The 143647-nt window shown below is 44.4% G+C and overlaps 1 protein-coding gene across 1 annotated transcript; it reads right to left on the minus strand.

Annotated features, from left to right (window-relative positions):
- Positions 1-23313: 23313 nt before the first annotated feature.
- On the minus strand, positions 23314-90008 carry LOC134418634 (bifunctional heparan sulfate N-deacetylase/N-sulfotransferase 4). The gene is made up of 15 exons (XM_063157195.1): positions 89057-90008; positions 74663-75899; positions 55477-55564; positions 53266-53420; positions 47239-47424; positions 46202-46330; positions 34919-35101; positions 33934-34030; positions 33710-33833; positions 32674-32848; positions 31588-31758; positions 30151-30260; positions 27306-27408; positions 26002-26501; positions 23314-23803 (listed from the first exon to the last, which is right to left on the minus strand). Exons 2-14 carry the CDS (start codon positions 75641-75643, stop codon positions 26382-26384), a joined length of 2622 nt encoding a protein of 873 aa, XP_063013265.1. The 5' UTR covers positions 75644-75899; positions 89057-90008; the 3' UTR covers positions 23314-23803; positions 26002-26381.
- Positions 90009-143647: the final 53639 nt, after the last annotated feature.

Consider the following 143647-nt stretch of genomic DNA (forward strand, 5'->3'; position numbering starts at 1 on the left):
TTTCTTGAGTAGTCTCTGTAGGTAAAAACATGCTGCAATTCTTTTGCAGGAAGACGCAGTTGCTGTGTTCATTGTATTGCCAAATTCCTGACGAGGCTGATCCACCTCATGTCTAGAAATACCTGTTGTGTTTCAACTTCCTTCTAAGTTCAACTTCCTTCTAAGTTCAGGCACAAGCTGTTACTGTGGTTATTTCAATCCCCTCTTTGCCACAGCAAGCAAGTTGTTCCTGTGTTTCAGAGACAGAATGGAGCAGTGATTTCTGTTGGTGCCCAGCCAGTGTTGGAATCAGCCAGATGGCTGAAGGAATGTTAAAGCAAGGGTTTAAAACACATGTGTATCTCCAGAGTGCATCACAGTGTCAGGGCTGAGGCTTTAGTCACCCCTCTGATCAATATTAGTTGCTAGGCATGGAACAGAGAAGATCCTTAAAAGAAACTGAGTTCATCTTCCAAGACAGTGCTCTGCCACCAATTGGAAAATACCACAGTTGGGCCTTACTTATCCTAATGAAAACCACACCTTTTGGAAGCTATAAACCTGATTTATTTATGGGTATGTTTGTGTTTTCTCAAACAGAGGCCAGCAAATGCTGAATCTCATTTCACTGTAAAATGTAGAAGCACACTGTGTTGGGCAGTCCTGGTTGTCCTGTTAGATAGAAAAAATTAGAAAAAACTGTGTTCCTCATAGATTGAGAGGATGGAAGGCTGAATAGTATTTAGGGAAAGCTTGGAAATTCCTGTTCTGCAATTTACTATTAGAGTAGGGGACAGAATGATGAGCTGCAGAGGGCATAGGGATGTTCAGCAATTCTCTTTGATGTCTCTGTGTTATTTGTGCTCCTCAAAGCTCACCTGGTCATTTTTCAAGCTCTCTGCAAAAAGATGCACTGAATTCCTGTGACAGCCTGATGGGAAGGAATTGTTCTCATTCTAAACACGAACAGCTCTTTGCTTCTTGAATTGAAGCAGCAGATATGTGATCATCTCAGAGACTTTGAATACATTCCTAATTTCTGCTCCTGTGAGATTTGTGGCAAGGATAGGAGTTTTCAGCTCCAGGAGATGACCACTGAGGAAAACTTACTGAGACAGTAAATGTATATGTAGAGAAAATGGAATTCTGTAAGGAATTAACACATGTGCCTGTTTTTGTAAGAGGTTCTACTGTGTTGTGCCCTGCTTTTTTGTGCATTTATGCATCTTTTTTGAATGTTTCTGTATTTTCCCTTTTTGGTTCAGCAGCATTTTTACTGTGTGTTAGTTTCTGAGCTTGCCAAGTTTTGATTTGCCATTTTCCCGAAGCCCCCTTGGTATTTCCCTGCCTTCCTGGTTCTGCCTTCCAGGGTAACTCACCTGGAGACACCTTAACTCTGCCAGAAGCTGTTCCAGTAGCTCCATCCCAGCTCTGCTGGTCTGGAAAGATCCTGTGGATCCTGGATGTCCTCCCTGGGCTCTGTTGGCTCTTGGGTCGGGGCGGCCTCGCCCCAGGGAGCGTTTCCAAGCTGAGATTTAAGTTTGGACATTGGATATCACTGCAGATAAGACCTTTCAATGCTTCAGGCCTCACCCATGAGCTTCTTGATGAAAGAAATGTTTATTTAGCTTTTTCTTTTTGTTGTTTTTGGCTCTGCAGCCTCTGGTCTGGGAAAAGGTACAGTGCTGGGTCTTTTGGTGGTGCTGAGAAAAGCATGACAAGGAGACACGTGATTAAAATCTGCATTGCTTTTACTGGAAGAAAATGCTGGAATTTGCTTTTTTAGATTAAATGATAGGAACTTGGAGTGTGATTGATGGCTGGGCACAGCAAGGGGAAATAGTTTATTCCCTGGATCCCATTGCTTGAATTACTCAGGTACAAGAATTTAATCCATTCTTTTTAAGGACTCATTCCTACTGGCCACCTCTCCTGCTGTGGACTGCAAGTGGCTCCTCGTTTTTGCAGACAGATCTCCTTTGTGTGGAGCTGCACCACAAACGAACACGGTGAGAAGATCCAGGTTAAAAATAAGCCAAGGGAATAAACCCCAGGTCATTCCCTGTTTGTTTGTCTCTTTCAGAGCAGCCTCACACCACAAATGGAGCACTGAAGAAACCAGGGGGTGAGGAATGACATGTAATGAGGGGCAGGACTCTGTGCCTCCATCCTTTTCCAAAAAAAGGCAAATGAATCCACACCTGTGCATGAATCTTGGGATTCCTCAAAGATTCATCAGCTTCTTTAATTTTTTTTTTTAATGGATGTAAAGAGAAGAGTATCTCAAGGTAACAATAGGAAACATTCCAGTCTATCCATGGGAGCCTGATGGGATTGCTGTATCAAATTAAGGGGGAGGGGATGTATAAAAAAAAGCTTTTAGTTAAGAGGGTTAAAGTAACACTATAGGTAAAACAACTTTTCAGAAGTAACAAATTGTCATCACTGAAAAAATAATGTAAGAGCAACTTTAGGGCAGGTTACCATTCCCAGACCAGTGACCAATTTTCTTGCTACTACTTTCTTAGATAATTTCTTCATCTTCAGGAAATGTCCCAGAGACCTAAACCATTTCACCAGATGTATTGTTATGGATGGGTTCTGGACAGTCCTGCTGTTCCTGGGTGTGGGAGGAAAGGTTGGGAAAGCTGGACACTCCTTGTGTATAGGAGTCACCACATGTCCACCTGGGTGGCTTTCCTGATGAGCTGGCAGAGAGAAAACACAGAGAGAATCCTTGAGAGGTAGGAGAGGAATGGCAAGAGTGTGACCTTCTCCTTGATTTATCCATCCTATGGCATGAGGAATTTGTTTGTGGAATCTCTCGGGAGCTCATGTCAGAACTGTCCCCCTATGCTGTGTCACTTCAGCCTCATGCTCTGCTGTGTCCTTGCACCTTTTTCAGGTCATTGCCCTGCCCAAAAAGTGACCGCTGTGGCCTTCCTCTGGCTGGGCTATTTAGTGGTTGTCTTCAGTGCTCTGAGTTTTGCCCATTCTGTTCCAGGACAGGAAGGATTATTCCCAGCACTTGCTGGTTGATCTTGGGTGATCTGTGTAGGGGCCCCTCATCTCCTGCCCTCTGTGCTCCTGGCTGGGATGCAGGAGATGGCAGGTGCCCTGGGCTATGCAGGAGCCCTCAAGGGATGAGAGGTCCCTTTTTTCACACCACAACTGGGAACATGGTCTACATCCCAGTTTTGGGAGTGGGGAATAAAGGAGCTGTGTGGGTGGCAGCCAGAGGGCAGATGTCCAGGCCAAGTTCAAATATCAGTGTTCAGGCTGGAGGGATTTAAGCCATGTATAATTCTGGTCACTCTTTAAAGGCTGATTTCTCAAGTGTTTAGCCTACAAACTCAATTTGGCCTATATTTGAGGCTGAATTGCCTGAACCACCATGATCTGTGTAAAATGGAGGCCGGGTTGTAGCTCCCCTTCAGTGTCCAGGGACAGTCTGGGTGCCAAGGGAGAGTTCCTTCAGCCTCCTGAGTGTGCACGGTTCAGGAAGTTCATGGCAGAGAACAATTGCTTCTCAGGGCTGGAGCCATGGAAAGGTATGTCAGGTGTGGTGGGAGAGATCATTATCCATGGCAAGGGACCAGTCATGCAAGCCACAACTGCTCTTACTGACATTTTTGGGGAGGTTCAGTTGAGCTGAACATCAATATTCCCGTAACTACTGAAGCATTGCTGCCCCCTCACTCTCCTCACTGCCCTTATTTGCATTTTTCTCCTGATGCTTTGCCTCACTCTGAGAAATATGAAGACACAACCACCTCCCAGAAAAATCCCTGCTTGACAGGAGTTGCCCTCCCCAGGGCACCATGTCCAGAAGGGTTTGAATATTCTCAGGGAAGGAGTCTCCCCAGCCCCTCTCTGGGCAGGCTGCTCCAGCACACAGTTGTTGGAGCTGCTCTTTGCTCTCAGCATCCCTGAACCCCTGGGTTTGTTTGCACCAGATTTCAAGGAAGGAAAAGCCAATTCCCAGCTTGTTCTGTCCCACAGAGGACAGACAAAGGCTGGGAAGAGTTGAGGTTACACAGCAAGGAGTGTGGAAAAGGGCCTGGGAAGGGAGTTTAACCAAATAACTCTTCTGTGAGGCAAGACCAGAAAGGTAAAGGGAAAATTGGGCAGGAGAATATGGAAGTGTCCAAGGCCAGGTTGGATGGGGCTTGGAGCAACTTGGTGTAGTGGAAGGGGTTGGAATCAGATGGGCTGTATGGTCTCTTTCCACCCAAACTGTTCAGTAGTTCCATGATTCATTCTGTGATTTAGGCTGGTGGCTTTCTGATTGTACCACAGGAAGAAAATGCAGCTTAGTTTCACCCTGGAGCTTGATGAACTTGCAGCCAGCCCCTTCTGGCACACATGCAGACTGGAAAACCCTTTCCATTTCACTTCTGGGCATTTCTGGGCTGGGAAATATCTCAGTGTTTCCCAGCATCACCTTGGCTTCTCACTCTCTGATTCAAAGGATGGCTTTCCTCAGGAGGTGTGCTCTTTTGCATTTAAAAGGGAGTTTAACAGGCCTAAACCAATCCAAAATCTGCTTCTCATCCTGGCTGATATTTGAACTTGAGATTTGAAATCCCAGTTCATGGCATTATTTGAAATTTACAGTAATTTGTGTTTCTGGTTAAAAATAAGTCGGGATTTTTTGTTGTTTTTTGAGGGGTTGAGGAAGAATAACAAATGTGTGCACCCATGTACATGTGCCAACCTCCTACAACTGTGTCCATGTATCCCTGCCCGCTGTGCCAGCCCTTTAGCACCTTGGGCTGCTTTTTCCCGGGGTTGGAAGCTGAAGCATCCCACTGAAGGTATTCCCACAGTAGAGCGGCTTTCCCTGCAGACACGCTGTTAGGCATCTGCCGCTTTTTTCCGTTTTCATTTCTTGCCCTCCCATTTTCCAGTCCCCCGCTGTTCTCCATAGGTGGGGCTGTGCTGCCACCTGGCGTCATGTTCCCGCAAGCCGGGAAAGAGCCTCCTGCTTCTCGGGAAAAATGTTTTTCTGCTGCCCCTTGGGGCTGTGAGACCTTCAGAAAACCCTCAGCAACAAACAAATATTCCCCCCCGGTCCTCCCCCCCCCCCCCCCAAAACAAAAACAAAAACAAAAAACCAAAAAAAAAAAAACAAACCCAAAACCAACAACAAAAGAAGGGAAGCACAGAGACATTTTTCCCACATCCCATAGAGCTGCAGCTTCCTCCCTAGGAAGGGGTTTTTTTGGATGTTACGTGCTCTTTATTAGAAGTTTTGATTAGATAATGCTGTTGGGATTTGAGCCCTTCTGCAGTATCCTTTTTCTTATCCCCATTCCTTGATCTCTATAATAAGTCAAGTAGAGTCTTTCACATGTTGCTCTTGTCCCAGAGGATCCCTGTGGTTCAGGAGATGTGCTTTCCCACTAATTTCCCATGTTTACACGTCCTGGGTTGTGCAAGGCTCTGAGGGCAGAGCCAGGTGTCAGGAGCAAAAGTCACAGCTATGAATATGCCAGGCTTAGGGATTGAAGGCTGGGGAAACAGAAAGGTAATGTTTATTTTTCCTTAGGACAATGGGAAACTACTATTTTACAGGGAATCTCCCTGGCAAATACTAATTGCAGGCTTGAAGGATGCCACCACTGCCCAAGTGGAATTTGGGGGACTCAACTCTGGGTGGATCCTGCTCCAGCCCTGCCCTTGCTGTCCTTCCCAGTGCCTTTGGATTTGTGAGAAGCTGGATAGCACCAAGTGCAGTCTGTGCCTGAACACAAGGGGGTGATTCAGGGATTGGAAGAGGCTCCCATTGGTGCCCCCAGCACAAAGGCAGGATTCAGGTGGAGCAGCCCCATCCCAGGATGAAATTGCAGCCCCTGCACTGTGCCGAGGATGGGCCTTGTTTCCCTAATCTGCTGCTGCTCCACAGCTTTAAAGCTGAGGGAAAGAAAATCTGGATGTAAGTGCAGCTATGAAAGGAGTCAGTGATGGCTGGTAAATGTGAGATAAAATTATAACCAGAATGGGCAGGTAGGGATTTATTTTCGATGTGGGAATAACATCCATGCATGCACTCATAACCCCAAGGCAGCAGTTTGTCTCATCTCAGCCTTGCCAAACACGGGTGACCTTAGGCAGGAATAATTTTAAGGTCTACAAGGTCATGTCTTACTCCTTCATTCTGCTGCATCCTTTCTCTCAAAGATGAATTTGAGAATTGGTGATGTTTTTAAACCCCTGTTTTTTAACAGAGGAGTTTCTCACCTTCCTGGGTGGGAAATGAACATGTTTTCTCCACACATTTTACCTTTCCAGATTCACGAAGATTGTATGGAGTAAATTACGTAATCATTTCCTAAGTACAGGAGAATAGTTGCTAGTTTAAGATTTAACTGTATTCCATTTCTCAGTGCATCCCTAACTCAGGGAAGGTGGGAATGAGTCACAGAGTGGAAATCAGCAGATATCACAAATAATGTTTTTCCTGATGAATTAACACCCTGACCTCTTCAAGACGACTTTGGAGGTTGTTCAGAGCATCCTTGGCATTGTTTAATGGCTTTGCTCTGACATCCATCTTCAACCCAAATGGATTCTGCAATAGCTTAAAAAAGAAATTAAAAAGCAAGTTAGTGCTTGAAAGGTTAAAAAGGAATTCTGCTTGGCTTGACCTTGCTGGTCATGGGAATGATTCTTCTGAGATTTCAGATGCATTTCAATCCACAAATCAGGGGAAAGACACTCCAAGTTTTATAGCTTGAGCACCTCAGGTCTTTCTTCATCAGCAGAGATGAATCAGCCCCTCAGAGAAGTGAAGGAGCTGAATTCCAACTTCTGTTTCCTTGTAAGCCTTGTACAATCCATGGTGCCATATCAGTGCACTATATGGTGGGATGATTCCTGTGATTCCCCACAGGACCCATTTCCTCCCGATTCTGTTGGTAAATATGTGGCTTTGTTCCAGGAATGCTTTTTGCTTCAGGCCTCCTTAATACAGTGGGATATTTACCTGTATTTATCTGTGTTATTTGACTGCTTATATGTATATAGGAAAAATTATTGCAAAGGAGATGGAAATATATCCTTGGTGATAGCCTGAAGCTCCAGGGGCTAGCTTCCTCTCACAGCAGCATTCAGCTTGTTAGAAAAACTGCCCTGCCAAGGCAGGACCTGTGAAGCTGCAGGTCTGTGGTGGCATCTGGGAGAGGATAGAAACACAGGGAACTCTCCTGCTGCAGCTGCTTCCAGAAATTCTTCAAATCCTCACCCTTCTGAAGTGAATCCCAAGTGTTTTGGGGGCAGGTACAGTGTGTGTATTAAAGCACTGTTACAGGATATTGTTTACCTGCCGTGACAAAGGGGGGGGTTTAGAGCTTTAAATAACTTCTGTTTTGTCTGTTGATGTTTTCATAGGCTCCAGGCTGGAAGTGTAATGCATAAAAACGTGTGTCAGGTGGTTGAGGAATATAAATTGCTGAGCGCCGTAGGGCTGTGGGGCTGGAGGATGCACGAAGGAGACGGGGCTGTGTTCTGTGTCGGGGAGCTGGAGTGTGAAATTCAGCACGTGGCTCTGCCGCTTTGTCACGCTGTGTTTGCTGGAGTTCCACTGCTGCAGACACAGCCAGTTTGTGGACATGCACAAAGAGTTAAGAAATCCCCTGTGGCACAGACACAAATCCTGGAAAAGTTACGGGGAGGAGGTTAAAGAGTGTGGGAGCTGGTGTAGCTGGAGAAAAGCCTTGGAGAAATCCGGGTGTTACCCAAGTGGCACAGGGAATGGTGCCACTTTTTCATCTTCAGGAAGGATAAATACATGAAATAGCCTGCTCCAGGTCTTTTGGTCTGTAGGCTAGAGGAGAGATAGTACAAGACCCAAAGTTTTAAGGGAAGCGAGGCAAGGATAGCCCACATGGAACGATGCGGATAGGGATGAAGGATGTGCTTCTGACAAGCCAAATTTGCCTTGCCTGTAGGGAAATGTGGCTTTCACAGATTTTGAACTTGGGTTCAGTAATAGCTGTAGATCAGAGTAAATGAGGTATAATAAACAGCAATGCAGAGGGGCTGTGCTGGCCATTGCTCTGGGCTGGAGAAAAAAGCCTTTCTTACCCTGCTTGACTGAAATCCTGTTGTCTTAAATCATTTTACCAGCCAGAAGCTTGGGGAGGAACAATTTGTCAGAATTCCCGATTATAGCAAAGAAGTAGAATGGACTGTGCTCCTCAATTACAGCAGCCATTCCAATCGCTCCTCCTCCCACACAAGGTGTACCAGGAAGGGCAGTTGGCACATAAATAAACAAATCCAAACACAGATCTTGTACTGCTCCAGGAAGGGGAGTCTGGGGGTGTTGGTGGCTGAGGGAATGGGGGAGTTTGACTGTGGGGAGATGGTTTTGGTCACGTCTCCATTTACAAAATGTTCTGCCACAGCCTGGAGCCAGAGCAGATGCATTGTAGGAACAAGATCCATTTGCTCAGGATGGATGGCACTCTGGAAAGGAAAACACCGACAGGGATTTTTCTCTGCCACAGGTGCTGCCTTGTAGACAAGGCCTTCCCGATGGATGCGGCGGGAGCTCTGAGCCGGAGCGCTCTGCCAGGTCTCCCAAGGTGACTGGAATTTCAGATATTGCAGCTGTTTTCCTGCTGCTTTAGCACATTCCACAGCCACTCCATGGGCTCCAGGGGGCTCTGGTGACCTCACCGTTTGTTTGGGGCAAAGTACCCAATGGTTTTTGGGGAGGATGGGTGAAAACATCAGGAGGTGTGTGCCCTTTGTGGGGAATACTTACATGCCTGAACTAATTTCAGTTCTTCCTGGAATAGGGTCTAAAGCTTTTTCTTTAGGTAAGATCCTAAAATCTTGGAATAGTATGGGTTGGAAGGGATTTTAAAGCTCATCTTGTTCCAACCCTTGCCATGGTCAGGGACACCTTCCACTCTAGGCCACGTTGCTCCAAGCCTCATCCAGCCTGCCCTTGAAGCCCATGGCAGTGGTCACTGCTGGGATTGTACTGTGGAGTAGCTGTTGGACAGTCAGGATTGACACCTGCAGAGTGCCCTCAGTCAGTGCCTTTATTTGCAGAGAAATGAAGTGGCCAAAACCCAAAGTCAAAGCTTGTGTACAAATGAGGACAAACATGCCCTGTGCACTGACCCACAGCTCATTGCCCAGCCTGCCACCACCTCCCCCTGCTCCCCGGGTCGCTGCCTGCATGACAGCGACGCCTCTGATGGGGACAATCCAGCAGAGCTGGGGATTTGCTGTCAGGCAGGAGGGGGGTGGTGCTGGCTGCTGAGAGCTGTGCTTTCTGTCTGAATCCCATTCCCCAGGGGCAGCTGACAGAGACAGCAGTGACAGGAAGATGACAAAGATGACAGGCTGCCTTATTGCCAGGGGCTCAGCGTGCCTGGAAACAGGAATTGCAGAGAGAGCCAGGGCCCGGGCTGCGGGATGCTTCCCCCTGCTCTCCCTCCAGAGCCTGTTTGCTTGTCAGGGGGGCAGGGAAAGCCTGGCAGAGCATCCCTCTGGAATAAACGGGATAGCAGCAGGACTGCCCTGATGGCAAACATCAGTGCCCATGGTAAAAGCCTGCTGGATACTTCCAGCGGTGCCCAGGTTCCCTAGCTTAGGGAACACTCAGCACCCACAGGGCTGCATGTCCTGGGGTGAAGCTGTGCTGTTGGCTTAGGGTAAACAGAAATCCCTCTGCTTCCCAGGGTCTTATCCTGCTTAATCAGGGCTCTTCTAGCTGAACTCAGCAAGGGTACTCTCCATCAGATCACTGCCTGAATTCTGAATGTCTTTACTGGAGGTTCCAGAGCAGGGCAAACAGTTCTGAGTTAGGCTTTTCCCTCCTGCCTTGTCTCCGAGGGCACTGGGAGCAGCGTGGTGAGCTTGTGAGCTGGGAGTTCTGAGCTGAGCAGAGAGGACAGAGCCTGACCAGCCGCAGGGATGACACCTGGGGCAAAAACAGGGTTATCCCCTCTGGTATTTCCTCTGTGCCCCATCCCTTGAAGTGTCCAAGGCCAAGTTGAATGGAGCTTGGAGCAATCTGGGATAGTGGAAGGTGTCCCTGCCCATGGCAGGGGCTAGAAACTGGATGGTCTGGAAGGTCCCTTCCAACACAAACCATTTTGGGATTCTCTCTCTGAAGAGATTTTAATAGTGGCTGCACAAATGAGGGAAATTACTTTGTTCTAATGGATAGCCAAATCACTATCTCTAAGAATAAATATTTACAGAAATGAATAGCAATTCAAAACAGAGTAATTGCAAAGAAAAAATTATAAATATTTTCAAAATTAATTGCTGTTGCTTCCCAGCAGAGCAGATGGAAAAAATTCTGTTAAAATGTTCCTTTGTTGCTCTCTAAATATGTTAATAACTTAGTCAAGTCTAGGGTTAATGAAGGCTTAACACAGGTTACTGGTTTTCCCCTTTTCCTGTGTGCCCTGAAGATTAAACCAGAATCAATCTTTACATTTGAATTCAATCCCCAGGAGGTGTCCTGCTGAGTGTGCTGAGGGCTGTGCTGCAGAAAATGTGCCTGAAACCAACATTTTGACCAAATTGTTGAACTTTGGTGCAAAGGATGAGTGACCTTGTTGGTGCATGGTCTGAAGCAGCTTAATTATGAATCCCACAGATTTATGCAGTGTTTGGATTCTCCCTGTGAGCTTCCATGAATGTGCTCTGTCCATCTTTTTGCACGCTATCTTTACCTTGCGAGTGAAGGGCTCCCGTTTGTCTCCCTTGCTTGCTGTTTATTTCCACGTCCTCCTGGAGGGGCTGTTTTATCTGTAAAGGGAGGAAAAAAAATTCGGCATGTTTCAAATAACCTCCATCAAATTAGAAGCTGAGTGGGAAGCGTTCCCACAAACGTCCCTTGGAATTCATAAAAGGCCGGACATCAAAAGTGATGGAATTATTTAAGGTTTTATTTTCTCTGGCTGGAACAACAGGACATAAATCAGGGGAACGATGTGATGTCTTCCCAGTGTCTGCATCCAAAGCTCTGTGAGCAATTCTGTGAGCATCTGTAGAGCAGAGCCTGTCTACATTTCCCTTTCATTGCCATGCAGATTGCTCTCCCGGGGTGCTGGGAGTGGACAGGCTCATGTGTGCCGGGTAAACATTTACAGAACAAAGTGTTACAGTGCCCAGAACGATTCAAAATCGGCCCTGCTGCAAATTGCCATGAATGGGAATCATCTGTGGCCCGAGGGGATCCCTTAGGAGCCTGCAGAGCCGCCGGACAGCGTGAGGGGAGCCTGGGTGTGCCTGGCCCTGCAGCAGGGAAAGGAAGGAAAGTCAGAGATCCAGCTCTATCCTGAGCTGTTTCATTCCTCCCTGTCCGGGTGGGGAGGCCCTGGCACAGGGGAGAAGCTGGGGCTGTCCCTGGATCCCTGGAAGTGCCCCAGGTTGGAGCAGCCTGCAGCAGTGGGGGGGTCCCTGCCCGTGGCAGGGCCTTGGCCCTGGGCCATGTTTAAGGTCCCTTCCAGCCCAAACCATTCCAGGGCTCTGTGGTTTGGCAGCAGCTCCCACCTGAAGCCCAGCTGGTCCCAGCCGCTGTCTGTGGGTACAAGGGACCTCCCCAGGCTCAGCAGGAGCCAAGGAGCTGGTTTTACTCAGGGAGCAAGTTACCCATCTCTCCCAATACTGGCACATCCAGCAGCTGTCCTGCAGGGATGGGAGCCTCTTCCCTGTTGCCTTGGCATGGTGGTGTTCAGCTGCTCTCTGTCCTGGGTACCTTTGCAGCTCCTCAGGAGTTCAGGATTTTGGAGCAGTCCCTGGTTTGCTGGGGAATAGTTCAGTTGCGTTTGGACCTTTGTAACTTCCCCAGTGCTCAAGTGTTCTGTGGAATGTGGGCAGCGCTTCCCTGCTGCTGGATCTGTTAATGGAGGCCTTGGGGACAAAAGCATCTTTGGATGAGGCAAGTCTGGGTTGTGAAACCCCCAAAATGAGGAGACTCAGTGGGAAATTCAGGGAGCTCTTTCTCTGGGGTGATCGGAGGAGTGGCAGGACACAGAGAAACCCATCTGCTCCCACCCTGCTCTCCCAGGCTCTGGCAAAGGCAGATGAGGTTTGGATTGGGGTGGAGAACAGGAGCCCTGGAGGCTGCTGCTCCAGCTGTAAATCTGCTGCTTGTCTCCATCCCATTGCTCCTCTAATTCACAGGCACAGCTGAGCTGTCAGCACTTGGCTTCTTTCTGCAAGGACGCTGAAATGGGGTTTATTGGTTCCTTTCTGAGGGTGAAGGGTCTTGGATGATGCTAAAAATCCAGGTCATGACATCCTCCTCACAAGAGGAGGCCAGATACTGCAGTTCTTTATTGCACAGATATATAAAGGAGGGAATATAATAACTAATTAGAAGGATAATAAGTGTACAGACCTCAATTATTTTTTTCAGAAAATCATCTTTGTTTTCCAGAAGAGCTCCTGATTCAGGTAGGCATTAAACCACCTGCAGTGGGGGACATGGTTCTGCCCAGCACCTCCTGTTTGCTCCCTGGCCAGGCAAGAATTAACACGGAGTTGTGAGGGATGAGAGACAAATGGCCTGACTGCAGAGGGAAGGGAGGAGAAAGAACAGGAGGAGTTCTTTGCTCAGCACCACTGCGCTGATCACTTATTAAATTACATCCATTGTGGCATCTGAAAGAGCTCCTCCTTTATCTCGACAGCCATCAGGATGGAAACAATAATAAAACTCTGCTGACAGCTGCCACAAAGGCGGCTTTGTTTTCAGAGCCCCTCTTCAATTTCTGCTGGATCAGAGAGCAAACAAAAGAACAAAACCCGAGGAAGTTCTCGCTGAGCCGGTGCAGGGAGAGGAGGAGTGTGCTAAATGCTGGTTTTGGTCCTGACTAGCTGCTGGAGGACCAAAGGGGAGATGGAACAGCAGGTTCTGGGTGTCACCAGGCCTGACAGCAGCTCTGCAAACACTCCCTGTGCCTGTGCAGCATCACTGGGTGGTTTATCTCAGCTCCTGACTCGGTACAAGACATTTTATAATGAGATTAGCAGGTGGCCCTACAAGAGCAAAGCCTCCTACCCAGCACCAAGTAATTAATCCATAAAAAATAAAGGCAGGTTCTCTCCTTGGCAGCTTATGAGTATTCCAGGCTTTGCAGTGTCATAGGCTTTGTGACAGCTTTGAGCTTAAGGAATTAAAGAAAAAAATTAAAAACCTAAATTCACTAATTTAATTCTAATTAATTCATTATCCCAGAATCTTCTTCGGATTGCAGCTCATAGCTACAATATTTCTCTGGATTTCTTCCAGATTTTTTTTTCCCAAGCTTTGCTGCTTTATTTGTGGGCAGATAAGGAGTGCATAGATACATTTGTGGTCCTCAGGTTGTATATTAGTATTCTTTAACCATCCTAAAGTTCACCAATTTAATGCTGTATCATCCAGGAACAGCTTTTTGTTAAGCAAGTTTCAGGATTTTGTGGCTTTTCTGCTCGTGAAATTTTTTTTAAAAGAGCATTAAAAAATTCTCTCTCTTCTCTAGCACTGCCCTGGAGAACTGACATTCCCACCAGGAGCAATCTTTCAGCAGGCAACATTGGGGCACATCTTTTGTGCCCCTCAGGTTGGTTTTGCTGAGTGCATCCACACAACCCTGGAGCAGGAACAGATTGTTTCAGGTAACCTCAGGTTGGGCCTGGCTGCCCACGTCTGTGTGAGCAGCCTTTGAGTCATTCCTGTGAGCTTTGTCCCCAGGGTGGCACCTGCTGGTGGCTCTGTGGGCAGGGTGGCAGGAGGTTATGGAGGCTGGAGGGAGCTGAAGTCCATAAACAGGCACATTTCCCACCTGGAGAAGGCACGGAGCCTGCTCCTGGGAAGGTCTTAGGGCATAAACTGCCTGTGGCAGCCCTGCCCTGCTGCCTGGAACATGGATTCATTTTAGGAGTGCAGAAATGCTACTCCCAGGAGCTCTCTGAGAGCCCCCTGGGTGCTTTTAGCTCTCTCCCCTCACAGGCCAACAAGGGGAAAGCTGCTGGATGGCAGCACCAGAGAGCTTTATAATCCTGGAAACGCTGCCCAGGAAGCCGATTCCCTGGGCTGGGATGGGGAAGTTTGTCTGCACCAGGGCTGGACAGTGGGAAAATGCCTTTTAGGGGGAATGGGGTGGGTTTGTTTTCTTGTTTGGGGGTTTTTGATGCATTTATACGCTGTGGGGAGCGGCGTGTGTGTGAGTCAGGAGGGAGCTGATGCAGCCCTGCCCTGCCTGGAGCTGCTGCCCCATCAGGGAGCCAGGTGGCACTGTGGGGCTGCTCACCCGGGACGGGAGAGCGGCACGGGGCTCTGAGCTGCTCCTCTGCCTTGCTGGCTGCTGCCTCTCTCATTTACATGAGATGGAGCTGAAACGTTCAGTTCCTCAAAGAAAAAAAGAAGAAGAAAAAAAAAAAGAATAAATTCAGTTATGGGAGAAGACGCAGCTCCTTGCTACTGAGAGTATTTAAGCTCTGCAGGGTGGGAGACAAGAGCTGTGGCCCTTTTGCATCAGCCTTCCTGGAGAGCTGGACTGGCTTTGCCAGGAGAGGAGCCCAGGAGAGGGGAGTGGAGGAAAAGTCCTCTTTTGAGAACATTCTTGCCCTCTTTTCTTCTAATAGCCATGGCTGCACTCCTGCTGGTTTCTCAGAGGAGGGGAGGGCAGTTTTAAATACCTGAGTTCAGGCATGGTCCCTCCTTTTCCTATATCCACATGTCCAGGCAGCCTTGGAGTCACCTCCACATTTATTTTAGTGGGGATGCAGTGGGAGAGGGGCTTCCTCTCCAGTGCTGAGGGATTGTCAGGCTGGATTGTCACCCTGTGCACATCACCCAGTGATGAGCCCACCACTGATCAGCCAAGTGCCTCAGCAGTCCCGTCACTACTCCTGTGTGGGGAGAGGAGATTTTCCACAGCAGGAGACAGACAATTCCTCACACTCCAAACAACTCCTGCCAGAAAAACATCTGTTTGATACTCAGGCAGCTAAAATGAGCCATAGTATTTATTCCCAGCGCTCTGTCTGCCCTAAATATCAGATCTGTGTGAGTATCAAAGGGGCTTCCAACCGAAGCACCGTGGCTCTGACAGCAATAAAAGACAGGCACCCACGGATAACTCTTCCCAATGGTTTTACAGCTAGGTAATCAATATATCACAACAGACATGTTGTCTTTTATTTGCTGTTTCTGCACCACCCAGGATCCTTGGATGTGGTGTTGACGCCAGACAAGGGTACAGGAGCTGGGGGATCGATAGCAAACACTTCTTTAGGTGTATTGATTACCCAGAAAGGGATGAGGATAAATTTTTGTGTGTTCCCACTATGTCTCTGAGCCCGTTAAAAGGAAAGAAATGGCCTGGTTTTCTTCTCTATTTCTCTCTTCTGAGAAGCTGAAAAAACCCCCAAAACAACATGGCAAGAGGTTGGGGATGATGGGTCTTCTTTTATTTTTTTAGACAGTGGGGAAATCTAATATATTTCTCTTTTGACCTTCTGTCCTCTTTTCGCATCTTGGGAGCAGAGAAAACAAGGATGACAGCTAAAAAAGACAGAATGCCAAAACAGGAAAAAAAACCCAACCCTGAAAAGACGGCTCCTGACCTGCTTCTATTAATCTAATGAGAATTTGGTTTAGTATTGAATTACTGAAAAAAGGAATCTGATTACTTTTCATTGGTATGGGAAACGGAAGCTGTGTTCCAAGGGGGGGGATTTGACCTTATACTGCAAGCTCTCCAGACCTTGCCTTGGCACAACTTTTCCCACTCAAAACTCCAGGTGTGCTCAGCATATTCTGGAATTAGAAGAGTTCCTTCTGGGCAGGAAGGCCACCTCTCGAGGACACCCATCCCTGTTTATCTCCTGAGTTCCTGCAGAAGCTGGAATTGTCTCCATCAGCAGCAGGCACCTCTCAGGGTCTGGAGAAGCTCGGTGAGAAGCGAAGGTCGAGAGTGAAACAAGTGGAATTCGCCAGCTTGATACCTGGGATTAAATGTAGTTATTGTAGCCAGTGTGGGGAGGTGTGGTGCTGGAAAATAAAAATTCCTGTGAGAAGTTAGTGAGCTCCAGGGCAGACCCCTGAGCTGCAGCCAGCCGCACCAATCACTGCAGGGTGATGTGAGATCATTCCATCCCCCCTCCTCCACACCCACCAAAACTAACCAAACAAAAACTGGAGCTCAGACACAAAACACACCTGCTAGTTCATGAGTTTAGTTCTGCCTTAAACTCTCTGCTCCCCAGGCATTCCCTGGAATCACCTTTGCAGAGGGCAAATTTCCTTCTAGTAGCTTGGAAGATTGTTATTATTAAGATACAATTGAGAAAAAAGATCTCAAAATAATGTCATCATCAGTGCTGCCAGGATTATTTTTGCTTTTGTTTTGCTTGGTGTTTTGAGGAACAGCCTTTTGTTTTAAGGATTTTTTTTTCTTAGTTTCTTTTTTCCAAGTGATTTGTGAACATCTCTGTCACCCTTTCATCCCTTTTGAAAAAGCTTTGTTTTTGTGAAGAGGCTGCAGCATGTCAGAATGAAGTGCAAATACCCACTTCAAGGCTCTAACAAGTTTTGTGCCACTAAGAGCCTTTGATTCCTGCATTTAATTATGTCACATTGGATTAGAATAATCCTATTCCCCCTTGTTTCTCCAACTCAGTTTTCCATACTTATCTTGCACTTAATTAAAAGTGCCTCCTTCACTGCTGGGCTGGTAGGGAAATGGAGGCTGACACAGGGGGAACTTTGCACTGGAGGGATCTTATTTTTAACCTGCCATACTCTGTACCTATAGACATATATTTATCCCACTTCTCATTCTCCCCTTGCCTAAAGCAATACTCATCTCAAGTCCAGGAAAACTAAAGGTTACTTTTTGAATTTGCTGTTAAACATTTGCAAGATATTCAGAGGTGTGAGGAAAGGAGAAGTTGAATACTGTGCTAATTTCTAGCTAAATTTGACTAAACCTTAGCTAATTTCTTGGCAGAGCTTTCCCCACCTCCCCTTTTTCTTTTAATAGCTGTGTTTGGACTTGACAGTCTTAAAGGTCTCTTCCAACCTTAAGGATTCTCTGATTCCGTGATTTTATGGTAGCAATGAATTTGGGATTTTTACCCGCTGACAGGAAATGCTAACAGGAGACAAATAAAGCAAACTCGCTTTTGGCACTCTATACGTGATTATTAAATTTTGAGTTGGCAGCTGCTTTGAGGCACAATGCCTGATTTTGAGGTCTGTGTTCTTCATCTCTAACTTTTCTTTCAGCTCCAGGAGTTGAGAAAATTTGTTGGAATTTTCTGACCACCTGCTCTTATTTCCAGCCCTAATAGCCTTATTTCAGCTCTGTTCTGTGCAGCTCCACTCAGCAGAGCAGCTTTTCCTGCATGGTCCTCTTGAGTCGTCCTGGTGTTTGGGATCAGCCAAAGGATTTTAGGGCATTATGCTTCTTATTCCTGAAGCGGCGATTTGGGATTTTTAAGATTAACATGGCTTTTCCCTTTGATCCCTGTTTTCTCCATCAATCCCTATTTTCTCCTTCCTTCCTGTGGTGCTACAAGTGCAGATCTGGCCATGAGCCTCCTCTGCCCTGGCTGTACCTACAGTCATGGGGCTTGGTTTTCCAGAGGCTCCTCCTGAGCGTTCCCAGCCTGGTCGTGGTGCTGGCTGTCATCTCTGTTCCAGTGGATAAGGAAAGTGTTTCAACTCTGCCACCATAACAGGATTATGCTTTTAAACCCTCCACGATTCCAGCTCCAGAGCAGCATGTTGAGATCAGGTTTGGATTCCCACGGCTTCTGATTATTTTGGGAAGCTGGGGAGCGAGGCTGCGATTCGCTGCGCTAATTGTGGCGCCCGGAAGGGGGGAGCTTTGGCTTTCCCAGGCAGTCTGCAGCCAAAAAAAAACCCCTCTGTGAGCTGTCGGGGGGTCAGCACCTCCAGGGCTGTCCCTGTCCCTGGGTGATGCTGTGGTGGACCCCAGGAGCTCCCTCAGCACTGGGAGTTCCTGGTGAAGCTGTGCTAGGCTGGTTTGGCTTCCAGCAGCTGGCTCGTGTCTGAAAGCACCTCCAGCACTCTTCCAACACTTAGTAACACCGAGTATTCAAACCTGGTAATTGCTCCTGTGCTCCAGGCCCTGCAGAGGCACCTCTGGAGGCAGGCTGTCCAATCCCTGTGCCACTGACATCCCTTGGATGAGGACCCACTCTTTGCGCTGCTGCCAATTTTCTCCTACTCTCACTTGCTAAAATGATACATCTCAGTCACCTCTTAAATTAGATACAAGCTTAACCCTGTGACAGAGTTCATGAAACCTGTGTGCTGTTTCTGGAGAAGAGACTGGAATATGCTTTTAATTTGGGAAATGCCACAGGTGCCAGGTCAGTCAGCTGGATTTTATATAGCAATTCATAGGAACATGGATGGGTTTGGTTTGGAAGGGACCCTGCAGAGCATCTCGCGGGCTTGTTTTTCCTGAGGTGGTTTGCCAGGAGCCCAAATTTTCTTTTCCATAGGCAAAGTTCTGCCTCCAAAGAAGTGCTTTCTCCTTCAGGGATGTGTTACTCATTTCCTATTCACTGCTTTCAGTGATTTCTCCTTGGCTTTACAGTCTCCCCTCCATCCACACATCTCTGAGTGCAGGGATGGCTCTCAGCAGTGCAGCAAGCTGCATCTCCAAGCTTTCCCAGCACACACTTGCCTGCAGTGCCCAGCCTGTGATTCATGGGAAAGCCCTCTGTAATCCCAGTACAAGGAGCTGCAGAGTTTTCCTCTGTTCCTTTATTACACAGGAGGGTGGGTGTCTGCCCCACAATTCAGCTCTTCCATTGGAAAAACAACAAAGCTGCGAAGGAATAAATTATTGAGGCCATTAATCAACAGGTGTAAAATGGAAAAGGCAGCCAAAATGGAAGGGAATTGTCTGTGGGCAAAATAGACTCATTTTAAATGGGCACTAAAGTCTGTAATTGAAGGTGCAAGAGTGCAAAACTTAACACTGGAAGGAAACCAGAAAGTGGGTGTACTTATGGTTGGGCACTTATGAAGGGAGTTTTATTGCACATTACCAAATTTTATAATGTCTCCATTGTGTCACTGTTAAGTGTCCAGAATTAATATTCTTTAATGTGTAAAATAAAAGTGTGTTTAATATGCCAGTATTAAATAGGCCCATGGCAAAGTCAAGTCTCCGAGGAATATTTCTCCTTTAGCATTCAGTATTTTGTCAAAGAACATTTTATGAAAAAATCCCACACTAAGTGGGCTGCTGGTGAATGCTTCCCTTCCCTCAGAGCTCAGTTCCTCAGGGTGGTCTTTGTGAAAGGGGGCAAAAAAGAGTTTCCCATTTCCAAAGGACTGTGGATGGAAACAGCCTGGACAGGTCCGTGTGCAGGTGAGTCAGCACCTGACATTGGGGATAGGGGGATGAATTGCCCAACCTGTGCTTTCCTGACAGAACTGGAGCTGTCAGACTCTCAGAGCTGGAGAAGCACTGAAGTCTTGGTGGAGATTTTCTAAACGCTGCTGAGCTTTCCCAGAGGACTCACAGTTCTCTTCCTTAGGGATTTCCCTATAAACAAGCATCTGAATTTACAGCATTTCCCTGATTCCTGCCTCTGTTCTAGGCCCACTCATGGGCTCACCCTGCACAATTCACCTCATTCCCTGATTAGTGCTTGGCTCTGTGAGCGTGCCAAGCCCTAAGTAAAAGCACTTGGGCTTTATAAAAATATGGAGCTATTTTGGAAAAAAGGATCTGCAGCACTACAGGAATGGTGATTTAGGATCCACACTAAAACCTTCAGCTGCCGAGCAGGCTCCTGTGGCAATAAAAATCCTCTGTTCTACAGATGTTTTGCACACCAGAGCCAGAACACTGTCACAGGATGTCACCAATATAAAACATGTCTGTCAAAATTTTATGTCTTGGCTTGTCCCACGTGGGAGGGGGGAAAAATGGCTTGTCATGAGCTGGGCTTTAGAAAGAATGTGACAACGTGGTCTGTGTTAAAGCCCTGACACGACACCTTCCCACAGCAATCCAGGCAAGCCTCCAAATGCTTCTTATTCTGCCACTTCTCTAACATGGAGGGAAATAAAAGAGGCTTCCTGGCTGTGCATCTGACCTTTGGAGAAATGAGTTTTAGTGTTGTGCTGAGGTGCTTGTCCCTTCTGATTGTCCTGGCAGCTTTGGATTGCCTCCCTGTACCTTGCTAAGCTTTCATCCCCAGGTTTGGGATCATATCTTTTAAGAAGATTGAAGGGAATTAAGTCCCCAGGCTCAAGTCTCCTTTTCCAAGCAGCTGACAAATCGTAGTGTGTTCTGTGTGGCAGTTACTGGAAATAGCTGAAGTCTGCAGAGGGTGAGCCAGGATCCATAAAAATGTTCTTCCTAGTTAGGATGACAATTTATAGTTTAGCTGCAGCTCCCAGCCTAATGATGGCAGATTTACTCACAGTGCCATCCAGCTCTGCTGTGCTTTATGACCAAGGAGCTTCCCTGCATTGGAACACAGTGAAAACTGTGGGGATGATGCAGGAAAACCACGTCAGAGAGATCCTCAGCACTCTCCTAGAACACATTGTCTTAATTAACTAAAAGTCATAATCTAAAATAGGGATAACCTAAAAGTAATTGAAGCCTGTATGGTCTAGGCAATGAAAGGTGATGCTTCCCTGGGAGATCTGCAGTTTCCTCTGTGGAAGCAGGGAGCAGAAGTTAGCCAAGGAAGAAATTCAGTTGGGACTGAAATTTGCAGGTGAATGAATAAATGCTGATGATGAGAAGTAGCCCCAAGGAGTGTGGGTGAGTAGGAAAGCACAAAGGGGAAGCAGGCTACAGCACTTCCTTGTAGGAAGGCAGAAACCCCAAAATCTAAGACACAAAACTTTCTCCTAAAAGAAAAAAGTACCCAAAAGGTGATTTTGTGCCTTTTTTTTTTTTTTAGATCAGATTGCTTATGAAATATTAAATGCTTCACGTTGCAGAACAATTTCTCTTTGCTTACTTGGTGTGATTACACAAAGCTCTGCAGGAAGATGTGCTGCAGCTACAATGTCATTAAATAACATTTTCTGTTGGTGGGTCTATTCTCTCCTTCACCAGAATATTTAATTGCCACTGATGCTGATGGGAATTGAGAGCCTTTGGAGGGCGTGCAGATTTAATGTGGAGATGATTCCCCAGCTAAGGCAAACACAATGAAACAGGCACAGAGAGTTAAAGAAAAACTGTAAATAAATATCTGCCTCAGAGCAAGTTCTGAAAAAACTCATCTCCTCCAACATCCAGCTCTTCCTTGTAGCTCAGCTCCTCCTCTGAAGGGAAGCTAAATTACCAACAGGGGATGTGTGTTACAGATAAGTTCTGCAAGGCAGCAGAACATCCACCAGACTCTGAGAAGTGGCAAGTACAAAGTCAATTGAATGGCATGCAGTTATCTCCCAAATTATAAACCACACTTTTCCACCCCCACAGCATTTTATGGAATTGCAATTCAGATTGAGAAATCCCACTCCACCCGCTGCTGACCTTCTCCTGGCTGAAAATAACCTCTGAGAAAACCCCAGGATGACTCCAACTGCCAGCCCATAAACCCCCCTGACCTTCTGTGATGGAGACAGATTTGTGTATTAACGTGTCACATTCCCAGTCCCAAAGAAATAGGAGCACTATAAAACTGGCCCAGGTCTGGTTAGAGGGAGCTGCAGCAGGACAAACAGCTTTGCAAACCCAAAGTGGCAGATCTGGCTTTATTGAGATGTTTTAAATGTTTTTCTCCACACCCAGCAGCTGCAGCTGACTGAAATGCAAATATCAATCTGGTTTCCTGGGAAGTCTTTAATTCCTCATGAGCAGAAATAGGAGTATAAATTATATGCAGGATTCATTTCTGCCATTCTATAAATCAGTTGCTGACTGGGATTTGGATATTTACAGGCCTGACAAAGAGCTCTCCTCTCCTCTCCTCTCCTCTCCTCTCCTCTCCTCTCCTCTCCTCTCCTCTCCTCTCCTCTCCTCTCCTCTCCTCTCCTCTCCTCTCCTCTCCTCTCCTCTCCTCTCCTCTCCTCTCCTCTCCTCTCCTCTCCTCTCCTCTCCTCTCCTCTCCTCTCCTCTCCTCTCCTCTCCTCTCCTCTCCTCTCCTCTCCTCTCCTCTCCTCTCCTCTCCTCTCCTCTCCTCTCCTCTCCTCTCCTCTCCTCTCCTCTCCTCTCCTCTCCTCTCCTCTCCTCTCCTCTCCTCTCCTCTCCTCTCCTCTCCTCTCCTCTCCTCTCCTCTCCTCTCCTCTCCTCTCCTCTCCTCTCCTCTCCTCTCCTCTCCTCTCCTCTCCTCTCCTCTCCTCTCCTCTCCTCTCCCCTCCCCTCCCCTCCTCTCCCCTCCCCTCCCCTCCCCTCCCCTCCCCTCCCCTCCCCTCCCCTCCCCTCCCCTCCCCTCCCCTCCCCTCCCCTCCCCTCCCCTCCCCTCCCCTCCCCTCCCCTCCCCTCCCCTCCCCTCCCCTCCCCTCCCCTCCCCTCCCCTCCCCTCCCCTCCCCTCCTCTCCTTTCTCCCTGGACATAGGAAAAGCTCTTTACACAAACAGATCACCTCACAAGTTAGTTCAGGTTTCCAGGTTCTAGGAGGGAATAGTCTGATTCATTAATTTTCTGGGAGTAGTAAAATTTTTCAAGAATTCTGCTGTTGTTTTATTAAATAAGACTGAGGCAGGAAATTTGCCTGGACCTGGAAAGCCCGATGGAGAGCCAGCTGATTTTTAGGGCCTACAAGTATAGGGGCCCACAAGTTTGGGGTTTTTTGTTTTCCTGGGTTTTTTTAAACAGATTTAGACTCCTAAAATACTTTGGAAATTTAGCTACCTTTGAAAATTTGTCTACAAGCACCAGGCAGACCTGGAAAAAAGGGCAAAACTTGTGGTGAGATATCTGTAATGTCATTTCTAATTTGCTCAATGATAGAAGCTCTAGGGAGGTGGAATTAGCTATTCTGGAAGGTTTGTAGAACAAATCCTCGACTCTGCTATGATTTAACCTCATTCTGACACAGATCAGTAAAACAAATGAATATTTTATAATAAAAAATAGAAGCATTATGAGATTTTAGGGAGAGAAAAAAAGCTGTCTCACACTTCTGAATGCACAGTTTGAGGAATTTGCAGTAGCTGGAATCAGGGCCTTTCAAGATTCCTCAAACGGAGCAGAAGAAAATTATTTTTAATTAGGGCAAGAGCTTGCTTGGGGCTGCGTGTCCCTCTCCTGTGGGGTGCAGGGAGGCCAAACTTAGGGAGGGCAGGCCCAGATTTTGGCTCAGGAAATGGGAAGGAGGGTTTAAGGGAAGAAGCAAAGCTCTGTCTGTAATACACCATCAGAAGTGTTTATTCTGTGGCAGTGAGAAGAACCCATAATCAGCTGTGAGCACATCAATTATTTAAAACAATTCCAGCAAGTACAGCCCTTGACCTCCCTCACCATCCCCACCCCCCCCAACAAAAATACTTTGAGTGATCAAAATTTATTTTCATTCCTTCTGCTTCAACACCAAGTATTTGTTCAACTGGATTTGCTGTCATCATGTAGGAGGGGAAAGAAAAATTTGAGTAAAAAGGGCAAGACAGTGAAATTTTTCCTCAGGTCTATCAACAGGATGTCCTTTGCTCTGAAATACTGCAGAAATCATAGAAGTCTTATAAAAGTTATCCAGTCACTGGAGCACTGAACACTTCAGAATCTGTGTTGCTTGCAAGTCCTGATTTCTTTTTGGCAGCTTTTCTAGGTAGGAGAGTGATGGAGGAATCGAGTCTGTGGGCAGGTCCACACCTTTGCAGTCACACTAAAAGGATGAACTGGAACACAAAAAGAGAAATAAAGACAGTGTAAGAAATGTTGTCTGACAGGGAAATTCCTGTCCCATGAACACAGAGTTATGCAGAAAAACTCCAAACTTAGCCTTAGTTCAGTACAATCAAATTACCATTGGTCACTGCTGATTTATGTCCCTGCTTGACACAGATGTTGCACACTCACATTCCTGTTAGAAACATCAATTTTAAGCCTATTATGAACATAATTTGTTACTGATGAGAGCTAAATGAGTGGTTGATGTCTCTCTTTTGGGTGGCCCAGCAGAGGGGAAAGGAGCACCCCACCCCCTGGCTGTTCAGGGGATGAAAGATCCCCCATCTCCCTGCCTCATGTGGGGAGGGGGAGATGGAAGAGGAGCAAACACTCAGCTCCTGGTTCTGTATTCAGGGCACATCCCCACTGCCTCATTATCACATCAGAGAGCCTGGACCCATCAGCGCTTTCATTACACAACCTCTTCCTCCCCCAGGAATTTCTAATTCCGCCATTTTAATTTGTTTGGGGGACTCTCGGCAGCCTGCTCCCCTGTCAGAGAGGAAATTTGGTTTATTAGACAACATCTCAGAGCAGTTAATCCTGCAACTTTATTTTAGACCTTGAGAGGTCAATGCATAATTTAGAGGGGTTTGGATTCCGTTCTGATTGCTTCTTGCTCAAAGACAACCTCAGTTATAGGAGCTCAGCTTTCCCAAAGCTCTGCTTTCATCATCAGCTCTGCTGCCACGGGCCCTGACTCCCCTCCCTGCCCCACAGGGTCACATCCTGGAATTCTCATTTCCAGGGCAATGGGAGCAAACTGCAGCTGCAGCCCCCCTGCAGCACTGTGAAACTCTGAATTAAAGCCTGCAGCACAGGAATCCTGTGGCTTACAGACAGAAAGAAGGACCAGCACAGTCTTTCCCAGCCACAGCCCTCTTGCCTTCAATAATTGTTGCATTTTTGCTGCCTTTGTTTTGCTGGTCTGTAAGAATCCCAACAACGATGTGGTCAGTGACATAAAAAGGCATAAAAAAGCAAAGGAGATCATTTCCAGGCAGTTCACAAAGGCTCCTCTGTCACACGGTGGTGCAGAGAAATTCTGTGCTGGTGGGTCCTGTTACAAGTGGAGGGAGTGAACCTGGAAATAATGTTATTTCATCTTTGTGACACATAAAGAAGTCAATTCAAATGTCAGTTCTCAATGGAACATGAGGTCTCTCGGAAATGTGAGGCCCATTCAAACCTAAAAAATAAGAGTGAGGTATAAAAATATCTGGTGGATTTTTAGGACATGGTGCCATTACAGAGCTGAGAGCTGGAGAGATGGACTTCTTTCTAAACAAAAAGTTAAGAACAAGAAATAATTTTCTGGATTCTCTAGTGTTTGTCTCATTTCCTTGAAAAGCTCCTGAAACCAGTGTCATGTTTATTCAGCTTTTAATCAAGAGTGAGGCAGTCCTCTTCTAATTAAAGCTGAGCCAGTTTTAATGCATTTTAACAGCTATAATTCTATCAAATGCTCCATGTAGATACTCTTCTCTGACCAAGCCTTACTTATCCAGAGCTCTCATTATTCCAGTCATCTGTGGTGTTGCCAGTGCTCTAAGATAAGGGATTGTGGGTTTCTATGTCACATACAAATACATGTGTTTACCACTTCCAGATCTGAGGAATGACCTCCATCCAGGACAAGTAAGGAGTTTCTGCCCTGCCTTGCTGACCTTGCCCCCACAGCTCTGAGAACCAAGCACAGTTCATGTCATATTTCTGGTAAACCACCCTTTCATTTCCCTGTGGGCACAAAAAGCAGATATTTAAAAGTGAGTGTGTGTCTGATCTAGAGATACACAAGGCAGATATTCAGGAGTGAAGATATGTATGTCATACATGTTTGTGTGATATACAGGGGCTGTGTTTGTCCTTTCGACTCCATAAAAGTCTACAGGAAGGGTTTGTGCTCCGGCACACTGTTTGTGTCCAGAACACTGAAAAAGGTAATTAAAGGTACTTTTCTGCACCAGTTTGCAGACTGAGACCCTAAATGACTCACGCAGTGTCTGAGGTTTCAAAAGCACAGCGCTGCTCAGCAGACAGAAGCTCAGCTGTCAATAGCAGGCTGCAGGCAGTGCCCGCTGCACGGCCTGCTGGGAACATGAAAGGATTTGCAAACAAAGCGGGAAAAGCCCAGCGCATGACCAACCTCCCAGTCCAGCGAGAGACGTTCCCATCCTTTGCCCGTGTCCGGACAGACTGCAGTTTGTCCGTGCGGTGTCCGTCCGTCCCACGCAGAGTTCCTGGTGCCCCCTGAAGGGAGGAGCGAGGCTCGGCGCGGCCCCGGCCGGGATGCAGGAGGAGCGGCCGGGAGGCGCCCGAGGGGCTCGGTGCCGCTCCGCCGGCAGCGCGGCCATTCCAACACTTGTCGGGCTTGGGTTTGGGGCTTTTTATGTATTCTCCTGTGGTTTGTCTGGATTCGCTGGGAAGGGCGCGGTCCGTGAGGTCCTGTCCTGACGATGCCGAGTGAGCCGGAGGAGCGGGAGGGTGCGGGCGGGCAGGGATGCGCCGGGCCGGGCGCCCCCGGTGCTACCTGACCTTCTGCAGCTCCTGCCGCAGCCACGAGGGCAGCGGCTGGCCCAGCCTGTGCAGCAGCTTGGACAGCTCCACGTTGTGCTCGCGGTAGTAGCTCGACAGAAACGCTCGGGACTGAGAGGGGGGAGAAACAAACCAAGATCAGGTTAAAGGAGACCCCCCCCGTAATGGGTTAAAACTTTAAGTTTGTTCATCCAAGCTGACAAAGTAATTCCAGTAAGACTGTTGCAACATCTCTAGTTTGTTTAAGTAAATTTCCAGACTTTAAAAGATAAGGAAGATGAAGCCAAAAGACAATAGGTTTCACAAACATTTGTTTATCTGTTTAGTAAACTGTTAATATGGGTGGGGGGTTTGCTATGATTGATAACACAGTATCAGCTTATCCGCTCAGTAAACCTAAAATTCCAAGAACTCAGCAGATTGAACCTAAAAATTCCAGGAATCAGACAAAGGAAAATTACCAACCTTCTTCTTCAGACCCCGGGAGGTGGACTATGACCACCTAAACACAAAAGAAGAATATGCAGAGTACTTCACATCAGCCCGGAAGAAGGACTGTATAAGAACTCCACAGAAAATCAGAAGAGTGCGGCAGTGTCAGAGCGGAGACTCTCCTGTCGCCCAGCGCGCCCGGGGCGCTGACTTTGCCTATTATCGCTTGCTCTATCAATTAATAAATTCCATGTTATTTGGACTTATTAGTCGGTGATTCATTCCCCACCGCAACTAACCTATAACACCCCCCACAAATTGGCTCTCACAGGGGGAACTCAATGCCCTCTCTTCCAAAGCTCGAGTTTCTGATTTTTAAAAACATCAATCCATTGAAAATACAACAAAGGGGGGAAAGGAATCAGTGTGTTTATTTAAGGTCAGTATTAAAACTGCTCCCATAAATTTCCGAACAGCCCTTACCTCTTGGTCCATTGGTGGGTATTTCCGACCTTTGCTTTTCCCCAGGCACTTTGTTTTCCCTCCTTCCAATAACTGGCACCAGAAGCCTTTCTGAGGGTCAAACCTGTGGAGGATCATATCTTTTAAAAGACCTTGCTACAGAAACATTTCCTGGCTACTGAGACATCAGTGTTAGCCCAAAATTAATGCTGCACACATCTCCCTGGATGACTGGAATTCTGAGGACAGAGGGGGCAACCTGTACAAACTCTGGGGATTCATTTTTTCCCACAAATCTGCCTTGGAAGTGTCTAAAGGCAGGAAGTTTTTCCCACTACCTGCACTGGGTAATTTTTGTTGTCCTTGTCCAGCCCGCAGGGTGATGTGCAGGTCTCCTGAGGAAGCGCTGCTTGGGTGCTGATGATTTAACCTTCCTGAGGAAGAAGCTGGCTGCTCCCTATCACTGCATCTCAATACCATTTTCCTTCCTAGGGCGGCATTGTAGCATAAACACTGTCTTAGCAGCCTTATCTGAGCCATGCCATTTGATTGTGGAGTCTGAAATGCAGAGATAGAAGGGGTTTGGATGAGGGCTTGGAAACGGGCTTGCTGAGGAACGAACGGCACCACGTGGCGTCGGGTTTGGAATTTACTGCTCCGGGACTGGAAGCAGCCATAAAACATGCAAACACTGCTCATTCCTGCTGCTCAGCAGATGTTTGAGAGGGATGAAAGATAATTGGCTGGAGCACAGAGTTAATTAGTTACACACCACCTTTCTGCCCCTGCCCTGTCCCTACGATATGGATGCAGAAGTGAGTGAATTTCAGGAGAAGGGTGAACCTTCTCCATGGGTTTTTTCTTGCCCAGCCTATTAATGCAGCCTGACCTTTGTTTCCTAAATTGTCTCTGCAGCTGTATCAATTAAAAACAAATAAATCATTGATTAAATGGGTATATTGATGATAGATTCATTTCTGCTTTGGCCTTTCCCATCTGCTCCCTGCATGGTGAAGTGCTTTAGCTGCCTTGCATTGATTTCCCAAGAGGAGCAGCAACATCATGTGCTGGGTAAAAGGGAAACTGCAAAACTATGCCCCAAACAATCCTTCTGCCTCAGAAGCAGCTTATTGAACATTATGATGTGCAAATTTGGGAAGGGGAAAAGAGGGTGAGACAGTTCAGGCTGAATTCAACTCTCTGTGTTCAGAAATCACAGAACTCTCAGGGCTTCTGTGAATGTAATTGGGCACAGTGGAGGTATTTATTTAAAAATAGTGATAGCCCTAAGGCTGAAGCTACAGGGGAGCGTTTTAGAGCTGTCAGCAGCAAGCCTTGGAGGCCTGGTTATCTTCCCTTCCCTGCAGAGGAAGCCTGGGGGAGAGGCAGGGTTCTGGGAAGGCAGTACCTGATGCCAGAGGCAGGGAATGCCTGGGAGAGCAGAGCCAAGAAATGCCACCATGAGGATCTCTCTCTCACTCTGACAGAATGTAGCAGCCCTCCAAGGGAGAACACTTTCCTGAGCACACTCCTCTCATCCTGTCTTTTCCTCCAGCCCTGCCTCTGTGCCCCTCCGCTCCCCTCCCATGGCTCCCTTCTGCCTGGCTTGATTTCCCTCTCCTGAAGGACTTTCACACAATTACTCAGGGTGATGGACTTGTTGCCCAGTGCTGCTCACAGGCCTGGCTCCTTAGGCTGCTTCCTGACGCCTTTAGGAATGTGTGCTGTGCAGTGGTTAGGCAGTAATGAATAGGAACAATCCTAGGCAATCTTTTCCCCTTTGACAAGCCCTGCCAGAAAGCAGCTACACACTTTAATGCATTTTCCCCTTCCATCCCAAATCCATGCAGAAGTGAGGGCTTCCACAGCACATTTGCATTCTTGATGCCTCTAAACAGGGAGTGCATAATTTTATGGATCTGTTTACAATCCATTTTTCCTGTCCAAACCAGTATGAGAGGCCAAATTTCTTCCTGCTGTGCGACTCCATGACTTTAATTTAGTTCCAGCAAGGAAGATGTATGTCTGTGGGTGTGGATTTTAAAAACCCAGCAGAAGGCACTGCAGATGTGCAGTTGTGAATTGTTCAAGCATCAATAGCTCAGCTCTGTGATCAGACTCCTCCTCCCCTCCACCCTCTTTGGAAACTAATGACTTTAAAAATTGCATTCTGAAATCCAAAATTCTTTCTCTAGAAAAAGGTTTTGGCAGAGCAACTTCCTTAAGCACTGAAGTCTTACTTTGAACCTGTGATATAAATAAGCTGAACCCTGCCAGGAGAGGAAACATTAAATGGAAATTGCAAGCAGAGAGGAGCAGTGTGGGGCGGCTGCAAAGTCTGTGGTTGTGTTTCCCTCAGGATCAGCCTGCAGGGAAGGTGAAGCAGAGGCTGTGCTGCTTCCCACTCCATGTGCTGGCTCAGGGGCTTGGAAAAGCAGTGCCAGGCTTCTCAGGCCACAGATATCCCAGGGCTGGGGCTGTAAGAGATGATGCTCCTCACACAGGGAGGCTCAGGGCAAAAGCTTCTTACAATTTTCTGCTGGACTACGAGGGGAGAGGGGAATTCAGCCCACTCCCTCCCCTGCAGGAGTCTCAGCTGTACATGGAAATGCAGACAGGAAGATGGGATTGGGGAATGAGTGCTTCTCACCCAGCCTCTGCCATCAAGCTCCTTTGGAATGGTGAAGGCAAACTTTCCACACCTGACACTGCAGGCTTCAGCTCCTGGACACTGATGGGAAAGAAGCCCAGGCTTCTCCAAGTTATTGTTGTCCTGATGTGTTTGTAATTAGTAATGCAGGGATCCTGGTGGGAAGGGATGTGCCCTGGGACCCCACAGGGCAGATAAGAAAGGGAATACACTCACGTTAGGACTTCAGAGTAATTGTAGTGAGGAGAGACTCCCAGAAACTTCTGCACTTCATCCATCACAGTAGCAGGGTCACTTCTCAGCTGCTGTCCATCAATAATGAGCAACTGCAGGGGAAAATATGGCACTGATTTGGAAACAGGACTATGGGTAACCAAAAAATGGCATTATTTCATTTCTGTGACAACCTGGATTTAAATTAGCTTTAAATGACTTTGTACAGTGCTAAAAGCATTCATGTGGATGAACCCCTTTTTAGGTTTGATTTTTACTTTGTTGAGTTGGATTTGCATAGGTGGGCACCTTGTAACTCTGAGTGTGCACCTTGTTCAAATGCAGGAGTTAAACCTCCCAAGCCAAACCTGACACTCAGACAACTCTGAGAAAAGAGATAAGGAAAGGATGTAAAATATTGTTGAGGTTTACGATGTGTCTGTTGGAAGTCCTGAGGAGAGAAGGCAGCAGCTCCAGGTGAGGGCAGAGGAGGAGCCCAGGGAACAGGGCATGGGATGCTCAGCACCCTCTGCATGCTCAGTTTGCCAGGACATCCCCCTCTCCTCTGGAGGAATAAGCTGGGATGTGGTGGGCAAGGAGGAGACGTGGCCTGTTGGCTCCCAGGGCAATGCTGCCCTTGCTGCCAGCTCAGCAGATCTGGGCGGGACTCCTCCCCATTTATCAAAGAGTACAAAGGGCAGAGGAAAGAAAGAAGTAAATGGCTGAGATTTCCTCCCTTCTCGTGGAAACGGGATTGACCTGCTTCTCCTCTCTTTAGTACAGCTGAGGCTGGATAAAAAGAAAAATCAGGATTGCAAGAAGACAGAGCTTCTAATTCTTTTTGTTGTTTGGTTTGGTTTTTTTTCCCCCAGGTCCCTGACAAAGTAGGCAATGCTCAGCTCTGCCTCCTTTCAGCACATTCTGTCCCACCCAGGGCACACTCTGGGGATCCTTGCTGATGACAGAGCCTTTTCCAGCTTTGCCTGACAGGAGGCACAGGCATGAGCTGCCATGTGGCCATGTCCTTGGATAAGGAGTGTCCATGCATGTGCTTTGCAGTACTAAAATGTTTGCTTTAGGTTATTTTATTATTTTATTATTATTAGGTTATTATTACTTCAACAATGGAGGTATTCTTTAGATCTATGCCTTTAGGTAAACTTTTCACAGCGAAGTTATAAAAGACAATGCAATAAAATATCTGAAGGAAGAGGGGGCAAAAGAAGGAATCTGTGCTCCAGCTCTAAGAAAGGCCAATTCCATCTGAGGATCAAAGACGTGAAGCTTTCTATGATGGGGACTGACTAGGGAGCAGGATGAAATTTATATTTCTTAAAAGCCCTGGCTCGAGGTGTGACGCCGCGGCTTTCCCGGGGCGCAGGAGCCTCGGGACAGCTTCGGGCCGTGCCAAGGGCGGCCAAGCCGGGCGGGCTCCCTTACCTGAGCGGGCGGGAAGTGCGAGAGCCACCTGTGGATGTGCAGCGCGTACCAGCCGGGCTCCAGGCAGCGCCGCTGCAGCGCCCGCAGCTCCGGCGGCGCCCGGGGCCCGCCCGCGATCACCTCGTAGAAATCGAACCTCAGGGCGGCGGGGTCCTCGTGGGAGCGCTGGTGCTGCGGGAACGCAGGGAAGGAAATACGTGCAACGGTATGGATGCTGCAGATGAAGCCTGAATTCTTAAAAATCTTAAAAATCACTGCTTTACTGCTTTGCCTCGGCAGCTGGAAAGCTGCCAGTGAGACGTGACCCGGTACAAGCTGCAGCCCCTGGCCGTGCTTTGCTCCTTGCAGAACTAGCTGGCGGGATCAGAAATTATGTATTTCATGCTGTCCCAGTGTTATTAATCCCAGGCTATTTTAACACTGCATTTAGTGTTTCCTTTATGTGTTTGCCTATGCCATTTTCACAAGCATGACTATATATTTCCCTAAAAATAGAATTTTTAAGTAGTGCAGATTTTGTTATGGAAGGGTGTTGGCTCAGTAAAAGGCAAAGAAGAGCATCCTGGAGTTTCCTGGGGAAAACAACAGGCTTGCTTTTGTTTCCAAGCAGAGAAAAAAGCCAGTGTCTCCAGTCACAGCCCTTTTTACCTCCTTGGAAACTTCAGGAGACACTGGGTGCATCTGAGCACGGTTGCAGGCTGCTGAGCACACACTGGGGGAAGGGGAGTGGGGCCAGAGCTCAGCATTAGGAGCTCTGATTCCCTGGCTGGGCCATGCTCCTCTTCCCTGTGTATCTCCCTGGGCATGGAGCCCTGCTCTCCCTCTGTGCCCTGTCAGCTGTAATTGAGACTGAACTGTTTGATCCCAGCTGGTGGCAGCTCTGTGCTGGGAACTTCCATCATTCCCAACACCAGTGTCACAGGTGCCAGCTGCACAAGGTGGCATCCAGCACCCTCCTGCTTCCACGGGGTGCCAAGGCTGTGCCACAACTCCCATTATTGCCCAAGGACACAGGTTCCCACTGATGCCACCACCATCCCCTGGCAGTGGCCCCACTGTGCATTCCTGGGGCACAGAATTCCATACCTGGTACCAGGAGTAGGCGCGGTCCGACGGGTCAATGAGGATGGTGATGATCTTGGCCTTGGGGATGAGGGAAGCAGCTCTCCTGGGAGCTTCCTCAGAGTGGAAATAGTTGGCACTCTTCTCAAACAGGAGGTCGGTGGTGGTGTTGGAAGGAGTGGGGAAGAATTCCATGTACCTTGGAGGGGAAGAGACTTGTCAAAATGAGCAGAAGCACAACAGGGTCATGGCCCCATGCTTCCCATTTCATGGTGGGTGACAAGGTGAATTTTCAGACATAATTCTCAAGAAGCAAAATTTAATTTTTCAGCTCAGCCCAGACTGGAGTAATGGGAATGCATCTTGGCTCTTAGGTGGTGCTGGTAATAGCTAAAGCCCTCATGAAGTCTGGTAATTAGGTTTTTCCTGTGATGGATGGGATTTTTGCTAATAACTTCAGTGTCAAAGGGATATCTTTCACCAGTTTGGAGTGAGTTCAGTTTTAGCTGCAGAAAAAAATTGGGAAAAGCTTCAAAATGTCAACATTTAATGTCAACATTTAAATGTCAAACTGTTTAATTTTAACATTGTTGAAGTACTTCATTTTGGGACTGACACATTTTTGCTTTTGGACACTTTCAGAACTACATGATTTGAATTTTGGCTTTGAATGGTCTTTTCCATTTAAAATTGATTGGATGGATCCTTGTGAAGAGATAAATGGAACCTCACTTCATGAAAAGCCACTTTGGAAGGAACAGAGTGTAAGTCAGTGCAGCTACAGCTATGACAAGACAGAGATGTTACTCATGACAGAACTGCCTCTTGCATTTGTTTGTGTGAAAACTCAGAAAATCCTTACTGTAATATCTAAACAAAATTAGGGGCTTGATTAAATGCCCCATCATTACCAATTAGATTCTCTTTCCATCTAATAATAATTCCCAGCATAACAAATTCATCCAGTAATTAAGGGGATGTCACACCCGCTCCTGGAATTGTTCCACTGTGATTTCCCATGCATTAAGAATGAACACCTCGATTTTGTCATTCTCCTTACCAGTCAATTCCCTTGTGGTAGTTGTTGCCATTGAAGAATTGAACTTCCTCAAAAGTTTTTGGGCTGGGGAGATTGCTGATAATGGAAGGGTGCATCAGAAGGAATAAATACAGGGCTGTTGTACCTATGACAATGAAAAGAGGTGCCATTAGGAAATATTAAAAAATTAAAAAAGGACCTTTGACTCTGTAGAAACTTTTAAAAGCTCTCCTTGTGCTCCTTACCTGTTTTCTGGGGTCCTATCACCAGGAATTTGGGCAGGTGGTCACAAGTTTTGTCTCTGGACCAAATATCCCTGTGTCTCTTATCGTCACACGGGTTCTGAAGGACAAAAGGTGGTGGTGCCCATCACACTGGGAATCTGAAACCTCTGCAGGGTCTGAGTGTTCTGCACTAATGCCAGAGCCCTACACTGAGCAGCAACACCCCACAGTGTGTGTACAGTGGTTTTGAATGACTGAGGACAAGGTTCAGTCACTAGCAGAAAAGAAAAAGAAGGGGGAAAAAAATTGGAACATTGATTTAATCAAATTTCCATTTGAGGTTCAGATGGAAGCCTCTGGATGGCTTTGAGGCATTACTTTTTGAGCTGTCAGAGTGGTTCTGGATGCATGGGGCTTAGTGCCAATTTTAATTTACGTGAGAATGCAAAAGGGAAGGACAAAATAGAAATGTGGGATATTATCAATCTCCTTAGCTTTCTCCTACCTATGAATGCAAAATAAAAACCTGTGAACAAAAGGCCCTGCAGAAGAGGTTGGGACTGGCTGCTCTTCAAAGCAGTTACCATACAGATGCTGCTTTTGCAGAGGTAACAGAGGATACACTTTGCTGGTGAATAAAATTAACTAAATATGATGGATAAAATTATCAGCTGAACAGAATTGCTGCAGCCCAGTGAAAATATTGTAGATTTATACTTCCTTTGTAGCTGGGCCAAAAATTATAGGGGAAATTTTCTGCACCTTTTTGCAAGTGTAAGCCCTAAATAACTGCACAGGTTTCCTTGGTGCCCTCCTGGATTTAACCCTGTGTAACCACAAGCTCAGTGTGGCTCACAGTATTCCAGGTAGAAGAGGCAGGTACAGGTAACCATTAGATGACAGTGTTGAACTCACATTCCCACGCTCGAAAAAGGCTTTTTAGAAGAAAAGATGCTCGTTCCAACGAGGGGATTGCAGCAGGAGGAGGGAAAGGAGGTGCCTTTACCTGCCACAGGGGGTCAGTCTGCTCGGGGAAGAGCTGGAAGTACTTCTGGGCCAGCTGCACGGGGGGCAGCGTCTGCAGCCTCAGGTTCGTGGAGCTCCTGACAAAGCTGGCGAGGTTGGCAAAGGTGTAGAGGCCCAGGCGGTCGTTGCCATAGTTGGACAGGTGGGTCATGAAAATGCTGATCTGGGGGCAAGAGGAGCCTTTCAGGCGTGGCACACTACAAATCCAATTTGCTGTCCCCCCCCGGTGCTGGCTGGTGTGCCTAGAATAGCCTGGCTGTAAGTAAGGGAATAAATTCTGACACAAACACTCCCAGGCTTTGTGAAGGATGGTATCTCAGCTAAGTATCTCTGTCTTCATGTTCTCCTTAAAGCTGATATAACTTCTTGTTATCAGCCTTTACGTGGCCACTGCCTTGTAGATCTCATGATTTATTTCAGAGGAATAAAGAGAGTTTATAAGAATAACGTGACAAATGTATTTCCCAGCGTTTTCTTTCCACGAGGTGATTAAACTCAGTTTTGTGGCTGTTTTACCTGTAGATTGTAATTTTTTACTTTTATGAAAATGGCACCAAACTGAATGTTGTCACTTGGCTGTTTTAGTGAGTGCAGTGGCCTGAGCTGGGATGGACTGACAGTGAAATGGGATCACAGCTGCAGGCAGATTTGGGGGACTGAAGCAACCTCATTCTGAAGAAATGAGCTGTCAGCAGTGGGGACACCTGGCAACAGTGGGGACACCTGGTTCCCAGTAAATGGTTTGCTCTGCGCAGAGATAATTGTGTCCAGGTGAGCCTCATCTGAGATGATTAGGAACGGGAGAAGTTTATAAAGTCACATGCAGGACAGTGGCTGTGCTTTCTTCTTTTGGAAGCTGCTACAGGAGTTGTGTTTAGGTCAGTGCATTCTGAGTTTGTAAATTCAAAATGAATGGAATTGAGGGTTTCTGGGTTGTTTTGAGCAATGCCTTGCCCAACCCAGGCCTGAGGGACAGTGTTTACGCAGCACTCCTTTGGAGCCTGGGCTGTGGGTCAGATATGCTTGAGACAGGCTCTGAAGTACCTCTGTGTGTGTCTCAGGAGGGTTTTTAGCAGTGATCCACCTGCAGAAAAGCTTTCCCTCCTGCAGGTTCCTGCTCTGCTGTCCCAGGCTTGTCCCTAGTCCATCAGGGGATGAGAAGCCACCAGCTTCCCAATCTCACCCTCTTGCTGTGCCAAGGTGGTGCTTCTTTAAGCACCAGCCCCCCGTGCTTGGAAATGTGTCCATCAGTTCGTTAAATTATTAACAAGGAGCTTTTAGTGCTCCTCCAAGGGGGAGACAGATGGAGCTTAGGAGAAAGTGTCCCTCATGGCTCCTCTGCAGTGGGATGGCATTCTGCACACTTTATGCCACAAAAGGTAATTTATTCTTCCCTTTTATTCTGCTCTGGGCCCGGGCTAAGCAGAGATTGGAAGCTGTACAAGTTGTTTTTTTCTGTGGATTGATTTGGTGGATTCCAGTTCTTGTGCGTTTTATGACCCAAAGTGTTTGACATAAACAGAGTGACTCTTAAAATTGCCCTGAACTTGGTGCATGTCCCTAAGTACTACCCCAGAAACCATAAGGAAAGTAATAAATCATCCTCTTCTCACAAAATAAACCCCAGCCAATGCAAACAGATCCTTGCTAGTTCAACTCCCGCAAATGTGCAAAGTTCTTCCTGTAAACTGTTTTAAAGTGCTGAAAAGGAAAACATTTGTAGGGAATGTTGCTGGAGAATATCACCTTGTTGCTGGAGCATTTGTTTGATGAGTGCTAAATGACATTTAATGTTATTGCACCAAATGAAGTATGCAAGTAAATCCGTGTGCTCCTTGTGCTTTGTTTACACTTGAAAATGGATGAGATTGTTTTCAATGTTAAAATGTACTTGTAGGAGAAGAGTATTAGCTTATTCTAGGAGTTTCATTTTGCTGCAAACCAATTTAAAAGATCCAGTTAATCGCTCTTCATGGAGTCAAAAGATCTTGGACACTCTTTTGACTTCTTTTGCTCCAGTGGTCTTTTTGGAAGTGAAAAAGCCCCAGATATGATGCATTATTCATGGAGTAAAATGGGATTTAATTCTTTGCTGTCTACCTCCAAATCACTGGGGATGAAAGGTGATGGGTTTTAACTGCTCACTTTAGAGCATGGATGATCGCAGATTGTTTGCAAACTAATGGCAGGACCATCGCACCCTCTCACTGTTTGCTTTTTGTCTCTAGGGCTATTTCACATCACTTACATCTAGAATTTAGATATACAGTGTTTTCTCTATATGGAATCTTGTTTTCTCTATATGGAATGTTTGTATATGCAGGCTTGTGTTATAGAAAATGAAACCTACAGTAGTTAGTAGAGAGAAACAAAGGGCTTCAAAAAAAACTATTTTGAATAGAAACCAGTGGCTTGAAACTGTATTCTCTACTCAGAGTTTGTGTGCTTGCTCTGGATGCACTGCCCTATTAATTCAGAATAAAGCGCTTTTTTCCTTCTGTAACTGCCAGACTTAGCACAGCTTTACCTAAAAGCACTTGGTTTTGGACAAAGATTAGCCACCTGCCTCTGGAGGGCACAGCTGGAGTGCATCACAATCTCAAGGATGGCAATTCTGTGTTGGGAATAAAAGATTGGCTGATTCCTTTCTGTTGCTGTCTGAAACTCTCCCTACCCATCGATCAAGCACTTGCAATGAAAAAATCCATTAGGAAACTTAGGTATAAATGTGTTCCACCTCATCTTCTCAGCCACTCCACAATTAAATAGGATCAATGTTCCCCTTTAGTAGGTCATTTCCTCCTGCTGCTTGGCCCATTGCTGGAAAGCCCAGGAGCCAGAGTTGGGTGTCATGTGGGAATTCCACTGTTCTGAGAGGAAATGGATGTTTAGTGTCTTTAGCTTTTTTAAATAAGGTTTGCCAGAAGGGAGGAGTTAATGTGTGGATTCTTCTGCAGCTAGGGGGAGGCTGGGAGGGAGAATTTTGTGTTGACAAAGCACTAATTTTAATAATGACAAATGGCTTCTCTAGAATTCAGCACTATTCATATTCATGACCCTTCTGCTGCTGAAGCAAAATCATTTATATGCCTGAAAATAGCACTTTTTTTTTTTTTTTTTTTTTCTTAGTTTTGCTCTCTTTCCACTCTGCACATCTGTTTATAATTTAATACTCTTGACAGGATAATCAAATATTTTCCAAATATAATATCTCTAAAGAAAGCAACAAAGTCAGTGTTTGGACAGAAATATTTTTGTCTTTGATTGAAGGGGAAACAAAAGCACGGAATGGCATTTTATTTCCTGTGCCCATATTCATTACTGTGTCTGCTCTCCACCTTGAGTGCTCCCAGGATGGGAGTTGGAAGCTGCTGTCCAGCAGTGGTGGGAAGTGGCCTTGGGACAGCTGTACAAATGCTGCAGAGCCTCTATGCTCTTTTAAAATTCCCTATTGGAAGAGCAAAATTGGTTCTCATTTACCCAGGAACGCTTTCTGCTTTTCCATTGTTTAGTTGGCAGGATTAAATGAATTCCTCAGTATTGACAGAACAATCTTGTGCCTTGTTCCTTTCCTTCTGAGAATACAGTTCTTAGGTTTGATTTTTTTTTTTTTCCTGTTATCTCTCCAAGTTTTGCTTCTAAAGTAAAGGCCAAATCATGAGCACATTCCAACACAGCCACCGCTCCCCCGATCATATACATTTGTGACACCTCATGATGTGTGGGGTTCCAGATGAAGAAAACTGGTTGGGAGGTTCTAATCCATTAGTTATATATATTGGTTTTTTTCAAAGCCTGGAAGTAGAAAAAAGAGGGGTTTTAGTTTTTTTCCCCTCTCAGCACATGCTTTGAGAGGCTGTGAAAAAAGTAACTACTGCTTCTGATGAATTTGTGCAATTGGTGTGTAGCTGGGTGAGGGTGGAAGATCTGAATGGAAGTTTTATGGCTGTTCATTTGTCACACTTGTGCAAGTGATCAGCAGCACAGCTAATTGTAGCCAAAGCTGCTGCCACTCACATCTGTGGGCCCCAGGAAGCCTTTGCAGAAGTCTACAGCAATTCAATTCTCTTGTTATTTCCATTTTCTAGTGAAATTAATGATACAGGAATTTGTTTTCTTGCCATCTGTGTTTTCTCATTGAAAAGACTTCCTCAGACTATAAACTCTCTCTTAAAAAAGGAAATAAATCTACTCAGTTCAGACTTAAGGACAAACCCAAGTTCAAATTAAGGAAATAAAGCAGATTGCAGGGGTTTTGGATACTGTTGGTTTAGGTCAAGCTGAACATGAGGCAGAGCTGTGGAGGACAAGGGACATGCAGGCAAAAAGAAGCCCAAAGGATGATGACTTTGGATAAGTGCCTATAAATGACAGTTTGTCTGCCATTTCTCTTTAGACATGTGGTAAATGAAAATCTGCTTCTAACTGGGCTTGGAATGATGGGAGGAATGATGTCTCTTATCCCTGATATGACCCTCTGTAATCTCCAGGGCGGAAGAAGGAAACATTCCCTGGCATTCCCTATGGACCCCAAGTTACAGAACAAGTGTAAATCATTCTGTTTATTCTGAGCACTCCTATAAAAACTAAGAAAGAGTTTTCACCAGGATATTTTCTTTTGAGCTGCAAAGAAATGCCTGGCAAGTTACTATAGGCTGGAGATGCAGGAAATTTATCATTTGTTTTTATAGCATTTCTACTGTCATGTTGCTATCTTAGCAGTTTTCTGACTGCTCTGGGTGATAGAGTGTTCATAAATGATGATTAATTAATCCAGTTTGGTGGCCTACTCTGAGCAAACAAACCTCAGAGTTAATTTAATTCTCCACTCTTGGTTTCAGAGAAAAAAAAAAGGCAGCATTTTCAGTTCACTAGAGGATATAATATTCTCAAATCAGCCACTTTCCAATTAATTTGAATGGCGAGCACAGTGAGGAAATTTAGTTCTTGGCCATTTACTTCTATTAAGGATTCATTTTCAATAATCAGAGAGTTCTGAGTCAGCTTGTTTTCACCTGGAAGACTTGCTCCTCTCACTTGAATAAATAATTGCATGGTGTGTGCATGAAGGTATCAGATTCTTTCCCTCTCTCCCCAGTACCCCTTTGTTGACATGCAGTCGTTGGCTGCTATTTCTGCCATCACCCAACTTGCTGGGAAGGAATTCTGGTGAAATATCAAAATGTGTGGAGTGGAGCAGCAGCTTTCATGAAGCAGGAAAATGTCATGAAAGAAGGAAAAGAGATGTGCTATGCTTGAAATGTTTTCCTGATCCTCTGGGTTTCAAGCTAATTAGTTTCTAAATGTGCTGCTGAAGGCTTGAGTTTCCATGGGATAATATTTCCCTGTAGTAGCTCTGTGCAGGCATGTGGGATGAAGGGGGAAAAATAATGATTTACCACGGGGGGGAAAAATATTCAGGACCATGAGGAAGGTCAGGGTTGATTTGTGTGTTTATGAACATTAAGATAAATTCTGATGTAACTTGTTAACAAAACTCCCTTTTAATTTGGTGGAATGAGCCTTTCCCTCTTGTCAGGTTGGAGAGGAACACGTGTGTCCCTGTGGGCTGCACCCTGATAACTGCAGCTCCACAAATATTGACATTTTTTATTGGGAGGTTGCCTGCCTGATTTTTTCTGTCCCCAAAATGTGCTGAGATGCTCAGCTCACAGAGCCCTCAGCAGAACCGCACTGTGAATTACTTTTGGATTGCAGCACATTTCCTACAATGCCCAAGGTTATTTTTTATTCTTTCTATAACTATGCTCAGAGAAACAAAGCAAATAAAAAGAAAAACATTACCAGCGCTCAAGATGTTCCATAATAACATTCCCAAATCTCTTGTGGAAGGTATAAATTAACCCCTCTCTGTATTTGCTTTTAATATGCCAAAGCAATAACGTGTGATTCTCCTGTCTCTGCGATGAGAGTGAGCAGGGAACAAGAATAAAGTCTTCCAAGTGTGGCACATAGGATGTCGAGAATGCAGATCCAACAGGCTGGGAATGAGCAAAAGCCCTTTAGTCATGGGGAGAGTTTAAAAATGGAAATGCCTTTAAGTGGCCCTCAGAATTAAAAGCGTCCCATGCCACTTCCCAGGGAGTTGGAATAATAATTGTTATGAACAAAAATTCGGTTAATATTTTTTTTGTGAGAAAAAGTTACCACTACTGCTGGGCTGCTGCCTGTGTTATGGTAATTACGGGTCGTTGTTGTTAATGGTTGTTTTTGTATTCGTAAAAGCTCTGGCTGGGGCGAGGTAATGGCCCTTCTCCTGAGACAGTAACGGGTGGGGACCTTCCCGAACAGTGAGGAGAAGAGACCTGGGGGGGGGGAGGGGGGTGTTATGCAAAGTGACTCGCAAGACCAGAATGCTTTGTGGGACCCCCGACTCCAAACTCACGGAGAAACACCAAAAACAACGAGCCACCTAAGAGTTGAGAGACTGGAGTGATGTCTGGACGTGAGGAACCGAGTGCTGAGCCTGCAGAGATGCGGGAAACCTTCATCGTTCCTCACCCTGTCTTGAGATCCCCCGGGCCAGGTCTGGGAGGGGAGCAAGAGTGAGACCGAAAAACCGGAAAGGGATCAGCAGGCGCTGAAGGCTCCCACGAGGCCTTGATCCCCAGCTCTGCCCCTTGTGGACAAAGCTCTGCATATCCTCCTCCTCTGAGTCGCCTTGGGAGAGACGACGGGAAGGTGCAGACCTGCCGAGCTACCCAATCCTGAGCTGATCACTTTTAATAAAGGCGTTAAAAAGGAGAAGAAGTCTCCTGGCCCTGTTTATTTCAATAATGAACATTATTACGGGCTGCCTGTAGCTTCTGCTGAGGGGAGTTCAAACCTTTTAATCACAGGTCTGATTTTGCTCTTGACAACCAAATTCCTGTGAAGAAAAGCTAGTCTTTCTGAAATTCATCTGCCACGTTTCACCTCTGCTTAAAGCTTCTTAGGGGTGTTTGATTGAAGTGGGAAGAGAAGCCTGAAGTGTTTAACTTCACCCTTTTTCTGCTGCTTTTCCATTTTTAACCTGATCTGTCAGTTGCAAATATGTGATACTTTGGTGGCTTTATGGGCCAAATGCTGGCCAGGGTGTGCCTGACTCTACATCCTATGTGGTGAGGCAGGTGTAAACCTAGAATAGGGAGGGTTATGCATATAAAAATAGGGAGAAAAATTACTTGTGCCCATTTTGATGGTGGAACTATGGAAAGGAGTCAGTGGGAGATGGAGTGAAAACACCCTGTGAGAGGAAGGGGAAAGGAAGAGTCAGTCCTGATGAATTCCTTTGTAACAGGGAGAGGAAAAAGGGCGCTGCAGGAAAGGGGTGCCAGGACCCTGGGTTATCCAAAAGCTTTTCAAGATGAATGGGTAATGGGAAAACGTGTATCCCATTGGCAAATAAATCCAATTCACTGACTGCTCAACCAAGCCCGTGGGTGTTGCTGCTTCTCCTCAAAGCCCCATACACTCATTTTTGCTGTAGTGCTCAACTGAGGTGCCTTTTGTGCTGTCACTTGCTGGCTTAATAAAAAGCTCTCCGGTTTAAGGAGGTGTTTTTTAGGAGAAATGACTCTCTCGCTGTTGTTCGTGGAGGCAATAATATTTAAGGCTGTATTTATTAGCTTATCTTGGCTGTTAAATGTTTATGGCTGTTGTTTATGGCCTGTGGAGCAGAGGAGGAAAGGAGCCATCAAACAGATAGTGGGAGACCTTGTGGATACTCAAGAGGTGATGAATAGTTTGTAAAAGCATTAAACATGTCAGGCTCTTCCCGGGAGACTGAATGAAGGGCAGGGTCAGAGAACCCACTCGCTTTTGAGTCTGACATTTGGATGTGGAAAATCTCCCTGAAAACTTCAGCACCAATGGAGCTCTCTAACTTTGCCTATGAGAAACCTGTTTTTTGGTTTTTTTTTTTTTTTTTTTTTTTTTTTTTTTGTGGTTTTTTTTTGGTTTTTTTTTTTTTTTTTTTTGGTTTTTTTTTTTTTTTTTGGGTTTTTTTTGCTTCTGTTGAAAGCTTTAACGTTTTGGGGACTTTGTAACAATGGGTTGCCTTTAATTCTGAGTTTTCACAGGTTACATTTGGAAGCAGAGAGGGATTGAGGAATTTGCTCTGTTCATCCCATTTGCTCTCTCCACCTCCTGTTCTGTGTTTGGTCATGATAGCAGATGATGGGAGCCTGGGAAAATAGCACAGCTTCCACACCAAATTCCCTTTCCAAAAAAAAAAAAAAGCAGGCACCTTAAAGCAGACTGGTTCTACTGCTCGTTTCTCTATGGAGTGTGGCAAAACCAGAAGTGCCTGGAGAGTTGATGGGAAGAGGTTTAAAAGAAAACCAATGTGGCACAGCACTGGTGAAATAAACAGTGAGGGAGGGAGATTGTAAGAACATATTCTGTGAGAAGAAAAAGTTATTGTAAAGCACAATTAAGCTAAGCAAATAACCAGCGGTGGAATTTTTAAAAAGCTGAAAATAACTGAAATGTTGAACTCCTTTGAAATGCCATAAGCTTTCTTTTTTCATCTTATATAACCCAATGAAGCAAATGTTAAAAAGATATCTCAAAGCACTGCAAAAAGTTGTAAAGAATTTAGAAGTTCAGGAAGAGAAAAAAATCACATGATGCTGTTCAATGTGGTTTTAAACAGAAAATAAATTTTTGCAAGTTTCAAGCTGACTTTGCCTCTGCTGCTGGAACTGTGGGATGCTGCACACCTGCAGAAAACCTAAATATTTTTTTCATAATGCTGATCAGAACCAGAGAATTTTCTAGCATATTTACATAGCTGGGTAGTGTTACTTTCCCATTAAGGACATGGTGATTTTCTTTTAAGATGCTCTTTGATATTGCACTCCTGTCTTTGAAGATACATCATGAGCAGCAATGTACTTTTTGGAGTATAAATGTGTTTTCTTGGCTTAAGATCTACCTATACTTAATAGAAATACTTATGCTGTTACAAGAATCATAGTGTTGGGACAAGTTTTATTTTGCTATCAAAATAAGATTTTTATAAAGCTTTTTTACATTTTGGTTGGTTTTAGCTTTAGATGTAATTTTTCCCTCTTCCCTTATTTCTAGTGAGTGTGGTGGTTTTGCTGCTCTCTTTTCACTGCTACTGTGCAAGTGCTGATGCTACAGCTTTTGGGAGGTCTGTCCTAATTAAGATTTAGTGACTAACTGGGTTTTGATGTTTGTCAAACCACATAGTAAATAACATCAAAGATGATTATAACTTAACTCTGGTAGAACAGTCAGCTTTGGTCTGGCAAGGGAGATAAGAAACTTTAAACTGAAATTTTTCTTACTTGTATCAAATAGTAAAGCAACATTCCAAGAAGATAATATTTAATTTTCTGCCCCAAACTGTATTTGTATTTCTTATTTGTACATACATCTGAAGCTCCTTGTTATTGCTCTTAGCCTCCACATGAAGGAAACCCTTCAGAGGGGAGCTGGATTGATACCTTTGAAAGAGTTTGGCTGTTTGGGTTTATTTCAAGGCCAGTCTGTTTGCTGAGCCTTCCCCACTAACTTCAATGAGCTTTGCTTTGAAGTGTTTATGCAAAGAGTAAGTACCCCAGACTGCAGACTTGAGCAGCCTGCTGCCTTAGCTGGATTCTGGAAAGGTCTGCCTGGGATTCTTGTAACCCTCATTAAAACTCCAAGGAAGTTGGTTTGATTTCTGTCTGTCTTGGTGGAATTTATCCCTCCTCTGCCTACTACTAAATCATCTCTGCCAGACATGACTCATCTTAAGGATTCATAAATTAGACAGTGAAAATATCTCTCTGAGCCACAGAGTATTTAGCAGAAGCCATTTAAAAAAAATTCCATCAGAAGATCCCCTTGACAATCTCTCTGCAAACTTTATTTCAATGCAGTGTCCCTTGGGCACTTTCTAATTTAATCATCTCTGTGATATTGCTTCATGGAAGCACAAACATTTTTGGTATTTGAGCTTAATAGGTATTTGTAATATATTTGCTGAAATTGCTAACCATGATCTGAGGAAGGGTTGGAGTTTGTATATATCTTTTGAAAAACTGTTTAATCAAAAGTTGATCATGGCAGTTTTTTCAAATACCACCACCAATATCTAGGGCGCTCTCAAGTTATTGGGACACAGATTGGCTGAGGAATTTGGGCTGTTCTAAGCATTGCTTGTGGGGTTAGGAGTTGTACATGCTCTGCTGCAGGCTGCTACACTGCCCAAATCTGAGGAAATCTTCACCTCAGTGAGAAATGCACAGGTATTCATCCAAGTATGATAAAGCTCAGTGTGAATTCCAAGCTACAGTTCAGGAAAGCATGGGAAGAAAAGCCAGCCTGAGAGAACTGCAGGTAGTGGGGAGGCAGGATAAAGAAGAAGGATCTGTTTTATTCTCAAGTGAGATGTCATGTGTATGGTATAGAAAAATTCCTGATAGAAAAGTTCCATTTCTCTAAGACCACTGAATCCCACTTGGACACCAACTTACTTACCCAGCCAAATGTTCACTCACCAGCATCTAACTGTATACCACCAAAAATCTATTTTTAGGTGTCTAAATAAAAGTGACCTGGATTTGAGTCAGCTCTACCTGAAGTTGCTTTAGCTCTGCAGAGGAGTCAATGAGTACTGCAGTTTAAACTCACTGAAAATGAGGCCACCTGGAAAGACAGGGACATTCATCTTGTGCCTGGTGCAGCTTGTTTGGGTGCAATGGGAAGGAGGGAGGACAATGTCAAGAAAAAATAATCAATACATAGGGGGAGTTGGCTCTTTTGCTTGCTCCTTGCACCTCTAGGCCCCTGTCTTAAATGGTACCAGGCATTTTTTTAGCAGCTCAAAACCTGTTTCTAGGAGCTGGTGATGGAGGAATGGTGTCAGGCCTGAGCCCTGGGGTTTCCATCGAGCTATACGAGAAGCGCCTGAGGAGCTAAGCTCATGAAAAAAAGAAAAAAAATGAACAAGATCAGTTTTTTCTACCCTCACAGGTTAGTTTCAGCTTCACACACGTCTCTCAGGGGGACCTGGCTTCAGGCTGGGAAACAATAAGGAGCTGGAATTAATGCATTTCCCAGGAAATTGTTGCAGGTACAGTTGTAGCTGGAAATTGGCAGAAGACACTTTTCTCCTTTGTTCTTAAACTGCTTGTTACATCTGAGCAAGTGGTCCTGGCTTTGATTTCCCAACCTGATCTCCTTCCCTTTCCCCCTCCCTCCTTCCTGCCAGCCAGCACATCCAAAAACAGCACAAGAAGGTACCTACGGGGTTCAGGAGAACGGTGAGGAACAGTTCGCCTCCTCGGATACTTTTGTCCAGCTCCTGAGGACCACCAGGATATTCCTTGTAAAAAATAGTGTGAGTGAAAAGGCCACAGGTCTGTCGAGGGAGCACCTGGGAACAGAGGAACAGCAGCTTATTCAGGTATTGCAGTGCCATAATCAACCTGGGGAAGGACTTTGATTTCCCTTAATTCAATATTTTATATAGTTTTACTCAGTAAAAACAACAACCAAAACCTGCATTTGTAGAGCATTTGGGTACATGTGTAAAAATACTGCTGATCTTGAGTCTGTTCCAGCAGTAATTGGACTCTGCAGGAATTTGCTTTTGAGCCACTCCCTCTGCCTTGTTTAGGGGATCACAAATTGCACTTGGTATGCACAGGCAATATTCAGAGCAGCTTTTGGGACTTGAAACCATCCCTTGGAATATTTGTCAGTTCACTTTAGAACACCCAGTTTGGTAGGACAGGCCAAAGGGCTTGCTAAGTTTTCCTGTCCTCTGTGCGCTTTTAAGTGCATGGGAGGAGACTTCTCTCCCCTGGGTGAGGGGTGTAAGAGTCAGGCAGGTGTCCCAGTCCTGCCTCTGGGAATTTCAGGAACAGAGCTGAAACTTCAGCTTTGCAGAAGTGCTGGAGGAGATTACTTACACCTGTTCACCTTCCCAGGTGATGGGTTTCTAATCCTTTCATGCATAAAGATGAAGCAGAGCTGGGAACAGAGGTCTTAGGCCATTTAATGATTTCACAGAGTGCAGCCACAACTCGGCTGGTAGTGATGGGGCCACGAGCACATTTAGTTTCTGAGGAATACTTCTACAGTTGCCTGAGTCTGTGTGATTTTTGTCCCCCTCTTTTAAACTGCCTAACAAATGCACTCTTTGGGCATCCTTACAGCTGCTGGATCCTGGGGAATTTTAAGGAATGTTAAGGATGCTGGCAGAGGCGAGGCCTCCAGTAAGAGCAGCCCCCTCTGGAGTCCCTGCAGTAGTATTGCTATGAACATGGAAATGCAGTGTACCATGATGCCATTGTGGATGAAGCCCCGTCTGTACCGTGCAGGTTTCAGGTGTGGGTACTCCTCTGTGCTGGTCACACGGATGTGCCACACCTTCTTCCAGGCCTCGTAGAGCTGCACGTGCACCGGGTACACCCCCGAGTGGTGCGGGGCCACCGCGTAGCCCATGCCCGTGGGGATGCCGTGCTCCTGCAGGGTAGGGCACCACAGGGATGGACACGTTAGGGACACACAGAACACCCTCCCACGTCATCATTCAAAGCTGTGTTCCTGCACGCTGTGGCACTGGAGAAGCTGCTGTCCCTAGACAGAGTTGTACCTACTGTAGCACGAGCTGGAAGGAACTGGAATTACAGTTGGGTGACTGCAATGAGGAAGGAGTAATCCTTCTGGATTATGTTCCATTGCTGTTGTATGGAATAGATTTGCCTCCTGTTCCATTACATATTGCACATATTTTGCCTGGTTCTTTTTAAAGGTAATCTAGTGAACCACTGCTGCTTATTTACTAAGCTAGTAAACAGATGAAAAAAAATGTTGCAGTGACATATATGGAGTTTTGTTTCCTAGTTCTGGCAGAGGAGAAAGATTCCTTCCTAGTTTTATAAGTAAATATTCCTCATATCTTCTGAATCTCCTGATTTTTTCCATGGTGTTAGAGTATAGCAAAAAATAGCTTGGACTACTTTTACATTTTATCAATATCTATATTTAGCTCAATTCCTCTATGGAAATATATGCGTGTTCATCATACATATATAATGTATAATCTATAGGTTATCTTGCAAATTTCCTCCAAAGACGCAAATTCATCTTGCTCCCAGTACTACCAGACACGTCAGCCCTTTTCTACTCCTTTAAAACTGATCTGCAGAGAGAAATGGCTAAAATATGAGATGATTATTTTATGGGGGGGTTTTTGTCCTTCCTTTTGCCCACATTATCCATTGATTACTTTAATTCCAGGAACAGCAGGTTCTGCTGGGCATCCTTAAGTACTTAACAAAGAAAGGGTTTTGATTCATTGGCAAAAATGAGGTTAAATCTGTAGGGAACGCTAATTCCTACATTACATAATGCAACGACTTTAAATGATCCACTCCTTATAGTAAAGACCTCCGGTTACAGACCAATCCTGTAAAAGAGAAACCCAAACTCTCTATTTTGTCATTTACTGAGGACATAAAGTAATTTCAGTTTGTTAATGCTGTTACCTACTTGAGAGGCATGAGTCAGTTAAAGGGTGGAATGAGAGATAGCTCTATAATGACAGATGGTAAATCACCCGGTTCTCTATTTAATTTTTTTTTTTTTTTTTGCCATGGACATGTAAAAAGGAAAAAGCTGTATCAAAAGATTTCTTTGAATCTGGCCATTTATTGCCATGCCTGGGAGGTCTGTGATGCTCAGACTGTGAAACTGTTAACCTGAATATCCTGTCTCAGCTTTCATGGACAAACCTTCACAAAATGTGGGGTAGGGAGTACACAGAAACAGAGATGTAAGGCAAATGTGTCCTGGGGTTGACAATGAACACTGCTCCGGATGACTTATCCCAAAGTAGGGATCTGGATGAATATGTGTAAGATCCTGTTTATATCCTGGCTGTTTGATGCTGGAATTGCTATGGCAACAGAATGCTGAAATGGTGATCTGCCATTCACAAACCAAATCAGGCAGTTTTTCAGGAGTTCTCAACATAAAACACATGTTAGTCTCTGAATAAAACCTGCTCACTGCATAGCTCATCACACAAATACATCCGATAGCCAATATGGAGTTAAGAAGAAACAACTATCAAATAATTCTGTTTTCTTTGGGCAGTTCTATCTGCAGTTTACCTGGGAAGATTAAATACTGTGTGTCCCCTTTTAATGATTTTCTGAATTTTTGTTATTAAACTTATTTTGGGAGTGAAAACACATGTGTTAAAGGAGGCGTATACTGGTGTGTCAAGATATGAGAAATACTGAGTATATTTCTTGTGTATTATAAGGAGCAATTGCCTGATTTTTGCCTTGAAAATGTACATTGGGTTTTTTGTTTTCAAAATTTGTGCTTGTTGGTTTAGTTTGGAATGTAGGTATGATTTGCCATTGTTAGAGAAAATAAGAATGCTAACTTTTAATTTAATAAATTTTATGTCTACTGTAGGTCTTTGCACACAGTCAGTCAAGGTGCAGGTGTGAAGGCTTTTATTAGATGCAAAAGCTAAATTCAACCTCAGCTAAGTTTGCACAACCTTTTGGCTTTGTCTGATAGCAGGTGATGCAGCAAATGAGTATTTCAGAACAAAATAAGGTGAGGCAGAATAAATCTGATCCTGCTGCACAGGATGATTTTATCCTCTATTCACAGCCCATTTTTAGAGGCAGTGGGCAGCTCTCCTTCCCCACGTGAAGTACAGATATTAATAATGGGCCAAATGAGGCTCTTTTCATCACATGTAGATGCTTTAGCCTTGACTGTGTGGTCACTGAGCCCTCCCATTGTTGGGATTTAATTGGTGTATTAAAAGCTCCCGCTGTACTTGTGGTTTGAGCAGCTCAAGAGGTGCAGGCAGAGGAAGTGCTAATGTGCATCTGCAGTTGGCTGTAAGCAGGAGGTGGGAGCCAAGGAGTGCTGCTAGACAGGTCCTCAATTGATTTGTTTAGTTCTACATCTTTGTTTTTCCTTCCTGTCAGCTCCCAGCTGCCTTGTGGAGCCAGTGACAGTTTTTGCCCTGTCTCTGCTGTGCTTTGGGCTTTGTACTCACAAATGAGCACAGAAGATAATCACTGAGCAAACAAACCAGGGATGGAATAAAGAGCTACAGGCTTTGGATTAGATACATTCTACTTGTTTTTGTCAGATAAGGATGTACAAAGGGGGAGGAGGAATATCTTGTTATTGATGGCAGGGAAAGCTTTGTTTGTTTTATTTTTGGAATATATGCTATCAGAGATTTCCCCTTGAGTAATTTTTTTGCCTCTCTGTGTATCCATTGCATTGCCTATAAACAAGGAGAATAGTACTTGAGGAATTATCAGTTTGTAAAATTTAATCTGAGATTTTGTTCATTAATGTTTTTAATGGATTTTGGGATTCTCTGATAGAGAAAAACCCCAAACCACAAAATGTGATCAACTCAAACCCAACTGATAATCAAAATAATTTTAATTTCCCACTTCCTTAGGTAGGCTCTGGAACACGCCATCCATATTTACATAAATAGGATGACATTGAGATAGCAAAGCTTTGGGTAGCCTGTAACTTTAGCACAGTTAAAACCTCTGCCTCTTGCTCCTCTGGGGCTGAGGATCTCATGCTTGATGAGAGATTTGGCTGTGAGGACTTTGGGAATGGGGCTATGCATGGTGCCGCTGTTCGGCCATCACTCAGGTACACTTGGATAAGGATTTTGCCAGGCAAATTTCCCCTGCTGCCTACCAGATCCAGAGCAATGGGATAATGACATTTATTGCAGGATGTGAGCAAGTTTCTTCCTCTCACCACGGAGGCAGTGGAAATGATAAATATCTCAGGGATGCATGGAACAATTTGGAGGGCTCTGGGTGAAGGCAGCCTCCTGGTTCACATGCAATGTGCGTGGAAGGGAATCCTTGAAGGCAGATGCACAGAGGTGTCCATATCTGCACTGAGATCAAGGCAATTAGATACCTAATTAGCAATTAGTTCTGTGTGTAAAAAGCTGTTTAGGTACCTGATTTCTATCTGTGTGCTGACAGGGCTATTTGAGGCAGGCTGCAATTGTAAGCTCCATTTTACAGAGCTTTGTTAGGAGATGTGGATAAAGCCATGTGAAACAGAGCCAAGGCTTTTATCTACCAGCCAGAGGAGACAAAAGGTCATAATAAACAGAACTTTTGGGTGTTATTTGGCATCTTCAGCAACCTTGAGTATTGTTCTTGGATATAATGGTGTGCTCTCCCTTCCAGAAAACCTTGTTACCTCCTTAGCCATGTTTAAAAAAAGTGAACAAAGAAATAGCACCTTAGGTGAAGAATTAATGTGATCACACTTCCAAATAATTACTGCAGCTTTTCTTGCAGAAGCTGACTCAAAGTGTCACCTGTATGTGCAGCCAAAACAGGAGGTAGGGAGATATGGTCAATAAATGAGAAATGCAGGAGAAAATGGCACCAGCATCAAGCTGTGTTCTCCTGAGTATAATATAATGGACAACAGACAAAACACATGTAACATCAAGCAAATTTTCCATGTATTGTTCCAGACGTCTAATTTAAATTTGGATCCACCTTGGACATCAGAGAATAATGGGAAGAGGTTTGCTTTAACTTGAAGGGCTTAGACAAGTGCAGCTGCAGAACAGGGAATTTGTTTCTCAAGTAAGACATGATGCTGAGGATGAGACAGCCAGGGAGGAATGAAACCACTCTGAAGTCATGGCTGGGACCTCTCTGATAGCTATCAGGGAGGCTGTCATAGAGGGAAGATGAATTTCTCCCACAAGGGAGAATTTCAGAGGAAGCCTTTTGAAAAGAAATGTTCTCATAAGTAAATGGTACAGCTCATATAGATTCAAGGTCAAGGGGTTGATACAACCCCTGTTGAAATGTTAGCAGGAAATGAAAGTGTAATAACAGCAGCTTTTCACTGACATCAGCTCCTTATTTATAGGCACCCTAAGGAGTCTCTACCCTTCAGGACACAGGCTTTATCTTTCTGGAGTGGAAGTTACAAACAGATTCCATTACCAGCTCTGTTTTCAGGCCATGCTATAGATTTTACTCTCAAAGGTGGCTCGACCTGGGTGACTCCATGCTTCCTGAAAATATTAGAATTTCCCCAGAGGTTTAAAGATGAAGGGGTTGCGTATTTTTGAGATATGGATTATTTAAAAAATTACTCTTGCATTTCAAGTCTCAGCTCTGTTTGTGTCTCTGGGCCAGGCTACACCAAAGGCATGAACAGGCTGTGCCAGGAAGGCTGACAGGGAAGCAGGAGTGTAGAAAGCAAAGGAAACCATCCTGCCAAGCAGGAGATGGGAAGGGAGGCAAGTCTGGCATAACAAGTAAACAGTTAAGCCATTTTAAATTAATTTTCTTTAAAGGTTGGTTGGAAAGTATTTCCATAAACAAGGGAATAAATTGCTTCCAACTGCTTGTTCAGGCATTTGCCTCTGCCTTTTTCCTGATGTGCCTTGGCTCATGTGAGGGTTGGGAGGCAGGGCCTTGGCCTTTGGAAGCTGGGAAGGGTTGGGGAACTGCTGTTCCCAAAGCAGCTGAGAAAGCCCCACTGTGTCCCTCAGCTCCTGTGAGCAGCTCTGCTTGCTTGGCATTTCTGTGCCTCACCAAAGACCACACAGTGTCTTTCCAAAGCCAGCATTTATGGATTTCAGGTTCTCTTTGCCATGTGCAATAAGCCAGCAGAATTATCCTGAAAAGGCTGTAAATAGTACAAGTACTGTGAGGTCTGGGCAAGGGGGAGGGTGGCTCATGGAAGTTCAGAGCACAAATGAGGAAAAGGGAAGCACAATTATCTGTCAGTATCAGCAAGAGGTTAGCTGTATTCAATGACCTGCATTTTCCAAGCAGGTCATTTAAAAAGATACAGTGAAACCCAGAAGCTTCACTTGTCAGCATCAAGATTTGTCCCAAACCACACACCAGGTTTAGAGTTCACTGCAGCTTCCTCCCTGCCTTACTGAGTATTTTGCAGCAGAGTTTGCCAAGCTGATAACCTGTGTACAAAGTGCTGCCTAAAGCTGTTTAGGCCAGCTGCTGTCTGCTGTGTTTGCCCTGATTCTGGTCCCCATGGTCCTGCCAGGATACTGGGGCAGGGCTGCTGCCTCTGCAGAGAGCCTGTGTCAGTGGGAAAGGCCAATAAAAAATTCAGTTTTAGTCACAAACAGGCTGGGTTTGGGATGAGTTTCTAACCTCACTCATGCCTCTGTTTGCATGCCTGAGTAAATTATAGGTATTGTATAGACAAGCATGAAACCAGTGGGGAAGGCATGGCCACGGTAGTGAAGGCATCCCAGTAAATCTCTTGGGAACTCTTCCTCACCATTGCAAACTCTTTGTTGAGGATCATCTGCTCCACCAGGGAGGACTCATTGTGGAAGAGGTGTGGCTGCATGTGACTCCACATGTGGGGAAACCACCAGAATTCATCCACAGATCTCAGCAGCAGGTCATCACCCTCATCCTCCTCCTCAGTCCCTGCAGAGGGAAGAAAGGAACAAAAAAGTTACTAGAAAGCAAAAAAGGCCCATAATTGCTTTTTAAACACAGAAGAGTCTGCCAAAAACCCTGGTGTCCTTGGCTTGTCTCACTGTGTTCCTATTATGTTTACTAGCTATGGGAATATTAAATATAAACAGTAGGACTTTCTTTTTAATATATAATGATCTTCAAAACCACCCCCTCCCCATTTTCTCTATTTATTTTAATGCCACACTATCTTTTTATCCCCATAACCTGGCAGATGGATTTAATGACAAAACAGTGCCAGGAATATTAATGCTGTTTTCCAGGTCTTTTGAAAGCTGGACAAATGATGATGTTTGGTATTAAAGAAAAGGTATCAGTTATTTTCCATTTTGTCCTGATAATAATGTCACTGTTAAATACCAAGTACTCTCCATAAAGGCAACATATGCATAAAAATGAAATCTTATCAAAGCTTCCCCTCTATCCTCCTTGTAACTACCCCTTTATTAGCCTTGGTTAATTGAAATCCGATCATTTCTGGTAAAGTGTGAAACAAGTTTTAAAATACAACTAGGTGGAAAGCATGAAGCTGTAATGGCAAAGGCTTCCAAATATTTCTTAGGGTTCAATATTCAATGTTGACCAGATTTAATCTTGAAGGAAACCCAATAAAACCTCCTGTGTTAGTGAAGTGATCTGCTTCAGGCAGAAGCGAGGATTTGTGGCTGTAACAAAGAAAACCTTCAATTTGAGAGAGGACACAATGCTGCTGCCACCATTTGCAGAAACATCTGCCCTGCTTTTCCAGCCTGGAAAGGCACAGTGACATTCCAGTAACCTCACCTTCAAGCCACCCAACAATATTTGGTTTTTAGCACATTTCCTTTGTGTTTGTTGCAATTTGAATGCTTTCATTTTGTTTCAGTCTAAGAAATAATTGCCAAAATCAGTCTCCTGATGCAAACACAGAAATCCTGTTTTCTTACAGGCCCTTTAATGTTTTGCAAAACTCATTGGAAGCAAAAGCTCCACGGATGTCACTGTTTACTTGGCAGGAACATCCAGAGATCCCTGTTCAGTGCCTGCACTTCAGCTCTTGGCTTTTATTTTCCATTTCTGCCGTGGTTTTTGAAGAATGCCACTACACAAGGAGAGCAGTACTTTGAACCTTTCTCCCAGAGTCACTGAATCCCTTTGCTTCCCTCTTTGCAGCACTCTGCGAGTTCTAAGGAAGCTGCTCTCCTATGATGGGAGTGCTGCAGGAAAAAGAAAACAACCTTGTTTACTGGAGAATTCCATACTGAAGAGAAAGGCCTGATGGCTGCTCCCTCCGTGCCCTGCATTTTGGGAGTGACTGCTGGCTGGTTTTGGGGTTTGTGATTCACTTGCAGTCACTCAGGCATGGGCAAGTGAAGAAACTTAACCCAGGCCTTCAAAATGGGACAGAGCAGGGAGAAAATGGAGTTTGTGAGGCAGCTGTGGGTCTCTTTGATAAGCCCAAGTTAGGGATGGAGAAGAAACAAGTGGGTATTTGAAATACAAAAAGAACTAGAAGAGATTGTAGATTTAGGTCAATTTAGTGCCTTATTAACTTGTGAAGTAGAGTGTGGTTCTTGAAAAAAACCTACTTTTCCCCATTATTTTTTTCGTACATTTAGATATGCACCTAATAAAACTTTGCACTTTTACTATAACAAAACCCAACCAAGATGAAGCATAATCCTTTCTGTTTTAAAGAAGAATAAATAGATGTTCCACCATTTCAGTGTCCAAAGGGGTAAAGACACACTATGGATGAACTGCTCAGGTACACAAGGATGCCCTTGGTGTTTTCCCGAAAGATGTGTGGTGGTAAATCTTAGTGTTATAAAGGAGGCAAAGTGGTTGCAGAGATCTCTCTATTTCCTCAGGAGAGAGAGTAAGGTTTTTCAGGTGTGACAGGTATGATGAAATATAGAAGATTGGGAAAATGATGTCTCAGAGCCTCTGATTATTTAGAAAGGGAATGTTTAAAGGTAGATTTAAAATTCTGTCACCTATTTAACTGCATGAAGTTCCTTCTTACCTGTGTGGTAAAATTTTCCTGAAAATCCAAGGTTGAAGGTAAAATTTGCAACCTGAGTGCGCAGTAAATTTTGAGTCTCTAGTAAAGCCTGAAATAAATAAGAAATTAACACGGATTTAGAAAAATTAATATTATTTTGGGCTCATCTTTTTTTATAGGACTATTACAGAGAGCTTAATTTGTTCCATAAGAGTTTGATGGGCTAAAAAAGGTAGTGGGAGTGCCTGAGTGTCCAAGGAGGTGATGGTTCTGTGCCTTGGCCCAGGACATTTTCCCCTGGGGCACTGATCCATAGCAGGACTCAAACCCTGCCACTCAGAGGCAGCAATATACTGGCTCACTTCATTAGTGAAGCTTGATAAAATGTGCTTAAACCCCAAAATAAAATTAGGAATACTGCTCATCATCTAAGCATGAAGGTGTTGGGATTTGCTTACCTGCAGGACCATTTTGGGCTGTGTCTGAATAGCAAATTCAGGCTTAAGTGTGAATGAGCAAAGCTTCAGGTCTGGCCTGTGGTAGAAGCTGTGTCCATGTCATAAATGCATTTTTAATTTAATTAATGTTTATTTATATTCTCTCCTCCAAGCTAAGGTAAGTCCACTGGAAATGAAAGGAAACAAAGGGTGCTGCTTATGGAAGAAATAGTCTTGGCCACTGGTCCAGTTTTTGTTCTGGACGTATTTCCAGCTCCTAGGGAAAGGGAGAACATGATTAAACCTGTGTGAGCTTTACTTGATGTTTACTACTGGTTGTTAGCTCTGCACTGCTCCTGGAGCTGCTCCTTGTGCACAGATCTGCTTTGGGTCCCCAGCCCCTAGAATTTGGGGGTGCTGCATGTGAGATGGGGAGTGCCTTTCTCTTCCTGTTGGCCTTGCCAATGCTGAATAGGTTATAAACTCTGTTTTCATCCATTTTCTGTGCCTCCATTATGTGGCCCTTGAGAACTTTTCCTATTATCTATTAATAACACTCCTATTGATTGGACCTTCATGTTCTTGCAGAGTTCAAAGATAAAATGATTGCAGTGGTTTACACCCTACCCCAGCCCAGCTAATGTCCTTCATTTGAAAAAATTACATTCTGTATCGTCATAATTTCCTTTAACTTCATAGGAAAATAGTTTTTTTATCTAATTTAAACAAGGACCAGAAACCAGAAGTATCTCCAGTGCAGGATAAACCACAAAAGCAGGGTTTAAGCAGCTGAGGTGGGTGAGTGTAATACAACAGACTTCCAGGCAGGGTGCATCTGCCTTGAGTTTTTAAAATAGAAACATACTTAGGGTTGCAAGGAAGATGTAAAATTGAGATAGTGTTTATCAGCTGCAACAGTCACCAAGCAAATTCCTCTCCTTGCCGAAGGAAATAAAGCAATCTTATGTCAGTAAATCTTGTGATTTAACAGTAAATATTAAGGTGGTTGTATGGTTTCCAGTCTATCTTGCCAGACATTTTTAAGTTGATTATTTCAATCCTGTGACAATCTCACATGTGGGACTATATTTACATAATATATAACAAGTAAACATTCACTAAAATGCAAAACCTCAGAGATGAACACCACTGTTAGCTGAGACATTGAGGAAAATCCCCAGCTGGTAAAAATCCCCACTAAATTGACACCATTAAAGTCAGAGCGTAGAATCAGAGTCGTTATATTTTAGAAGATAATTTTCCAAGCTATCTAGAGCATTTTAGATATGTTGAGAAAGACTGATGGGCTGAGCAAAATCAATTGAATTTTCCTTTGAGGGAAGAACTTCTTGAGAAATTATCATCACTTAAGGTGCAGTAGGAGAAGGGGCAGGGAACAAACATCATTTCATCACCGGGGCTCCTCTCCTGCTCTGCTCACATCTCAGCAAGATGACAGAGCTGCAGGATAGGCAGGAGCCGCCCAGCCCAGCCTGGCCTCATTAAAAACACAGAGCAAGGATTAAGATGTGAATCCTGGAACCTGCAGCGTGTCAAGCATTTTCTCTGTCTAAAGGGCAAATCTGTCACTCGAACTGGCTTTGGCTTGGTCCTAAAGGCTTTTTTCTTGCCATTTCAATTTCCATATATGCATATTAATTCATATAATAGGCAGCTCAATTTTGTTGTCATGACCTCCCCTCTATTTAATGCTAAGAAGATATTGTCAGCTAAGGCAGTCCAAACTCATTTTGTCACTGCTTGTCTGTTTGGAGGAAGGCCACGCATGTCTTCCACACCCTTAATATGGAACAACTTTTTAGGTGATTAGGGTCTGCTTTCCCTATTTTTAATGAAAGAGTGGAGAAGCTGCATATCCCTGGCACCCAGGGCCAGAAACCTTCCTAGGATTTGCACAGGCTCCATGGGAGGCAGAAGGTATTTATTTGATTTGATTCTGAAGGCTCTGCAAGGTGGAGAAGCTCTATTGAATTTTAACAGCTGGAAAGCTGATCCCTTTCCAAGGCCAGGTGCCACACAGCTATTCCCACTCTGCCTGCTGTCCCTGGCTTCACAGGCATCTCCCCTTCCCTGGGGGCTCAGTGATCTCCATCCCACCCCTGTCCCCACTGCATGCCTGTGGAAGTAAAACCAGCATTCCCTGTTGAACCACAGGTGGTTATTTTTGGACGGCTGAACAGATCATGCTTAGCGATTATCACTTTCCAAGGAAAGAGCCATGGAGCACACTGTGCAGGGACAAACAGGCACATCTCTATGCCTGGCTAAGCAAAGACAGGGCTTTTTTTAAGGTAAGCCCTTAATTGCCTGGAATCTCTCAAAACTCATGGATTTAACTTTATTAATTAATTCTTTGCTTTGTCAGCGAAGCTTCTCTCTGACACTCACAAGATACAGTTTCTTCATTATATTGCATTCAGTAGCTTTTTACATTAATCCATATAATTACCTTTTCTAAATTTGAAGTTGCTGTGTCTTTATTCTTCATAATTGGTGCATCTATTAAGAAGAAGTTGATATTTCCCTGCTATGTCCTTGTTAATTCTAACTCTATCCCTCATTTACATAATAAACTTTTTGGGGCGATTGCTGCAGGAACATTTCATGCCTAATAAGAAGTAATTTGCTTTCCTTCATTAAGTACATTAAGACTTCATGCCCCAGACATCATTGACTGTAAACATTTGATTCTGCTCAAATTTAATGCACCAAGGCATTTTGCTCTGCCATATTAGGTTTATTTATGTGCTATGTTCTGGATTGTTAGCTGCTAATGAGACTTTGGCTCTTATTGCTCTAAGGCCTGAACAGTAACCTCATTTTAATGAGTTCATTATTTGCTGCCTTCTGAGTGGAAGACAACAAATTTTCCTTTTAATTAAAGGTCAAAACACCTGTGGCTGAGGGAAGTGTAGAGGTTATCAAATCCTTAGAGAAGGTAAATGAATGACTTGGTGTGATTTTGATGCCAAGCATGGGCTGGCCAGGCTGAGGTAGAAGGTGCCTCTCTGGGGAGCAATACTCCAAATCTGAGTTAGGCGATAACAATGCTAAAATGCAGTACTGAACAATGCTAAAATGCAGTACTGGATTTCTGAAGACATTGTTAAGGCAAAACAGAACTTGAAAATCAGCCAAAGTAATTAAAGAGGCTTTCCTCCCACCCAAAGGTCTGAGTGGATCAATAGAGCTGGTAAAGCACGAGCCCTCCCTTGCATGGGCAGTGGTGTTTGGGGGGAGGGGGGCAGATGCCACATGGATTGAGCCAGCACGATGGAATCCCATCTTTTTATTGGGGAAAGTGAGGCAAATATTGGGGCTCCATGTTGGGGCTGTCTGTAGGGAGACAGATGTATGTGCAGCTGTGGGTTGGTGTGTGTGCAAGTGCACAGACAGGGACTGGTGATCCCTGAAACTTCAGTTAAACCAAAAATGGATTCATTATGGGAATTGATGCACAGATCCTCGTCCTTTTTCTAGTATTCTATTAGCCAGTGTTGTTTGTTGTGCCCTTCATTCTGTTCCCACAGCAGGTAACAGCATTAGAGACAAGAAAGGCTCTTGGGAAAGAAAGGATCAGTGCCTGTGAGACCAGGTGGCGAAAACTTAGTCTAGTTTTGGAGGAAAAATCCTGAAAGTCTCTGAGATTTAGACATTGTTTAGCTTGAAAACTGCAGTTGTCAGAATATCTTTATGACACCTCTAAACATTATTTCTGCGAAGCAGAACCCAACTCCTGACACTCAGAGGTGTCTCAGGGACATTGCCGGAAACTGAGAGCATCAGGAAAAGCACAGGAGGGACACAAGGTTTGCAGGACTGAACATTTCCCCAGTGTGGAGCAGCCAGCCTGGCATTTCATTAGGGCTCCTGCTCATACATGTGCCCTTCCAGAGGCAATGCTGTGAATGTGAATTTTGGCAAGCAGCAAAATCTCCAGGTCTTGGACGTCCATGGCAGGGTCTGTGTGGTTGGGGTGCTCTGGGGCATTCCATAAGGGAGAGCTGCCCAAGGAAACCACATCCCAATTTACTGCAGAGCCTGCTGGTGAGGATGCTCAGTGGGTGGGGCAGGTGAGGAAGTTCTTCACCCAGTCTGGAAGGAGATCTAGGCAAGGAGGGGAAGTTGGATATCCCTGCTTTGCAGTGGATCTGTAATTTGCTGTCATCCTGAGTTATTTGACTTGCACAGACTGGTTTGAGGAAGTGCTTCTGGCACAGGAGGATGTGCCAGTGCCTGGCTTCCCAGGGGTGCTGGCCAAGGTTGCACTGTCCCATCACCTTCTGAGGGTATGACTGAGAGTCTTGTCAAAAATGGGCTCACTTGCCATTACTCAAAGTCATGATTCATTTGGGGACAGATCCTAGTGCTGGACAGTGATTGCACTGCTGCAGGTTTCTGCTCTGGTCTGTGTGTATAAAATATGGATATGCTCACCATATACACAATACTTTTTATTTATCTATACTGTGGGCAGAAAATACGTGCAAATATTTGCACATACGTAACTTTAACATTACCTCTGCTTTGAGCTGGGACTTAGATTAGCTCACCTCCAGAAAATACTTCCAACCAAAATTGTTTTTCACTTCCAGACAGTTTTCTCAGGCTTCTATGGTACATAGTTGTTATTAATACCAAGAACATGGTATTAATAACAATTTTTAATGCATTTATTCATTTTTATCCCTAACATCTGTCCTCAGTGCTTGTGCAGCAGGTTCATTCCCAAGCTGTTCTGTGCAGCACTTTGCTGCTGGTCTGTGCAAAGTTGGAGGGCTACAAAGTAATAGTTTTTACTCTAAATTTCCATCTGAAAATTTTTGGAAGGAAAAAAGAGAAAGCAAAGAGTACTTCCCGCAATGTTTCTCTGCACTGCAGGCAGCTGCTGTCAGGATGTGATTTTTTGATTGCCTCTTCCTGCTCTTGCTCCCTCCCTGAAATCTATGCTAGGATAAAAAATCTGACTAAGCCTGCTGTGGTCTTGGCAATTTTCAAAGCTGGTGGAATTGGAATTGATAGGAATACCACAAAGCACTTAAAATCATAGTAATGACTGTAAGGAAGGTGTGAAATAACTAGCCACTGCTATTTTCTGACAGGAAAGCCATCAGTAAAAAAGTGATGTCTAGCCTGACATTACTGATGGGGTCACTGCAAGACTGGGATTTTAAGTTCCTTATTTTCAGCTTTCAGATTGGAGCATAAATTTCTGTCATAAGGGGGACAATCAACTCAGCTGTGTCTGCACTTGTTAAAACTCAACTTGCTGAGGAATTTTTAAGCCCAGGGAAACTGAGATGATGATTTCTGTGTGGTGAGGATTTTAGCCAACTTCCCATGCTTATAGCAGATAATACCAGAGTGTAGGAATTAGCAAGAATCCACATTATTGACTTAGTGGCTAGAGTTTGAAAGCAGTTTAGGGGTTGGTGTCAGTAAAATCTTTAATGGGATTTTGAAATCACTTGCTCTATACCCTATGCCAATCCTGGCTGGAATAGCAGGGCCTGGATCAGAGGGAAACTGCCAAACCTCACAGACCTGGAGGCCCGTCTCATGCAGTCCTTCCTGCAAATGGTGCCACTCCCAGTGCTGGCTGCAGAGCACTGGGCACAGCCAGGGCTTTGGCCCTGCCTTCCCTAGGGCTGGGACTGCATTTCCTGGTGCTTTTATTGCTGTGAAGCAGCCTGCTAATCCGTAGTGCAATATAAATAATTAACAGGGAGCTCTCAGCTGGGGCTGAACACAGCCAGCTCTGGCTGCAGATCTATTTTTCATTGTAGAGCTATTACTTGAGCCTGTTCAGCATTTCCCTGGAGTTGGCTGCCTTTGTGTGAGGTCTGACAGGATAGGTGGGTTTCTTAGAAGCAAGAAACAGGTGATGATCTGCAAATATTTGTGTAGTATGTTTATTGGAAACAGGAAAAAAAATCTTTTTATTTCTTGAATGGAATACCCACTTTATCAGATCCATTTCTGTGGCTGTGTTGTAACTCTGTCCTAAAGTCAGAAAACTGTCAGGAGTCTACCTGCATTTAATTGGACCTAGAGGAGTGCATCTGTCCCAGTAGAGGTTCAGCCAGTTCCAGCTGAAGGAGATGAATGGGGGGATCCTGCAGCAAATTGACAACTCGCTGATGACTAAGTGGTGAATAACATCCCTGAGAACTCAGGAGGTGGCTCTTGATTCAGTATTAGAAGAGAGATGATGCTGAGTGTGACACAGCCTGGCAGTGAGAGCACCTTGACCAACTGCTCAAGTGTGGGTGCACAGATACATAAAAATATCCATGGCAATCATTCAGTCTCTTGTTGGAAAAAGGAATTCCTGGCCTTGTTAGAGCACCTAGCAGCAAAAAGCTCAAATGAAGAGCAAGGGGAGAGTGTAACAGGGCAGAAAGTATGAATGGAAAATAGGGAGCATGAATAAGAAGCGGGGTTTATTTTAACAGGGCCACACAGGTGAGTTAAGGCAATTGCTCCCATTCTGGGGAGGATCAAAGGCATTAGGCCTGGCTGGGAGCATCCACAGGAGCTGCTGCTGAAGCTGCAGGAGCAGGGAGTGGCTGCAGTGGCTCCCTGCCAGCAGTGATTGCTGCTGTGTGTCAGAAGAGAGATGATTTACAGCCTGTTTGGGCCAGAGCTGAGGGTCTCCAGTATCAATCACTGCTGATGCTGAAGGATTTTCTAGGAATACTAACCAAATGTGCTGCCAAGTGCTGGGAGGGGAAAAGCCAGCCTGTGCCCAAGCTGAGAGCAGGAGGAATCTCCTGGGCTGTGGGGAGCTGCTGGCACAAGCCCAGGGCTGAGCAGGATCCCTCCCTGCAGGTCCATGCAGCAGGGATAGGAGCTGGTGGCACTTGGAGCAGAGCAGCAAAGGGGCTTAGAGATTATTTCTTATCAGTTCTGACTTTTGAGAAGCTTAAGCATTTCCAGCAAAAGAAATCTCTTGAAGAAAGGCTCTTCAGGCAGGAGAATCAGGAAAGGCAATCTGCCAGTGGGAGATCAAGGATTATTGGTCCAGTTTTTGAAACAACATGATCAGGAATGCTTGTTTTGATTTCAGTGGCTCTGCTCCCTGTGGCCAGCACAACAGCTCCATGAAATAAAGAAGAGATGCTCTATTTCCCCATATCCAATCTGCACGAGGCAGGGGGGGTTTGTCTCTCTAATTCCACTGTAGAGCCCCCAAGGAAGAGGCCCAAAAAGCAGGGACAGAGTCCTCATGTCAGCGCTGATCAATCACAAAATTAATCCCTAAAATAGAAATTGAATGGCAAAACTGTCTCAAGGCTTTTCAGGGACAGCATCAAGGTCTAAAGTAGTATGTTAATAAAAAATGGTTGTTGAGCCATTGTGGTCTTGTGGCAGGAAACTGTGCTGGTGTCAGTCACTGTGCTGCATGTCCCCCACATAAAACCCACACTGCTCATTAGTTAGCTCAGGTCATGACTAGGCCATGCCCCAAAGTCTCTCTCTCCTTGGCACAATACAAATATAGGGTAAAAGACAAGTAACAGCAACAACTACATGTTGGTTGAGTTGTATATTCTTTCTTTTTCTTGTGTTTTGGTGCTTCAGACTTGTTTTCTTAAGCAAAAAAAAAAAAAGAAAGAATTACAAATAAACTCTACAGTCTGTTACAGGTGGGTACTCAGTTGCTATGAATTATTTAAAGACTAGACTAATGGAGGCTACCTTATTTATCTTCTTTAATTTATGGACTTGGATCTACTAAGGTTTAATCAGAGTGGTTTTCTGTTCCTTCACTGCCCTTGGAAATCATTCACTTGGATAACTTGTCACAGAAATCAAACTTCCTTCAAGTTCTCATCATGTACATTCATCTCAAAATTCTGAGCACCGACCAGCAGTGTCAAATCCCTGCCTTAAATTTACTGCTTAAAAACTACCTGCTGTATATGCTGTGTGGTGGGGAATTAAGGGTTTTTTCTGCACATATTCAATCATAGAGGAGAGATTGGAGCAGGTGATACATCCTGAGCTGAGGTGTGTCCTTCAGGGCTCAGAATGGGCATGTTGGCACAAGGATGGATCTGTCCTGTGGCATTGAGTGCCTCCACGTTTGGGGCTTTTCCCTGTGTGAGTCTGCCCATTGCCCACCCTCTCCATAAAAATCAGCAGCCAGGGAAGTCTGGAGAACTGTTTTCCTTGGTTATTGTCAAACTTTGATTTTGCAGAATCTTGATGAGTAAGGGTGTGCTTTAAAAACCACTAGGATTAAGTGCTGCTTTTTAATATTTCTGAGATGCTTGATACTTGTCTGGCAGAGCTTAACTTCTCTGACCTTCCTCCCTTCTTTGTGATGCTGCCTTCCATTATCCAGGGAGCTGGCTTCAGTGTTTTGATAACTAGAATTGGATGTTTCTGTGGAACAAAAAGGGAATTTCAAGGTAAATGTTCTTGCTTTGCACTGCATTTCTTTCACCAGAGATCAGAGTGCTTCTGCCACCCCCTGTTCCATCAGGTTCAGTGCAGAGAGAACTAAAGCCTTTGTTGTCCTCCAGGATAGGTTTAAAATCCCTCCATGCCAGAAAATCCTTCCCAGCATGAAGACAACATAGTGAGCTGTCCAGAGGAGGCAGCTGAAGATCCAAAGTTAAATGGCAATGCCCATCTTACATTTCCACTCAGTTCTCTTGAACAGAAACATGAAAGGCCAGTATGTTGTCCAGCAAAATCAACCCAGACCACCAGCTGAGGCTGGCACATTTGAAATGAACAATTGCAGAAGTTTCAGTAGGCTGCTTCTTCATAAAACTATGTGATTTCAGGTAAAATTGAGAACAAAGATCTTTAACAGTCAAAGGAAATGTTTCAGGTTCAAAAGTATCACCACACCTTTCCCATATGTGGGAAAATTACACTCAGAGCAAAACTGAAGTACTGCTGCTCCTCAGATCACTCTGGAATAGAACCTGGCAAAAAACTCAAACCTGCACCTTGAGAAATTCAAGTGGTCCAAGGTAATTGTGGAAAAGTGATGAAGTCTTTCAGTCCTTGCAGTAACTTCTTAGGAAGGAAACTTGTGCTAACAGGAAGCCCTTCTACATGGCTTTTCCAGCCTTTTTCCTTGTGTTCTGGAATGCTCTTCCCAGGGAGGTGGTACAATCACTATCCCTGGATGTGTTTAAAAAAAGACTGGACATGTCACTTGGTGCTATAGTGCAGTTGAGGTGTTCAACCTCAATGAACCTATACCTAGGGCATAGGTTGGACTCTGATCTTAGAGGTCTCTTCCAACTTCATTATTCTATGATTCTGTGTGAGTGCCCACAGCCAGCCAGCTGCTCCCAAGCTCCCTGAGCACACCCTAGAGGAGCAGTATATCTTCCAAGAGTAATAATGGCTGATGGCAATAATGGCCCAGTGAAAAATCAGAGTGTGCCATCCTTTCCTAAGTCTCCCAACTGTTGGATCTCATGGCTTTCCTCTGTTCTCACATCCAGGAGCACCCTGGTTGTGAGCCCTTGTGGTGATAGGTCTCCAGCACTTGGGAACAGGGAGGAGAGCTGATCTCACCAGCACGTGGAATACCTGCATGGCATCATCTTAAAAAAAAAGACAATTCACATCATTTGAATAATGCCAAGAGTGCTAAATTGAGACAGAAAGGTTGGAGAGGAAGGTTTGGTTTTTGCTTAAAACAGATTGCTATTTCAGAGCCATTCATAGGGATTTTGGTGGCAGCCAGAAAGTGGCATTACTGAGGCAGTTAACTTTTAAATCTACCTGCTTTTGATCTTAATCATTAAAGGCAGCACTTTTCCCTCTAAATATTCCCACTGAAAACTCTGTAGCTACTTGAAGTGTAAAGTATGATTTCATGTAACACAGGATCATTAAACTGGGAAAAATATGTTCAGCAAACTATCGAGCTTTTAATTATAGTTGTTACACTAAATTCCAATCATTTCTGAAGTGAGAGATTCTATTACTCTCACAGCTGAAGGGTAATGCCATAATTTTATTTTATATGGGAATAGCTGTTTAGAAATGACAAATACTGAATTGCTGTGACAGGCTTTGCTTGGGTATTGCTCTGCTAGCCCAACAGGATTGTTTGGCGAGGTGTATCCAAATCCTGGAAATAATTTGCAGCTGTAAGATGAGGAAGTGCTAAAAGCTGGGTGTTTTTTTCCATTATGGAAATCCTCAAGCTCTCCTTTGAGCTGTGCGTTCCCCCTTGTTTGCCCTCTCTCTGCCCCGCTGGGGTTCAGCACACCCTATGTGTTAGGTCACCAGTGAAATGAATAATCCAGAATATTTCTGTGCCTGCAATCTCAGATGGCTTTGAGCAGTTGAAGAGCAGAAAGGTGGTTTTAGCCATCCTACAGTGGGCTCTTTCCAGGCACAGGTTTCCTGCCCAAAATTCCCTCTGGTCTTGAACACTCACCTTGCAATATTTACAGCAGGGATGGTGGGTTTTGTTTCCTGATAATGTACTGGGAGCCTGTGCCCAGTTACAGCAGAAATAAAAGGGAAAGCATATGGGAAACCATATTCCCTTTCCTAATAACAAATACAGAGGAATTACACTTGATAATACCACAGACATGTTTGTTTATGATGCACATAAATCTAGGGATATCTTGCTAGGAAGAGACATGCAGAGCTTTTTCATTAAAGAATTCACATTTTGCAGATGAACCTATTTTTTAAATGTAATGCATTATTGTTGTTATTATTGTTGCTATTAACCATGCAGAGCATAGCCTCAACAGTTCACACTTGTCCCTGTAACTCCTAAAGTAATAAGATTATAGAGTATTTAATCTCTATTAATTATAGATTCATGGAGATTAATGCTTATTTATGTATGTATATTCAGTTCCCAAACATTTGTGCTAATTTGTTGAAAAACCTACAGTAAATATTATTACAAAGGAGGTCTCCAGTCTTGTGGCCCTCAGGGATTAAATATTACTGGGAAATGGACAAAGTACTTTGATCCTCATCCCCTGAGCCTGTCTCCCTTGTCCTGCTCTTCACCAGGCTGCTTTTCCCCAGGTACAACTTGCTGCCCTCTAAAAACAATTGGGTCTCCACCAAAAAAAGCACTTGTGCTATCAAGAATCACTGACAGCTTGAAGAGCCAATATTTCATCAGATTTGGGCCAGGCAGGCAAATACAGTCTGCTGTCAAAAATGTGAATTCCATCATTTTTAATACCATTTTTTACTTGAAGGGCTGATGTTTTGGGGTGAAAAACACACAGGTGCTGAAGCCAATGGATTTAATTGATTCTGATTCAATCCCAGCAGTTCAAGTGGAATATTGAGACAACTTTAAGGAATTGCCTCAGAGTTGGTATTTTAGGTTTAATGTGTAATGTAAAAGCTACGTGAATAATTCTGTCTCTTAAGTAAAATGAAGAGGCAGCAAAAACCTGAAATATCCATTTCCTTGAAATTCTTGTATTAAAGGAATGTCTCAGCAAATTGTGAATTACTTGCATTTTTTAATTTCTGGAAGATCAGCAATTCCAAGGCTACATTTAATTATGATCTTTGGAATTTATTTTTTTAATATTCTTCAAACTGCCCCCTTTTCCTTTAGTCTGCCAGAGCAGATGAGCTGGCAGAACACAATTTTGTTTGAATGATATTCCAGTGAAACATTGTGCATTTCATAAATCAACATTTTGCCACAGAAAGCTGTTTCAGTGGAGCAATCCAGGTTGATCAAGTAACTGGAGTATAAACTGCATTTTCCTCTGCCTTGTCACTTTGCCATTTTAGAAGGATTTTCTACCCATCTATAAGTATAAGGATAAATGGCTAAACAAGTAGGATGGAAGGAAAATTAAAATCCTAACCTCTCACTCTTTGAATATTTCCATACCTTTGTCAGAAAGTATTGGGAGGGTGGTATTAGCTTTAATAGATTTAGTTTGTGGGTTTTTTTAAAATAAATGTTAAAATTCCAATTAAATGATGGCATCAATTAAAAAATTAAACTCTGAGATGAGAGATTCATCCTTTTCCGATCAGAAGTGTTAAAAATAACAGGGATGTGATGTGCCAGAGAAGCTGAGTGTGTCCCACACCACAGATCCCACTTGTGTTTGGGTGTTGTCTGGATGGAAAATGGGAACAGCAGACTAAGAGAGTGCTGGCAATTCACAGAAAGAACAGAAACATAGACAAGGGTAAGACTTACAAATACCTAGAGAAATTGTCATGGCTTGGTAAAGGACATGTAAAATTTGTGCTTCTGAAGGGGAAAAAGTACTTGATCCATGGCTTTGTTTCCTAAAGAAAGCCATGAAGTGTTTTAACTAATACACTGCTTTGCAGGAAATTCTTATTAGCTTGTCCTTTAATTTTCTGGAAAATACTGAAAATGAAATTCTTAATGGAATTGAATAAAAATAGTTTTGTTTTCTCCCTGACATTTCTGGAGAGAAATTGTGAACTAACTTAACTTAATATCTTAAGACATTATCTATAAAATGTGTGTGACTAAGTTATAAATTACTGTATTTAACATTAGAAATTTTGTTGACACAAAATGACAAAGTTAAATTCCTAAATAGTGTTATATTAGAATTTCCCATGAGGTGAAAAAAACTCTGTAGTACTTTGTTGGGGTTTTTTTCTGCCTGGATGGAAAGAAGGCAGGTGGAGGTGTAGAACACTGGGAGTAACAGCAGTAACTGAAAGGATCTTTGGCCATATTCACAGAAAAGACAAAGACTTTAAGACTTAATTTCTGTGAGCATATGTATGTAAAGTATAGGGGTGGATGGATATGGCTAAGGATTTGAAGCCAGACATAGTCAAATATTTGGTTTTATACTTCATTGTGACACAGAGGTTGGCAGAAAACTCCTAGTTAATTATTGTTAAGTAGTTAAGTCTGAAATTTCTCATTTTTTCAGGGAGATTTTCTCAGTTTCTCACCTGTTTGTCCATCCCTCCCTGTCCCCACCCTTTTCCTGGGCACTGCCACTTGCACATCATTTGAATAATGCCAAGAGTGCTAAATTGAGCTTTTGCTCCAAGTGTTCCTCATGCTCCCATTTGGATGACAAAGGCTTATTTAAAGTCACTTAAGTAACACCCGCTGAAGGAGCTGCATTATGGATGGGCTCCTGCTAATGTGTTTATTGCTGCTTCAAGTGCTTTTAAGGCAATAATTATGACTGCTCTTGCAGTCTGCACTGCCTGGCCCTTCTACAAGGCCATTCCATCATTCCAGAGTGTTGTTTTCTGTGCAGGAAGCAGCTGCTAGGGCTCCTTTTTAACTAATATGTGTTGTTTTAAAGCTCAGGTTAATGCAGGTCTCTGGAGGGGTTGATATTAAGCAGATGTGTTTTTTGGCTCCTATGGATTCCTAAGTGAGGCTAAATTAAATAGAGTACCACGTGTACCCTGAAAATATATTCCATTTTGCTATAACCTATGACTTCAGGATTAGTTTGGAGAAAGGATTCAAGAAATAAGTACAAATCCAGGAAATCAGTGCAAGTGTAGAAGAGCAATGCGACACAAGTCAGCTTGTGAGCACCAGAAATGTGAGCACCAGAAATCTGAATTTGACCTGGAAGACCTGCCATTTCTATATTATAAAATGTATTGTGACATTTTTTAAAACATCAAATTTTAAAATGCTTTTCAAAATGAAGTTCTCTTGAGTTCTTATAGCCAGAATGAAAGATGATTTCTCTCACTTTTTTAAATAATTCATTTGTTGTTTTGTGCAGTGTTAGACTTTTTTCCTTGGGGGAAAAAACCCAAACATCTGAGATTAATTCTGTGTTTAACAGAGATTATTCTGAGATGAATTGCTTGTACAAACAATACCAAATTGAACCCTACAGACCAAACACCAGTGTGTTCCCTGGGATACAAGAATACCAAGTGAGTTTTCAAACATTGAGGAAAATCTTGCTAGGGACATAGTTGTTCAATAAATTCAAGAGGTAGAAAATTTGAGCCACCAGAATGTGTTTTCTGACAAGACTCTATAAAACACTCTGAAGACCACCTAATTTTGAGTGGGAAGGTGGCAGATGAGAAAACCCCAAATCTATTAGAATTCAGGAGGGTCCTTGGATAGACAGTCAATCCATCAGGCTGCCAAGGAGAAGGATACGGGTTCTGCTGGTGCCAAGGGAATTGTGGTGTTTAACTACACTGCTACTGAAGTTGTGAATGAAAGAACAGGCCCTGTTGAAACAAAAGAAGAATGAAACATTCTGTCTGATGTGTCTTGACAAGGCACTTGAGCGGTATTCAACACTCAAATTATTACAGAAAGAATTGGGTGATTCAAGAGACCTGAAGAAGGAAAATATTGAATTAACTGTCATCTCTGATGAAGCAGAACGGAGCAGGGACTCCCATTTAAAAAAAAAAAGATTATTAAAATTTTCATGTAATGCCTCTCAGTTGCTTTTTGAATTCATTTTTAAGGACTTTAAGACTGTCCAAAAGTGGGAGCTGCAGACTCCACTTCATTGTGTCACTCTCAAGTGCTTCAGAAGGTGACAGAAGTGCCACCCAGGCTCAGTGACTAATGCTTGGCTTGCTCTGGGTTTCTGGGCTCAGCTTCTCCCTGGGCTGGCCATGGCCATGGTTCCTTTACTGGAAGGGGTTTATTATGATTAAAAGGGTATCATGGTGACTGTTTTATTTCATGACTGACCATTCTGCCATACCTGGTGATGTGGCCCAGACATTTCCAGTAGTTCCACCTGAAAGCAGCTGTCCTTGCACAAAAACCAGGGATAATCATATGCTGGAGAGATGGAGAGGTTGAGCTCAGCTCCCTGCTGTTCCAGTACTCTTTAATTTGGAATTGCCAGGAAAGATGCAACTGCAACATGATTTTTGTCTTGAAAACACTAAAATGAGCCAGAAATCACAGGCTTTAAGTGTTCCAGGCATTTTAATGATGATGAAGGTCAAAGACAAAGTGCAGACTGTGGCAGTGAGGGGGTGTCAGAGACAAATTGTTATTTCCACTGAAGGAAGTGGAGCTCAGAGGGGGAAGGCAGCAGGAGAAGGCAGACAGGCTGCAGGGAGAAGGGAGGCCTGCAGTCAGCACTAACAGAAATGACATTCCCAAGCATGGCTCCATCATTTACTGCAGCTGAGAAAGCCCCAGGATCCTCCCATCCCTATAGTGACAATTAGAGGGGTTACAGAAAAGGGAAATGGAGGTTTTAGGGAAGGGAGCTCTGGAATATGGTGGTGCTGGGACAGGCAATTTCTCCTCGATTATCTCATCAGCTCTAGCTGGGAGAGTGGGATAAGAGAGGGGACTAGATGGTTCTGACTCCACCCAGAAGGAGGTTTGTTGCAGTCTAAATCCTGGGGCTGAGAGGAGGGTATCAAGTGAAAAGCTAAAGCTTTTTGTTTCATTTGGAGTAGGTTTTTGTTTGTTTTATTTATTGAGGGGTAAATGCCTTAGCTTGCACTGAGCTCTTGCAGGGCTTTTGAGTTAACAATAGAGGGTGTATTTGTGAAAGGTGCTGGAAAACCCTGGTGGCTGCATGGAGCTCTTCCTGGGTGAGTAAATATTGTACTGGCTCATACTATGGCAACAGGAAAAATAGCAATACTTCAGCAAGCTCTTACTCCTTGTTTGGGAAATGCAGCCCTCTTTGTGCTCAGTTAAAAGCAAACTTTAAGGGTGAAAGCTTTGTGTTTTTTCTGTGTGGCTCTCCCAGAGACAGCATAAAAAGACATTTCCAGGGTTTTTTGCCAAATCACTGATGCCAGTGATACTGGACTCATGTGGCTGGGACCCGGTATCATTTACAAGAACACAAATTCACTGTTTCTGCAAATTAACTGAAGAATTCTTTTGCCTTTGAAAATCAAGCACTGAGATAATGTATTGGCAGGCAGGAAAGGGAGAAATTCATTTGCAGAGGCTCGCTAGGCTCAAGACAGAACTCCACAAAGCTTGGAAAAACAGCTTTCTGTGGCTCTGCGGAGTTCCTGTTAATTACTTAGCCAGACATGACCTTGCACAACTTCTTCAACACCAGGGACTAGGAGATCTTCTGTGGTAAACAGAGCCCATAATAACCCTGTTCTCTAATCTCTGTTTCTGTAGCTGATGCCACCCTTAATAAAAGTGTGTGTGTGTGTGTCTATATATATGTTTATCTCCCTGAGGCACCTAATTGACAAATGGCTTTGTGAGGGAATAGGAACATTTGGGTTGCAGGAAGTCATTACACAGGCACAGGTTGACTTGTTTGATTACTGTTACATGCCAATATTGCTATCAAGGGACTGGCTGGGTATTAAAGCATTCCTGAGGGGTTTGGGTGGGCATGGCACCTTTAGAGAGCCTAGCGGAGAGTCCCTAAATCTCTGCTCTCTGTGAGCAGCCACAGCCCCTCCTCCCAAAGGCAGGGCAAGGCTTTGCCATCACTGAAATATCAGCCTCCTAAGTAGTTATTTTTGCCTTTCAAGCAAAGCTGCTGTGCCTTACAGGGTGAAGGCAGGTCTGCTGGTTCTTAATTGCCTCCTTCCCCAGTGACTTGGGAGATTGTTCTCTAACTGGCTGTAATTACCCTTTTCTGTAAACTAACCAAAGTGCACTCTGCTTTCAGTGTTATGCTCATTAACAGGATTCTCTTCTGTGGGTTAATGGATGCTGGGAATGTCCAGTCTGTAGGAGCAGACTGATTTTGTGTAGCAAGTGTTTGTGAGTTACCCTGAGGAACAAATCTCTGCCAGGTTTGAAATGAAATCCATAATGTTGAGGACAGAGTATCTGTGGGTGCTCAAGCTGCAGGGTGGATTTATGTGTGAAACATTCACCTAAAAATGGGAGAAAAACTTTTTATCGTCCCCAAAAGAGAGCTTGAGGGGAAGGTTCGTTCTGAGCCTGTGCCTGCAGGAGATTTCTCCCTGTGGTTAGTGTTTGTGGTGTGATTACTTGTGTGAGGTGAGGAGGGGATTTATCCTATGAGTGGCACTTCTGGTGTTTTTGTGAGGAAGGTGGGCTGCTAATTTGGCATTGAGAAATGTGGGGAAAATGAAATCTTCCCTTTGTACTCTGACTCAAACATAATGAATGAAAGAAGGCTCACCATGCATTGCTTGGAAAAAAAATTAAAAATGTCTGAATCCCAGGCAGATGTTTTTCCTTGTTATTGTTTAGTTGTTCAGCAGCGTGGACTGGTTGGTTTTCAGATGGATAAAGGCAAGCAGCACATAAATATAATTCTGAATGCTTTTAACAGCATCCAGCTCTTACTGCAGCCCCTGGATGTGGAGTTTTCTGCCGTGTCTCCTATAACGAGTGCAGAAGTGTGGCTGCTGTGCCAAGCACAGCTGGAAAGGTTTGCCTGGCAATGTTGTTGACTGCTGGACAGTAATGGGGGTGACTTGGGTTTTTTCCTGCATAATGAGGTGATTCCAGTGAGAGCTCAGCTCTGAATCTCCAAGTGTCCCTGTGTGGACACTGCTCTGCTGGCAGTGGGGGCTCTTGAACTGCTGTGGGACAGTAACATTAAGGCTTCCTTAGCGCAGCAAACCACATCAGAAAGGTGCTCTCAAAAAGGTGCAGGCAGGAAGCTATTGCTGAAAAACTTGTTTCACAAGTGCCTTTGGAGTGAGTTTCCTCTTGTGTACGAGCCCTTGCTCAGAGCATTTCCCCATGTATTTCCAGAGAGAAAGCACTTGATGCACAGTGCTCAGATCTCAAAGGCACCAGGCACTCCGAGTGCTTGGTGCTCAGAATCAGCCCTGATGAGCATTCATACACCTGATGTGGCTAATGGCTGTTCTGATGTGCAAAATTGTTTCAATTGTATGTGACTACTGCTCTTGCTGGGTGTTTGGCTACCCCAAAGGTCTGGAGAGGAGGCTGAGGAACATAGAAATTGTAGAAATGGAAGTAAGGGTTTAGAAATGAAATAGAAATGTGCTTTTGAAAACAAAAGGCTTGCTTATTGTTCCTGAAAGCATTGGGTATTTACAGGAAAAACCCTCCAGAATAAATGCTGGAGATTGTGATATTGCATGCTTAGGGATTCAATTAATCTCTATGATTCCCACATGTGGAAAATGACAAGAAATAACTGTCATGCTGTTGAGCTCTGTCTATTCTTTCTGAGCTGCACACATCTTTGAGAATTACTCTGACCAAATTTAATGGTGTCCCTGGATACAACAAATCAGGAAAATAAGTGTGGAAGAGCCCCCAGTGAGTAGTCTGTGGGCCTTTCACTCTGTCAGATGGTTATGTCACTTGCTCAAGTGCATGATGTGCTTCCACCCTGTCACTGGTAACTTTAAATGCTTACCTGCTAGTCTGTAATGAGAATTATCCTGATAACTCTTAGGAGTCATGCTGGGGCTGTGACTTCTTCAGGCTCTTTTTTTCCTTTTGCTCTTTGTTTTTTTTAAATGCAGTGATGGTGAGGTTTAAAAAGGCAACCGTCTTGTAGTGTTCTGGCTACTTGACAGCAATAGTGAGAGAAATAATACAGAACAGGCCTCTAGAAGATATTATGTATGTGCAACATGTGTATGCCCCTACGTAGACACATCCATAAGTGCATCTCTGTATGTTTGTGGGAAAAATGCCTTTTCATCTCAGGCTGTGGTTTATGCATCTGCTGGCTGCACTTGTGCACTTCCAGCCCTTACCAGGAAAAAGGGCTGCTCAGCTTGTACAAGCTTTGCCTCCTTTTAAACTCCTATTAGCATGCACCCGTGTCTGGGATGGTATCCCCCAGTTCTTGCCTTACCTTCACATCGTTGACGTTCATCCTCGTCCCCTCCTTCCCCACGAAGATGTCGTCGATGTCCACCAGAATGTACCTCTCCAAGGAGAGCGTCAGCTTCTTCCCCGACAGGAAGGAGATGGCGTCGATGAAGATGAGCTTGTGGAGCCAGAAGGTCAGGTTGTTCCCAAAGAGGACTCTCTGGATGCCGTCGTGCAGGCCCAGGTCCTGGATGACGGTCGCATGGAGAGCGGCGCGGGGCAGCGAGGCCGGGGTGGGCCTGGCAGGCTGCAGCTCGCCCAGCAGCACGGGCTGGTAGGTGGAGTGGTTGAACTGGAACACCGTCCAGTCCTGGCCGGGCAGGGGGCCCTGCTCCAGCCTGGGCGCTTTGGTGATGCGCAGCAGGGGCGAGCGAGGGTTCACCACGCAGTCTCGCAGGGCCACGTTGTTGTACAGCTGCAAGGGCAGCCCTTTCAGCCTGCTGCTGGGGGAGCTGTTCTCGTTGGCTTTATGAAAACCAATTATGCTAGCACTGTATTCCACACAGTATTTTTCCAGAAGCTCTCTATTCCACGAGTCCATGGACACATACTTTAAAATATTCTCGTATATAACGATGGTGTACTTCCCTCTCCCGTTGTCTGTGAGAGGGGGAATGTCCCCCTTGGCTGGTGCAATGACCATGTGGTACTGAAACTTGCTGGACTCGAGGATGGCTACGATGTCTTGCCCCAGCTGGGAGTACTGGCTTTCCACGAACAGGAGCACGGTGGGATCAGTCCTAGAGGGATCAATTGGCTTAGGTGTTCTCAGCTCCGCAGACCTGTAGGGCAGAAGTTTGAGGTCCTCGCACTCTGCTTGCCCAGTGGTTTCCACGAGGGCCATTTCCTGCTTGTAGCCAGTGTAGAGGAAATAGGCAGAGATGACAATACTTGCCAAGCAGAAGGTGGCCAGGAGAATGACCAGCATTCGGAAGCTTCTGTGGAGCTTCCCGATGAGATTCATCTTTGGCAGGGCTTCCAGTTCCTGCTGACTTAGCACTCTTCCAGGTGCTCCTCCTAATGTGCCATGGGAATGAGGAGTTGCAGAAGTTCCCTTTCCGAGGTGTTCATGTGACCATTGCAGTGCATTTATGAGGCGTTTGGGGAGGCTGTAAGGCTGTCAGAGCGGGAAGTCAAAGGATCGGGAAAGACAAATTGGAAGAGGTTTTCTCACAGAGCAGCAGCTGCCAATAATCAATGAAGAGGACTCTTAACATTATCTGCAACAAGAAGTAAAAGAAGAGTAAGTAAAACAAAATCCATAAAGCAATTAAAACCACACATTAATAAGGCCAGTGATTGATACTGGTAATGTGAGTAAAGAGGGAAGTTCTGAGTAGTTCAAGGAGCACTCAGTGTCACTTGCTTTCTTGGTGCATTAAGATAAACTGCATTAAACAGCTCCCCCGTGTTCTTAGGATACAGAAATGAACTCTGAAGAAAACTAGTTGAGGATGTGCATCTCCTTATCTGCTTGTCTTATCTAAAATATGTCGTTACTATTGCAGATGGAACAATGGAAGATTTTAGGGGCAACGTTTGGACCAAGTGAATATTTGTTAAATCTGGGACCATATTCTGCATCAAATTCAAACTGCATAAGGTATAAATTCTGTGTTGGGTTGAAAAACTAATGTTACCAAAGTGAAAGATATGACAGGAGTTTGAGGAGAGATTTGTAGGGCTTTCTCTCCAGTTTCCATTCTGCACTTAGAGCAATCAGAGTTCATGGTCCAGTTTAGGAACTATAAAGATTCTGTGGGGATTTTCCAAATGAATGAGCAGGCTGCTACTAATGTGGGGTACAGCTGTGCTTGGCTCTGCCTCCCTCAGCGATCAGTGGGAGGTGCTGTGTAGAAGGAGAAGTACCTCAAGGAAGCTGTTTTAGTGCTGGGTGGGCAAGTAGGTGGTGTGTGTGCTGGTCCATGGCACCTCTGGCTGAAGCCCTCAGCCTCTGGTCTGTTCCTGTACGCATCAAGGACAGGGTGCTTAAACCTCATTGCTCTGAAGCCCTTGTGCAATTCCTGGCAGTTCTGCCTAAGTTCATGAGAAATTGCCACTGGTAACAATAAACCCCATGATTCAGAGGCAGTTAAAGCTAACTAAATAAATAGCCTTTGCTACTCTATGAATTTAAGCAGGAATTAACATCTTTGTGAATTATTGATATTGTTTGTTTATTGGAACAATGTGAGACAGTAAACAATGAACTATTTTGGAACTGCTGGGAAGAAATGCTTTTTCCAGGCAGATCCTTCCCAGTTGATGTGTCCTCTTCCATTAACTCAGATTACATTTTTGACTTGTGTTCTGAAAACTATTCATTCATCTTAAGGTTTGCACCTAAAACTGGAAAATGCTTGTAAGAAGCATTTAGAAAGAAGGAGTTTGTTTTCTGAGACCATTTGTGACGCTGGTGGGTTGAAGCTCTTATCTGATTTACCTTCCTCAGTTGGAAATTTGGAAGGAGATATTGAGACCCCTGGATTCTGGGCTGTTCCAGTAGTGACCCTGCTCTGTCACATAACTGGCCAAGAGGGGAGTGAGGTAGGGACAGAAATAGGAAACCTCTTATGCATTTACTCATTTCTTATGTGTGAGAGAACAAATGTAAGAGGAATCACAGCTACCATTAGGAACTTGAAGTCATCCTGATAATCTTAAGAGCATTTGCCCTGCTTTGGTGCTTCCCTTGTTCTACAATTGTCTGCCTGCTGGGATTTCACTTCTTATTAAACTTCCAATTAAGATTCCTTCAAAAGATAACACCGGATCAAGTGAAGCATCCTCTGCAAGATGGTGCTGGAGTTTGGGTGGCATTGAGGACTCCCTCAGGACTTTATCAGATCAGGACTCCTGCTCTCCGTGGGAGGGGCAGCCTCCAGGGCTGGGTCATGTGTCCCCCCAGCAAAGAGCTGACTGCAAAAAGCCTGTTCGGTCAGCACCAGACAGGCAGGTGACTGGGAAAGAATCTTGAACTCCCGCTCCCCGGGCTGTGCATCCTCGGCTTGCTTTGGGCACTAGAGGGCAATCGCTTCTTGCTTTTGCGAGGCAGCCCCGGCTCTCCCCTCGCTCCGCAGCACACTGCCCTGCCCCCGGCCACGCTCCCGCCAGAAGGCGTCGCAAATCCCCAGGGCACGTAAAACACCTTAATTAAGACTCAGATGCTTAAAATTAAATAAAAGGCAGGAGTTCTGCTCGAAAAAATGTGCCGCTGGATCACCCTGGATGGTTTGCAAATGTTTCAGCCTCCACTTGTGACACAAGGGAATAGCTTGTGAGAAGACCTAAAATGGCACAGTTTTTCTTCAGCATTTGGCCCTGCTGGATCTCCTGGGTACTGGTATTGCAAGCTGTCAAAACAATCAACTTCGCCAATATTATAGCTTGTGTTACTAAAACAGGAGAAGCCCCTGACTTTATACTAGTCAAAACAAAAGTATGGTCTTCATCCCTAATTATTTCCTCCCAATAACACTGGTAAAATCTCGTTGAGACAAAATATGAATAATCAGATTTCATATTAGCTACTATCTGTTGTATGTAGACGTTGTAATTAAGTGCGAGTATTCCCACTTATTGAGATGCATAATTACCTAAAATTGATAAAGAATTTAAACTTGCATAAGGAAACCTGGCATTGGAGCGGACCTTTTTTAGTCTGCCCATTGTTTTTCAACTGCTCTGTTGAACTGATTATACTGTTCAATAAAAAAAAAAAGGTGTGAAGTAATTAAAGGTTATGAAAATAAATCAGCTAAATTAGCCATTAGTGGAACTTTCTCCAAGGCATAATTGGAAGTTAAGTGCCATTTGTGCCTTTGAAACTCTCCTCCTTTAAGTTCAACAGCTTTGCATTCACTCCAGAATTCAACTATCTTCGTAGAGTTCCTGTGCTAGATGTATTTGAGCAACATGAAAATAGGCCATACTTCATAATTAGTATTACTTATGGAGCTTCTTGGTAACTGGTATTTGAGGTCCTGTGCTCCTGTGGTCACTGATGAGCACTCACTGACTCTTCAGAGAGGTAAAGGCCAAAGCTGAGCGCATTTGGTTGAGGAATCAAGGCTGCACTCATCCAGGGTTGGTCCTTCAGTAGGTCTTGTCCATTGAGCTGATTTCCTCCATGTGGGGCCTTGGGCCAGCAAGAGCAGAACACTGCAGTACAGCTCTGTTGTGATGTCAGACACATCTGCAGGGACTCTAATTTTTCTTTAATTCAGGCAGCTGAAGAAAAATGGAGCTTTAAAAATTGCTGCCTCCTTGCTAAATAACACTTCCTGCTTGCCCGCAGAAAGGCGTTTGATGGATGACTAAAGTGTGCTACTTCTGAAGATGATTGATTGGGAGATTAGGACTTGACTATTTAAAACTGATGGCACGACAGCCAGGAGAAGCAGCCCCCTGGTAATGCCATGTGGTAGCTGTGCAGCAGGAATTCAGGCTGGCTTCTCGTGGGCCAGCTCCCAAGGGGACAGCTTCACCCAGGGCTCGGTGCCTGAGCCAGCACACTTGGTGTGTGGGCTGGGGGAGCTCCTCTTGCCTCTGATCGTGGTAGGCAGAGGATCTCTGAGCTCCTTGAGCTTGTGGGAAGTAGAAATATTGATATGAAGCCATCAGCTGTGCTGGCTCACCCTGAGGATGGAGCTAATGGGCTTGACATCTGCAGTGGGTTCAGAGCGTGGCAGTGCTGGCACTGCCCAGCAGAGCAGGACCCTGGTTGTTCCACAGCACTGTGGCCATTCCCAATCTCCTGTCTGCACCACAGTGCACTGCTGGGAGCAATTCACCTGGAGGCAGACCAGAGCTTCCCCTTCCTTATTCTGTCATAAATCAGAAGTCAGAATGTCTTTATTGTCTATATATAAAACTTCCCTTTAGGCTAAAAACCTAATGTAAAGCCTTTCCTTTTTCTTTTCTTTCTAAGCTTGTATGACTCCTGTCATTTACTGCCAGCCCAATGAATTATGACAGCTGCCTTGCTGCTCCTTGCATGAGACTCCTCATTCATTACAGAAACAAGCAGCCTGATTTGAGTGATAAATGACTCCTGGTGACCATTTGCAAAATTTCAGAGTTTCTGTTCACTGAGGAAGGAGAAAAAGAGCATTTTTCTTTTCTTTCCCTCAGAAAAGTTTCCAGGAGATTTTTTGGCTGAGCTCACAAAACTTACATCCTCTTTGAAAGTAATTTTTTTTTTCAAACTTAACTAAGCTGCAATGTGTTTTATGTTTGTAAATGTGGCTTTGATGAGAGAGGTCTCAATACCAGCTTCTCATAGCTCATCACAAAGTATTAGAAAACTCTTTTTACCTAGCATAAGGCCAGCTTCTGAGCTGATAAGGGCTGGAGAGCTTCTGACTTCTATTTTATTATTTTTGAGTGGAGAGGCTGCTCAGTACTTTCACCTCTTTTGTTTCTTTTATATGCATAATCATGTGTAAGTTGAACACCCATTTTTTCAGTATTTTCAGCCGTTTGATCAAGTCTATATTGTACATATAATCTTGTGTGATTTCAGAAAGCTAAATGACGCCAGAGGGTGAAGTCAATAATCAATGAATATAAAGCAAAGAGTTTGAAATACCTCAACTGGTGCACTTGATGAAAGCTGGTGTGATTTTTAGCATGAAACAATACTTGGAAGGGAGCTGTTTGACCCTTCTGACTTCTATTTCTCTTTGACTTTGAGCTTTTCCAGATGATTTCAGAAGGTGGTGAGAAGGCTCCCTGGTGGAGCAGTGGTTGGAGGGTGATTTGCAGATGAGTTTTGCCCATAGGGATCTTCTCACACCTGTGCACATCCTTTGGTTCCCCAGCCCAAATGTGACATTTCATGTGGCTTAGCTCCTTGTAGAAATGTGTTTTAAGACTTAGCCAGACCACCCTTGTGGTGAATGTTGCCTCACCATTTGGTGATGTGGTGAGGCAACATTGTGGTGATGTTCAGCCTCACCATTTCCTTCTTGTGACCCATTAACTTCCAGCAGTCCCACGGTCATTTGGACCACCCAGAAATTCCATAAATATCCCATCTGGGATGTTTCAGTGAGGCTTCCTCTAAATGGCACCATTTATGGGTCTCTAATGCATTGGTACTTCTGAACATAATGAGTAGTTGCAACATTTTCTCAGGAATTTCTGACTCGTGCTCTCTCTGGAGTGTCAGGAGTGGAAGCTCCCAGCAATCAGTAATTAAGGTATAGTCTGAGGAGAGCCATGCATGAAGAGAGAACCTATACATGTATTTCCTGTTTCATGACAGAGCAGCTCTAGTGATCATCACAACAGATAAGTGTTAGTGACCACATTCACCATCTGAGCAGCTCCAGATGTTGTGTGGTGATACCACAATTATCACAATACACATGATATTTTGATGTCACAGGCAAAACAGCTTAACTCTCAGGGCAGACTTAATTTAATGATTATTTTAAATATACCTTCTCAATGCAGTTTCTAATAAATGTGTCTCTCTAGCATGACTGATGGTTTTAAGATCCACCACTTCTCACCAGTAACTCACCAAAAATTCAAAAAGCTCAACAGCATTAAAGGGATCAAGCCTGGCTTTTCCAAGGTCACTCAGACACCCCGTGGCTGAGCTGGAAACAGCAGCCCCTTGCATAATGGCCTTCAGCAGCTGTTTCTTGGTGTGTGTAGGACAGCAAAAGGCTGAGAAGGTGGTGTTGAGAGATGATCTGAAGGGCAGCAGCTTAGTGCCAAAGCCACGATGACAGAACCAAAATGTCAGGGCAGGGAGTTGGGGCTGCAGTCACAGAAGTGTGTGCCCTGCAGGATTGAGTCCTTGCTTTGCTTTCCTGGTGGGATTACTGGAGAGGGCAAGTGGAATCACCATGCTTTCAGTGCCCCAGCCCAGGGGAATGGAGGTGAGTATAAACAGACTTTGCACGGTGCTCTGAGGCAGCCCACAAAACATTGCCCTGACTTGATGCAGCAAATCTCCTGCTCTCGCTTGGTTAATGGCTCTTCATCACTTTTCAATTCATAGTTTAATGCTCCAATGGAAGCCAATTTGAATTCATTTAACTCTTCAAATAAAACTTTTGTGAGATACTCTATCAGATGTTTTAATAGAGTCCATCTATTCTGGTAGTGTTTTCCCCTTTCCTAAGGCTGTCAATTAGCTCTCCAGTTCCAACAGAATGATTTGTGCTGTGAACTCAGCTGAGACACAACATTTGTGCAGTAGAATGGCTGCCTAACTAGGACTCCTAAAAGTCAATCAATGTAGTAGCCAAACACAAACGTGTTGCCTGAACGGGTAGAAAAGCTAAGACTTAAAAAAAAAAAAAATTGCTAAAAGCCTTTCTTATGGTTCTATTAGAACCAAGTAGCTGCAGATTTTCTATACTGATTTTGACAATTTACCAAGGATTACAGGTTTATGGGTGATTACTAAAACTTTACTTTTACAAAAAAAGAGAGATATATTCCCAGGCTCTGGAACAACCTGTTAGAAGCTGAAGTATTTGGTCTTTATGATTTTTTTTTTTTGTAGTTAATTGTTTCCCACACTTTCTGTTGTCCTATTGCTTTTCTGGGAGCTAAAAATGTTTGCCACCATGTGAGATAATTAAAATGTGTCCACTCTTTTACCAATGCCAATATATTTCATTGAATAACATGTTTTGTGGTGTCTGTATCCTGTCACAGGGACTGTTTGTGAGCAAGTCAGATGTGGTCACATGTGCTAGGAATTAAAAGGAGGCCACTAACTTATTTCAGAGGGAATACTGCTGTCACATAGTAGTGATCTATTGCTACTGCAGAGGAAGTCTATTTAAACCCAGATAACAAAGACTTTGTACTTTAATCTCTCATACAGCACGTTTGCCACATGAAATTTAAACAGGGCTTTATGCTGAGTTTGCTCAAGCCCAGTTCCAGCCACTCAGACACAGTTTTCAAGCTCTGTGTACATTGATTCTCATTGTAACAGCTTCTCTTTATTTATTCTTTGAGTAATTTCTGCCGGAATCCCCTATCTCTACCTTTGTCCTCACTGGCTCAAGGATTTGGTTATTGTTGAGAGGATTTGGTAGAAAAAGAGGGAGAAGACTCAGAGTTTGGTCCCACCACTCTCTGATCAGAGCAGATGTGAGGGCTGGGGCATTACCCAAGCCACCAGTCCTGGTGTCAACCTGGCAGGGCTTGGCAAGTAGTGGCTTCCAAGCAAAATGAAGCAAGGAGAGTAGATGAAGCCAGGGTGACCCTCCACGTGTGCCTCCTTTTTTTTGTGTGTGTGTGTGTATGCTTCTTGGACTTCCAAACACCTTCTAAAGGGCAAAATTCAGTCTCTTCCACCTTCCTCATAAATACTTGCATTTAGCACTGCTTCTGTTGCATGGCAGTTGCGGAGCAGCAAGTTAAGTTTGTAGTATCTCTCCTGTCTCTTTCTAGTTTTAGTTCTATACTAGGTCCTAGGCAGTCCTCCAAGAAAATGTTGAGTTTTAGTACCAGTTCTTTACAGGCAAGATCAGCTTTTTGTGGGGACCACTTAGGGCTGCACGCATGACTGCCGTCAGTAAACCTAATCTAGACAGAGAAATGTGGTCATGTAACAAAAATACTACAGTATCCAAGAGACTTTCCCCTTAATGTACTTAAGTGTTGCAGACAAGACAGTCAGAGGAAGTTTTATGCAAGATGATTAACACAAATTGAAATTCTTACCTTGAAATGACTGGAGAGGTACTGTTTGCCTATCAAGAGGAAAAATGCTTTATGGTGAAAAGATAAGGCAGGGAGTAGAACCTTTAATTTCTGTCTCTGCCACTGTCATGCTTTGCCCTCTGGAGGCCAATGATTTTTTTTTTCAGTATTTCATTTTCCCTGTCTTTGTTGAGGGAATACTGGTCTTTTCTACATTTACATGGACATTAGCTGTAAAATGCTCTAATATTATTTGTTTGGTTCGGATGTGTATAGCAGGGATATTGCGAAGTGTGCTTTTGGGAAAGCCAGTGCAAAATTCATGCTTTTGTGTGCAGGCAAATGTGTTTGCTGTGCTTGCTTCCTATTTCTTCTTTTTTGTTGTACCCTGGTTAAATTCCTTTGTGTTTATTCCTGCCACTGCTTTATGGTGTTTCTCTGAGAGGAGCCACTTTGTCAGCCAAATGAAAGATCTCTGTAGAGATTTCTGGTGTGTCATCTGTGACCTATAGATACTGTTTTGCTCTTGGTTCAAAATACAAACAAATGTTTCCTTTTGAAAGATCTATTCTTTGTTTTGTCTAGATACAGTTCAATTTGGAAATGCCACTAGTAGGATAAGGGTCCTGCTTGGGAATTCAAGGGATTTTTTTGTTGAGTCATGCTCAGCTCAGAGACTGGAACTAGAACTAATGCCATTAGAGCTCTGTGATGGAATAGAGAGGCTTTGATTAACCTCTTGCTTGCTTGAAAAATCTCTGTTTATTGAACTACTGAGGCATTAGCTGATTGTTGAAGGGGGAGAGTGTGGAATAAAAAAAAAAAATCCAAATGGTTGTCAGTCTTTCTGAACATAGTGCTCCTGAATCAGGCTGGAATTGTCTTTACATCCCTGTCCTCCTCTCCTGGAGGCTGAATGTAGAACTCCACTTGGTTTTCAAAAACAATCTCCAGGGTGTATCATGGACAAGGAAATCCAGCCTGACTTTCTGGGTTATGGAAGGGTCTGACAAAATTGTGTCTAGTCATTTGACACAATATCTTGTAATCCATAAAGCTTAGTTTTAGGTAACTCTATATACAGAGACTTTATTTTCTGCCAAATATTTTTTTTTTTCGCGGGGGAGAACACCTTATGGGAGTTCCTTCAGTTAAAAATCTAAGTGTGCAGAATGATTGCCTGTGGTTGATGCAGGCACATGGATCTTGCACCAAGGCTGATGGGGAGTTAGTCTGATGGGAGCCTGTCAGGTGTTTGGAGGCATGCGTGGCTCACTTTGCTTGCTGTGTGCACACTGGATATCACAAAATTCTCTTAGTCTTTAACTGTGATTTTTGTGGTACAAACAATGGTACCATGCCCTTCTGCAGGTGATTAATTCACCAGGACGCTGATGCTGTTCCACTCTAAACAGCAGGACTCAAAGGGGCAGAGTAGTGGAGCCATTTAAAATTGCACCCCAAATAGGGTCTATAGAGTAGTAATAACTAAAAATGCCCTATAGTTACACCAGCTATTTAGAGGGGGTGGAGTGCAGGTAGTCTGGCAAAATATCAAGGCAGCGGGCCCTGATTTTTTTTTTGTTTAAATTAAAAAACCCTGAGAAGCTCTGAGGGCTTTAAAATCAAATGTGATCAATAAGTCTAATTTCTGTATCTTACCTAGAAGCCTAGAAGAGTGCTCTTTCCTCTTATTTCCAAACATTTCTCTGTGAATTACTGACCACCTGCCCTCCCTTCTGGTGCTTTAGGGGGTAATCTATACCCCAGTGAGAGAGATTAAATTCAAGAATACTCTGAGGGTCTGAAACTTGAACCCTGGCCTCCTCCTTGCACCTTATGGTCCTATGGAAAAGGACAAGATGTTGGCTGGAACAGCCCCTGGAAGTAGAGCACAGAGGAGGTGGGTGCATATTTCATGACAGACTGCTTTAACTTTCCAAACAGCCACCTCTTCTACGGCCAGCAGCTACTATTAATTATTTATCAGAACACTTATTTGTACACTAAAAGCTAAATGCAATCCTTTCAGTGGAGCCTGGCAGAGAGTGGGCTGGAATAAGTAGCTGTGGATAGTCCTTCAGGAGGGGAGGTTTCGTGCAGAGCTCTGCTCAGGGGAGAGCCTGTCCACATGATTCTCTGTGCTGTTTGTGCCTGGTACTGATATTTACATGTGGGAGATGAAAACCCAGACCATAGTAAGAGTCTGGAGCTGTGGGGCATCAGCCTGATCTCCCTTGGCCAGGTTTAGTAAGGGGAGTTCTTATGCCACCAGCATCCAAGGAGGAAGAGGGAATCCCTTCCCACCCTGCCCTGGCTTCTCCTTCTGTGTTTGCTCTGGCTCTGTAAAACCCATCCTTGCAGCAGAGGAGGGAGGATGAATTTGCTTCCTTTGCCTCCACTTGGGGAGAGCAGCTGTGACCCCTTCTGTAGCCAGAGGGAAGGGAATAGGTTTTAATATTTCTCTCTTCCTTTTGAATTGAGTTCAAATGGTCATCCATGACTTGTGGTGCCAATGTGTTTTCCTCATCAAATACTGATATGGTTTCTGTACTGGTGTGCTGTTGCCATGTAATTCTGGTGGCATTGCTGTTTAGGTAAAATATTATCATTTTTCTGTAGCAACTGTAATTTCAATAGGAATTCCAATTCCATTGTAATTATTAGAGACTGTAGTTGTAATAAATGTTTAGGATTGATGTGCATGATTTTCATTTTCTTCCAGCACCTGATACTTTTAATGGCTCAATTTTTTCTAATTTGAATGTTGACATAGATGGAGAATTGATGCTGAATTTCTATCTAGCACTCTTCTGGGTGGCTTACCTTGGTGGGGGGCATTGCTTTAGCATCTCAATAGGAGAGAGAGACTTGTTGCTGTGAGCTGTGCCTTCTTCAGCCTATCTCAATGTGGGAGGCAGGACTCTGATGTTCTACCCAATTTCCAGCAGAGACCCTCCTTCTCCCTAAGAGTCCAGCCCTTCTACCTCCTCTGATGGTTCTCAACTGCATCCCAGGCCTGAGAACAAGGGATGTGATGGGCTGCCCCCTTACACTGTGCTCCTTTACATGTGCAAATGGTTTCAACCCAGGCTCCCCTCCCTTTGGGAAGCGTGGAGAGCCCTTGGCTCACCCTAAGCTCAATGCCCTGCTCCTGAAATGACTCCCCAGGCTGGGCCAAGTGCAGCTTCCTGCACAATTCCAAGGTAACCTTTCCTTCAGCCATCCAGGCCCCAGCTTGCAATGCCTTGCTGCTCTCAGCCCAGGGGTTGCTTTGTTCAGAAAAGCCAATTGTGCGGGTATGGAAAGCAGTTTCTTGGATGCACCTATGGACCTGCAGAAAGAGGGTTGGGATTGGGTGCTCTTTAAGGTCCCTCCCAAGCCAAACCATTCTTAGATTCTGGGATTATGGAAGCTTTGCAAGGCAAACGCTTGATGAAAGCAAACAGCAGAATATTCATGCAGCTGAAGCTCAGCCAGCCCTATAGTCATAGTGGCAGTCAAAGCAAAATTGTTTGTGGACAAATCAGAATGATTTGGAACAGAAATGATACTTTTTATTTGGTAGAAGTTCATTATATGGCTTCCTTTACTGCTTGTAGAGAAATGATGAATCTTTTTCTGGGGACATAGAGTTAGATGCAATTTTTTGTTTATCTAACTGAAAACTCATAGTCAAAACTAATAGGAACTTATCAGCATTTTCTGTGCTCAGTATTGGCATGGGTTTGGAATATATGGTCACATTTTCCTTAAAGTATCTCATTGTACTGCTGGGATATTCCTGTACTGCAACCTTAAAAAAGCCCATCTTTACTTTTAGCGTATTTTTATCCTGCTCATAGTGAGTATGGCAGTTGAACTCTAGAGCAGCTCATGATTCCTGCACGGTGCTAAGGCTGATCATGGGCATTACAGGGAGTGATACAGCAGATATCACAGCCTCTAAACACCCATAAAGTTTTAATAGGACTTGCAGAACTTGATGGTGTGGGTTAATAGGGTGTTCAGGCTGAAAAGGATTTGTATGTGGGGGGGGTGTGTGTGTGCAAGTGGTCAGTCACTGAAGCATCCTGCTCTCTGCTGAAACGTAACCCTTTGAATTTGATTTACTCTGATAAAAGGCAAGTTAGAGGAGCATTTCCACAGCCTTGCAGAAGAGAGTGGTGTCAACAAGACATGAAGATACTCTGCTTTCAATTCTGAAGCTTTCAGACATTAGGCATCTATTGTGAATCCAAAAAAGGCCATGTTCTGGGGAAATGGCACAAAAGCTGACAGACAGCTGTAAACTTGTGCACAGAGCAATGGCATGAGAACATCCAACCCAACTGAGCAGATCATAGGGTCTGGTTGATAAGATTCTAGAGGGAACTCAAAGCCAAGAATTTCTTTAGTTAAATGGATTGGTAGTTCAGAGCCCACCCCAGCCACTCCTTTAGGGCAGCATTCCCAAAAGCAATGCAGGCAGTACAGCTTTAGGGAGGGGAAAAAGTGCATGGGGAGAGTGCACAGACAGGATGGGGCAAGAGAGGGAGCACCTGGAAACATGGCCAGCTATTGGAACTTTGTGAACAAGAAGATTCTGCTGTCCTTCCAGGCTGAACATTTAGAGCAGGAGGATCATGATTCAAGCTACTGAAGAAATGGGGTGAAAATGAGTTACTTCTCTTTTTATCTTGTTCTCTGAGGGCATTCAAAGCTAGGAGAGGTGGAGTAACCTGCTACAGGGGGTAGGCCAGACTCTGCAGCATTGATTCACACAGAGGGAAGGAGGGAGGCTTCAGGCAATATGAATGAGAATGTGGAAAACTAATGTTTTACTAACAGGAGTTAGTAAAAAATGACCTGGTAAATTCCCTGGGGAAAAGCGAATTTCCTGAGCTTGGAGTTTTGTTGGTATGTGTGGTTAGGACAGTGCAGGGCTTGTGGGAAGAGACTTCTTCACCTCTGAGCATTTTCCTGTGAGTGTTCATTCCCAGCAGCAGTGACTTGGAGCCCCTGTGCCAGCTGCGGAATAAAACCCCTGGGCTGCTGCTGGACTGGGCTCTGGAGCATCTGAAGAGCCCACACTGATTTCTTCAGTTTAGGTCTTACTGCCTCTAACAATCCTTGCTTTCACTCTATAAATGATCATGCTGTTTAAAAAAAAAGTTTCTGACAGATGTAGTTTGCTATCAAAGTGCTGGAAGAGAGCAGATCTGTAGGTTTTGGCTTCCTCACAGTACAATTACTCTTCCTTTGGTGCACAATTAATGTATCTCCGTGGAAAGCTTCTACCAAGTCATTTCAGTGCAGTAGTACTACTGAACTTTGCTGGATGGTAGCAAAAAAGGCAAAGGATGTGGAGAAGACTAAAGAAGTAATTGTATCCTCTTTTCCTCCTCGCCTAGTTTCCCATGCTCTCCCTTCTGTGATCTTTCATACGTGTAGGCAGACAGCTGCTTCCCTTGGGAGCAACATCCCTTGGCATCAGGGGCATGTGGCAAAGACTATCTCATCTCAAACTTTCAAACAATCCTTGGGATGGCAGGCCCCGGGCAGCTTTTGGAAGCACTTACTGTGCAGAGGTTCCAGGCAGATCATTGGGCACGTTCTGGGTATTTGTACCTGCTCTGAGTGTAGGCACTGTATGTGTGCTGGTATGAATGTATGAATGTGTGCCCACAAGCAGAGGTTGAGAAGCTGAACAGCTTACCTAGAGAAGAATTTCTTTCCTGGTGTGCAGCAAAGAGACTCCTGCTATTCAAAGCTCTTCACAGGGCTCCAGGTGAACCAGGCAGAGTTCTCAGCTGCCAGCAGCTCTCAGCAACATCCCAGGGAGGCTCCTCTTGCTCCGGCCCCAGTCACTGAACTCCACCGGCGCAGTCACATCTCATTTGTACCCAGCCTGTCCTTTCAGAGCGAGCAGCCAGCTGGAACGATTCAAACCTCTGCTCAGCACAGCGTTCCAAATGCAGCTTCCTTCCTGGGCACGGGGATGACGCCGGGCTCCGGCAGAAAGGCTGCGAGAACTCTGGGATCAGCCCAGGAGCCGCTGCTCGCGGTCCTGGCGCCGGCGCCGCGCTCCGAGTGCCGGAGTCAGGCTCCGGCTCCCGCGGACCTCCGGCAGCAGCGCGGCGGCTTCGCGGGGCTGCGCTTGGCAGCAGCGGCCGATCCCGCCGCTACTCAGCCCGCAGGCTTGCAGGGACTCGGAGCTGCCCTGATGTCATTCCGGCCGAGGGGGGATGCTCGGCGAGGACGCCGCGGCGGGGGCTGGTTCGGAGATGAGCCGCGTTCCTCTCCCGCCGCCCCGATGGATTCCGCGCTCCGCGAGGATTTGCATCATCTGTCACCGCGCGGCTGGACCACCTCCCCTCCTGCCCGCCCCAAATGCGGGAGGGAAGTCCCTCTTCCAGCTCCCGGTGTTACACCTGGAGCCTGCAGCGGAAAGCCTTGGAGCAAGGCAAAGCTGGCAGAATCATTTCTCTGGCAGGAGGATGCTTGTGCCCCCAGTGCCCCCCATCACTTCTCACTGTCTCCAGGTGCTAAAAAAAGAGGCTTAACAAAATCCCAGGGCTGGAAGGTTTTTGGTTCCTTCTCTTGTTAGGTCACTGATAAGATCATCTGATACAATAAAAGGTGGGTTTTAGTGCATGACCAAAATCAAGGAGGAGTCACCCAGCAAACATTCCCTGGCACCAGCAAATATTTGGTGCTCGGAGGTGAAAAGTATTTTCTTGCTGTACGTGACACAAGTTCCACCTATTTGTTGCATAATTTCTTATTAAAATCCTTCATTTCATCCAGCTGGATACAAAACCAGCCTCCACAGCCAAGAAACATGATTGCTACGTGATTTCAAATTATATTACAGAGGCAAAACTAAACACTTTGTATATTAAAAGAATTAGATTTCATTCCAATCTAATTTTCAGTTTTTGCCAGCTTGACATCTTTCACTCCAAAACTGTTCTTTGTACAATGCACCTTGGAATTGAAATTCAGCCAGTTCTGTGCAGCAAATGTGAGGAGAAAATAGTTTTGTTCAAGGAGACTGGAACAGACCCGGTCTGAGATGATGAATGACACTGTAAACTCAGATTTGAATCATAGGAGGGTCAGCTCAACCTTTTGTGTTTCCAAAGCACCGTGAATAAATGGCGTTCCATGCAGTTCAGCATTTACATCCTTCAGCTGGGACCTTCTACATGAAGAGCTGTTTGCTCTCTGTGAATATCCAAGTTTCAGAGACTAGTTTCAGGTAGAGATTCTGAACTGGGGACTTATTGATTCCTTCTGGCTAAATTAGAAACTGAGGGAAAAGTAAGATTCAAACCACTGAGTAATTTCCTGCAATTCCTAATTACAAAGCACTTGCTGAGAGATCTTTAAAAAATGCCTTACACCTATTGCCTGGCTCTAGATTTGGGATTTGTTTTCCAGAGACTGTTGGGAATGCTGGCCATGGAGATCCCATTGCAGCTGGGTGGTAAGCAAGTGCCTCCTTGCATTCTGTGTGAAGGTCAGAGCTTTGGTCAGGCTGCAAACTAAAACAGCCAAACTGAGTTACAGAGTCTCTACCAACACAAGGAAATCTTCTGGTGCATTTTGTCTGAAAAGTGCCAGAGATTCCATTGCTTATCTGATGGGGTAAAAAGTCCAGTTTGTTGCTCTTGGTACTGCTGTCCTTGGCTCCTGGCTGCACTTGGAGCACTGCAGAGGTGCCTGTGAGCAGGAGGGTTTGGCTGAGGGACAGCTGTGCTGCTCCAGGTGTGGTGGGAGCAGCGCTCTGCCCCCTGGAAGCCACCGCTGCGCTGTGGATGTTCCTGGGTGGGCCAGTGGCCAAGTGCTTGCACAAACTGTTGAGAGTGTTTTAATTCAGATGCTAAAGTCACTCTTTGAACTGAAATCCTTGGCTTAAGCCCTGCTGTGCTGGGTGAATTCAACATGAAGGAGCAGGGCTGTGGATTCACAGGGCTGCCTCTGGAGCTGTTTGCTCTGCTGGTGATTCATTGCAAGTGTGGGATCAGGACAATGACTGTGCCAGGGTCTGCCCTCAAGAGAAACATGTGGGAATCTGCTGGCAGAATTGCTCCAACTCTGTGTAGCAGAAAGAGCACACCAACCCTTGGGAGACGAGAGTGCAGTTTGAATTTTCACTTCCCTCTCCTTTGGGTAGTAGAGAGAATTGAACTCTTCCAGCTCAGTCACAGATGCACTTGAGGTACTTGGAATGTCCTTCTGGACATGACATAATCCTCAAGCTCTGCTTGAGAGGAAAATAGACAAGAAAGAAAACAGGACAGCAAGAAACAGAAATTGAGTGTGGATGGAGAGAAACAAGAAAATAAGAGAAATCCTAGTAATAAAACAGTCTATTAATGAGGCAGCACACTTATGCTGAGATCCTTGCCCCAGGATATAAGTTTTTCTGGCTCTTACCCTGCAGCACAGATTTTGCATTGGGTGCTGTACATTATTCTGTAGCTGTTAATCCTCATGTGGTTTGTTTCCTCCCTGTACAGGCAGGCAATCACAACAGCTTATTCTACTTACTTTGGTAGCACAAAACCTAGAGATGGAACCTACCACTGCTTTGCCCAAAACTTTGTGGAAAACATGACTTTCTGGTTCTGAACTGTAGGTTTGACAGTCGTTGGGTTTTTTGAGTTTTGGTGGGGTTTTTTTAGGTGGTTGGTTGTTTGTTGTTATGCTTTGTTGGTCAGGTGAAAGTGAGCGTTGCTGTGTTCTATCCAAATCTTCTTGCAGTTTACACACCTCTCACTGCAATGTCTGTACACATTTTAAAGTATTCATCTTCACACTAGCAGATGCAGAAAACACAATTCCTGCAGTTCTGTGGTTGGAAACACAGGATCCTAGAACATTTATGTTGAAATATACCTTTAAGGTTATGGAGTCCAGCTATTAACCCAGCACCGCCCAGCCTAGCACTAAATGATGTTCCTAAATGTGCTGCAGAGCGAGCAAATCCTCTCAGAAGTCAGTGTGTGAACACGTGGTATCTCCTTGGTTCACTCTCCAGACTGTCTGGAAACTGTCACAGGAATGTCTGGATTGAGGTTCTGTTGCTCCTATGTTGAGTTTCTGGGGTCTGGCTGCTCCCAGTCTCCCCACCTGTTATTCCAGTGCCCTGAGGACACTGGAATGGGCACTCCCTTCTTCTCCTCTCAAAAACCCCCTCACAGCACCAAGGCCATGCTTCAAAGCTGCCTGCAGGACACAGAACCTTTTCTTTCAGCTCAAGACACATCTATGGTCTTTTGTGAAAGAAAGATGGCTTTTGACACTGAAGTTCAGAATAAGTTTAAGAGAACAAAAAAATGACTCTTCCTGGCAGAACCAGCTTTTTCTGGAGCTGTGGAGATTCCTTCTGAACGTGCCTGTAATTAAACAGCAGTGTGTCTTGTTAGACACACAGAGCAGTTCCTCAGATGGTGCAAATTGTCAAAACCTCCCTTGATTTCAGAGGAACTATGACAACTTCATAAGAGTTATAGATTAGTCATAGTTCTCTAGCAGCAGTTTGAGATATGCAGAACTTGATTAACATCAAAAGTACGAGAAACACAAAGGCATAGTGGAATGTGGTTTGGGTTTCTTTGTGTATTCATATATTTCATTAAGAAAAGTCTATTTTGTTGTCTTGATGTCTCAATAAATTGTTGGGGTTTTTCATCTGACTATTTTGGCTCTGGCTCAAAACATGTCAGAGGTTTTACAGAAGCAGAAATGCAGGGATGAAATGTGGATACATTTGGCGCTGAGTTTTGTGCATTAGAACTCAGTTAAGGCATTCATGTCTTCTACTGGCAGTGCCTGCCTTGTCCTGGGCTGTTCTTGTTTTCCAGATGTCAGGGGAGAACACGCTGCTGGTGGTGCTCTTAAGCATGAAGTGCTGATTTGCAACAACATCAACAGCAAAAATGCTGCTCAGTCCTCAAGTAAAATTAAAGAACGTAAAAAATAGCTGGATTTCCTGACTGCTGACTTTTTCCAGCAACACAATCTCTTTTCCAGCTTCTATGATCCCCTCTTTATGTCTGGACACACTTGTACAGATGATAAAGGCAAATCAGTGCATACCAGTTCTGTAATGACCTTTATCTTATGCTTTTATTCCTCTCTAAGGTTACTTTCATATCCTAGTGTGGCTTTGTTCCTGTATGGCTTTGGATGTATTAATTTCAGAGAGGGTGCTAATAGAAACTGATGTGGAAATATCTGTTAAACCAACAGACATTCATTTACATCCAGCATTAGAGCTGCTCCACGTATCTCTAATTACATTACTGTTTTATGTCTTAGGTGCTTACTCAGCTATGAAAATATAAACTGCAGTTTTAAGTGCTCCAATTGAGATACCATCAAAGAAAAAATTGGGTTTGTGCTTAATCCACAGCCTGACCTTTGTCACCACTTGTGACACTGAGCCAAGGGCTCCTGATGTGTGAGAGAGATGGATGTCTGTGTGTATCCATGGACCCTTCTGGGCTCTGCCCCACAATTTCCTTACAGAATCCTTCCCAGGTTCTGCTTAGGGAGTGTCATCCATAACATGAAGTGATGGCTTACAAATCTCAAACCCAAGCATCTCTTCTTTGATTATTAAAAACAAAGGGGCTTGAACTCTGTTTGATGTATTAAGTGATTACTTTTTAAAAGAAATTGAGTTAGTCAAACTGGAATGATTCCTAAAGTAGCTTAATTAGACCAGAGCTCCAGTGGGAGTCCCCTTTAACTTGCCTACAGAGACTCTTTTAATACTCTAATCCACCTCTGAATTAAAGGTGAAACCAGGAATGGTAGTTTCAAAGAAGGAACTACAAAGAACATTTATCTTTCTCTTTTTGCTCTTCTGTCCTTGCCATCTAGATATCAAGCTTCCATTGCATTCTAAGGATGAATCTTTTCTAGGTTAGCTCACACAAGCAGAGCTTTTTATATCCCACAATTTAAAACTTATAAAACACTTAAAGTGAAAAATCCATTACTGACACACTCTCAAACTGGTATTCAGGAATTGCTGTAATAAATGATCCTGTTGTGCAGGGTTTTGTTTTACCTCCTAGCAATTTTTAATTTTTTAGTTAATCCTATTATAATTTGTTTTCTGCTTTATCTGGTGCTATAGGAGGAGGCCTCGTGCTCATGCTCCAGTAGGGTGGGAAATCCTGAAATGGGAAATGGAAGTGTGCCCTAAGGTCTCTTTTTAGACTGATGTGACTAGGCTGTGCTTGAAAATAAAATTTAAAAAACCCACACAGACCTGGGCTCAGCAAAAGGGAGGCTAAAGACTTGAAAATGCTCTAGTCTGACAAGGGAAATCAAGATCATGATGTTATACTTACTTTGAACTGGCCTTCTCTAGAGATGTGAAATGTCTTTGCAACATCTGCTAGAACAGAGTTAATAAGCTAAAGAAATACTTTTAATGTCTCACTGCTATTGCTTCCCATTGCTGGAGGTAGGAATTGCTTACAGACTTCCAGCACCAACCCTAAAATATCAGGATGGCAGCATAAGGAATGGTTGGGTTTTTGTTTTGGGTATGCAATACAGTTCAGTGTGAACAAGCCCAGTGATCATTGCTCTCCAGCCATCTTTTGACTGAGGTTTCTTTTTAAAATACATTTTTCTCATGGAAAGAAAACAAGGGTGACTTAATTAAAATAAGCAAAGGAAAATATGGATGGAATAATCCAGAGAGCACTCCGAGTGAATAAGAACTTGATACTTAACCATTGTACTTCTTTATCATGCTCGTTCCTGCTTTACTTGTGGCTCTAATGTTCAGCAGGTTACATTTGAAAATATCTGTAATGATATTCTGGAGTTGCATCTTGGCTCCCCGAAGAGTTTGGGGCACTTTAGAAATAATATTCCACATGTTGTTTGCCTGTTCATACCAGTGCTGAGGCTACTGCCTTGTGTGCACTTGGGTTTAATTTTTGTTTATTCATTGTCTTTGTGTGACAGAAATGCTGACACACATGGAGCAGGGCTTCTGTGAACTGAAATTATCACATAAAAGCTAAATGCCAGTAATGGAGATATCTGTTACAATTTCAAGGGTAGGCTTGAAAGAAATAAATTACGTGATAAGAGGATAGTAGATTGATTTCTCCTGGTGGCATAAAGCTTTTATGTTCAAGAGAAGTGTTTTAGGAAAGTAGATACTATGCTAAAAAAATGAACGGGACCAGAGAGCAGCAGCGCCGTAAATCTGTTACACCTTGGGCTCCCATAGAGGGCAATGTTGTATCACAGATGGTTTTAAGCCCTGGATTAGGGGTCTGCCAATTCATCTGTGCTGATGTACCTTAAGGAAAATTGCTGTTGCAGTAAATTTGATGGTGCATTTCCCTTCAGCCAGGCTGTGACTAACACACACAGTAATGCACGCCAAACCACATCACAGAGCCTCGTTAGACGTGAAGGAAATTAATTTTGTAGATTACCTATTGTAGGTTGTAGGGGGAAAGTCCCATTTTAGCTTACAGTGTTCTGTTCAGTAACCAGGTCACAGCAAGTGTGAGCCCTCCTTTAATACAGGTGCTTGGACAAACCCATAAGAAAAAGGACCCAAGTTGGTGGTGTCTGTTGTGGACACAGGGTTTGTAGAGATGTGTCTGGGGTGCATGGAATCCTCTGCATTTCTGATTGTATCCCCTGTTTCCTGCCTGTGGGACACATGGGCACAGTCATAGTTATGCTTTCCTTTTGTGCTTCTCTGGTTTTGATGTGTGGTTCAGCACAAGGCTCTGATTTCCATCTGTCTCAACCCCCTGGGTAGTTGGAACACTGAAAGGTCCATGCCCCTTTAAAACAAGTTCATACCCTAAATTTCTCTCCTATACTTATTTACTGCGTGAAATCTCTGCTATGTTATCCTGCCTAAGCTGTGGAAGTACAGAGATGGTTAAATTATTTTTATTACATCTCTATTCCAGCAGTGACACTAAGGACAAGCCCCGCTGTAAATGTTGTACTCAGCCCTGGAGCTCAGTCAGTGAGGCTGAAATCCGTGACACTCCTTGTTTCACTGTTTCCCAGCAGAACTGATCCAGGGAGCCTCACAGCAGCTTCTTGTTGCTGGCATCTTGGAATTCTTCACAGAATAGGAAAGAAAAGTAACTAACAGGAGCAGAAACCAGAGATACAAAAAGGAGTAGAAAAGCTTTTGTCCAGAACATGAATATGGGCTATAAACAGTTGGGTGTATGAGTGAGTTTGGGTTTTTACTCTGAATTCAATTTTCCATCCAGGTTTTTTACCTGAAGCCAGGTCCCCTCCTGGGCATCCAGATGCATCCCTAGGAGCTCTCCTGTTGCTGATGTGGCAGTCTGTGCTGGCAGCCAGGGCCTCCTCTCTGGGGCCATGTGTCTCATTTTCTGCTCTCTGCTACTTCAGGAGTCTGGAGAGAGTGGGAAAGAGCAGGTTGTGGCTGGCTGTACTAGCCAGGGTCCCAAAGAGGTGGATGCAATGAAAGAGAAGAATTACAGGCAACTCACATTTAATGCAGGGGTCTGTGCTCTGTAAAGGACAATTTCCAGCTCTTAACTAATGTGAGATTTGGCAGAGTGGGTTTCTCTGCACTTCTGTGCAGTTTACATCTCATTAATTCACACATTCAGGGGTTATTTAAAAGTGAGTTGATGACACCTCATGGCATTTGTAGCCATCAATCTGTACAAGCACAGAGTAGGGAAAAGCAACACTTCCCAACACCACCCCTATGTTGGTGAATACAAGAATACTTAGATTAGACCCAAAACAACAGTTAGAAGGGAGCTCTAATGAATCTATTTGAGGCTTTCTAGAATGACATGGACACTTGACATTTTTAATAACACATTTTTCAATAATCAATAACTATCCAACACAGCTGTTCTTTGTGTTGCTGTTGTTATTTTGCTGCTAATAAGTCATTGGCAATGACATTCCAATGCAGAATGTTAATGGAAAATGAAGATGAGTAAGCAGCATATATTGAAAGCTGATGTCAGTCATAAATAGGAGCACTAATTATGGCAGTGGATCTGTCTCCCATCAAACAGGAATGAGATGTGGAGTAAGGACATGGGTATGTTCTCCAGAGCTCTGCTCTGCATAACTACAGCCAATTTGCATAACCTCAGGGGTTTGGATAATCCCCTGTAACCTGGATGTAAGAATTTTAGGTTCTTTGTAAGCTCTGTAATTTGAGAGGCTTTGCACACATTGGTGAGAAGAATTATAACACCACTTCCAGAACTACTGAAATGCTGCCAGCAGAGTTATTGTTGGAAGAGGAAAGCTTAGTGTTTGGGTTAGAAATGGAAAACTCCATATTAAAGTGCATCCTAAAAGTTTAGTCATGCAAAAGATTGACTGGAGTTACAAGTTTTGAGGTTTTATGTCTAAGTGGTAGCAGCTTGCTGCTTCTCAGTGGTGGGGTTCTCTTCAAGAACTTCTCACTTTGACTTTTTGTGGAGCACTGGGTACAGAACAGGCAGGAGTGGGAGTGAAGATTTGCGTGCAGGGTGTAAGAGTAGGGAATTATTTCATTGTGCACAAGCCTGGAGGTGGAAGCTCGTTTGAGGGCACTCCAGCAGCTCTCCATCCTGCCTGGTGGCCCTGCCATCCAACCCTTGCCTTTCCCAGGCACCTGTCAGTGGGACTGACAGGATCCAGGTGCCCTGGACACCTCTGTGCCACCTCTGGCATTCCCAGAGGATCACACCCAGCTGCACAATCTGCACTGATGTGTTTGGAACCAATTTTGGCTATTAGAGGTTTAGAGTCTTCCTATGTGTCTGTGGGGCTGACTGCCCAGGAGGGAGAGCCAGGTGAAAATGCACTGACCCAAGATCCTCTGTCAGTAACTGCAGTGTGGGGATAGGGAGATTGCAGTGGGGTAGAAATCATTTCATTCCAGGATAAATCCAAGCTGGAGGATGTGCCTGGTGTGAGATACCTCCCATGGGATCTTCTGTGTCCATTGCAGTTAATACATCAGCAGGAAAAATCTACCTCATTAAAAAAATAATGGAGAAGACAAAAGGCTTCAAGCCTAACAAAGATGCAGAATTGGAGTTTAAAAGTGTTCATTGATTATTATCCACTGCTTTTCTGGCTGCATGCCTGCACGGGCATGCAGATGTTACCAGCTGGAGATGCTCTTTAAATCAGCATTTCACATCCACTTCTCCAGGCACCAAGATCTTTTCAAACAAAGGTGCAAAGCCAAGACCAGTCACAGTTTTAAAGTCAGTTCAGGTGAACAGGAGAAGTTGCCGAGGTGCCAAAACTCTGAACTCTTTGTCCCTCAGCTGTTCTGACAGACTTCACATAATTGTGCAGACAGGACACATCTATAACCTCAAAACTGATTTTTAAAATCACAGTGGTGAATGTTTGGGTTTATTTGATTTTCCTGAGTCAGCAGGAAAAAGCAGATTTATTGTTGTGCCCCCTCTGGGAACCAATTCTGCTTCATGCAAAAAACCACCCTTCTTCTGCTTCAAGGAAATGACAATTTAATTTAAAAATGAAATTAGTTCCTCACCATTGACAATTCGGTTTTCTGTTTGTCCATGGCCAAAGAATATTCACATAAACCAGGTTCATTTAATTGCAGTTCAGTAATGCCATGCAGCTTTCTGTACTGATAGAATGAACCTAGTCAGCTGAAATAGGCACAGGTGTTTCAAAGCCAGCAAGAAGATATGAATATGAAAGCTCTGCTATTAGAAAGCTAAAAGCTCATTTTCTCCATGTTTAAACTCACTTTGTGGTGGTTGCTATGCTACCAGCTCTGCAACTACTTCATGGAGCTTTGAACTACAGCAAAAGAAGTCTCTGAAAATGACAGACATGAACTAAACTGAAATCGAACGTGAGACCATCCTGTGAAGTTTTTACAGTGGATAAAACTTTATATTTAGCAATATTTAAATTGGTTACTATGAGGATTCAGCTAGCCTTTTCTTCCAAACCTACTGAACTTTTTTTGGTTTTCCAACACGTTTTGGTAAGTTTTATCTGTTACTAAGCTTATACTACCAGCATTAACAGTGTTAGTTTCAGGATGTGTGTAATTTGCAGCTACTGCTAAGAGCACCAGCTGTTACCCTCTTTAATGTACGTGGAAATGGATCAAAATCTCAGTAAAAAATGTATTTCCATAATGGGAAAAAGTAGCCTGCATTCAGATGATCCATCAGAAAACTGCTAGGCAGGTACTCTGGTGTTCAGGAGGCAGAAAGGTAATACCAGGTAAAGGGTCTGAAGATATTCAAAAGCTGTAACAAGCAGATTGCTGAGAGAAGGAACATGGCAAAGAAAGTTTTCCCTTTGGAAAACCAGGAAATGCAGTCAGCTGTGAGTGTAAAACGTTGTGGTAGATTTCTTTCAAGATGACATCTGCAAAGCCCTTTTAGGGAAAACACAGGTACCATTACACCAGGAGGAAGCAGGGCCACGTTTGGATGATGAATTCCACCTAAGGGAAGTGGTGGTGGATAACTTGGGTGCTGCAGCTGGAGAAGACCTAGAGGGAAAGGGGATGAAGCTCCTGCCGGGCAATGGCAGGTCTCTGCTCCTGGTCCAGCCAGTGAGGAAGCATGGCATGGCTAAAGCTCAGGTGCTAATACAGGCAAGCAAGGAGAGCCTCCTGTTTAAGGCTTGGGCAGCTAAATTCAGGAAACATGAGGCTTTATTCTGCAGAGCCTAATGGCAAAGAGATGGATGGGATCCCCTCATGTGACCTATTTCACCCCCAGAGTGATTGTTTCTGTGAAGTGGAAATAGATGAAATTGTATCCCAGGAGATCCATCTGACTGCTCTGAAAGCACCTTCAGAGAGCCATTCCTGGAGGAGGAATATTGGTCCTGCAGCAAATCCCTGCTCTCTTTGCTTCTTCCTTGGCACACCTGTGTGTGTGCACATGCTGGCACTGGGGATTGGCAATTCCTCTTCATGGCTCTGAAAGGCTCCCACGTGGTTCCTCAGCTTGGCTGTTTGTCACATGGCTGTCACTTCTGTGCCTCCATACTGGAGCAGAGAGGGAGGGATGTGCTTGTCTATAAATACCTACACTGTAGGGACTCAAAAGATGCGGAGGAATTATTGAGTATTTAAAAGATGTAATGGATGGAAACCAAACCAAATAAAGTAATTTCTATGCTTTAGGAGAAAAAGACCCTATTGAGGGAAGGTCAGCCTGACAATAACCTAGGTAGAGAAAGTTGGCTGTGACTGTAGAGGTGATGATGTGAGTAGTTGATAAGGTACAGGAGAAAACAGAGAGGCATAGAAAAGTAAATAGTAAATAGGAAGTAGTTTGTAGTAGTAAATAGCTTGTAGAAAATGTTAATGCACTAATGAGCAGCTGGAGGGGAGAGCCTGGCATTCCTTCCCCATCCCTGGGCTGTTTAGGGTTCTGCTCCAGTGACAGCAGCAGCTGTTCATGGCCAGGGGAAGGGAGGCACACCAAGATGATCTAGGAGGCCCCTCTCAGCTTTAACATCCCCAGGATTCATTTGGCTCCCTCTTGGCACAGGAGTGAACTCACCCTACTCTGATTTATATATCCAAGGTTTTCATTTTAGTACTCTTGCATGGAGGGGAAAATATTGCAGCCTGACAAGAACTTGGAAAAGTTACTTGCCATGGGAAGAAGTGCATTTCTGCTGTTGTCACCAGGGATTGCTTATTTTCTGCCCACTGGCCACAAGTGCATTAAAGGCTCAGGAATGGTAGCACCAGTAATAAATAATTATCCTAAGCTGCAATATTTGCTGTGCAGAGATTTTCAGCCATCATAAAGATTCCTTTCTGTACTGTCAGATTTCTGTATTGTGGAATTACAAGGATTTATTTTACTGAAAAGAAAAAGCTGTCTGCTGATAAGATCACATATCAAAAGATGCAAAAATGTTCCCTTTACATTGGCTAAGGCAGGGACTGCATCCTTCTTTTGCATCCTAATTTGGAGACCCAGAAAGTGTAGTGCTAATATTGAGTGTCTCAGCAGAGTTTTCCCTCTGTTCAGCTCCACAGCACCCACATCTCATTCCTCCATCAGAAAGTACAGGGAGAAGGGGGTGGTTGTTCTGTAGGAGCAGAGTGCAACATCTGTAAGGCTGCTGTGCAGTCCTGGGTGCTTGCTCCTCTCTGGAACATCAGGAAGGAATAGAACTCAGCCTCTTTTCTTACTGAGGTGCGCAGAGAGCCCAATGCAGCAGAGAGGGAGGTGGAGAGCACGTGGTCCATCCCTCTGCCTTTCCTTGAACAGCTGGAGGTACCTGTTCTCACTCAGACTTCAGCAATTAAATGGAGTGGGCAATTTCCTTGCTCTCCTCTTTTTAAGATTGCCATATCTGGGAAAAGCTGAGCTTTGGTCACCAGGGGAGGCATCTCATCAGGGGTTCTAAGTGATCACAGCTTTGTTGAGTACACTCCATGAAAAGGAGGGGAATGCTCTGAGGATTATGATCTCCCTCCCCTGCTTTCCTGGCTTTCCCCATGGATGGTAAACAGCAATTATTTGTCCAGGGCAGACAGATGCATCCAAGATGTTCAATTTCCACCAACTGCAAGGCAGCAGGTGGGGATAATTTTTTTTTTCTGTTTATCACTTGATTTCAGTCTTAATTTTTCCCAGAAGAACTTTGCTTTGTGTTTTGATTTCCTCAGTGATATACAATATTTTGGGAGCTTTGTCTGTACAAAACAGACTGGAGTCTACTCCACTTTGCAACTTGAGTATGCTTCTCTTCCCTTTTAGAACTGATGGCCAAGAAAGCACCCAATACAGAGTTGGCAAGGTCCTTGCACAGGGACCTTTGTATCTTAACTCTTCATCCACCCCTCTAGTTTTTAAACTCTCTGCTGCTGAGTTGCTTTACTACATGTTCCTTTCAAGTCTGTGCAGGCTGCCCAGACTTCCTCCCAAGCATTCTATAGAAAAGCACAGGCAAATACGCTCAGTCTTCATGTCTTGCATCACTGACTAAGTGTTCATACTGGGGACTATTTTATGATTTTTGGCTTTTCCCCTGCTTTTGACCCCAGGTTTTAGGGCTGCTGCATTTCAGGTGACCTGGCTGCTTTCTGAACTCCCAGTCTCCATCTTTGAATCTCTTCTTCCTCTTCCAAAGCCTTTAGTACTGATGGATTCAGGCAGGTGATCCCATGACACCTGGACATAATTTATCCTGAGGTTTCTCTGCAAACAGGACTCCTGTTTGTTTGGTGCTCTCGGTGACAGCACCTTCCTGCTCAGAGCCATGCCCGGATAGTTAATTCCAGCAGTCTGCTGCCAGGGAGGGATGCTGCTGGGCTGTGCTGAGAAGGTCACTCCCAAGCAAGCTCCTCCTCTGTCAGTCCTGCTCCTCTCAGCTGATGATGAGGATTGGAGAAATTTAAGAGCCAGTCAGGAGAAATGGTAGAACAATTGAACCCCAAAGAGGGATGAGTAAGGCAGAGGCCAAGTCTGCATTGCAAGAGGAGAAGCAGAGACACTGTCAGCCTTTGCAGTGAGATGCACATTCAAAGGCATGGCAGGTTCAGTGAATTGCTTTTGTAATCTGTTCATTTTACAGGATTTGAAAAGTCTCTTTTCTGAATTAGTCAAGTTCCAAATGGAGTATCAACACTCCCATTTCACTGCCTTTCCAAGGAATTTGGTTTGAGACAGTCAGCTTATCTCTCCCTATTAACCATGGTCAGGTACTGAGCAGGGCTGTGAGCACAGAATCTCTGACAGAGCCGCCACGGCACGGCTGAGCCAGGATCGGAGTCAGCTGCATTGAACTCGGTGCTGCCACACCCAGCCAGTGGCAGCTGCCACTTGCAGGCCCAGGAGACAGCAGAGCTCAGGACTGCCACGCTCCCTCTGCAGAAGCACATGTGGCTGCAGGGGCAGCAAACTTCCTCTTGGAAATGCCATCGTGCCCAGGAGCCCATTGAGCCTCTGGTGGCTGTGTCAGGGACAGGGCTGAGCTCAGACAGGGACTGGATCCAAGCTTTGCAGCTACTTCCTCTCTTAATTCTGGGATTTGCAGTCCAGAACCAAAGGGAGATGGGAGCACAGAGGTAGGGTGGGAATTACCAGCATGGTGGCTATCCCAGACAGGAAGAGCAGCCTGGGCACACCCCGTGGCTCCCTGCTCTGCAGAGGGACTGAGGGCTGCTGAGCCCCTGCTGCCAGGCTGCCCGGGCCAGGCTGGCAGAGCTGGCTCAGGTGCCAGCACACTGGAGCTGAAGGCAGCCACTCCCTCAGCCGGTGCAGGGCAGGAATCTTGCCAGAATGGCCACAGCACAGGCGAGGGAGTTGAAGGGAGCAGACATGACAGCTCATGTGTGCTGTTCCTTAGCTGTAGTCACTCTAAGTAGGTGTAAATTGCTGCATTTTAAGAACAACTTTCTTGTTTTCACTGACATGCCAGCAAAGTTCTGGCAGTTTTCTTAAACATGATAATTTTGTGTAAAATACAAAAAGGGCTTTCAAGGGCACATGTAAATCAAATGCAGCCAGTTTTAAAAATGCATCTGGCCTTCATCACTCTTGTTCTTCTGTGTCCTGAGAGCAATGGCCAAATTAACTGAGCTGCATCCCAGTAAAGGTAACCAGTGCCTGATGTAATCCATCCCAGGCATTGTCATGACCCTTCATTTTATACCAAGTTCCTCTAGCCCAGCATCTTGCTTGCAAGTTCGAGTTCAGATCTCAAATGAGCTGATGCTTCTTTAAAGATTTTTCTTCTGCTCACTCCTCAGAGCCCTTGCCAGCCGACCTTCAGCAGTAACAGGTATGACAAGGGTTTGATTTTTTTATTCTTAGGCCCTGATTAACTTACTCCACTTTGCATGAAAGAATCCTAGACCAGGTCCAGAGTGTCAGGAAAATCCTTCAGAATCTCTGGGGTTTGTTCCCATTTTTCTTTGTAACATCTTTCAGTCAATTTGAACAAAATTGTCAAATGAAGTAAAAATCTGGTCTTCATTATAATGACCTCAGCAAGGAACAGCAAACAGAGAAGGAAAACTCTCCAGCACTGTGGGAGCATCCTGCAGCACCTGTGATCTAGCCTTTGATGAACACAGAGAGAATGTGAGGTGCTAATGATACATTGGACACAGAAAACAGGTGCCAGCAGGGGATTTTTTTACCTGTGTTATTCCCACAGAGCTTTTGAAAATAATTATGCCTTTTTATACTATTTCAATAGCTCCTCACACCTACTGTATTCCAATTGCACAATTCCAACTATGAAATCACTAATTAAAATGTATTCACAGCAAGGTCATTTATTGCAGCGAAATAGATGGGGTGGATGCAGAGCACTCTTGAGACTGAATTCGCCTTTCACCTATCAATAAAGCACAATGAAGAGAAAGGGGGAAAAGAAAATAAAAACAAGGGATCTCTGTTCCAAATACTTCTGCTTTACTTGCATGATTGAAGAGAGACAGGTGAGAGAAGTGTGGTTGATTGCCAGCCAGTAAAATTATTTAATGAGATTTGACTTTTCTGGTAGCCAACAGAAGTCCTGTTATACTGGAAATCTCACAATGCAGGAAAGGTAGATGGAAAAATGATAGAAACAGAATTGAAAAGCTGTTAAGCAGAGAAGCTGCTGCTGTCCCAGCCATGAGACAGAGCAGCTCCCAGTGCAGAAGGACATCAGCTGGGTGCCTTCCCTGTCTGAGCAAAAGGTGAACACAAGTGGGAAACAGAGCTAGGGAAAGTGCAGGGAGTGCACTGCAGGGGAGATGAGCCTGTCCTTGGAGCTGTGGGAGGGGATTTCCTGTGCTAGCCCTGGTGCCTGTGACCCTTGGACTTTGATTGTAGAAATCTGTCATCAGACAATGGATGGAGAGAGCTTTTGTGCCCCATCCTCCATCACCAAGGTCTTTTGTGTTTGGACTTGTTAGTTCATTTGTGGGACTATGAGCATTGGTCAAACCAGAGCCTTTAAAGCAACAATTGCAGAAGAGTTACAGCAATTAAATTTGGAATTGTGAATGAAAGCACCATGGCTCTGATTTTCTAAGGGCTTGCAGACAATCAAGAAGCAACCTATATTGAGAGCACCAAATGTTCCATCAAAATGTTCTTCATGTCAAATGTTGGTTGCTCAGGAATAATCTGAAGCCAAGAAATTAAAAGTTTTACCCAAGAAATAAGACAGGATATTAAATATCTAACTTGAAATGAGCCTGGAAATATAGAGATGCTGTGTTTTATCAGTGTGTGATTTAGCACAGCTTACACATGGAGTAAATCAGGGCTTGGTTTTTAGCTGGTTTCTGTGTTCTACAGGCTCTCCAAAGCTTGGTATACAATAGAACAGGGAAAAAAATCCTTGAAAAAAGAAAAAGCTTTGTGTTTGACATTCTCCATGACAAACCTGATGTGTTAAGACAGGTGTGGTTTTGGCTCCTCAACTTGGAGCACTTTCCAAGTGCTGGTTTTCAAGAAATGAACGCTCAGCACTTGGGAAAGGCTTCCCCAGCATCAATACCTGTGGGACTCCAAGCCACCCCTTGCTGCAGGCAGTGTCAGTTCTGTAAAATGAGCCAGAATGTGTCACAGCAGTGGGGAAATGCTGTGTCTCTAAGGAGGGCTGTGCTTTCATTGGCAGGGTCTCTCTCCTTTGGCCTGGCACTCCTTGGGAAGCTCGTTCCTGGCTCAGCTAGCTGCAGTAGGATGCACTCAGGTCTGCTCAGCCTGTAGGTGTCCTTGCCCCAAAGGCAGTCAACTCATCCATTTTTCCCGGAGAAACTGGGACTACAGTAAATCTTCTCTGGTGTAGGAGGAGCTCCAGCTTAAATTCCAGCTGAGGCCACAGCTTCAACTCAGCCAATGCTGTTATTTTGGATGAAGCAGTATTTTAAACAGCTTGAAGCACAGAGCTAGGTGGGAGGGGTTCCTGACAGCTCACAGCTCCAGCAATTAGGGAAATGCTAATCCAAACTATCAGTGTTTTCTTGGACACATTTGAAACCTGTTACAACATCCTGTTCTTCTGCTCATGTGTTTTCTGGTAGCAGTGCCTCTCATAATTAGTCTGAATAGGTCCCTAAAAGTGGATAAAAAATTACCTTGGTCATACTCATAATCTGTTATAGGTAATGCAAGCACTTCTAACTTTCCATTTCATGTTGTTCTAGCTAATAAATTTTTGATGGGCACTGTGAATTTTTTTGCAGACTACCAAGGCATTTCAGGTCACAATGGTGTTCTATAAGTGCCCCTTACTGACTCTGGTGAGCAAGAACAAGGAGTCACTCTTTGTACACTACATATTATCCTTTGCTTGTAGGTGTTTTGCCAGGCACTCATAACAAAATGCCACTTCCCACCTCCAAATCTCCTGTGAAACAGACGGAGATAAAATCCCTTGGATTACATGGGTGGCTAAGACACAGCACATGACTCTTGTGGACAGGCTTGTTCAAAAAATAGTTGATATCAAATAGGATCCAATGGGGCTGTGCTTTCTTCCCACCACATTTTTATATTTCCATTAACCAAATGCTGATAACCACAGGATCCAGCAGTCTCATCCCATGGCAGGAAATCAACATCCCTGAATACAAATACCTGTGTGCATGAACAAAATTTCAGAGCAAGTGTTCAAAGATAATTGAAAGACTACTTTTTGTCATCAGAATTTCTGAGCAGTAGCTGTGTTGTTTACAATGATTGAGATGTTTTGGCTACCTGCAATAATTTTTTGTACACCAGAAATTTTGGTCCTTGACCTTACCAAAAGGAAAATTGTAGTCAGTGCCCCACATCTGTTCAGGCAGTTGTACTTCTGCCCAGCCCCAGGGTGCTGTTACCAAGCATCACCCGAAATGGCAGCTGAAAAGCTGCTCCTGGAGAATTTATATCCACACTTAGGGCTGCACACATCCATTTAGCAGGTAAATGGGCATTCCCATGGATGCTTTAATACCCTATTATTCTGCAAAACCAGACCTCACAGCGCTTTTATGGGGGAAGCTCGGAGTGGCTCCTTAATTGTTTTGCTAGATGCTCACATAAAGTCCTGTAAACTTCAAGAAATATATATAATGTTCAATCATGTGGCAGTAATCCTGGTGCTCTGGTGACAGAAAAGGCTATTGGTATCCATCTGGGAATGTAATTTTCAGCTTATTTACAGGCACAGAGCAAACTCTCTTATTTTCTCTCCTTCTCATTTTCTCTCTCCTGTCTTTGTTTCTTCTTTATGGGTATTAATTTGCTCTTTGGTGCTTGAACCCTTTTTCTGTGTCCACCTTTCTACTGCTCTTGCTTTGAATTTGTTCTTAATTAGCATTCTTAAATGTGCATTTATGGGTATGCCATGGTAGGTGGGGAGGACTGAGGGAAGAAGGGCATAGTTCTTTTTAAAGGAAAGAAAAGAAATCTTCAAATCTTCTCACTTTCCATTAGTTTTTACCACTGATTTCTGCATTAGCTCATTCACAGTGATCCTGAGTGTAAAGTTAAATTATATTGTCCATTATAAGTAGGGAGCTTTAGACCCCAGTTCAGCAAAACAAGGCTACTTAAATGTTTACAGCTAAGCCTGGGCTAAATTTTGCATTCAGCTGGGATTTTAATAGGCTTATAGAATCTCCTCCTTTGTTTACAGCCTGTCATGGCTTTCCCTGGCCTGAATCAAGAGTGTCTTGTCTTGCAAAAAACTGGAAGGAATCAGCAAACAAAAGTGTAGGCAGGAATATTTCCCTTTTGGAGCTGGTTTTGGAGTCAAGAGTGCAAAGGGCTGAGTGGCTGTGCCACTAAGGCATTCTAAACTTGGAAAATGATGGAAAATAAGTGCAGGTTAAAGGAATACCAAAAAATCACAGCATGTACCAAATTCTGATTTGGATTATGGGAGTTTTCTCTGACACTACAAAAAAGCAGAAAGATGGAAGAGAAAGTGTCTGTGGTTTACTGGCTGTGCTGCCTAAATATAAACTTCAGTTAATTTTTCATGTGGTATTTGGAACAGAAATATTCTGAACATTTCACGAAGTAAACCTTACAGGAATCCAGGTGGTAGCTGGATTTCAATATGGATGTGATGAAAGTTTGATAAATTTAGATGTCCAGAGTAGGCTGGAATGTGATGTCTCCTAGACAGAAACATATTTAACGTGGGTGTTGACAGAAGCACTAATACAATTGATGCTGCTAACTTACCTTCCAGCAAAGCAGGAAAATCACAAGAAACAAACCTGCTGCTTTGAGTCAGTTGAAAGAATGAATCTTATTTTTACCAGATACTAAGGCTAAGAGGAAGAAATAACAGATGTGTTTTATTTTATCTGTCTGGGCCTAAAGCTGTTATTTAAACAACAAAACCTTTCACAAAGGGATGTTTGGGAAAGAATTCCTTGGTTACTTAGGCTCTGGCATAGAAACAAGGCACAGTAGACAGCCTCTTGTCCAGCTGCAGGTGTTGAGTTCCATTCACTTCAGAATCCCAGATGAGCCTTGCCTTAGAAATCATAAACAAGGCTTAATAACAGTTAGGCTGAGCTGGAAAGTTTTATCACCTAGCACTTTAATCACAGTTAGTGTGGAGCAAGCTCTCAGCTGACAGGTTCCACAGTGCAGAGATCTGCAGCATTTAAGGTTATTGACACTGCCAGAAGGAAATCTCTGACTGGCCAATATCAACTACTAAAACTCAAAACCTTGTCCTTTGAAATCTGGAACTTTCTAGAGCAGTACTGCCTTTGTTCATTAGGAGATAGGGAAATGAAATTCTCTGGTGATTTTCTTTTCAGTTAAAGAAACTGTTCACAACCACTAAAATTAGATCAGGGCCTGGACTCTAAAAGCTGAATGCAGCCAGGAGTGAGAAATAAATCAAATCCTGTAGTTCATGGATTCTTTGTAAGAGCAAACTTAGAGACAAAAGAGCACAAAGGAAGATGTATTGCAAAGCTGTGGACTTGAACTTCTCAGAAGGATTTAGAGCTCATCTTTCCAGTCATGTACAAGCTGACAGGGCTGTGTGGATGTAATGGAAGGTAGATCTGATTTCAGGTGACAAAAATTGCAGTGTTTAGAGAAGGTCAGCTATTCTTTCCTCCTCCCTCGTAATCCTATTTTTCAGTTCTTGACCAGGAAAACAAAACACATCTTGTTGCAAACACCCAAATGCTTGTAAGGCCTGAGGAGTACTAAAACAATTCCACCTCCCCTGAAATCTTTAACTCTTTATGAAGAGCATGCATCAAATTTTAAGGAAGTCTGATCTTTCCTAACACTTTAGGGGTACATTCAAGAGTGAACTGCAGGAATAATGCAAACAGAGAAATGAAGAGTGTGGGCTTACCTTGCATTAGGCACTGCCTGTGTGAGAATCCTTGCTCAGGGGTAGATGTGAGGTTGTACAGATCATTTTGGAGAACCTTATTGCCTGTGAGATTAAAATTGTTGTATGAAAGCAAAATCGTAAAATATTTATAAACTTGTTTTAAAAGCATAACTTAAACCAACATATTTCCAAAAGCTGTAATTACTCAATAATTAGAATCCATGAGGAAAAGGCCAAGGGATGGTTTCTGTTTAGCCATGTCAGTCCCTTGGGAAGGTCACAGAGTCCCAGAATGGTTTGGGGTGGAAGGGACCATTAAAGGGCACCTGGAGCAGCTCCCTGCACTGGGCAGGGACATCTGCAGCCACATCAGGGTGCTCAGAACTCTGCCCAGCCTGGAATGGTTGCAGGGTGGGACATGTGCCACCTGCCAGGCAGCCTCTCAGGCAGGCAAGGCAAGAGGAGAGCACCACATCTATTTGCTTTAACAATCAGCTGGTTCCAAACTGACCTAAATACAATTTGTAGCTGTTTTGTAGGGAACTTTTGCCTGAGCTTTGGCTGACATATGGCTCGTTTACACATTCCTCTTGGGAAAAACAACGTTGGACTTGTTGATTTGCTGCAGACATTTCTTTTCAGGAACCCCTCACTAATATCCCTAAGTGATTATCTGGGAGAAGTGTATGCACATGGGACAAGTTGGAACAAGGCACAATATTTGTGTCTTGGCAAAGTAGGGGGGTTGTTTGCTGGCTAAACCTGTGAGGTCATGCAATGCTCAAAATAAACTTTCCCTACAGCATTAAATAGAATTGTTATGTGGCTGATACAATATCCTAATCAACATCTTATTTTGGGTTTATAGAGGTGTTGTCATAAACAGGCAGCTTTAACCTTCATTGATTTCAAGGACTCTGTCATTATCCATTTTCCAGGGTGAGGTCTCTGATTACTGAGCATTCTGGTGCTTAATTTCATGTGATAGGCCTGAAACTCATGGATAAATTGTCTCACATCATTCTGAAGGCAAAATCCTTTCTAGGAAAAGCACCTTTGAAAGGAAAACCTACAGGTAATAGCTAAACACACATTTCACATGGCAGAATATCATTTAAGCAAGGCTTGTCTGCTGTGAGGCCACCAAGAAGTTTCTTCTGTCTCACTTTTCTGGCACTGTGCTAATACAGCTCCACCAAAGGAGGTGATTTTTTCACCCTTTCAGCCAAACCTCTGACCACAAGGCACGCTGCACTAACAGGAGTTCATGATTCATTGAGGAGTTGTCTTTGTGCCCTTGGCTGTTTGCTTTGAAGAAAGCATGTGGGCTGTAATTTCCAAATGCCATTTTTCTCTCTAAGAGCACTGCACCTGCTAATGAGAGCTTCTCACCTGCTCACAGAATGAATACTTGGGGTTTTGCTGTTCACATCAAACTCATTTCATACCTTTTTTTTTTTCCCCCCCCCAATATTTTGCTATGGTGTTTTAAGTACACAAGCTAAGTGGCTTTCCCACTCTGGAAAGATTAGGCAGGGGCAGACATCCCTACAACTGGGCTCTCAGTGGGAAATGGGCAGGAAATAAACCTTCATCTCATTGGAAACACATGCAAACTCTCTTTTTTTTTCATAACCAAGAGGATCTTCCAAACATTTATTTATTCCTGGTTCCATTTTGGAGCACATGCTCAGCCAGAAAAGCACTCTGTCCATGAATTCATCAGTGAAGCAGTTCCCCTCCACCAGTGCCATTCCACAGGCAGGTGTCAGGTCCTTGGCTCAGGCACTACTTGCCATTCCCAGGCACAGATTTCCACCAGTGAGAAGTGGAGGCAGAGGAACAACCAGCAAGGCTTTTTTTGCGGCACTTATAAAACTCCTTTTCTTCATTCCCCTGTGCCTGTGAGCAGCTGTGTTTGCAGCTCGGGTCAGCCCAGCCTAAAGAGCCTTGGGGGCCATTTCTGTCCCTGCTGTTCATTCTCACCTTTCAGCAAGAGGACTCAGTTGCCAAACTGGGGATGCCAAATCAGAAGTTTTCTGTTTTGACCTTCTCCAAAGATCAGCCCTTAAAAAGCTGCACTCACACCTGGCCACTCCTCAGGGGTCCCCTGTAACCAGGAGGGTGTCACTGTTCCCTGTCCCAGCCCAGCACACCCCCTGTGACATTGCACAGGCACAATCTGCAGTGCCACGGTGTGACAGGGGCAAAGGGAAAAGAAGCATGTGAGAAAATAGGAAACAAAAAGTTTTGACCTATGAATTGTGCCCTCAGTTGTGCATGAAGTTACCATAAAAATCTTACAGGAAAATGCTCTGACAGTGCATCAGGCTGAGAAACCTCCTTGCCTGGGAGAATTATTTTCTTAAATGGACTTTGGTTCTGGAAGTCGGGCTTTGTCTATGTATTCATCTGATATCTTTGTTAATTCCATCTTTGTGAAGATGGTTTCATGGTATATTGCAGTGCAATTGGGCAGGTTTCTTAGAACTAGTGGAAATCCAACCTCTTGGGTCGTGTACAAAAGGATCTCTGATTCCAGAAACAGCAATTTAGTGTTTAGGAACTCCTGGAAGACATAGCAACATTTTACCTGCTGATAAAAAATGTATGAGCTGGAAAAAGTCCATAGGTGTGACAGGTACAGATATCACTGAACTGTCTAGATGAATCAAAGCCACTTGGAATTCCTTTAATAAGGACAACAATGCAGCCTTTCTGACAAGAAAAATCCTTTGATACCAGTGGTTTTTATCCTTTCCCTCTTGTTCTTGCATCAAGAGAGAACAGAAAACATTGTTAGATACCACAAAGATTTGTGGTTCTGTTCCTTCCCAGCTATCAAGTGTTTCCTGGTTTCTTATTATGTTTTTCCTATTAATGATGTAGGGCACAGACTTTATGATCAAGATCAGATGTTTTGCTTCAGAGAGAGAGAGGGGGCTGTGAATTCCTGACAGCTAGCAGAGTCACTGCTCTAGCTTGAGGGGCTCAAAAAGAGACAGATTGATTCCTCTGTGAGTGTCCCCTGACATTCCAGGCATCTGTCCAGGGTCCTGCCATTCCTTACAGAAAAAAGCCTACTGTGGAACTGGAATTGTTGGGTCCTAAAAGCTCAAAAATAATTTGTCTAGCAAATGACATGATGCTGAGTGTGCTGCTAACAGTGCCCCACTGGTGTCTGACCTGTGCCCACCAAGAGCAAGAATCAGGCAATGGATCTGTGTGGGCTTGTTCTTTCAGGAGCTGCCATGTGCCTTTGCAGAGGTGCAGCTGATGACACAGAAAAGCAGAGCCCTCCCAGCAGCAGCAGCCATGGGCAGGGCCCTTTCCCCATCAGTATGGGAGAGAGGGGAGGGCTGTGCATCAGCAGCACCTGGAGCATGATGCAAATGACTGGGACAGAGGGACTCCATGGGCAATGCAGTGTTTAGAGGTTCTGGCAGAATTAGGGATGGACTGCAGAGGAGTTGGGTGAGAGCTCTTTTCACTGACTCTCTGTTGCAATAAGGAGCCATAGATTCAGCAGCACATCCATCCTCCTAAGTTAGATGATGCATGACTTCTGAAAATGTGTTATTCTGCTTGCATACATACAGCAAGCAAGTCCTGGCTCTGCATTTCAAGTCTGACTGAAGTGATTCCTGTGTATGATATTTTTAAGATTCACATATCAGCATGCACAGGACAGCTGTTACAGACCTGGGAGATGTTTGAGAGGAGAGGCAGTAACTAATAATGTACTGCTGGTAAACACTTGGTCTCCTAATGCCATTTGTCCCATGCTGGCATTCCAGCCATGCCTTTCATTTCCCATTGTGATTAAAACGAGGTGGGTGTTTAGCTGCCAACAGGCACGGTGCTAATGCTCAGCGCTGTTTACCAAAACATGCATGTGCTTTTCACTGCTGTCATGTGCCAGCCAGAATGATCAGAGCCTCAGTCCCGAGCTGCAGGCTCTGACTGGGATTAGTGGCACTTACACGCTGAGGCAGAGACATTTCTTATTGTGTGAGCTACATTTCAACTCCATTTGGCATAAAGGTAAAATCATTTTTCCATGCATAAAAACTGTAAATTGGATAAGAATTGATTGTATTTGTTGGTTTAATGAAGTAAGATAGTGGATTTCTGACTAATGCATTGCAGAGTATTTATACAATAGAGTTCTGCCATCCTAAATCACTTTGTGGCGAATGGAACAATTTCTTGTTGGAGGTCACCAGAGTTAGCAGCAAAATCAATTCAAATCAAATCACAGAGCTGCTGTACACGTCAGGAGACTGCAAAGGAATGAATGCACTGATGTATTTGCTCACTGGGCACACCTAAATTAAACATTAGCAGTGTGCATGGGGATGAAGATGTCTTGCCTTACAGCCAGGCTACGTGCTCTCGTGCCAGGCAGTCCAGGTCCTGCTCCATGGAGACTGGAGGAGTTTGCATTGAGAAAATCAGAGCACATCCCTTTGGCCAGAGAACACATGGATGGTGTTCGTCCACTGTGCAGACCAGGAGTTGGTTTTGGAAATGTGAGGAATTGCTCTCACAGTTAAATTCCTTCTTTGGGCAAGAAAAGTTCAGCTCTGAACTTTTCAGCATTTTTTTCACGTTGTCTAATTAATACCCACAGAGCAAAATTTCTGCAGTGGGTGTTGTCAAAGCCATTTCTGCTTCCTCTACAGCTCAGGTTCAGAGTCTGCTATCTCATAATTCTGGTTAATGAGCAAATCTAAAATACAAGGATATTTTCCCTCTTTAGTGGAACCAAAACCTGGCACAAGGATAAGTTGCACTGAGATGTAGAATGATTGCTCTTAAACTTCCTTTCCTCAGTAAGAACAGGATCAGTTCTCTGAAACTGAAAAGTCAAACATGGTTGGGAGGCAAACCCTAAAAGAGCCTGTTTCTCCTGAGATCCTTTTTCCATTTGGGAAAAATAAAGGGACATTTGCTCCTGTGCCCACCCATGAACAAGGACCATCAGGTGTGTTCAGCACAGACTCACACCTTGGGGTGCCTGTGCTGCTGAAGGGACCCCGTGCCTTGCAGTACTTGAATTACCAGCCCTTAATTGCCAGTTCATGGATCAGCAGTGCTGCAGAGCTGCTGAGCCACAGCCCTGCCTGGCAGGAAGGTCTCTGAGCAGGGATTGCTCTGGAGTGCCCTGCTCCAAGGAGAAGCTGTAAACTCGGTGACAGCAGTAATTATCATGTCAAACAGATCAACACTAACTCAGTTCCTGGCCGTACGACTACAGGATGTATTTAACTAGCCAGTGATGTAAATTCAAAAGCAAAAACTCCAGTCACAGGGACTAAATGTAAGTTTTTTCCTGGGTTCTGCAGTTACATAACTGTAATGAAAGAACAGGGTAGTTACTAGGGGAATTAAATAAGGCAGGAGCTCAGCCCACTTGTTCCTTTCTCTTTCGAGTTAGGCTTCAAGTCCTGCACGAGGGACACTGGGAATGAAATCTGCTCTTTATTTACACCTGTGCAGCTCTATTTGGCCTTAAGCCTGGAATGCCAGGAGCAGAACAGAGCCACTTTTCCCTGAGCTGTGGCCCCTTGAGCACACTAACACCATACAAAGGGAAGAAGCTACACAAAATTGGATCAGGAAAGCCTCAAACCAATTCCTGAGACCCGAGGACTTGCATGAATTAAACAAAATCACTTTGAGGTGTGCTAGATCCTTCCTTGCACTCCACATCACAGGGGATACCTGCTGCCATCCACTCATTCCATAACCAAGCTGAGCCAGAGTGGATCAGGCTAATCTAAGCATTCCCAAATTTCTATTAGGTACCTGGTAAAAATGTAAATGAACTATTAATTTCAGAAGTTAAACTTGATTATATCACTATATAGTATGAATTATAAATGCATATACTTTATACATGTCTAAATAGAGGCATTAAGTATAGAGCTATATATTATAAATTATATAGAGGCACACAAAGAATGTTTCACCATTAATGGGTGATTAGAGTGAAACAAACCCACATTTAACAACTACAATGGGTGACCTTTTCCTCCGATTACTGTTGATCCCTAAAGTCCTGCTTTGCTTGCAAGTTTGGATTGCTCTGAAGGCTGGGAGAAAGCTGTGCTTAGGAGCAGGCAGAGGATAAGGCAGAGACCTGCTGGGAGCTGACTGATGGAATGTTTCCTTGCACGTCCCCACAGCCAGGGCAGGGCAGGCTGAATCTGACTGTGGTGCCTCGTACCAACAAAAAGCTGATTATTACTGCTGCAATTAACCTGACCTGTGTGAAACATTCATGAGCTGCAGCCTCCTGCACGGTGTTCCGCTGGAAAAGCCGTGCCCAGTGTCTTCTGCTGTAACACATTCAGCTTCGTGTGGCTGAGCTGGGTTCTGCAGAGTGGGTGGGCAGCGTTTCTGTGCTGAATTTACCTCTGACAGAGAGGGTACTCAGACTCAGCCAATGTAACTCCTCATATCATGCATGATTCACAGTAATGGGTTTTTTCTTAATCCCATCAGCTTTATTGCCAAAGAAATGGGATGGGCCTTTTGAGGGAAGTTAATCTTCAAGATGTTCACAAAAACTGTGCTGGTAATGGCCATGAAAAGCATCAATGGAAGGTTTGGTAAAGCTTTCCTTCAAAACTGGGCCTAATTTTTCTAATCTTTCCATAACACATTTCTCTTGGGTTTATTTTGGCCTACATAATCCTGTTTAGCTTTTCCACCACTGATTTCCAAGATGGAGCTTTTGGAAACTGGCAAACATTTTGCTTCTCTCCAATATTTTGTACTCTGTATTTTGCAGTGCTTTGCGAAATACAGAGTACAAAATATACTGGGTTTAGCACTGGTGCAAAAACCCTTCTGTGTTCCCCAAACTTTCTCTGCTAAAGCTATGAGCTCTTTTGCTGCACGTAGACTTTTTTAATTTTTGTGGGTTATCAATTCTTTTGCAATCAGCTGCCACTTACCAAACTTTAGTTAGAGATTGCTCACACTTCCAGGTCATATGGGTGAGGTTACAGGTACTAAGATTCAGATTACTGTTATTACTAATTACCACATGGTATAACAGTCTAGGAAATGTGATTTTAAATCTATCTGGGATTTAATAAAACAGTTTGGTGGTATTTGCTGTGATCTACAATTAGGATCTCAAAGACCTAGTGGCAGCCTGCCCACCACACCCGCTAAATCCCAGGGACAGCGCTCTTGGAAATCAACCTGAGCCAGCAGCTCCTCACCAGGTACGGCCTAAGCGGGACCAGTTCGGCTACAGCCGACAGCGGGGGCTCAGGGACGGGGCTCCCTCACCTCCATCTCGGGTCAGCGCTGCTGCCTCTGGGCTTTGATCGCTCTCCTTTGCCCAGCTCCTGTCACCGACCCGCCCGCTTGTGCCCCTGAGGGAGCAGAGCCGGGCCCGCCCGATCCGCCCGCCTGTGCCCCTGAGGGGAGCGCCTGAGCCGGGAGCACCTGAGGGGGAGCCCCCGCGCGCGGCGCCTGAGGGCGGCAATTGGCGGCTCGCGCGCGAGGGCGGCTGAGGGCCGGGGCGGGAGGCGAGCGGGAGGATCGGTGTAAATTCGAATTATTTATATGTAAGAGCCGCCGAGGTAGGAGATGGACACGAGGCGGCTCGGGGCAGGCACGTATTAAACCGCTCCAATGAGCTTCGCCAGGTCTTGGCGAGTTCTGGCCTTCGATAGGGCGGCGTGAGGGGTGCTGAGGGCGGGGCGAGGTGCGAAGGCGGCGGGACCGGGCGCTGAGGCGGAGCCCTCGGGGAGGGCACCATCGAGACACGGGGCTCTCTGGGCCGGGAAAGGGAGCTGATCAGAGGAGAGACGAGGATTGACGGGACTTTGTGCGATGCTGTAGGTAGGTGTGTTTGATTAGCCTGGTGTGCGAGTTCTGCCGGTGTTGAGGGAAGGAGGTTGCTGTGGGGAGGCCATGAGGGCTTGGGAGCCTCTCTGGTGGGCACAGCCTGGTGGTACCGCAGGGCAGGGGCCCTCAGGGCTGCCAGGCTGCTGGGGACAGGTCTCTTGTGGTTGTCTGGGCTGATATGGTTTCTGTCCCCTTCCCTGGGAGCTAAAGTGAGATTTTTGGCTTCATACTGAAAGTTTGGTTCCTTCTTTCCCACTTTAATACGTCCTAGCGGCAGAATAGCTATGTCAGAAATATGGCTGTGGGAATATGCAATGTAAAATGCATAGAGAGGATGCCATTGATTCACGGGTTTGAACAGCCTGGTTGGTTCTCCTTCCAGCTCCCAGCTAACACAGGCACTGGTGTGTCTTCCAGCCATGGGGCAGCCTGACATCTCCTATTCCAAAATATCTGTTCTCCCTGAAGTACATGTGTTATGTGTCACTGTATGTGTTAGGTATATTTCAAAACATCGACAGAAAGTATTGTTTATGTCTTGAGTTAGTTGAAGTTGGCAGTACTATGTAAATTCTGGTGTGTATGTCCAAGTTTGGCCTCTTCCTTCAGCTTCAATGCTGAAATGCTTGGGCTGCTGTGAAGGCGAGAGATGAAATGCTTTCAAGTGCCCAGCAGGTGTTTCAGGTGAACCTAAGAGAAAAGCAGGCCCATGTGTTCACTCAGGCTGCCATTCCAGCTGTAAGGACACAGGGCTAATTAGGAATTCCTTTTCCCTGGCTTTTTGATTACCATTGTCTCGATTCTTATCAGATAAACTTGCATGGTGGTATTGACATCTTTTCTTAGAGAGCCTTTTGTTCCTAAAGTAAAAACGAAAATGTTCTTGAAAGAGGCTTACCATGTTAAATAAATAATGACATTTCAGCTTTATTGCTTTTAACCTCTTACCATTCTTTTGGGTAATTGTGAAGCAGCTTTGGACTGTTACTTTTCCAGCTGATTTCAAGGTTACTCTGTATAAAATCCATGTTTGTTTTTTCAGCACAAACTTACCTAATTGCATGTATCTTACCTGAGTTACATTTTTGCCTTGTCCTATCTCTAATGGAAGCAAATACTTGTAAGTTCTTCGGGAGGTTCTGTGTTTTCTGTAAACTAGCAAAGATCTGCTTAGAAATACCTCGATGTTAAGTGTTGCCTCAAGCAAAGGGATAAGGATTAGGTCCAACGCTGTAACTACAGCAAATGAGGAGAAAAGGAAATGGAAGGGGTAAGCACAGACAAGGCTTTGGTGTCGGTAGCAGGAAGACACAGTGTTTTTGTGATGGCTGGGAAACTGTTTCTGTCTGAAACGAGTTGTTGCTACAGTATTGAAAGTGCAGGGTAACTGCAGGGGGCTCAGTCACTGCAGTGTGTAACGGGGAAAAGGAGCGAATGCAGAAATTTCCTGCAGGCTTTGAAAGCCTTTAAAGCTTTTTGGACAAGAAATTTTCTTTTATGCCAGCCTCTCTCTTGGGGCCTTGGCGTGTCTGGGCCCTGGGTGCTGTGACACCATTTCACATCCCATAAAGGCTCATTGCTGCCTTTGTCAGTGCGTGCTGGGGACTTTTCAAGTCAGATCTGTAAAGCAGCTCAGAAGATGCTGGGAAGGAGCCTTTGAGAGTTTGGCTGCTGGGGCTCGCAGCCTCCCAAATCCGAGGGTCCCTGTGGAGGCAGCCTGGCCTCCCCCGAGGTCAGATCGGGTTACAAACCCCCCTGTGTGCTGAGCCTCAGATCTGTGCGCAGCAGGACAGGGCCTCGGGTGTGACACAGCAAATGAATCTTTATCTAAAGAGAGCACATTTCTCCCTTTGGGTACAGCTTGGAGAGCCCAAGTACAAAGTACTGACCGAGCCCAACCGGTCATGGGTGGTGACAAAATGCTCCAAATCCCTGCCTGGGAAAGCTGCTGGAGGAAACCTGTGGGTGCTTCTGACCCTTTCCTTTCTCTTTCCTGCTGAAAGGAGACGCTCCAAGCAGAGTGCAGCAGAAATGCTCCTCTGGTGGGAGCTGACAGCTCCTTGACCACATTCCCCGAGCAGTTCCCATAACAGAGAAAGGCATGGCCTGTCATTCTGAGTACTTCCCATCCTAAACAGGGCTGAAGCTCAAGACTTTTCTGAATTGCCAAAATGACAATTTGTCTTGTGCAGGGACCTCCCCTTCAGAAACTCTTACGCTGGTGTTTGTCAATGCCAGACTGTAACCAATAAATGCACACAAGGCCACACAGAGTGACTGCCCGGAGAGTTCCCTCCTGTGACAAGGAGTCTGAAAGCTGCAGGAGCTGAGAATCCGATGTCCATTATAGTGTGGGAGACTGGCTTCCAGTTAAAGCAGGTGTAGCACTTGATGGAAGGTTTAAGGGGGGAGAGTTTTCCTCATGACTTTTGTGCAGATGTGTGTGGAGGGCTCTGCAGTGCTGTTGGTGCTCCCCAGTTTGTTGCTCCGAGGAGCTGTGGCTCCCTGGCTGTGTTTGAGGCCAGGCTGGATGGAGCTGGGAGCAGGCAGGGCTGGTGGGAGGTGTCCCTGCCCCTGGCAGAGGGCCAGACTGGATGGTCTTTAAGGTCCCTTCCAACCCAACCATTCTGTCATTTCTCTCTGCATGCCACAAAGGAGAAATCCAGCACATTTTCTGCTGGCATATAAGCTTTTTCGCTTGTGGCAAGGTTTTAATAGAACTCCTCAGGTACTTTTCATTCAGTTTCTCTGAGAAAACATAATAAAAATCTGCAATCTTTCCCATAATTAATGCGTGTGTGGGCTGCAGCAGAGCCTCATTTCTCAAGGCCGGAGTCTGCTTCAGACAGTGGGTGTGGGAGAATCACAAACCCAGTGCAGTGAGGGAGCTCCCACACAGGCTGAACAGCAATCCTACAGGAAAAGTAGGCTGGCTGTTGGATTTCTGACTTAGCTCTCAGCTTCTTCACCTTCAGGGATCCTGAAATTGCCCCAAAAAGGGGAAGAGAGCCCCTGAGGAGTCTGTGTGGAGTCAGCACGTCCCCAGTGCAGAATTATCAGGTGTGTCTGTTCCTGGGCTTGGGTACAGTGTGGGAGGGGAAATGAGCAGGGGTGTGAGGGCAGGGAAAGGAGAGAGAAGGAGGAAATGAGAGAAGAGGAACAGAGCTGTGAGCAGCCATTGCTCTGCAGCATTGCACAGGCTGCAGCCACAGCTGAGTTTTTCCAGGGCTCCTCAAGTCCAACAGGGGTGGGACTGAAACACTGACACACATCTAGGCTGGAGCTATGAGCTGATGTGGCACTGTGCACTGCAAGTGCAGCTCTGCTTGGTTCTGTTGTCATGCAGGAGTTCTTTCTGTAAGACCCTCTCTCATTTCCTGGGAGAATCAAGTGCAAATAATGTTGGTTAACCTCAAGGTGTTGTATGTTCAGTGCATGTGAATTTTTTTAGAAGCTTAGTGCTTTGGGAAATCCGTGATAGTAGACTCCAAACTTCTAATCAAACAAAAAAACCCCACTTAGCATTTCTGTGTCTAGGTGGATGCTCACAGACATAAAATCAAGTTGCATGTGCAGCTGGATGACCTTTAGCATCACCATCAAACCCCAGTGCCTTGAGCAGGTGTATGGAAATCTGATGACAGCTGATTAAAAATAGCCTATTTCAGCATGGATGAAACAAAGTCTTCAGGGGGCAGAAGGACAGAGAAGGTGAAGAGAACATGATAATGTTTCTTGGAAATGACAGGCTGCTCTAGCAGGAACTTGCAGCTGCAGTCCTGGCCCGAGGCACTTGTGGAGCATGGACTGGGGCCCTGCAGGCAGTGTGGGGTTTGCAGACCTGTCAGCAGCAGGGAGCACTGAGGGGTGTCCGTCAGCACCAGCCAAGGGAGCAGGGAGTGCTCTGGCTGAAACCCTGCACTCCATCCTCTGTGCAGGGATGGCACAGCCACCACGGGCCTGGAACTGCTCCTTCAGGCACAGGCAGGGTGGGAGTGGACACACTGCCAGCAGCCCTAAACCCTGGGGTCATGAAATAAAAACTTGGATTTATTATTTTGTTTTATTACCTGTTCTGCCGTCTATGCTGTGAGGTTTCTTCTGGTTTTCCTATTGATGTCCACAGTTAGACATCAGCCAAGTGTTTGGAATAAGATTAAATGAGGAACATGGGACTAAACTTATCCCTTGTGCATGGCTGCCTCAGTGTAGAGTGTCTGGTTGATGACATGTATTCAGATTTGTGTGCACATCGTGTTTTCCTGTGTCATTTTTAGAAGAGAAGCTGTGTTCCTGCTATAGAAACTTGGCTTTCCTGCTTCTGAAGCCAAGCTAAAAAGGTGGGAATCCTGTGGAACTTTTTTCATGGTGAGGTTCTGAAAGGTGAGTCCTGCTTGTTGAAGACTATCAGTTTTCTCAATAATCTGAAAAGCATTTCAATGTTTCTGTGCTTGGCTTAGCAGAAAAAAAATTGAACATCATATCAGCTTTGAGCACTTTGTAACCCTCAGAATTTTTAACAAAGTATTATTCAGGGCAAACACAATTCTGCACAAATGTAAAAAGCTTCCACAGGAGTCTCCTGTGATTTCAGAGCTTCTACTGGGGCATTTGGAAAACCTGAAGACAGTCTGGTTCCATGGATGGAAAAAGGGGGAAAATGTGAGACACGAGAACCTAGATAGTTTGGCATAAAAAATCCGAATCTGGGATAATAGAAGGAAAAACAAATTAAAAAAAAAACACACCAAAAAAACCCCCAAACCAACGAAACAAATTTTCTAAAAAAATAAACAAACTGATCAAGGAAAGAAACAAAACAAAACCCCTCAACTTCCTCCAAAATCAACTTGTTCAAGTGCTTGAACAAGATTAGAGAGCAGCATAAAAGCAGGTATTTTATAGAAATGATATATCAAAGAATGAACAAGAATGAAGAAGAAAATGCTTTAAACTTTAAGGAGAAGCATTTTTTTCAGAAACCTGAGTGTGTTTCTCCACCAGTGCAGAACTAGTGAGTATCTTCAGGCAGAACCCTGTATGCTGCCAATATGCAGGCAGCATTCTTCAGTGCAGTGAAAATGGAGTATAGACAGTATTAAAATGTTCAGCACAATCATTTCCAGGGATTTATACAGCATTTGGTCTTTTATGAAATGACAGACTGATAAAAGTACTTCTGGCAAGAGTGCTTAATGTACATTGGTAACTCTGGGGGATGTAATTGCAAGGGTGCAATCCTGCTTATTCTTGGGAAAAAAAAATCTGTTTTACTTGGAGGGAATAGGATTACATTTCCACAGAGCCAAGAGTAGCTGGTGTGTACTAAATGAATCTGCAACACAGCATAATAGTGAAAGAAAATAGTTCATAGAGCATCAAAGAACCTTGAAGTCATTGTTCAAGTTTTACTTGTTCCTACATCAGTTTTCAGTAGAAAAACTTTCACTTCTCTCAGCTCTGAATGCACTGTTACCTTCCTGTGAGTAAATAAAGCTTGTTTGCCTCAGGACTTCTTTGCAAAGGAAGTTTTCATCTTGGCCTAACACTGAATGTTATCAGGTGAGGAGCAGCCTCCAGGTTTTTACAGGTAAGAGTGTGCCTGCTCAGACATGCAGAAGCCTTCAAGGTAAATCCCACAATGCTTGATATCTCGCTGCTGTTAATGCTGAAGGAAAACTGAAGGGAGCTGTAAATAAATGTGAAAGTGTGGGACTGTTGGTGTGTTTTTGTATCTGTGTATGAATAAGGGGTTCTGGCTGGAGGGTGCTGTACAGCAGTGCTTGGCTGCAGTGAATTAAGAGCTCATCCAGGGACAAATGAGAAGTTCAGGGGGTTGTGTGGGTACAGCTTTATTCTGCAGCAGTTTGAAAAAGCTCATTTTTAACTGGAGAGGAGCTTTGCTCATAGCAGAAATCAGAAGCAACAGGAAAGTCTCACCTGAGGTGCTGCTCAGCCACTTCCTTCCCTCTCTCCCTTCCTCTCCCCTCTCTTGGTTCTTTGGAGCAATTTTTCTTCTGTGCTCCCCTTTGGCCTCCTGTACACCTGCCCCTGTGTTCTCACTGTTTTGTTCTGTTTGTTAATTTGCCTCTCTGACTGAGACGGTCAAAAACAGAACAGGAATTACTGCAACATTCAGCTTCCCCAGAAAATCAGCTTCAGGGGATGGGAAGGGGTTGGGTGGTGTTCCAGCAGGAGCTCTGCTGTGGTGCTTGTGGAAGGGGCAGAGTGTGAAGATTTATGGAGAGAGAGTTCGGGTGAAGAACAAGGAGTTCAGTGTTGTGCGCTTTGGGGCAGGACCTTCCCTGGGACACTGCTCGGGCGTGCAGGCAGCAGCTCTGATGGCACAGAAGACAGGCTTGGAGTTGTGATAGGCGAGGCACTGGGAAACTCCTGTGGAGCCTCCTGGTGTTCCCCTGCCCAGCTCAGGACGTGCTCAGCAGCCAGAGCAGCGCCGGTGCTGCTGTGCAGGGAAATTGGGTTCCAGAGCCCTGCTGACCTTGGGGCTTTGTGACAGAGCTGGAGGAGCTGCTGTAGTAAAAATGACACTCAAGGTCAACCTTTCTGCCCTTGTTTCGTTTGAAAGAGAAAAGTGGGAGCAATTCTTCTGCCCAAGTTATTCTAGTGGAAGAGCATTGCTGCTTTAAAGACAGAGTTCCTCACACTGGATATCCATGGATATTTTGCTACAGAATCATTTTCCTTTGTAATGAGAGAAGGTTATTTAGCCATTATCAGTAAACAGTGCATCTTAGAAAACGTGATGCTTTTCCTGACACTTTAATCTCTTTTTATATCCCAGAAAGCAAATAGCATCATGATTTCTCCCAAAGTATTAGTGAGATTTATTTTAAACCCACACAACCAAGCCTTGTAAACAGGTGTTAAGTCCTTTGGTGATGACTCTAAAGCAATGTTAATTTTTTTTTCTGTCAAATTGCTTTTCATCTTACACTGGGATTATGTGACTTTCTGTGCCTCATATAGGATTAAATTTCGAACTGTCAGAAAGTTTTTTGGAAATGATTTGCACTTTTTGTAGTCAAGAGTCCACATGAAACTCATTCCTTAGGTAAAGAGCATCTCCCTAACAACAGGCTGGTGCAGGACACATCTTTAACTGCAGATTTTGAAGTGTGCCAGTTGTAGCCATGGACTGCTTGAGAGATTCTCTTAAGGCATGAAAATATTCAATAGCATTGGGCTATTTTGTCTTCATTTCAGTGTCTGTTCTATAAGCTTGCTGTGCTTGACTTAAAATATAAAAAAATATCAGGAAAATTAACAGCTCTAGCAGTTAGTCAAATGATGGAAAACCAGCAGTTCCAGTGAAAATGTTAAATGTTTTCTATGGCATCAGAGCCTGGAAAGGCTGGTGCCTTTGCTGCCCTGTGTAACAGCCAGAGGCATCTGTGTGCTGCTGCTGCTGCTGAGATAGAGACCCTCTGCAGCCTCTTTGCTGGCTGTATTTCATTAACTTTTATAAACCTCTTGCCTTCGATAGCAGCAAATGAAACTCCAGCACGATGCCTCCCTCTAGGCCCCAGACAGCTCCAGCCGGCAGTAACTCAACGCTGGAGCTGAATAAAAGACAAATGATTCTGTCACCTGTCAGCAGCTGCAGCTCATCGGGGGCAGTGCCGGGTACTTAGAGCGGGAGCGGCGGGGCTGTTCCCGATTCCTGCCGGTTCCTGAGTCCCCCGCGGCTCGGCGGGGGCTCGGCGGGGCTCCGAGCCTGCGGCAGGGCCCTGCTTCCTCTGGGCCCCGGCCCTGCGCCCCCTGCGCCCCCTGCGCCCCCTGCGCCCAGGCAGACGGCACCAGGAACACAGCCTGCACTGGCAGTGGTTTTTTGGGGGAGTTCGGGGAGGTACAAGGTGTGATAAACTCAGCTTTACCTTCTGCTCTGTGTGTTTGTGTAGGGCAGAGCACAGCAACCACGAGCACACCAAAACCTGTGCTTGCTTAGGAACAGACTTTGTGTGGTCTTGCTCAGAGCAAAACAAGATCTGAGCCTTCCAGGCAGCTCGACACAGCAGCTCTCTGATGTTCTCCAGCATTTGTTCCTTCTCCTCCACATGGTCTGTGTTGCACGTGGCACATTAGTACTGATTGAGAAGTGATTCTGGTGACAGGTCCTGATTAACCCTGCTCTGAGGACTGACAGAAACAGTGTTCTCACAGTGTCCACCCCAGACAGGTGTGTCTTATTTTACCCTCTAGAACTGATGCAGCTTGTTTTATTTACTAGCAAATGTTTTAGTTTGTTTTGTTGGTTTTTATTCTTTTAAAAGCTTCCTAAGTCTCCAGCACCTCAGTACTTTTTCAGTCTAATGAAGCATTTGATGCTGAAAGGCAGCCTACTGAAAAGTCACCTGTAAATTCCAAAAATAAAGCAATGTTTCTATGTATTTGCTTTCATTTTTCTTTTTCAGACTACGGAGCATTGTTTCTCTCCCACACACACACACAAAATCACCCAGAGTTTGTCATTTGAGTACAGGAGAGGTTGGTTTCCTTGAGCCTGTCTCTCTTGCTGTGGGAGGTCTCAGCTATTGAGGTTTCAGAATTGAGACAGCCCCAGTTTGACAGGTATTGCCATTGTGTGTGGGGGGTTGTGCTGCTTTGGGCTGGACACAGAGAATTTAATTTCCCTTGTGATATCCTGTGTGGTTCCATGTTTTGCTGAGTTTAGGCCTGGGTGCCTGCCATGGTTAAATTCCAATAGGGGCCATGCCCAGTTCAGGAAACTGCTTGGATCCTGCATGGAGCTGGAAGTGACCTGATTTAATGCTGTCAGTCCTTAAGTTGTAGTTTGCAGAATTAGACAGAAAAGCTTCTGTGATTTATTGCACAGCTGCTTATCAGAAAAGGACAAATGTATTTGAGACTTGCTAAGTAATGTGTGCATACATCAAGCTGCTCTGTCAATGTCACACTAATTATCCAATAATGTTGGACTTAATTCTTGGTGTAAACTTAGATGTGCATTCCCTTGCATCGCAATCAATCATTTACTAAGCCATACCTGTTACTGCAAAAATGCTGCTAGTAAAGCTGATCCCCCCAATTAGCTGAGAAAACAATAGGAAGAGATTTCCCCTGTCCTCTATTTGTTTCCTCAGGCATTAGAAATTTATTTCATTCAGTTGGTGTGGACAGATTTTGCTGTTTAATGAGCACCAGCATGGGATGATTGTGTCGCAAAAGTAGCAGTCTAGTTAGAAGATTGCAGTTTTCTGTTTCTGGCCTAGACTTCAGTCAAGAGATGAGCTGTAATCATTGCATCCAGTTTCCCTGATCTTTATCAGGATTCTCTGCAGCTAACCTTACAATAAGTGTTTCTGTTTTGAAAACCTCTTTGTTCAAACTAATCCTTCAGATTTTAATTCTTCTTTAAAAAAAGCCCTAAACAAAACCAACAAATCATAAAACCCAAATCCTGTCTCCTAGGTCTTTAGGAAGTGAGAGAAAGCATCATAAGTTGCTGTTGCTCTGCTGGAACAAACTGTGAAAATTACTTACTCTAGTTTCAGTCCTTGTTTTATGCTTGGCAAATAAAAGAAATAGAAGGAAAAGACACAAGTTATAAGAAATGCCAGCTGTTCTGGGATTTATTTTCTTTTGCAATTGAAAACTAGTAAAGCTAGTTACCATCTGACTGTCAAAAACCTGTAGTCTGTCAAAATATTATGGTACAAAATGAGGTGGACAATCCTTGCATCTGATGAATGGGAACAGGGAAAGGAAAAGCAGGTTAGAGAAACATAAGAGAGAACAGGAGGAATACTTTGTTTCCTGGCAACTTTCTCACAGCACACTGCAGTGCCGAGATGCTTCTCTCTAAATTCATTGGATGTGACAGTGATGTGAAATTTTACAGCTTGTTTCACAAGCTTTCCTTTTTGTTCAGGCAGTCTAAAGCTCTGCTCATGGCAGCAGGGAAAAGAAATGCAGGAGGTGATAGGGCTTCACTTCTAATTGGTCATTTTGCATTTGTAGCTGATGTTAGTGATGAATAGGCCAGAGCTGCTATTGTAGATGCAGGGGTGGCTTTTCTGCTGCACTCTCTCCTTCACTTGGTAGGTACAGAGGGACCATCAGGGCACAAGTTTTAGCTCTCACTGTGTCTAGCTCCACGCTTGTTTAAAGCCATCCAAATAATTTCCTGGTATCAGCAGGTGCATTTCAGGAGTTTGCCAAATAACTTGAGTGAGCAAAGATTATTGGGCAATGTCTTCTGTCCACGTGGCTTTAGGTGCAATATCTGAGTCAGGGAAGTCACAGTTCAGATTATGTTTTTAAGAAAGACAAACAAGAAAAGCAGCCAAAACACTGCACCACCACCCAGAAATGAGACAAAGAGGCTTTAAAAGTACCCTGTGTTTGCTGTAGAATTTCTCTGTTTAAAAATGCTTTCTAATGACCTCTTGACTTAGTGTCTGCAGAAGAACCTGCCAGGAGTACCCAGCTGACCACCCTGATCCTGCTTTCCAGAGCAGAACTCACTCCTGGAGCAGGGATGCCCCAGTGTCCTGTGTGCACCTGCTCTCTCTGAGGTAAGCCCACAGGAAAGGACAATGGCTGGAGGGCTGTGCTGTGTCCTGACTGAAGTCCTGCTCCCAAGATGCTGGAAAATGGCTGATCAGGTTGAGGTAAGTTTTGTTGGTTGTGTCTGAGGTCATCTGTGGTGATGGTCACTGCACACTGACAACACCTCATGTGCACCTTTCCTCCAGCTGGGGAAGCCCACACAGCTGAGTGAGGAGTCCAGGTTGTTGGATGCTGTGTGTGCATTATTGTCATGTGCTTCTGCTCTTCATCGTGGCTCTCACAGTGTGAGACAGGATGTGATTAATGAGCAGACAGATTTGTTTTAGGAATAGCTGAGATAGTTCATGTCCCCTGGTTATGGTACAAGGAAATCATCCCAGCAGGATGGCAGGACATGCTTCATTCATCTCTTAAGGCTCATTATCTGAACAGGCTCACAGAAACATGCCAGGGAATGCCTTAGGAACATGACAGCTCATTAATCATGTAGTCCTGCAATAGAAATAGACATCAAGTGCATTAATTACTCCTCAAACAGTTAGATTTGTTGGGACTTTCTCTTAGCTAGTGTTGGAAGATGGCTCATTTTCCAGGAATAACACTCACTTTGCCTCCTTGTTTCTAAATAATCAGTAAAGTTCTAACAGAAAAATATCTTGAGTACCAACATGTGTCAATATAGATTAATGTGCTTGAAATTCTAAGTCATATTCTGTGTTACAATAATTATTCCTTTAAAATGGAGCTAGGTAAATGTTGTTTGCCTCCAGTTTTATTACATGCTACTGCTTTTAGAGCTAAAGCAATCATATGGAATAAAAGATGCATAATTCACAACATGAGGTGGAGAATGAAGACATCTGCTGGGCCAATAGTTCCTCTTTTGAGGTACCTTTAAAAAAAAAATCCTTCCATCTTTTCCTTGGATGCTGGTTTACCTCTAGGAACTCTCACAGGAAGAGTAAACAAGGTTTAGGAGAGGTGGTGATGGGGGCTTGTGCCCTTAAAGCACTGTGGGGATTTTTTTCCCCTTGTCAATCAGCAAGCCTTATAGCCAAGCAAAAGTCAGTCTCCTTCTTTGGAAATGCAGTCTCTAAAGTAATAACTCAGCAGACCACACTGGTGTGCACCAGAAGAAGTTTAAAAGCCCAATGTCAAGAAGAGAACATGCTGTGGGCTGATAAGATTTGAGCAGGTTTTCTTAAATGCTTCAGGGATTTTGGTGAGTTACTGGGGGCAAAGCTTGGTGCAATTTCTGCATAGGCTTTATTTTTTAGCTAGACTTTAAAAATTGAAGAAAAATAAAATCAGATGTGTATAGATAAATGATGGAATTGATACAGAGGAAAGTTAAATTAATATTAAATGCAGAGATGTATTGAGAATGTGGGCTTGAGCACATTAGACAGAGCACATCATCACCGTGCCTGTTGGAAATAAATCCCTTGCCCAGCTCTTAATTGTCATTCCTACGCTGTGCAGACATCATTTCACATCATGAAGTTTGTAATCCTTTTGCCTGTGGCTTGAATAAAAGCCAGGATTCATTCTTCTGGTTCTTACTGTCTTTATGGCATTTCTTTCAGTAGCAGATTCTATGTTTAATGAGGCTCTGAGGTGCAAAATTTAAAGTGACATCCTGTTTTCATGCAAGTTACTAGCAAATGGCCAAAAGTACCAGGAATTTGCCTTAACTTCTGAGAACCAGCCTGGAACAGAGATCAGGAGAGTGGTTTAGGCACAGGTTTGGTTTTCTGGGACTTGTGGATAACATTGGTGGCACCTCACCCCAAAAATCCTGGAGCCATCAGTGCCACTGGAGCTCAGAGTCTGGCTTGGCAGTGAGTTGGCTTTGCTTGCAAAGAAAGAGAGCACTCAGTGTGAAGGAGCAAATGTCTACCAGCACTAGACATGAGCAGGAGCAGGTGCACTCTCATCATAGTGAAATCAGGACTAATCAATTATTGGCAAAATGCTGCAACTCATTTGTGATTGATTTGATCCAAACTTTCCCATTTATGTTTTTTCCTCTGAACCTAGGGAAGCATTTCCCTTAATTTGCTGCTTTTGATGATTTATCAGTTCTGGTTTTGAGTCCAGGTGTTTAGATAATAGTGAAAATCTCTGGAATAGGTGATCCTGGCTCCTGCCTGATAAGAGGAGCTGGTTGTTAATCTGCAGTGCCAATATGTATGAATTTAGTGAGGAAAAACAAAGGGAAATGTGAATGCATTGATGTTTCCCACTGGCTTTTTCTCTCATATTCTTTGAAAATAATATCTTTCAGTACCAGAACTGTGAACTGTGGAGGGGTCGAAAGGACTGGGGGAGTATCAAGCATGAGAGCAAAGGAATAAAAATGAACTGAAGGGACTGAAAGATTAATCGGATTTATTTCATTTTAAATCACTCAGCCCTGATGCTGTAGCATGAAAGGCCCAACAGAAAAACAGAAGCAAGAGCAGTGGGCAGAGCACAGCAGCAGGAGTTAGCCAAGGCATTGGGCCATGTTAGTGGGGGGTGTGTGTAAATCTGGGTTTAGTGCTCCTGCCTGGGCTGTGGTCCCTTGGACTCAGCCCTGATTGCTGCTGGGAGTGAAGGAGACTTGTGCTCTGTCCCTCTGAACACCTGTCATGAGCCATTGGATATCTCAGGAAGAGCGCCAGTAAAACTCTTGCACTGGACTTCCGGAGGGCAGACTTTGGCCTGTTTAGGAGACTTATTCAGAGCATCCCTTGGGAAGCAGCCCTTAAAAACAAAGGAGTTCAGGAAGGGTGGGCATGCCTCAAAAGAGAGATCTTGAGGGCACAGGAACAGACTATCCCTGTGTGCCGAAAGATCAGTCAATGGGGTAAACGTCCAGCCTGGCTGGGCAGGGAGGTTTTGGAGGAACTCAGGAATGAAAAGAGGATGTATCAGCGCTGGCAGGAGGGTCAGGTCTCTAAGGAAATATTCAAGAAGGATGCTAGAGCATGCAGAAAAAAAATTAGGGAGGTCAAAGCTCAGTTTGAACTTAGAATGGCAACTTCTGTAAAGGATAATAAAAAATGTTTTTATAAACACATTAATGCTAGAAGGAAGGGTAAGACCAGCCTTTGTTCTTTATTGGACAAGGGAGGGAACTTAGTATCTGCAGATGAGGAGAAGGCAGAAGTGCTTAATGCCTACTTTGCCTCAGTTTTTAGTGGAAAGATGACTTGCCCTCAAGACATCTTCCTGCCTGAGCTGGTTGGTGGTGTCAGGGAGCAGAATGGTCTCCACATTATCCAAGAGGAGGCTGTCATAGAACTCCTGAAATGCCTGGATGTTCATAAATCTATGGGACCAGACGGGATCCACCCCAGGGTAATGAGAGAGCTGGCAAATGAGCTTGCAAAGCCACTCTCCATCATTTACCAACAATCCTGGCTCACTGGTGAGGTTCCGGATGACTGGAAGCTGGCCAATGTGATACCCATTCACAAAAAAGGGTGCAAAGGAGGATCCTGGTAATTATAGACCAGTCAGCCTGACCCCAGTACCTGGCATAATAATGGAACAGTTTATATTAAGTGCCATCACAGAATTTACAGGATGGATAGGGTATCAGACCCAGTCAGCATGGCTTTAGTAGGGGTAGGTCATGTTTAACCAACCTGGTCACCTTTTATGACCAGGTAACCCGCCTAGTGGATGCAGGGAAGGCTGTAGGTGTTGTTTATTTGGATTTCAGCAAGGCCTTTGACACTGTCTCCCACAGCATACTCCTAGACAAGCTGGCAGGCCGTGGCTTGGACAGGAGCACTCTTTGCTGGGTTAAGAACTGGCTGGATGGCTGGGCCCAGAGAGTGATGGTGAATGGTGCTGCATCCAGCTGGCGGCCAGTCACCAGTGGTGTCCCTCAGGGCTCTGTGCTGGGGCCAGTTCTGTTTAATGTTTTTATTGATGACATGGATGAGGGTTTAGAGTCTTTCATTAGCAAATTTGCAGATGACACTAAGCTGGGAACGTGTGTTGATCTGTTAGAGGGACAGAGGGCTTTGCAGAGGGACTTGGAACTGTTGGATGGATGGGCAGAATCGAATGGGATGAAGTTCAAGAAGTCCAAGTGCCGAGTCCTGCACTTTGGCCACAATAACCCCCTGCAACGTAATAAGCTGGGGACGGTGTGGCTGGACAGTGCTCAGGTGGAAAGGGACCTGGGGGTGCTGGTTGACAGTCGGCTGAATATGAGCCAGCAGTGTGCCCAGGTGGCCAAGAAGGCCAATGGCATCCTGGCCAGTATCAGGAATGGTGTGGCCAGCAGGAGCAGGGAGGTCATTCTTCCCCTGTACTCAGCACTGGTGAGGCCTCACCTGGAGTATTGCGTCCAGTTCTGGGCCCGTCAGTTTAGGAGGGACGTTGAGATGCTTGAGCGAGTCCAAAGGAGAGCAACGAGGCTGGTGAGGGCTTGGAACACAAGCTGTGTGAAGAACGACTGAGGGAGCTGGGGTTGTTCAGCCTGGAGAAAAAGAGACTCAGAGGTGACCTTATCACCCTCTTCAGCTTCCTGAAGGGTGGCTGTGGTGAGCTGGGGGTTGGTCTCTTTCTCCAGGCGTCAACGGACAGAACATGAGGACACAGTCTCAAGTTGTGCCAAGGGAGATACAGGCTAGAATTAAGGAGGAAGTTTTTTACAGAAAGAGTGGTCAAATACTGGAATCATCTACCCAGGGAGGTGGTGGAGTCACCATCCCTCAATGTGTTTAAAAAAAGACTGGATGTGGCACTTGGTGCCATGATCTAGTTGAGGTAGTAGAACATGGGTTGGACTGGATGATCTTAAAGGTCTCTTCCAACCTAGAAATTCTGTGATTCTGTGATCTCACAGTTACAGGACACTGTGCTATGGACATGAAAGTTTATTTTATGAACTCATTCAGAAATCTAACAAGACAAGGGTTCAAAATGCAAATCTTGCATAAATGTGTCTGGCAATGACTCTACACAGAGCTGTTGCTGTGATTGTCCTGTTTGCTTTCAGCAGCAACACATAATGAATTCAGACACAGAAAAATGACTGTATTAATGCACTAGGAACAAATTTAGATACTTCATGTGAAACCACTGGAAACTGGAGATGCATTCCCATCATACTGCCTTCATCAAATTCCTTTGTACATAACCTCTATTTTTTTTAGATTCAGGTTGTGTTGAACATGACCCAATTTAACTACATTAATTTTTACTGTTTCATGACAGAAGCCTGGAGATTCAACAGTATTTTACATTCTAAAATAGTGTCCTGATTTTATATGATTTATACTGTAAATTGGTGTATATTTCTCAGGAATGGCTGCAGATACTCAGCCCTAGGTAAGTGTGATCAACAGGATGTGAAAGCACTGGATGATTCCTGGAGGTAAGGAATGTGCTTGTTTTATGAGGCATTAATGCCTGTCAGCTCCAGCCTGTTGAAAGACTCTAACTTTGTGTTTCTGCTTCAAGCTCAGGTGAAAGTTTTCTGTACTTTGAAGTTGATGAATACCTAATTTTCATAGACTGTGAATTCATAGTAATTTCATTTTGTAATAGGCATCATGCAACTTGAAGGAGACTGATTTATTTCTTTTATTATTTGTTTTCCTTGTGCGAAATGCAAAGAATTCTGAAAAGCAGAGAGAATCACTGTACATTTGTATGTTAATGCTACCAGGTAATCATCTTGAAAGAGTGGATGTGATTAACACCTTGAGTCATAAACTGAGGGAAATGCACAACACTTGGCAGGGAAGGAAACGTCTGATACAATGTGAAAACACCTGGCCAGGAAATTGTTTTCCAAAAACTGAAAATCACAAGCAATTATCAAGTGTTTTACCTGACTATGCTCATCACTCTGTTTCAGTGACACTTGAACTGATATCATGTTTCATCTCTCAGCAGTGTGGTTTTTGGATAATCACCCTAGATCTGTGTTTTGTACTCTCCCATCTTCCTGCTTGATGTGCACAGCAAGTGCTTCCCTGGTGCACTTGAAGGGGCAATCAAGGCTGCAGCTGGAATCAGGCACTCGTGACAATTGATAGGAAGAGCTTCATTTGGCAATTCTCATCAGGAGGGGTCTGACAGGATGCCCAGGTGGCCCTAAAGCAGCCTGAGCTGAATTCCAGGGAACGGAGCCTGCAATGCCAATTCTGTTAGCATGGACTGGGGCTTTCTGTCAGGAGCTTTGCTCGGGGTGAACAGATGGACTTTGGGGTGTGAGGAATTGCCAGAATATGGTGGCACTTGTACTGGCTTATAATAACAATTAAAGAGGAAGCTTGTCCATGATACCCAGCTGCATACCGTACAGGAAAAGAAAGGGCAGCTCCAGCCTTTCCATACCCATTTATGCATTTTATTTTTATTACATATTTTCTCAGAAGAAAAGGTGGAGTGATAGGGACAGAGCCAAAGGATGCTGGGTTCCCTTTGACTCTGAGAACATTTATAACTCATAAATCCAAATGCTGTTTCTGGCTTTGGAATATGGTTGTGAACCATTCATGGTTTTTATTGTGCTAATAACCCTTTTCCTGTTGCTGGCCTCAGACACTCAGTAGAAAACTGCCTTTTCATGTCAGAAAAGGAGCTTCCTGTCTCAAATCATTCCAGGACACACCATAAAACTGACATCCCTACTGGTTTGTTCCTCATCTCAGAGATGAAAGTTGCAGTAAGAAAAAATGGCACTCTGTCCCTCAGGGAGCAGGTTCAGAGTAGGTCAGGTCCTGACATTCTTACACAGCTCCAGGAAAAAAAAAAGGATGTAAATCAGGTTGGTTTGTTAAGGAAATGAGGTGAATTTTCACCTCAGGTGGTGACAGTGCTTCCCTGGCACCTGCCCTTAGGCTGTGTGAGGTCAGCTCTGCCCTACAGTAGAATTCCTCACAGTATTTTATCAAGCAATTCTTTTTGGGTGAACCTCCTAACCTGACACAACATGAGGGGCCATTGGGTACTGCAGATCACACATGAACACAAAATGTTATTGGCTTTTATTTGAACTTCAGGTACCATGACCTCACAGAAGGCTGTACCTTCCTAGTCTGGTGTTTTCATCATGCTAGAAAACCATGTTGGTTTTAGTTGGAGACCGTTTCTTTGATTTTTAGCATGTTGAGGGGATATTCTTGCTTTTTCCCCATGATAACTTTATTACTTCATGAGCTGGAAAAATAACAGGGAAATTTTCAAGCAATTTAGTGGTTTCACTCTGAAGTATAGCAAAAAATCAAAGTCTCAAAATATTTCAAGGAAAGGCTAAAATAATCAAATAAACTTTGGAAAACATTATTTTTCACTGCAATTGAATAATTCATATCAATGCATACAGGAGGATTAAAGATAAATGGAACAAGGGAATTTGAAATGAGAAAAAGGAAAGCTTAAGATGAGATAAAAACAGTCTGAGTTCTGCATTTTGAATTTTCCTGGTTTAAAAAAAAAGAATTTATTTCAATCAGCACATTCTGGTATTCTGGTACCAATACAACATTTTCTGCAGATGACCTGCTGGGAATTTTTTTAATTCTGTCCTGTTGTTTGACAGTGGATTTCAGACCTTGTTTTCCTTTGATTCCTATTTGCTCTGGGGCTTGCTCTCTTTCAAACTCTCTCAGGAGTTCCAAGATCTCTGAGCCATAGGTAGATCTGTTTTTGACCCCTTGTGTCGCTTGAGGTGGCGATTGGAGGAGAGAAGGTACAAGGTGATGGGAAATGGACTTGATGAGTCTTGGAACCATGAAGATCATCCAGTTCCACCCACCCTGATGCAATGGTTAAATTGGTAGAGGAGGCTGTAACCAGGCTAATTAATTAAGAGTTCTGTGTCCAAAGGTAAAAAAAGTGCTAATCTAATTTAACATGTGCAAATGAGAAGGCTGGTGTTAAATTCAAGCAGGGAGTGGAAACTGCATGCTCTGAGGACCTGGCCTGCTGATGCCTGGAGTGGCATTTCCAGTCAGATTTGAGAGGATCAAGGTAAGCCCAGGAACTGGAAAGATGGTGTGTGCTTCTGAATAATCAAAACAGGCAAAAAACTGGGGGAATAAAGAGTGTTGGTTTAAATGAAATCAAATGTTTTCAAGAGATGTTTAAGAATATGCATCATTGTGCCTTGTTCAATTACAGACTTAATTTCTTCAGCTAAGTCCGTGCCTAACTGTGAGCACAAAAATTCACCTGCCATTTTTCCAACTCTAGGAGGTTAAAGTCACTGCTTCATATTACATGTTGAAAATGTTTTAGGTATTCCATTTAATTCACACGCTCCATTTAATCTGCAAGTTACAAGAGTCAGAGCTGACTCCTTCGATCTCTAAAGCCACAGACATACCTGAGGTGCATCTGTGTACGACAAGGATTGAAAGTGGAGCAGCCCATTGGACCTCTGGAGACCTGGTTTTGTTTTTTGTCTGCCACTGGGTGGGTCTGGAGAAGCCACATTGCTCTGCTGCATCCTTGGTTTGCCTCTCAGGAGGGAAAAGATAATATCACTGACCTTTAGAAAGCACTTGAGATCTAATTATTTTAGATACGGGAGCATTACAGGACAGGTTTGCATTTTTCAGTGTAAAAACTTGGTTACTTTTTGAGTGGCAACAGAGCTTTTTCCCTCTCAATTATTTATAGATGAAATCAGAACTTAATGGTCAGTCCAAAGCAAGTGGTGCTTTGAAGAGGAGGCTGAAGGCACAAGATGACTCAGGCCATTGAAAGAGTACATTTCATTTGCAACAGGGTTAAACACCATTATATTTATTAAATGTAATGATCTAGTAATCAAGGAAAGATAAAAATCTCTATTAGCTTTTCATTGAATGACATTGTAAAAAGTAGCTCCAAAGGCTCTTTGTGGTAATGTCTTTGAGTGAATGTCTTCTACTCACATTCTACCTTCTCAAATACTTGAATATGGAGATTTCAGGAGTTTTTACATATTTCTAGTACTGAGCCCTCTGAAGAGATGAGTAGGTTATGCCATTTCTCTTGTTTAGTAAGTCACAGTAAGCAGCATCTGTATTTTTGTAGAGCACAGCCCTATTGCTCTTTTAAACAGTGTGCTGACAAAACAATTTCACTGTAATTGAAACAGCTCACTGCCACTCCTCTAGAGAAAATAAAACTGAATTTGATGCCCTGGTTGTTACTGACAAGGCATTTCATCATGAAAACAGTTAAAGTTTCATTTAAATCATTAGACTAGGTTATAAACAGTGGAATACCTCATAGCCAAGTTTTCTTACTTGTTCTTGTTGTGAACTTTGTGTTGCACAGAGAATATTGACACAAACAAGAGAAACCTGCAGCACTTTGCAGCATTGGCTTTATGGATAATCTTTGGCCAGAACATTTGTACTAATTGAGCCTCTCCAGTCCCCTGCCTGCTGTGTTGGTTGTAAACTGGAAACCATTGCTGCATAAAAACAGAAACCCAAATATTTGGGTCTATCCAGCCAAACAAGGACTGTCTCTAGGTTAGCAGTCTAGCTGGTTCCACAATGGAAATGATGAAAAGCAAATATGCAGCAAAAAAGAATAATTCTGGGCATTATCTTGTACTCCTGAAGGTTGACTCAGTTATCCACAGTTCAGTCACTGAGTGTGGATAAAGCCTGGCAGAGAAACCAGCTCGGTCTGTGTGAGCTTCCTTGTGCTGGGTATTTGCACAGGAAACATGCTTGGGAAATCTTGTCTGTGTGTTCAGCTAAAGCATTTCGCTTGCTGCAACCTGCATTTGAGTGCTGACTTACCTAGCTAACTAACTTTGGAAAAATTCAGACAACTCTCTGAAATTACCTAAAAATCACTGCCTCAAACACGTGAATGTGAAGAATTGGGTTTAAAAAGAAAAGCAGAAATGAAACAAATTTTTAAAACTCATGCCAAAACCCAGCAACCCCCCAAAAGGGTAAAAAAGAAACATAAACCCTAGCCCAAGCACTGTAAGAATTATATTTCACCTGCAGACTTTGAGTGTTTGTCTGCCTGGTACTTGAGCAGAGATCAGAGCCTTTTGTAATCCTGTTGTCATCCAGTGATAAAACTGGCGGAGAATAAAAAGGGAAAAGGATGCTTCCAGCTGAGATGGGAACAAAATCTGGTGAGAAAGGATTTATGGGTGTTCTTAGGGACAAAACAGGCTAAATATTGTGGTGTGCTTTGTGATGTTTTTAAACTTTGGCACCAGGAAAGTCTCAAAGGGAATTTTATTCCTGTGACTTGGGTGGTTTGTGCCTGTGTAGTGGCGTGCCTTGCTGTGAGCATGTGCACATAATTTCCTTCATGTGAGCACCCCTTGGATACAGCTCCCTTTCAGAATTGTTTTCTCTCTGAGCTCACATCTCAATCTGTCTACCCCACTGCCCGTCCCTTTGCCATTAGATCCAGCTCAGGATGAGCAGGACAGGTTGCTGTGCCTCTGCCCTTTGCTCTGAGGGACACTGGTACTGATTTCCTTTCTGGTGCTCGGTGGCTCCGTTATCAGGTCCTTGGGTTGCTTTAGTTCAGTCTTTTCAGCCTCTAGCCATTACAGATTCTTTCTCCAAAGCATCTTGAAGATGTTGCTTTGCTCTATTGCTCCCTGAACAGACTTTGAAAGCTTAATGTCCCAATTTTTGTAACAAATTCGTGTATGATTGGAGAGTGCTGCCAAAAGATTGTGTACTGCTGATGGTTCTGATCATTTTTAACTTTGCTTTTTATTCCTCTGCAGCCTCCCAATTTTCTTTCACATCAAACATTCTACCTCAGCCTTCAGAGGATCTTGTTTCCCTTTCCCCTTTTTGCACTGGTGTTTACCCAGAGGTTGGATTCTGCCTGGGTCCATTTCCCTCAAATACACCTCTGTGTGCTTTTTCAGTGTATTGGCCCCACATTGCATGTGACAAAGTTTCTAGAAACATCTGTACTTCATCATCTCCAACACCTTTTTTGAACACTACTGATCCTGACAGTGACTCTCCCGTGTACATGTCAGCGGTCCATCGTGATGATCCGTGTCCCTCCATTTCCCAGTGCCACTGCAGCTTGTCCCTGTTCATCAGCTCTGCCTGGCTCTGCCTTTCCCTGCTGCCTCTTGTGCAGTGAGTCTGGAACCTGGCCTTGGCTGCCCAAGGGCTGCTGCAGGGACATTCTGGGCAGCGCTGTTTGCTCTGTGCAGAGGGGTTTGGTTTCTGTTCCTGTTGGGAGCCCTTCCCTTTAAAGGCTGACTGCTCAAAGTGAGAAATCTGTGCCCTACCTTTGTCCAGGGCAGCACAGAGACAATTCACAAACAATCCCTGTCCAGAAAGGGATTGAGCTGACAGCTCATGGTGGTTCATTTTCCGTTAGCCTTTGTTTGGAATTAATTGGTGCTTGGAGAACAGAATTTTGCCTGTAGAGTTAAACTTGGCTGATGTTTTGGTATTTGTGATTTCTGTTCAATTTTTTGTGCTTTATTTCATTTTACACCATGAGAGCTTAGACAAGGATATGATGTTTCCTTGACACTTTTAGCAATAATGTAAAAGAAAAATTTTTAGACAAATTGATCATACCCTGCACACTCTGATGGGTCAAACTGTGTGTCACATAGATGTTTTTCAGTTTTGGCCAAACAGAGATGGAAAAAAATTTCCTGGAAATTTAAATGTTAATAAGATTTTGCCCCGCTCATTTTGTGTGCATTCTTAGAAAAATGTCTCATTGGGTTGCTAAATTTAAACATATAATCCACAGAAGATGTTAAGCACCGATTCACTTCTAATGCTTTGAAACTGAATTCCAGAGTACATAGCTTCAGTTTCATATCTAATTTTTAGTGCTTATTTTCCTGCTTGTTTTTTTAAAGTGCTCTTCCATAGTTGGATTTTTTGTCCTTTAACAAATGTTATAGACTCCAAACAGTGACAATGTTCTCTCAAATTTTTATCCCTATTCTTCAATCCCAGCCCTAATTAATTTAGCTGCTGTATTTCAGTGGATTAAGTGATTCTTATGCACAAAGTCAGACAAATATTTTAAGCTCCTTTGGGATAAAAGTTACAGGTGATACACATTGCAGTTGGACCAGAGGATTGTTATGGTTCCCTTCCAACTGAAATATTTTCTTCTCTGAAATATTTTGTATTATTGCCAAGTCTTGTGGAAAAGTTCTACCTGTCTTGACACACTTCAGATTATCAAACAGTTTACATTTGGTCAATGCCATCAATATCTTTTATGGCCTATTTGGATGCAGATGTTCCTTTCCTTGCAGCATAAACTTGAACAAAGCCTAACCTGATCAAAATATTTTTTTTAAATCCATGTTTAACAGTTGGGTCCTAAACTCTTCTGATGTTCTATGGTAGAAGGATGAGTTTAACTGTTTCTGATAACCCAAGACAAGATAAGCCAGAAAAGAGTTAACATCATGGATCAAGAATGTAAATTCAAATAAGGAACTTATTTTTGTACTGCAGAAAAGCTGAAGGCAAGCTAAAACTGGAGTTTTCCAAAATGTTTTAATGACCCTTATAGTATGCTGGTGGGGTACAAGAAATGCTACTTTTTAATTTAAAATAAATCCAGTTTCTGCCTACTGTGTGTGGTGGGCAATTTGCAATTATGATCTTCATGATGAGTTTCCTCCATGAAATGAGAGGTGTATTATAATTTAAATAGAGCTGTAGATTTGGTTGATTTTAATTTGTGACCTAGGGTCAGCAGTGACTGGGTGTAATAACCCTGCAGTAATGTGACTCCTCAAGGCACATTTGTATAATGAGAAATCAGAACTAGTTATACGAAACACGATGATTTTTTTGCCTTTCCAATTCCAGAATGCTGCTCTCTGAGTCTCCTTTTTGGATGCTTAAAACTCCACTTTTTTAAAAAGCATGAGGTTTTTCTTGCTATAAAAACCTCTGAAGCTGTTGGCAGGCTCTGATTTACAGGGGTTTACAGATGTGTCTTGTTTCAGCATGCAGCCACAGTCCATGGTTTGCTCTCTCCTGGAAATTCAGCCTCCCCTGTCAGAGGTGTTGCCAGTAGTTGAGATTTTGGGGCCTTCAGCTTTTTGGCTGCTCCCCATTGCTGTGATTTGGGTGACTCGTGCACGGCAGTTTTATTACCTGAGATGAAGTGACAGAATTGATGTGTGTGTTTTTAACTCCCCAGAGATAAAGAGCTAGCTGGTGTGTTCTCCTAAGCATTTAAATGTGCCTTGTGCTAAGACATCAGAAGGGACTCGGTTTTTTCTGTTGAGTGCTCCTCATCTGTCAGGGGTAGGAGGGAAAACAGCACTGCCTTGGTGTCCTTGCATGTGTCACAGAAGTGCTGCTGTCTCCAGTCCAGCAGCAATAACTGTGCAAGGCTTTACAAAGTGTGACTGTTCTGGGACCCCAGACTGAACCCCGGGTGTGCACTTTGCCTGTCAGAGCAATTTCTGCAGGCCTGGAGAAGGAGGGAATGCCCTCCTCACACTGCTGTGCTTTGACAGATCATCTTGATGAAATAAGCAGTACCTGTTGGAAAATTAATGTGCCTGCTTCATTAGAGTTAATAGAGGAGACAGAAATGATTATCAAATTAAATTTTAGAATTACAAGATGCTTCATGGATGACATACAGCTGGTGTCTTGAGAATGCTAAGTTCAAAGTAGGCAAAGGATGTGTTTAGCCAGGCTTTCTGCAATATGTCTTTATAAAGAAATATTCAGGAGGTAAGCTCTGATAGTGATGTTGTTCTCATTTGACCTCAATTTGTCACTTGTACATTTGGGCACGTCAGGAATTTGTCTCTACCTCCTTCCTACGGAGCATCCTCCCTTCTCACCTGGGCAGTCCTGAGTGCCTTGCTGCTCTCTGACAGTCCCTAGAAACTGGTTCCAGTTTGGAAGGGCAGCCTGAGTGCAGAAGCAAGCCCAGCCTCCTCTCATGCTGTGTGTGCAGAGAGTGAGCAGGGAGCTGAAATTCCCTCAGGGAGGAGCAGTACAAATACACACTTGGATAGGATGGGTGGTTTTCCTGTGGGCTGTTGGACTGGGTGCAGATAGTAATGGTGGAATGGTGGCAGAGGAAAAACAAAACCTCCCTCCCTTCTGATTTATAAGGGCTTAACACAAAGTGTCTGGGGGCCATGGATGAGCAGAGAGGGACTGTGAAAGCAAAATAATCCTGGATTTAGAGCAGGACTTCAGAAATCAGAGAGGTCCTTTGTAAAGTAAACCTTGGGAGCTCACTGAAAAACCCTGATGTGCTGAAGAACTTCAAGAGACTGGCTGTGGGGAGACAAGCCTCGAAGCCTTGGGCACATCTGGGAAGAGCTAAATGGCAATAAAATAGTTCTGTTCACACCTCTTGTCTCTCATTCTAATTCTCAGAGGTCTCTGTACTGACATGAGAGCATTTGTAGCATCCTTAGGAATGGAATATAGCTCTGCAAGTGTCCATTCTCAGCATGTGCAGACCAGAAATGGGATGTCTGGGCTCATGAGGCCAGGTTCTATATCTGACTGCTTTGTCTGCAGTTTCCTTCCAAGAACAGGCACCTTGTTTTCCAGTTTAGGAGGGCTTTTAAAGAGTTCTTGGGTTGTCCATGAGTAAAAAGCAGCAGTAGAAGCAGTGTGCTTTTCCCGGGATTACTGTGTTTGTATTAGAAAGATATATATAAGATATATATATACTTATTTATATTTCAGAAAGTGTTGCCCACCTCCTCTGTATTGACACTCTAAACCTTTTTCTTAACCATTGTTCAGAAAATTGTCTAGGTACTGCAATAAAAGCAGAATTTTATATATGGGGAAGCCTTCACAGTGAAGTTTCTGGATTAATTGACTTCTTACTGTGTTAGAAGTTATTTATATGCATTTCCTGTAATTCAAGTTGTGAGCTAAATCTCTTGATTTAATACAGATAGCACTGAGGTGGAGCTTGTTCAGACCCAAGTCAGTGGTGGAAGGGGCTTGGGAGTTCCTCAGGAGAATGACTGATAATGCAGACTGGTCAGTTCAGAGTAGCAAAGGGAGTCATTTGGAGGGGCTGCTTTAAATAATGGAGATTGGAAATGTTTATTGCATGGCACACCTGTAAAAGGCACATGGTTGAAGAGTCTTTAGGAATCCCTCTGGGACCAGGTACCTGATCTGCTTCATTCAGTGCTGCTTCCAGCTGTCTCTGGATCAGGTCATGTCAGTCTCAGAGGCAGTTTCCAGTCCCCCTTTGCCATGGTGGCAGTGGGTAAATGACATTGTGTGACCCATTTAGGGTATCTGTAACCACTGCCTGAAGTCAGTGACTGCTCTCAGTCCCCAAATAGCTCAGCCTCCCTCCTTGGCAGTGGCTCCTTGGAGGTGTTGCTTGTCTCTGCTCAGAGGGGTGTGCTCTGGGATTCCTGTTTTATCCAGGGCTTCTCTGAGAGCCCTCCTTAGCACATCTTGGAGCCTGCACCTGGCACCAGCAGCAGCTCTTGCCTGCTCCTCCTTCTGCTTCCAGCTCTCACTGAGTGTGATCATCCCCTGCTGGGCACCACCAGCCACTGGCACCAGAGACCCACAGTATCGAGACCCACAAT

Source organism: Melospiza melodia, chromosome 5, assembly GCF_035770615.1.
Source record: "Melospiza melodia melodia isolate bMelMel2 chromosome 5, bMelMel2.pri, whole genome shotgun sequence".
NCBI lineage: Eukaryota > Metazoa > Chordata > Aves > Passeriformes > Passerellidae > Melospiza > Melospiza melodia.

Coding starts and splice junctions, on each gene's coding strand:
- LOC134418634 (XM_063157195.1), bottom strand. CDS start 75,643: ATGAATCTCATCGGGAAGCTCCACAGAAGCTTCCGAATGCTGGTCATT. Junction 53,421..55,476: donor AGGAAAATTTTACCACACAG/GTAAGAAGGAAC, acceptor TTCCCTCTGCAG/GGACTGAGGAGGAGGATGAG. Junction 30,261..31,587: donor CGCACTTCCCGCCCGCTCAG/GTAAGGGAGCCC, acceptor TTTCCCCTGCAG/TTGCTCATTATTGATGGACA.